Source organism: Dasypus novemcinctus, chromosome 18 (assembly GCF_030445035.2).
Source record: "Dasypus novemcinctus isolate mDasNov1 chromosome 18, mDasNov1.1.hap2, whole genome shotgun sequence".
Lineage (NCBI taxonomy): Eukaryota > Metazoa > Chordata > Mammalia > Cingulata > Dasypodidae > Dasypus > Dasypus novemcinctus.
In genome coordinates, this window is record NC_080690.1 from 39540641 (window position 1) to 39684819 (window position 144179).

At 44.2% G+C, this 144179-nt stretch overlaps 1 protein-coding gene and 2 long non-coding RNA genes across 10 annotated transcripts; 2 read left to right on the plus strand and 1 right to left on the minus strand.

The window, feature by feature from the left end:
• Positions 1-19331: 19331 nt before the first annotated feature.
• On the minus strand, positions 19332-92735 carry LOC101423978 (uncharacterized). 5 transcript variants are annotated; one of them, XR_011646305.1, is made up of 8 exons: positions 92418-92729; positions 88130-88312; positions 62429-62590; positions 58956-59043; positions 56301-56365; positions 34560-34743; positions 26077-26208; positions 19332-25450 (listed from the first exon to the last, which is right to left on the minus strand). It is a non-coding gene; the product is annotated as an uncharacterized lncRNA (long non-coding RNA). The 5 variants fall into 5 exon arrangements; XR_011646306.1 differs by having other exon boundaries at positions 62497-62590; positions 92418-92555; XR_011646307.1 differs by lacking the exons at positions 26077-26208; positions 34560-34743 and having other exon boundaries at positions 21138-25450; positions 62497-62590; positions 92418-92735.
• Positions 91552-108521, plus strand: SALL1 (spalt like transcription factor 1). 4 transcript variants are annotated; one of them, XM_004472406.4, is made up of 4 exons: positions 91552-91629; positions 93330-93422; positions 102407-105837; positions 106966-108521. In XM_004472406.4, the coding sequence occupies exons 2-4, from the start codon at positions 93347-93349 to the stop codon at positions 107404-107406; spliced, it is 3948 nt and encodes a 1315-aa protein (XP_004472463.2). In that variant the 5' UTR covers positions 91552-91629; positions 93330-93346; the 3' UTR covers positions 107407-108521. The 4 variants fall into 4 exon arrangements, with proteins under 4 accessions (XP_004472463.2, XP_058136012.1, XP_023438534.2 ...); XM_058280029.1 differs by lacking the exon at positions 91552-91629 and adding an exon at positions 92244-92280; XM_023582766.3 differs by lacking the exon at positions 91552-91629 and adding an exon at positions 92604-92722.
• A 24391-nt stretch (positions 108522-132912) lies between these two features.
• On the plus strand, positions 132913-143654 carry LOC101423263 (uncharacterized). Its single transcript, XR_188721.3, has 4 exons — positions 132913-133166; positions 136835-138084; positions 139039-139178; positions 140230-143654. It is a non-coding gene; the product is annotated as an uncharacterized lncRNA (long non-coding RNA).
• The last annotated feature ends 525 nt before the right edge of the window (positions 143655-144179 follow it).

Genomic DNA, 144179 nt, shown 5'->3' on the forward strand with positions numbered 1-144179 from the left:
ATAAACAGCAGTGGGGAACCACACAGGGACGCTTGTTCATGAGGAACTGTCCTGTTAGCGCCTCTTCCTTATGCAGATAAATGAATTGCAGGGAATACCAAAGCAGCGTAAATAAACCCTTAGTGGATAACATATTAGCACATCAACATAAAAAACCCAGTGCTCGGGCCTGCTCGGGGATATTTATGTTCATACTCTCTGCTCAAGTGGCTCCCTGAATTTGGGGCTTCTTACTGCTCACCTCGTAATTCCCACCTTCTAACAGCACCTCCGGGCACGTTTCTCCATTGGCATTTGTACCCCTGTTTGCTCGGAGAATCCCTGTTAGGCAGGCAGATGGGAAAGGATGCTCAGGAAATCCAGAGCTGGTCAGGGTAAAGTCTCGGGGTGCCCCCAACACAGGGGCCACAGGCGGGCAAATGCTGGTGCTGCCAAGAGCAGAAAGAAGGGACGTGGCCATCAGCCAAGGGGTGAGCAGGTCCAACCCACTCCGATCCCAAGGAGCAGGTGGCAGAACCGAGGCTCAGAGCGAAGGAGCTCCCTGGAAATCACACCACGTCATCGCCAAGCCAAATCCCTGACTCCCACGCCTTGCCCCAGGCGGCCTTATCTGGATTGATATTTCCCTCCCTGAAATGTAAACATTCAACACCAGCCTAAAATGATAGTGTTAAGACCAGAGCAACTTTTGCCAACTTCCTCCTGTTAATCTAGACTGACTCACCCTGAACTTTGACAAGGTTCGCGTGCCGTGAGCGATTGTTGAACTTACACACTCGATATCCATTTAATCTGAAGGATTTATTTGGAAAGAACAGCAATTATAGCTGCACCTCAGAATAACTGGGAAACGGTGCATTTAAATCTCCTTAAATAGCTTGCCGGAGTTCTAAATAGCTACCCCCCGCCCCCAGGTTCGGCTCTGGAGCTGTCACTAGCCTGGGCCTCCTCAAAGAGACCTGGAGCTGCTTGGAGCAAGTTTCGAACATTGGGGATTTTTTTTCTCTACTGTGAGGCACTGCCCAGCGCTTTCTGCTTCCCAAAGCATCTAAAGATGCGATATTCCCTTATCTTGCCAGGAGAAAAGAGGCAGCAGATGGGCACCAACATATACTGAGGTCCTCTTTTATTATTGTGTTTTTTTGACCATTCAAAATAATTAAATTTTCATAGTTCACAGTTCATTGAATTTTAACACATGTGCACATTCATGTAACCATCATCACAATCAGGATGCAGAATAGTTCCATCTCCTCCAAATGCTCCTTTAGGTTGTCCCTTTAATGGCAAACTCTCCTTCCACCCCTGACCTCTGGCAACCCCTGGTCTGTTCTCCATCACTCTTCTTTCTTTTGAGGTCATGTAAATGGAGTCACATAGTATATAGCCTTTTGAGACTGGCTTTTTCACTCCATGAATGCCTTTGAGAACCATCCAAGTGGTGGACTGAATCTACAGTCTGCTCCTTTTCACTGCTGTGTAGTATTCTATAGCAGAGACTCACCCTAGATTTGGGCTTACCCCCAGCCCTTTATGGGGTGGCAGTAATGGGTAATGACTGGGGCAGTGATCCTGGGTGCCAGGGTCTGCCTCGTTTTGCCCTACTAATTCACTTAACCTCTCAACAACCCACTGGGGACAGGTACTAACATTATGTCCATTTTGCAGCTGTGGAAATCAAGGTCACACAGCAGGTTAGAACTGGGCCCAGGCTTATGTTTCATAACAGGAGACCATAATGATAAATGCCTTTGGCAAGGAGACAAGAAATTTTAATTCCCAGGGAGGTGTAAATGGCTGACAGCACTGCCTTCCAGAGAGTAGTCGTGCAGAAGCTTGGAGAATGACAAGTGACATGACCAGAAGAAAAGGAGGGAAAGGGGAAGTGGGCTCCCACTAGTCCATGGCTGTGTGAACCACACACAGAGTTTACACCCCCTACCCACACACACGCATACATGCCCCAAATGGGAAGTGGTAAAAACAGAAGATGACACACTTTCCATAAATAATGTGATTGATAAATATGAAACATCCCAGCCTCCAGCCATCCAGCCAAGTCTCAAGGATTGGGAAGAGAACCAGACCTGAGAATCTGGATTTAATTACTACAAAATCCTGGGGCTGCCAATCCCAGGCCTCCAGAAGGACAGTCATCAGTTGTCTTACCCAGCCCTCATGGATGCCTGCAATGCTGCTACTGTCTTCTGAAACACAGCTACATAGAAATGTAGACATGACATTTCAGGTGTCATTCACCCAGTATTATACATGTGGAGAGACTGAGGCTCAGAAATAAATTAGACCTGTCCAAAGGCATACAACAAACCAGTGGCTGATCCAAGAGTATAACCCAAACCCCCCTTCATCCTCTCATCCAGTCATTCACTCGTTCACAAATCCCGGACTTCGGGGAGGCAGGGGGTTACTCACCATGTGCCAAGCTCTTTTCTAGATAATGGAGATAAACCGATGAATAAGACACAGTACCTGCTTTCATGGAGTCTAGTTTTGACAGAGAAAAAGCCATTAAACAAATAAACACAAATTTATAATATAAAACTATATCAAAGATTACACCAGTGTCTTAAGACTCCCAGTCAGTGTGCTTCCAGCTAACTCCAGCTCCTTCTAATCCCTAAAGGAACAAGGGTGAACTTTCCTTGTAGCAGTAGCGGTAGCAGTCCTCACGAGCCATCTGAATAAGGTCATGCAAATAGTTAGATAGCTATATGGTTTTTAATTATAGATTTCAAATGCTGGCCTTCCAGATAGGGCCAACATCCTTTTGAGAAACCAGAGTTGGGTTGACTGCCCCCTGTGGTGATGGAGAACACCTCATGTCCCTTCTACAGAGCTTTCCTAGCACTGCGGGGAAAGAAGGGCAAGGTGGGATATTATTGAGATTCTGAAGTCTGGATTAAGGAGGGTTTTTCAGTGTGGAAGGAGGGGGAGTTAGTTAGAATTAGGTAAGGACCATATTATCATAGTTTTGGAATGGTGTAAACAGCAAAAGATTATTTTGAGACGAGGGTTTCAGTGACTCCTGGGGATATAAACTGCTTTTTGGCACTTTTTATTGTTTGAAGAGTTGATGGCTCCTTCAGGATGTTCCTGTAATGAAGAAAAAGAACATTGGCTGGGCCACAGTCTCCTGGAGTAGTAGTCAAGTTAGGCTAATGAAGACCATGGAATAGTAAAGTCATGTGACTATAGACAGTAAGCCATGTGAGTGGATGGTTTTGATTCTCGTGGAAGTAATGCCTGTTCACCAGAAACCATTCACCATGAATAACAAAAACAATAATAATGTCTTCCACTCCATGCCAGTCATTGTGTGTTCAAAAGGTATAAAGAGACCCACTCTACGGATTCTGAATCTGAAGCTAAGGGGGTGAAGAAGCTTAGCCAGAGGCATCTAGTTTGGGAGCAGGAGATCTAGGATTCTAATACAGATCTGTTTCTGTCTCTGCTCCATTCCCACTCAGCTAAAGGAAAAGAAGTTAAGTATCATCCACAATCCCACCACTGATAATTACTTCCAACCTCTTGGTGATTATCCTTTTAGTCTTAGGTCTGTGCATATTTGAACATTCGTAATTTTAATAACAACTCAATCATTCTTACTGTGTCTAGTCTGTGCTTAAGTCACATTGCTTCTTCCTTGCTGGCCCTGAGTCCATTGCTGTGTCTTCTGGAAAAGCATTGCAATATTCCTTTGGAAACCACCCCTCTTCCACTCTCAGGCCGGGTCATTCAAATGGGTTCACAGAGCCCACCCTACCCTCTCTCTTCTTAGGAATGAACATGGGACCCAGGTCTGACCAATCAGCTAGGGCCTCAGTCAAAGGGACAGTTTTATGGGATGAGCAAGTGATGCAAACCAGACCAGTGAAAGTCTTCCTGGGATATTTTCTGAATGCACTAAGGGAAAATGTTCACTTTTCTCCACAATTCCGAGGTATAAAGATTCAATAAGGGAAATGGACATGGCTCAACCAATTGGGCTCCTGTCTACCATATAGGAGGTCCAGGGTTCGATGCCCAGGGCCTCCTGATGAAGGCAAGCTAGCCCATGCAGGAATGTGGTCCCATGCAGGAGTGCCACCCTGCCTGGGAAAGCCACCCCGCACAAGAGTGACTGCCAGTGTGGAGAGCTGGTGCAGCAAGATGACTCAACAAGAGACACAGAAGAGAGAAAATAAGAAGACAAAGCAGAACAGGGAGCCAAGGTGGTGCAGGATCTGCCCCACTCTGGAAGTTCCCAGGATCAGTTCCCAGAGCCGCCTAACGAGAGAACACAAGCAGACACAGAAGAACACACAGCAAATGGACACAGAGCAAAGGGGAGAACGGGGCAGGGGGGAGGGGGGTAAATAAAAATAAATCCTTAAAAAAAAAAAGATTCAATAAGCCAAACTTGCCAGTAGCCAACTTTGTCATCAAGTAGGAAGAGCCTGCCTGAGAACAAAGCCCACAAGGAGAAAAGCAGGGTCAGGATACTGTACTCCAGTGCACTGCCTCAACTCCTGCATCCAGCTGTGGCTGAAGCCGGTGTCTCTCGAACTTTTCAGATATAGAAGCCAATACATTCCTCTTGTGGCATAAGCTAGTATGAGTCAGATTCTAACCCATAAGTGTAAAATCCCCAGACTTTCTCCAGTTTTTCTGTGGCCTTGTATCTCATACCTAAAGCTATTGAGATCGAGGGAAGTGGGACTTGGCCCAACGGCTAAGGCATCTGCCTACCACATGGGAGGTCCACAGTTCAAACCCCGGGCTTCCTTGGCCCATGTGGAGCTGGCCCACACGCAGTGCTGATGCGCGCAAGGAGTGCCGTGCCACACAGCGGCATCCCCCGTGTAGGGGAGCCCCACGCGCAAGGGGTGCACCCCGTAAGGAGAGCCGCCCAGCGTGAAAGAATGTGCAGTCTGCCCAGGAATTGCACCACACACGTGAAGAGCTGACGCAACAAGATGACGCAACAAAAGAGACACAGATTCCCGTGCCGCTGATAAGGATAGAAGCAGTCACAGAAGAACACACAGCGAATGGACACAGAGAGCAGACAACTGGGGGTGGGGCGGGGAGAGAAATAAATAAAAAATAAAGCTAAAAAAGAAAGCTGTTGAGGTTGAACCCTGAAACCTCATTGCCCTCAGCTGTGAGGTCATATCCTTCATGGACACCCCCCTTACCAAATGCCTTTGTTATCAGTTTATGCTTTTCAAACTTAAAAAAAAAATGTGTGTGTGTGTGTTAAGTCACTTATTCTGCCCTGAATGTGCCCCCTTTCCTGCAAGTCCAGCTGGAGAACTCTGCCTTGGACTTGAAGTTTCAAATCGATGGTCTTCTCTGTGAAATTGGCCGTCCACCCCCCACCCACCTGCACTGGGCTGATGGTGCCTCCTTGGTGACATTTCAGTCAGAAAGATGCCTTCTTCGTGACCCTCACCATGGAGTTTTGCAAGCTGTTTGTGCCTTCTCCGGACTGTGAGCTCCTGAAGGCAGTGACCCTCCGATGGGACTTCTGAGCCCTCAGAAGCTTACGAGGTCTGACCTAGAGCGAGAAATCAGGATGTGTTCCTGGAGTAACAGGACCCAAGACGCCAGTGAAACCCAGATTCCTGAGCAGGAGATGGAGGCAGGGCTCTTGACTCATTCCCTGTCCCCAGGGTCCTGGACACATTTGGCCCTCAAGTCCCAAGCAGGTGTGCAAATGCACCCTTTGGGCTTCCACTCAAGCCCTGGACCAACTAGAAGGCCATCCCTGATGCCTCAGTCCTGGACAGAGCCGCTCAGGGCTCTGCGAAGTGAAGTGGAGGCCAAGGCCAGGAAGGGCTGGGGGAGGCTCGGTTCACCCGGAAGTTCTTGGAGACAGCCACCGGCTCCGCGGAATTCACCGCTCAGAGTCCAGCCACAGAGGAACTGGGAGGGAACCAATGCTTGTGAAGTGAGATGAGCTGTGTTCTCATTTCTTTACTCTCTAAAGTTAGAATCCGATGCCCTTGCCCCGAGGTTCTCGATTTCAGGTGACATCACCTAGAGGGTGATGGTGGGGCCCCTTCCCCCGGTTTCTGATTCTGTAGTTCTGCCGTGGACCTGGTAAGGACCTGGTAATTGGCGTCTCTAATAAATTCTCAGGTGGTGCTGATGCTGCTGATTTGGGACCCATTTTAAGACCCACGGCCCTAGTGGGAGGTGAGTGTACAGGACTGTGGACTAGATGGTCCACGAAAGAACAGAAGCCCCTACCCTATCTTCCTCCATCCTTTCCCCCACCTCCCCCAAGACCGTCCTGGGTCATGAAGGCAAAGGTCAGAGGCCTCATCAAAGAGTCCAGCAGAGAGGCTGGGGCTGGGGCCTGGGCCGGGGGAGCCCTACCTCGGGAAGGGGCAGATCCCTGGGAGGCCCCCTGTTTAGCCAACAAACAGAAGGGGCTAAATCTCCATGTGGACCTGCCTGGGTTTTTTTGAGTAAACACGGTGCGGGGCCGCCTGTGTAAACACACATTGTCTCCTGTCGGATTAAGAAGCGGGGGCTGGGCTTTTTCTTTCCTTCCTTTTTTATTTTTTCCTTTTTTTTTTTTTTTTTTTTTTAAGCACTGAGAAAAGCCATTAAGGGATTAACACCCCGATTTATGAAAATGGAGGATGATAAAGGAACAATGGGGTGACAGCATTGTGTAAACGACATTGATTCATTTCAGAGACAGGGCTGTTAACTGGGAGAAATGGAGAAATAAATGGAACAATGAGGAGATGCTTTTACCAGCTTGTCATTAATTAGCTGAGAGTACAATTGTTTTATTGTCCTTTTTGAAAAATACAAAATTGGTAGGAAAATACAAGCACTGAGCAAATCGATTATTCTGTGTCATGGGCTGACATCTGCTTTTCCTTTTCTCCTGGAGCTCACCGCCTCCGGAAGTGGCATCCTAAGGGAGGAAAAGAAACTTTTCTCTAGTACAAGGTTCTTAGGGGGTCTAGAAATGGACTGACTCCCTCCCCAATATAACCCAAACTTCTTAGCAGTGAAGGACAGCCTGCAAGCTGGAGAACCACTCTTGGTCTTTTTCTGGACTTGGCCAGCAAGGGGACAAGCAGTTGGGAGGTAGGAGATGAGGGAGGGCACCCTGGCAGCTTCTCTAGCAGCAGATGGGAAGGAACGAAAGGCTTGGGCGGGAAACAAAGGCAGCCCTCTTTGGGGAAGGACACATTCATAGGTAGATGAACGTTTCAGTAAGACTTCTCTGGGTCCTGGAAGGCTAGTGTTCTTGTGAACAAAGGAGAAATGCATAACATTGGCCGAGGACTGAGGATTACAGCCACAGAAGCAGATCTACCAGGAATTTTGACCACATAAAGCTGGGTCAGTACAATCCAGATCATCCTTTATCAGCTGGGAGAGAGAGGTGAGGCTGCCAGAATCTGAGTCCATTTGGGTCATTTGTACATCTGAGCACTCTATGTTTGGATTCTCACTTGTCAGATACAGAAAAGTTGGCCAATTATGGACATTTCAAGAAAGAACTGAGCAATCCCTTAAGGGTTAAGGGCACTTATAAAGAGAAGGAGCTCACAGAAACCAATGGTTTGCCTGAAAAGACAACTGTAAACAGCTTTCTCATTGTTCTTTCCTTCTGTGAATATTGGCCATTGTTTGGCCTTTAATCTGGAAACACTATAGATATAAATATAGCTGTCTTTTAGCATTGTATCTTCATGACTAAAGAGAAAAACAATGCATCCTTCTATCTCTTATCTTTATTAGATATTTATATAAAGATATCTTTATTCCATAAGCTTATGTATGTATACCTCCCATGTAAATGTTGACAACCATGGGCTTTTATTGATTCATACTACACACATTTATCAAGCATCTCCTATGTGCCAGGCACGACTCCAGTGCTGGGGACACAGCAATGAACAAATGAGAACTATCCCCTTTCCACGTGTGGAAAAGAAAATAGTAATCAGTGCTATGGAGGAAAATGAAGAAGGCTCAGGGAGCTTAGGACCAGAGAAGTCCTCCACGATAAGGCAACGAATAAGCAGAGCGCCAAGGCAGCAGCCACGCTGGGGGAAGCATGTTCTAGGCACAAGGAAAAGTGAGTGAGAAGTCCCCAGGGCAGGAGCATCCTGGGATTTGAGGCACAGAAAGAAAGCCAATGAGGCTGCAAAGGGGAACAAAGTCAAAGGCCAGATCACAAAGGGGCAGCTGAGGGAGTGCAGATCAGGCAGAGCCTTGGGTTCATTGTACAAGCCTTGGCATTTGCTCAGGGAACCATGGGAGCAAGAGCAGGACTCTGATTTCATGCATACATTAACAACAAAATCTCTCCAACTTCAGTGCCTAGAACAGACCAGACACAGTAGGCGCCTTGTCCAATTATGGCTCTCCCTATGTGTACTTTTCACATCCTCCTCTTGAGTGCACATCTTGGGTGTATACAGAGCAAGTTAGGTGACAAAAAGCATAGACCATAGGGAATGCTGCAGAGTGTGGCAAACAGGCCCACTTGTTGGTCTAAAGGGACAAGTACTGCTCAAATGCAGCTGCTTGACAAACTTGAGAGACAGAAGCAAACAGTGACCATTTAATAACAAGTGCTCTGATAATCTTTAAAACAAGGCTGGATTTGTAAACCTTGTGCAATTAAAGCAAACCTCCTGATTTTTAGCCTTGTGCAATTAAACAAAGCATATTTAAATTCAGATCCATCCACAAGCCGTATTCTCCACTGCTCTCTCATCAGGCAAGGAGAACTCATACAACACATCTCTTTGCCCTTTGTTACATGACTGCCAGGAAACTCGGGGATAAATTCCATTCTAAAGTATTGTAACTATACTGCATAAAATTTATGTTCGTTTTAATGGGACAATTTGAGGTGTGATGTTCACACTTTTGAGAAGCTCTGATTTAGGGTAAGTCATTCATACTTTTTCCATCTGTAAAATGGGAGCGGCAATGCTTATTCTCACAAGGTGGTTCTGAGGACCAATTGCAGTCTTGGGTGTGAAAGTGCTATGGTGAAAGTCCATCCAAACTGGAGCTGTTAGGAATAATGCTAAAGAAAATTTCTCCAAGTTAAGCTAGTGCGAGGCTAGATAATCATCAGTCACGGGTTTATTATAACCCTCATGATGTGTGTGTTCAGCTCTCCTAAGAATACCAAAGAACTGGTGACATGATCCCTACATGATCCCTACCACCCCTCCACAGCAGCTGCTTCCAGTAATTCTCTCACTTTACGCTCCAAACAACCCTTTAACTTTGGTTTAGTACCCCCATTTTACAGCGAGGAATGTGGCTCCGCGGTATGAAGGGACTTCCCAGGGGTTGTAATAATGGACCTTCTGGTGTGCCTTAGTATCTCCCAGCATGCCCTTTCTCTTCCTCTCAGAACTGCCTCCCTCCCCCTGGTGCTGACTGGATGCCCTCTTTGTGCTTTGTGACTCTGACGTTCTGGCCAGAGCTGTTTGGATCAAAGGTTGACGACCCCTGACCTAAGCTGGTCCAATTATCATCTCCCTCCTGGGAATTCAGAACGGTCACTAAGAGAAAGGGACCAGGTCCCCATGTGTAGACCAAAGAATGCCAGTGGGGAGTGTGTGTGAGAAGTCAGAGGAGCAAAGCCTGCGCAGAAAACAGCAGAGACAAGAACTAAAATGTCTTGGAGCATTTAAGTTCCTGTCTCAGAACTCACTACATTCCCATCCTTGGATTCCATGATATAACCCTGTAGAGAGTTAAGTTTGAGGATGTTTCTTTTTGGTTTTTGTTTCTTTGTTTTGTTTTTGCTGTAAGTGATGTTATATAGTAAAGATGTTAATACCACTTATGCTGCTGGTAAGTCTAGCCTTAGACAGATAAAGACTTAGGCTTTAGATAGGGCTTGATTTGCTGGGTGGAATATATTGACCAAGAACCAGTTTCTCTCCATCTCCCTCTTCTGCCTTCTGTGTGGTGTGGGATTCAGTCTTTGGAACCATGACGTCTTAGCAGCTCTAAGCTTTTCCTTGGTGGTACCAAAATGGCGGCCATAGTTTTCTGCACTCAGGCAGTAAACCTGAAATCTCTTCCAGTTTGCCCTGGCCAGTCATGAAATTTGCTCTCATTGGCCCACCAAGGCCAGGTGCCCATTTCTGAACCAAACACAGTGGCCAGGGACCTAAGAGGCACTGTCTAGATTGAACCAATCAGAATTCTCCCTGGGAACTGGGAGTGAGGTTTCTCCCACACACTCGATTTGTTTGAATACGGGAGAAAAATGAATTCGCCAAAGGAGAATCAGGGCATTTTGAGTGGAGGTAGGAGACAGGAGGTAGATATTGGGAAAGCTAGGAACACCTGCTCATTACATCCTACAGCCTTTGCTTTGTTGTATAATTTTTCTTGAGTTAACTTTTAACTTTTAACCAGAGTCCTTAAAAAGGTGTGTGTCATCTTCACCCTTGACCTTCACTAATTTATTTTGATAGATTCTTGGGAATCCCTTGGGATGCTCTTGTCCACTTTAAGTGAGCAAGTAAAGAAGGAAAACCAAATCTCATGCATTCGGATTAAGGAAGAACAGTTTAGTCAGACTTAGTCAAGATGCTTGTCTCTACAAAAATTTATCAGAAAAATGGATATTAGGTCCATAGGTTATGAACAAGATCTTAAAGAATGGTGCCGAGTGAAATTAGATTAATAGGCAATATCTAATATATACCAAATGCTATATAATTCATAATACTTCATTAGGTTATAATCCATGTCCTTCAAAATTTTTTTGCCTGACTCAGATTGAGGGAATCTTAGTTTGGGTCATTGTGCAAAAAACAGAACAAAACAAAAGAATAAATATTTTGTTTTACTAGACTCCTTATATCCATACAAATATTCATATAATATTCATGTAAATATTTGCAGAAGAAAGAATCAGTGAGAATAGCAAAGACCACTTCAGAACCATCACAAATGATGAGGCCACGGGTATTGCTGTGTAACTTGCAGGATGGGTATAACTGCCTGGAAGAAAAACGCCAGCCGCAACAGCTGAGCACCCTTTTAGGAAATGCTGAATCACTGAGGAGTTCAGTGGCACAGGGAACAATGCCTTATGAAGAGAAACAGACGTGAAAAACTCTGAGTCATAAAGCAATTTAGGGGAGCAGATGTGGCTCAAGCGGGTGAGCTCTGCTTCCCACATGAGAAGTCCCAGGTTTGGTTCCCATGTACCTCCTATAAAAACAAAAGCAAATTACAAGCAAAACAAATGAAAAAAAATCAACTCAGGGAAGCAGATGTGGCTCAGTAGTTGAGCGCCAGCTTCCTACATACGAGGTCCCAGGTTCAATGCCTGGCCCCTAGTACCTTAAACAAAAAAAGCAATTTAGAAGGGAAGCAGATTTGGTTCAACTGATAGAGCATCTACCTACCACATGGGAGGTCCAGGGTTCAAACCCAAGGCCTCCTGACCTGTGTGGTGAGCTGGCCCATGCACAGCGCTGATGCGTGCAAGGAGTGCCGTGCCACATAGGGGTGTCCCCCCTATAGGGAAGCCCTACACGCAAGGAGTGCACCCCATAAGGAGAGCCACCCTGTACAAAAAAAGCCTAGCCTGCCCAGGAGTAGTGCCACACACACGGAGAGCTGACACAGCAAGATGACACAAAAAAAGAGACACAGATTCCTGGTGCTGCTGACAAGAATGCAAGCGAACACAGAAGAACACATAGCGAATGGACACAGAGAGCATACAACTTGGGGGCAGGGGGAGTGGAGAAGGGGAGAGAGATAAATAAAGAATAAATTGTAAGAAAAAAAGCACTTTAGAAGAGTGGGATGTTGTATATGACGATGCGTTATCAAATTCCTTTACCTTTAGGTTTTCACAAGAGGAATATAGTATCAAAATCCATGTCTAAATATGTATGTGAGACCTCTTCCAATAAATTTAACAATTGTCCTGACAAGAAAACACTGTACCATAGCTTGATGGTGTTTTTTCCTTCTCAGTAATCTGTGAAATGATCATCATAACTTGACAGCATCCTCGATTTGATAGAAAGTCTCACATGATGTGACCACACTGCATTATCATTGCAGTGATAGTTATTTTTTGTTTCTATTGGCCACTCTCCTATATGCCATAGACTCTTTGCTTTCTTCCACTTATTTGTATGCATCAGCACTAAAGAACAGAGGGGCTTAACATTTAAGTGTAGTCACTGGTCAGGATATTTTTTTGTGGTTCTGTCTGCAAGGATAAATGCACTTTACAAACAACTTGACAGCAGTACAAACACCTTGATATTAATTATTTTCTGTGACTGTACACCCTATTTCCTCCAAGAATCTAAGATGTGTGAAAAAAAAAAATACAGCCTGGAAGTGGATGTGGCTCAAGCAGGTGAGTGCCTGCTTCTCACAGGAAGGCCCTGGGTTCAATTCCTGGTGCCTCCTAGAGAAAACAAAAAAACAAACAACAGCAAAACAAACAAACAAAACCAACTCAGAGGAGCCAATGTGGCTCAGTGGTTGAGTGCTGGCTTCCCACATACAAGGTCCTGGGGTCAATCCCCAGCCCATGGTACCTAAAAAAAAAACAACAACAGCAAACAAAAAAAACAAACAAATACCCATAAGGACCAACTCAAACACATGATCATTTACTGACAGGCACTGATGACTTGGTGCAAATGGGGGAACAGTTCAAGTAAACAAATGCTTTCTGTTGTCCAGGGAATTGTAAACAAGATCCGAATAACCGTGCGGGCACATCTGTTTCCCGCTCAGGCATCAGGCCCTTATTGGTGGGTCTTTAAGTATACCTTCAGTCCTGCTGCCTGGAAGGGAGTCAGCAGTAAAGTTGCCTTACTTGGTTCTGCAAAATGAGTGCTAGCACCATTTTAAAGCATGATTGTGACTTGCAAATCTTTCCTCTTGTTCATGGCTGATCCTTCCATTACGTCATAATTATTATACAGCTATAGCGTAACTACACGCTTATTTGCATCGTTCCATCCAGATGGTCGGTTACATGATAATTACAGTATGTTTGTACTTTCTGGGTTTAATTACCAGATAATCAGTAAGAGCATGCAAATTGCTAGGTTGTTGTAACACAGTACATTGAACCAAGTAAAACCTGTGTATTACACATAAGTAAACAAGTTCTTACACGAGATTGTGCGCTGTAACCTGTGACGACGAGAAGGCCTGAGGTTTGTCATAGGTTCATTGTGTGAGTTAGCATTACACTCGCTGAGCTTGGATTAACGTCCAGATTACAAGGAAATGTAATGGGAGAGACACTCGGCTGCCACGCCTGCCCGGGAGACAATGGGGAATTGGCTCAGGAGTGGCTGGGTAAGTGCCAGCTCTTGGCTCTGGAGCCCAGCTCTCTTCCAACCTCATGCATTCCAGAGTCACGTGCAAGCACCTCTTCTCAGTCCAACCATGGGCCTGCCCCAGTGCTGGCAGAGAGAGATTTCAAACCACCAACTCAGTAGACATTTCTCAGAAACAAAACGTTGCTCCAGGCAGAAGCCAATTTATAGAGCCCTCGTGTTTCCATTTTGCCATCAGTGCCATAGATAGTGTTGTGCATGTATGCATGTGCATGTGTGTTTCTCTTCTTTATACCAAGGGGAGATGCCCACATCAACTCTGTCCAATTCCCATGATTGGTTCACTGCAGGACATTTCTTGGTTGCAGCGCAATTCCCTTCTTGATTTCCACTTGGAAATCCATGTTCTTCTAAAGAAGCCAGTTCCATCCCTGCTTCCAAGAGTGAAGGCTTAAACCTTTCAATCATTATATTCTCTTCCCCTAACTACAGAGATTGACTTAATGTTGGACACATGCCTCAAGCCACTTAAGTCAACCATAGAACATTTTCTGGAAATCCCAGAAGCAAGACACTCTTTCTTCCTTCCTGAATGTAAATGATGCAGTCTGAAGCCTCAAGGGCCACTGGAACTCATCTTGCATCCATGAGGAAGAAACTCAGTCTTCAGTGATATCATTGAACCCCTGGATCAAACTTTACCTGAAACCTATGCCTACATTTTCCTGTTACATCAGTGAATAAACTCCCTATATCAGGAGTTGGGGCTTCTGTTATTTGCATCTAGAACCATACTAAATATATTGGATTGAATAGTGTTCCCCACCCCCAAATTCATGTTCCCCCAGAGCCTCAGCATGTTACTTTATGTGGAAACAGGGTCTTTGCTGATGTCTTTTTAAGTTAAGATGAGGTCATCCTGGATTAAGGTAGTCCCTAAATTCAGGGACTGGTGTCCATATAAGGAGGCCCTGGAAAGACACAGGCACACAAAGAGGAGAACACAACTGGAAGAGGAAGCAGTGATTGGAGTGATGATTCTACAGGGCAAGGATTGCCAAGGATTGCTGGCAGCCACCAGAAGCCAGGAGAGAGACATGGAACAGATTACCCCTCCTAGCCTCCAGAAGGAGCCATTCTTGTTAACACCTTGATTTTAGACCTCTAACCCCCAGAACTGTGAGGCACGAAATTTCCATTGTGTTAAACCACCCAGTATGTGGTACTTTGCTATGGCAGCCTTAGGAGACAAATCCACTACCTTGTAAAGTGGCTGTGGTTTATCTGACTGTCCTGCCATAGAAAATACCTTACACATTTCCTCATGGAAACTTCTGGCCCTCTCCCTGGACATGAGCAGCCTTCATCCTCTGACACATTATTTCGAAAGATTACACATGGACTGCTTCTTAGCATCTACCTGTGAGAGCACAGCCCATCCCTGGGGAAGGAGGAGCAGAGAAACTACTTTTCATCTGTGGCAGGAAAACTCTCCAAAGTCTTGCTCTTTTCCTGAGAGAACTCTGCTGGGAGGACCTTGGATCAAGGCAGGTGGGTTGTTCCCTGAAGTTGCTCAAGTTTATAGGCCAGGGTGGAGAAGATTCAAGGGCAGGGTCAGAGAAACCATTTACATAAACTCAGAGGGCAAAGGAGGGAGTGGAGAGGGTCCTCAGATGCAGAGGCAGCTTGAGGTGTGTGTGTGGCGGGGGGGGGGGGGGGGGGGGGCCTGCACCCTTGAATGCACCATGAATGCAGAATATGTACGGGGTCACCCCTGAACAAAGGGCCTGCCACTGATCTTGCTAACGTTATTGAACGCTTGCATTGTAGACTGCCCTAGACATTGAGGTGAAGATACACATGCCCTATACAGTCCTCACCCTGATCTTCTTATGACTATCAGGTAAGACAATTAAACAAGCAATTGCCGTTTAGTACAATTTCCATTGTAGAGGAGGTATAAGGTGTGGTAGAGGATTTAACAAGAGAAACCGACCAAACACGGGTTCAGGGTGAACTTCCCACAGGAAATGAAATGTACACTGAAACCTGAAGAATGAGACCTTGGTCCCAGGACAAGCAGGAGGAAAAAGGCTTCAGGAGAGGAAAGAGCATTGGTCAGGAGACAAGAGGGGTAGGCAGCCTTCTAGGAACAGGAAGGAGCCTGGTGAAGTTAAGGAGGGGAGGGCGAGCATGATGGGAAGTGCAGCTGCTGAGGCAAAGGGGCCAGATCTCCCAAGGCCTTGTCAGTCCAGCAGGGAGTCTGCATTTTATTTCAAGGACAGCTTTCAACAGGGGAGTGGAATGACAAGATCTAGATTGCCTTTTAGTGGACCTCTACCCATGTCATGTTCCAAGCACATCTCTAAACTATTTTTAAAGGTCTTCTTGGGGGGATAAAGGGAAGGGGGTACATGTTTTCCTATATACCCATGTGTAGCAGAGGAGAAGAGCAAGCACTAGGTTTTGGATGCACTTGCACTTCAACCCTTTTATCACAGCTGTTTGATGTTCAAGAAGCCCTTGGAATACTTTCAATAAATCTTTTTGACTCTGTTTTTCTTCGAGGTGGGAAGCCTTTTTCTCAGCATGTGATTAGATTGCAAAACCTGGACTTTCCAGACTCTACCCCGCAGGCATGATGGGGCTCCCAACAGTACCAGATGCCTGCCCACCCTGACAATTCTCTTCTGCCCAGACCAGGGTGGCCATTGCTCTCACGGAAGCGTCAATAACTTCTGCTTGTGGCACTGCCAGAACTTGAGGGACATACCCTTAGATTCAAATGGAAAGCTATACATTGAGTATGATGAGCACAGTTTTGCACTTGACCAGCCTTTTGTGGCCAAGACAGATAACAAAAAAAAAAGGGAGGAATGGATTTTTTTAATTGTTGTAAAATATACTTATAAAATTTTGCCATTTAAATTATTTTTAAGTGTACAATCTAGTGGCAACAATTACATTTGCAATATTGTGTAACTATCCCATCTACTTCTGAAATGTTTCATTACCCCAAACAGAAACTCTGTATGCTTTAAGCAATAACTCCCTAATCTTTCCTCCCACCAGCCTCTGGTAATCTCAATCTGCTTCCTGTCTCTATGAATTTGCCTATTCTAGATAGTTCATATAATTGGAATCATATTATGTTTGTTTTTCTTTTTTTTTTAATTTTAAAGCAAACATTTGCAGTTTATTTATTACAGTTTTGCTACATGGGACTTTGCTTTCATAAACCTCTTTAGTGGGTATTTGTTTTTCTATGTCTGACTCATTTCAATTGACACGATGCCTTCAAGTTTCCTCCACATTGTAGCTTGTATCAGAACTTCATTCCCTCTTAAGCCTGAATAATATTCCTTTGTGTGCATACACCACATTTTGTCTATCCATTCTTTTGCTAATGGATGCTTGGGTTGTTTCCACCTTGTGGCTATTGTGAACAATGTAGCTATGGACACTGGTGTTCAAGTATCTATTCCAGGCCCACCTTTCAATTCTTTTGGATATATAGGGAGGAGTGGAATTATTGGATCAGATGGCAATTCTATGTTTAACTTTTTGAGGAATCAGGAATGAGTTGTTATTTTCTTTAGTCAGCCTCTTTGGCATTTCTTCTGTTTCCTTTCTTGGGGTGAATCATCAGAGAAGATTATTAATGAGAATAATAATCAAGAGCAATGATGACAATAATGGCTGCCACTCATTGCATTTACAGTATGCCAGGCACAGGGCTAAGCACCTTAAATAAATATATCATTTAATCCTCACAGTTATCTTATGAGACAGATAACATTATCATCCCTATTTTACAGGTGAGAAAACTCAGGCCCAGAGAGGGGAAGAGCAGCTAATACTGCCAGGAAGGTTTGAACTCAGGTCATCTGGCTATAATGTCCACAACACACTTGATCCCAGGGAAATCCATTCCTTATGAATTGTTAGGAAGTTGGTCCCAGGTCCCCCAATTCATTAGTTTCCTTGATGCCCAGCATAGGGTAGGGGTCTATGTGCCTCCCCAAGTATTTCTCCCTGATGAAATCTCTGGTGGAGGCGCAGTACTGAGCCAAGAGAGGCCCAATCACCTGGGCCAAGTTTTCATTAAAATGTGTGTGTGTTTGGGGGGGCTTAATGATTATTTTCAGTCCTGGTTCCTGCTTATTTGGTTTGGGTTTTGCACGATTAATTAGGAGCCTAAATTAATGAGAAGGGAAACACGTGTCCAGCTGGTCTTCCCAGATGTTCCTGGAAACAAACTCTCCAATTTGCACAGCATGACAGTGTAAACATGACTTGGGGAAGTCGCTCCAAGCCTGGTTCAGTACCCAACACTCCTGGCTGGGAGGAGCCTGGGGAATCTCTGCTTTCCCAAATTTCAAGTAATGTCTCAAAAGTGCTTGCTGGTCCTGTTCTCCTTGGTTTCACCTGGTCATACCTAAGCTTTTTCACCTTATCCTTGGACAAGAAGGGGAGCCTAAACTCAGGGCAGGAGATAGAAAAAGAGGGAGACGAGGAAAGAAAAGAGCTTCCCCAATAAAGACGATGAGTTCTCCAAAACATCAGTGACTGTCTGCATTTCAACTGCACCTGTCCCATCCAGGTTTTTTCCCTTTTATTGTCATAATGAGAACAGACAGACTGATCTGCTCCAATTTCATCTTGTTTGGAGTGATATCTGAATTAAAATAAATCAGGGTCCCTCTAGGTCACTGGGGAAGTTTTTCCATAATGGGGTCAAATGCCATTGGTGGAGGGGCAGAGGCATCCACCCCTTCAGGTCTCCACTTATAGGAAATATGGAAGATGGCATCGATATCAGAGTAGGAAATTCCTAACAAGTCCACAGAAGATGAAGGAGACTTATGGTGCCTCTTCTCACAGTGTAGTGGGCACCTACTCCATGCCAGTTGCTGGAGTTGTGTAGTGAACATGATAGGCATGATCTCTGTCCCATGAGCTTTTGGTCTAGCTGTTCTAGCTTCACAAATCATAACCTTCACCAGGGCCATTGACTGAGTCATCCTGCTGGACACAAGTTACTTGGATGAGTCGGTGAGTCAAGATAACCCTCTATAAACAAGCCCACCACTCTCTTATCTCCCCATCCCATCTCACCTCCCCTGTAAGCCTCTTATTCAAGTTGGATCATTGGCTTCTTTTTTTTTTTTAAGATTTATTTATTTATTTCTCTCCCCTCCCCCCCAGCCCCAGTTGTCTGTTGTGTCTATTTGCTGTGAGTTCTTCTTTGTCCACTTCTGTTGTCTGCAGCATGGGAATCTGTATTTCTTTTTGTTGTGTCATCTTGTTGTGTCAGCTCTCCGTGTGTGCAATGCCATTTCTGGGCAGGTTGAACTTTCTTTTGCACTGGATGGCTCTCCTTACGGGGTGCACTCCTTGTACATGGTGCTCCTCTATGCAGGGGACACCCTTGCGTGGCATGGCACTACTTGCGCGCATCAGCACTGCACATGGGCCAGCTCCACATGGGTCAAGGAGGCCCAGGGTTTGAACCGCAGACCTCTCATGTGGTAGACAGATGCCCTAACCACTGGGCCAAGTCCGCTTCCCAATCATTGGCTTCTTATCATTGGTCTACACAGCATTTATTCATGCATACATTCAACAAATGATAATGGCATAGTCCCAGACACTGCTCTACGTGCTGCAGAAACCCCAGTAAACAGGACAGAGAAGGTTCCTACCCATAATGAGGTTACATTCTAGTGGAGATCAGGCAATAAACAAGAAAATTGCAAACTCCCACCCTAAAAGACCATCCTGACTCTGTTTTATTTTGTCCTAAACATTTAGCACAGTCTAACATAATATATATATTTACTGTTTTATTCTATGTGCCTATACTCCCCCCCTCCACTAGACTACAAACTCCATTTTATCAGTTTTGTAACCCTGAGCCTACAATAATACCTGGCATGTGGTAATCATCAATATACATGCAAAACAAATAAAAGCTAGCAAAAATAAAATAAAGGATAATTTTTTATTGTGATAAATACTTTAAAGGAAAGAAACAGGATTCTGTGATGGGAAGCAACTTACAGAGAAAGAAAAGATGGAGCAAACCAGTGTGTGCTATTTTAGATTAAATAAACTAAGAAGTGTTCTTTCCTCATGGTGTGATATTACAACTGATACATGCAAAACAAGAAGGAGATCTCCATGGAATCATTTTGGGGAAAATTATTCCAGGTAGAGGAAACAGTAAATGCAAAGACCCTAAGGCAGTAAAATCTTCATGTGTTGAGGTAACAGAACTAAATCCAGTGTGGCTGAAATGCAGACAGTGAGGGGGACAGGTACCAAGTGAGGTCAGAAAGATCAACAGAGACAAGATCATGTCAGACTTCACAGGCCTTGTAAGAAAATTGGATTTTAAGTGTGATGGGAAATGATGGAAGTATTTTTCATACAACTTTCTTGAGGCTTAATTGTCAGGCAATAAAATGCATACATTTCAACTGTGCAATTTGATATGCTTTAACATATGTATATACTGTGAAACCATCTATACATCAAGATAAAGAATGATTCCAGCACCCCCCCCCCCCCCAAAGTTTCTTCCTGGCCCTTTGAAGTCCCTCCCTCTTCTTCTATGCAACTCCCACTTTCCCCACATCCTCTGGCAATCACTGATCTGCTTTTTATCACTATAGATGAGCTTGCATTTTCCAGAATGTCATACAGAATCATACAGTTTGTTCTGTATTCTTTCATTCAGGAATGTTGGAACAAGTATCAATAATCATTTCTCTTTCTTGCTGAGTTGTATTCCATTTTATGGCAATGCCACAATTTTCTATCTATTCACTTGGTGATAGACATTTGGAATGTGTTCAGTTTCAAACTGTTAGAAATAAAGGTGTTATGAACTTTCATGTGTAAGTCTTTGTGTGGACATACTTTTATTTCTCTGGAATAAATATCTACATGTGACTAGGTCATATAGTGGGTAAATGGTTAAATTTTTAAGAAACTACCAAGCTGTTTTCCAAAGTGCTTTTTACCATTTTGCATTTCCATCAACAGTGAATGATTGTTCCAATTCCTTCACGTCCTCACCAACTATTCATACATCCGGTCCTTCATTTTAGCCTTTCTAATAGATATAGAGTGGCTTCTTGTTGTTTTAAATGGCATTTCCCAAATAACTAATCAGGTTGCCTATCTTTTCATGTGTTTATCTGGCACCCATACATCTTCTTTGCTAAAGCATCTGTCCAAGTTTTTTGCCCATTTTTAATACATCATTTGTTTCTAATTTCTTATTAGTGAGTTTCAAGTGTTTATGTGCATGTGTGTGTGTGCTAGGGATACAAGCCCTTTTGCAGATATCTGATTTGCAAATATTTGCTCCCACTTTGTAGCTTGTCTTTTAATTCTCTGAACAACAACTTTTGAAAAGCATGAAATTTTAAATTTTTATGAAATATAATTTATAATTTTACAGATGATGATTTTGGTGCCAAATCTAAGAAATCTTTACCTAATCTAAAGTCACAAAGATTTTCTCTTGTAGAAATTTTATAGTTTTAGTTTTTATAGCTTAGTCTAGCATCCACATTGAGTTAATTTTATATGGTGTGGGGTATGGATCACAGTTCATTTTTTTGTTTCCAGAAAAATTGTTTAAAAGACTTTCTCTACTGGAATGCTTTGTCAAAAATCAGTTATCCTGTATGTACTGGCCTATTTCTGAACTCTTTATTCTGTTCCATTGATCTTTTTTTCTATCTTTACACCAGTACCGAACTATTCTGATTATAGTAGTTTTTTTAAACATTTTAAAATTTTTATTTAATAGTCTTTTTTTTAAAAAGATACATAGATCATGAAGAATGTTACATTAAAAAATATGAGGTTCCCATATACACCACACCACACCACACCCCCACTCCTCCCATATCAACAATTTCTTTCATCATTGTGGCACTCTCATTGCATTTGGTGAATACATTTTGGAGCACTGCTATACTGCATCACATTGTAGTTTACACTCTCCGCCAGTCCATTCAATGAGTTATGGCAGGATATATAATGTCCTGCATCTGTCCCTGCAGTATTATTCAGGACAACTCCGAGTCCTGAAAATGCCCCCACATCACATCTCTTCTTCCCTCTCCCTGCCCTTAGCAACACCTGTGGCCACTGTCTCCATATCAATTATACAATTTCTTCCATTGCTAGAGTCACAATAGCTTTATATTAGAATACCAGTAAGTCCACTCCAATCCATATTTTATTCCTCCATCCTGTGGACGCTGGGGTAGTGATATTTACTCCATAGTAGCTTTTTACAGTACAGAACCTGCTATCTTGAAATCAGGTAGTGTTAGTCCTCTAACTTCTTTCTTTCTCAAGATTGTTTTGGCGCTTTCAGGTCCTTTGCACATCCATATGAATTTTTAAATCAGCTTCTCAACTTATTTAAAAAAAACAAAGCCTGATGGAGTTTTGATTGGTGTTGCATTAAGTCTAAATCTACAGATCAATTTGAAGAGACTGTTGAACTTCGAACCCATGAACATGGTATAGTTTTCCATTTATTTAAATCTTTAATTTCTTTCAAGAATGTTTCATGGTTTACAGTGTACAAGTCTTGAACATCTTTTCTCAAATATAACACTAAAGCATTTTAAACAGGTAACTGACATCATCTAAAGTAAGAATAAAAGACTGGAAGAAGATAAGAGTGAAAACGGGGAGACAAGTAGGGGATAATGGCACAGTCCAGGCAAGAGATGACGGTGGCTTGAACCAGAATGATGGTGGAGAAGATGAGGGAAAGTGGGCTGCTTTGAGATATAATTTGGCTGAGCCATATGAGCTTGCCAATATAATAGCTTCTTTAACCTACAAAATGGCAGTTCCATATAGCATGACATAATATTTTGGAAAATTCAGGACTTGCTGATGAATTATATGCAGGGAACTAAGGAAAAGTAAAAAATCAAGCATGGCTTTTTGGTGCTCAGCTCATGGAACTTAGTGAACAATGATGCCATTTCCTCAGACTGCAACAACTGGGAGAGGAAGGAAGCCCGTAGCCCTGTTCTCCCTGCTCTTCCCTTTGTCCCCAGTTCTCTCTCTATCCCTCATCTTCAGCTTTTCAGGAGACACAATTATCACAGGGTCACATGTTTACTTTCAAGTGTGCATCTTTCCTAGCTCGCTCCTGGCTGACATTTTAATGATTTTTGCTCACTTAGCTTTACACCGGCAGGGCATACAGAAAGAACATTTTTTCTATGCAGTTTGAGGTTCATGCATACTCCCCTAATTTCAACGCCATAGTAACATGCCCTTAAGTTTTTATTTCTTTGAGCCCAGCCCTCATCTGGAAGGGTTCTGGGCCACATTTTCAAGTAATTTGGTGCCGATCATCATGAGACTCCTGCGTTTATGGAGGGAAGGCTAGGAACGCATGCTTGGGTTTATACTCAAATTACTATCCTAAATGACTCCACGGGGGGTTCCTTCTAGGGGTCACTGAGAGCCAGAGTGGAATGTTTTTCCTTCTTCACTTTATTCCAGACCTGGGGGTGCGAGGACCATAAATGCAGGTAATGTGTTTTATAGTCAGCTTCTCTAGGTTCATTTTTCCACCTCTCTCCCCACCCCCAAATGATACTCATGAAACTCCACAGAGCTGGCTGGAAACTCACTTTGTACAGCCCAGTTTGTGTAAAGGCCAAGTGATTGGAGTAGCTGAATTGTTGACATAGCAGAGACTATGTCTGAGGGGCTCAGCCAGTCATGAATGGTGGCTCTGAAGCTCGATGAAGAAGTCCAAACTGAAAAGGGCTGCTCAGATGGTAGGGAGGTCTCCATTACTGGAGGTATTCAGGCAGTGCCCAGACAACTGCTTGACAGAGGTGTTGTAGTTGGAGATTTGAGGCAGCTAACAGGAAGTTGAACTCTAGACTTATAAGTCTCCTTATAGCACAGACTTTTTATGACACCAAATATACCTTTGTTGTTTGAATAGATATTTACCTACATCTACACCAGGCTGGAAACTGTACCCTGAGGATACATTAGTGAACAAGATGGACATAGGATGTGCCCTCTGGGAACTTACAGTCCCAGTCCAGTGAGGGTAACAAATAATCGATAAGCAGATTACAAGGAGATGATGACAATAATTGTGGCTATTGGGTATTGGGTCAGACCCCTTGCTGGCATTTTGCATGGGTTATCTCAAAGACATGGCCTTATGAGGTCAAACTCCATTTTACCAATGATAAATGCAAGCTCCAAATGGTTACAGACATTCTCCAAGCTTACACTGCCATCACCTGCTGAAGCTGGAGTCGGGGGATGGCAGTCCAGATCCATGGGTCTCAGAATCCATGAAATGAACTATCCACCTGGTTAAGATTCTTACAAGACCAAGTTAATGCCAAGGTGGTGGAGGCACTGGTCTCCTCCACTCACCCTACCCCCACCCTCACCTCAAAAAAGGAAAACAATACAGGTTCCCTCTCTCTCTGCCCTCGTTGAACATACTAGTCCTTGGAGGCCTCCAAATAAAGTTTCCTGCCTTAGCAATTAAGTTTGCCAACTTAAAAAAAAAATTATAGTAACACATTTTACTTAAAACTTGAGGCTTGATACTTGCCAGAACTCCCACTGTCCTTCTGAAAGTGAGGTGTAGGAAAGGAAAAGCAGTAGGGCTTGTGAAGTCCTTATGTAGGATGTGCTCAGCCCTAAAAGGGGGTAAAGGTTCAGCAGCCAGAGTGTGGTGAGGAAATAAAATAAAAGATAGGCTACCAACTCTTGATATATGTACAGTCTAACTGCAGAGACAAAAAAGAGATGGGCAGGAGGTGGGCAACACAGTGCCAAAGAGAAGACCAATACTTAGGATCCATGAGGTGCATTTTTCAAAGGCTGGTTCTCATTGCATCTTCTGGGGTAAGTCCCTCTGTCTCTCTGAGTCTTGACTTCTTCATCTATGACAGCCCTAGACTGTCAATACTGGTGGAAATGTTCTCCAATTTAGTAGGCACTAGCCACATATAGCTTTTGATCTCATGACATGTGGTTAGTGTGACTGAGAAGTGAATTTTTAAATTTATGTCATTATAATTATTTTAAACTTAAAAGCCTCTTTGACTAGTGGCTAATGTGTTGGGTAGCATAGATCTAGATATTTTGGAGTTAGAAGACTTCTTCTTCTTCTCCAAATAATATCTTGAAATGTGCATTTTTCATCTGGAACTCTCTTAAAATAATGTAGTAGCCAAAAATTCAGGTTCTGGAGATAAAGTACTGATGCTGCTTCCCAGATGTGACATATTTGGTTGTGAAACCCTAGACAAGTCTCTTAACCTCCCATTGCCTCAGCTCCCTCTAAAAGCCATCTTTCTGATCTCAGTTGCCCAAATGGAATGATGGGGGTTGAGGGCCCAGAGTCTAAAGTGACCCTCTGTGTGCATAGAATGTTTCCCATTTTAACCAGTGTTGAGAGTGTGCTCCTTTCCAGTGCCCAAGAAGAAAAGAAGAGAGTTAAACATCCTTATGAACTTCAGGGACTTTTTGCCAAAATGATTAAGCTTGTTTTTGGGTTTCCAGGTGAAATGGTATAAGTGCAAATCAACAAGATAATGTTAAGGTGAGACCTCCAGGTATTTTTATCTAGAAGTTATTTTTTAAGGCTGTTAAAAAAATTCAGGTGGTCCTGAAAACAATGCAAAAATTCCTTTTTTTTCCTTTCTTTCCAGTCCATTCAAGAAAGAAAAAAAAATACTTCAATTATGGAAATCTGTTCTTAAATTGCTTTGGGTTCAATTCAATTTGACAGTTACTATGGGGTTTCTGTTTGTGGGAAAATCCCTGAAGTATGTCACTGATATCACCAACTCAATGTATAACCACGGACAAGAGTCCTCTTCTTTAGGCTTCAGTTTCCCCAGGAATACAACAGTGATTTGGACTGTTTGGGGGTCATGGAGGATTCTTTAAATGACTTTTCTGTTCAGAGAGTCTAAGTTTCAATGATGCCCTTTTTTTTTCAGGTTGAAAATATGACAGAGTCTTGAGGGACTCATCATTTTAAACACCATTTCCACTCTCCAGACCTAGAAATGAAGAAGGCATCAATCAGGAGTTGAAAACACAAAACACCTCCATGCCCCACCCCCAGGGAACAGAAATGAATGAATTGGGTGGGTAAGGGGTTATGGCAAACTGGAGAACCCACACCCCATCTAACAGAGTACATTGCTACATGTCTCCAGCTGATTGTTACCACATGGGAATGTGGGTATCTTGTTGACAAACTGTCAACACTTTCAAGATAAGCCCAAAATCTGGATTTTTAAAACTAAACCCTCTAATTTTAAATGTTGGCTAAAAAAAAGAAAAAAAAAAACTTTATGGACCAAGCAAAGAATATGTGGAGACTGAACTTTAGCCTTACCTCAACCCTTCTGACTCCAGTTGTAGATAGCTGAGCCAAAAGGACCTGAGTCCAAGGCAGACCTTGGAAAGTGGTTTTTAGAATAAATCTTAGATATCAGGCCAGTTCTTTTAATCTGACTCTTTCTGCTAAAAATCAATCCAATAACCTTCGGTCAGAAACAGTGAAGTCCAACTGGGACTGACAACCAAATGCAAACAAGATCCCTACTGACTTGAGGGAGCTGGCTCTCAGAACCCAGTATTGAACTCCATCCAGTTTCAAGGTAACTGCACCCGAAGTTACCTGGGTCGTCTTGAATTCCTTGGCAGCAAAACGATCAAGAAGTTCCCATTCCTGAGTCATAGAATCGTTACTCTCTCAGACTTGTAAGGAAACAAATATCCAAAGTGATGTTCAATTCCCATCTCAACCATCCTGGAAATGATGGAAGTCAGTTCCCTTTTTATTCCCTACATCAGCAGTCTGTGTTCTTCTTAGTGTCTATCCCAGTGCATGATTTTTTTAAAATGGTTTGGTTTCCTTGTTTATTATACACTTCCACCACCCCACTAGAATGGAAGCTCCATGAAAGAGGGAACCCTGCCGTTCTTGGTCACACCTCTTTCCCCAGTGCTGAGAACAGAGCCTAGAACGTAAGGTTTCCATTTATATTTGTTAAGTAATAAATTATTTTTTTATATTTCTTTTAACTTTTTCTCTCCCCTTCCCCCTCCCACCCCAGTGTCTGTTCTCTGTGTCTATTTGCTGTGTGTTTTTCTTTGTCCACTTCTGTTGTCAGCGGCATGGGAATCTGTGTTTCTTTTTGTTGCATCATCTTGTTGTGTCAGCTCTCTGTGTGTGCGGCACCATTCCTGGGCAGGCTGCACTTTCTTTTGTGCTGGACAGCTCTCCTTACGGGGCACACTCCTTGCGTGTGGGGCTCCCCTACACGGGGACACCCCTGAGTGGCAGGGCACTCCTTGCACGCATCAGCACTGTGTGTGGGCCAGCTCCACATGGGTCAAGGAGGCCCAGGGTTTGAACCACGGACCTCTCGTGTGGTAGACAGATACCCTAACCACTGGGCCAAGTGTGACTATATTTGAGTGTCTACATGAACAAGGAGCTTATCACTTCTTCTAAACACTCTGCTATTTATTTGGACATTTTTTACTAATAAAGCCCTCCTAAAACTGATCTGAATCTAGATAATTTCCATTAGCTCCAGTTTTAAGTACCAGGATCACACAAGCTAAGCCTAAATCCTCTTCCAACTCAGATTCTAAAATGTCTGAAGACAGGTATCATTATCTTTGATGCTTCTTTTCTCATCCAGGGAAAACAATTTCATCCCTTTGTTTTGACCTCTTTCAAGAGAAGGAGAGGACTGTGGTCAAAGACAGGAGAAGGGTGGGAAGAAGATGAGAGGGTTCAATAAATCAGAAGCCCTGAAAACACGGCACAGTTGACAATGTCACTGTCACTCTCACTTTCAATATTTATTTTAAAACCAGATGGTCCAGTTTTTCAAAATGTGCATTTCTCAGTCATGTTTGGATACACACATTGAATGATAGGCCTGTGTCTTTGGACCCAGCCACATTTACATGTGAATGCAACAGAAAAATCCATTGGTTATGTTAGAATGTCTTGAGCATTGCCAAGATTCTAGGATTACATGAAGAACACCAAACACTAACTTTGATGTGTGTGTGAAAGTGTGCATATATGAGTTTTTCTCCCAAACACATGTGATTCTGGAAATGCCTTGAAGAGTCCAAAGCCAATGGCCCAGAGCCATGGAGAAATGGACCCAGCATTGGTGATGCTGGCCTTGGATAACCCACAGGCAGACTTTCTGGAGGACAAAGTTGTGCTTTTCACTGCTCCTATGCTTCCTGCTTAACTGACGTAGCCTGTCAGCTATCTGACAGAATCTGGGTGGGGAGCAGATCAAAAGGCACAGAAAATTTCTCCTGAGGCCTAACACCAAGTCTGAATACCTAACTGAACCCACATACTACTCACCAAACTTGGCACTGGCAACATCCAGTGCTCTTGAAGGTGAAACTTTCAAAACACCAGAACGTCAGAGGAGAAGAAGAAATAGGTAGGCCCTGAATGGGTGCTCAGCTAAGCTTTTATATGAAGCAGAATGAAAACAGCAGTACCTCAACCCGGCCAGAGACCACATGCACCTGAATATTAGGAAATCATTTTTTTTCCTAAAGCCATTTCTTGAATAAGAGGGAATTGGATTATATTAAAATAAATACAAGTCTTTCATATTGTAAAAGGCTCATTCAAATACTTTGTTTTGAACAAACAGTACTATTTTAGGAAAACACGTCAGCCTGAAATAACCTCAACCAGCTGCTGTGGGATGCTAAAAGAGGCCACCTGACAGAATCAGTAGAAAAAGAGAGTAAACATTTAAAACAGATTTAGTCATTCTCCCTAGGGGTATGACTTTACAAGTGTACAGTTTGTATATTGTTGTACACAAGACTTTAAATGATTAGTACAATAGGTTATTACCGCTGGAGATTGCAAAGAGTGCTAGTACATTGGAATAACATTTCCAATACAGCATCATTCACAGATTTTTTAAATGCAGTATCTAGACACAAAGAACATTTTACAATGGTAAAAGGGCAAGTCCATCAAGAGACATAACAATTATAAACATATATGCACCTAACAACAGAGTCAAAATTTATGAAGCAAAAACCAATAGAATTGAAACGTAAATAGATAGTTCAACAATAACAGTTGGAGACTTCAATACTCCACTTTCTATAATGGATAGAACAACTAGACAGAAAATCAACAAGGAAATAGAAGACGAACAACTCTATGAATCACTAGACATAGCAAGCATCTATAAACTACTCCACCCAAGAACAACAGAATACATACTCTTCTCAAGTGCACATGGAACATTCTCCAGGAAGGACCATATGTTAGGGCACAAGACAAATCTCAGTAAATTTAAAAGGATTGAAATAATGCAGAGTATGCCTTCTGACCATGATAGAATCAATAACCAAAGGAAATTTGAGTTCATAAATATGTGAAAATTAAACAGCATAGTTCTAACTGAACAATAAGTCAACAAATCACACAGAAATTATAAAACACTTTGTGATTAAAAAAAAAATGAAAACACAACATACCAAAACTTATGGGATATAGCTAAAACAGTGCTTAAAGGGAAATGTATAGCTGCAAACACCTATATTAAAAAAAAAAAAAGAATGATGTTAACTCACTAACTGAATCTTCAACCTGAGAAACTGAAAAAAGAAGAACAAACTAAACCCAAAGCAAGCATAAGGAATGAACTAATAAGATTAGAAAGGAAATAAATGAAGTAGAGAATAGAGAGCAATAGAGAAAATCAATGAAACCGAAGTAGGTTCCTTAAAAAGAAGGACAAAATTGGTAAACTGTTCACTAGACTGACCAAACAAAAAAAGAGAAGACAAAAAATTACTAAAGCCAGGAATGAAAAGGGGGGCATTACTACTGACCTTATGGCTAAAACACAATATCCATGCTTTTTATAATACTGACAAGCTGACTCTAGCCTTTATATGGAAAGGCAAAGGAATTCAAATAGTCAAAATAATTCTGAAAAGTAACATTAGACAACTCCCATTCCTTGTCCTCCAAGACTGGACATAGGTGATAGATTTCATCTACAGCCATCTTTGATTTCTTTCTCTCAGATTTGATCATGACCTCCATATTCACATAGGACACTCATTGCACTGCAGGACACTCATTTCACTGCATTGTTTAACCTGCATCTTGAGGATGCAAATGGCATCTTTCCTTCTTGTACCTCCAGGATCCAGTAGAGTACCCAAACAGAAAAGATGTTTAATAGCTATTGTTTTGAATGAATGGATGGATAGATGGATAGATGCATGGATGGGTAGATGGATGGATGGGTGGGTGGACAATGAATTCTGAATTCTTTACCTTGTTTACAAATGGATGGTGCAGTGTGTTTTCTTAGATTGTGAACACAGAAGAAAATCAGGAGACCCTCAGCTCTGCCTCTAACCCTCCTATGTAAATTTAGTTAAGTTATTTCCTCTCTCTGGTCCTCAGCCCCATCTGGAAAATCAGTGCGTTTTGCTAGATGATCTCTAAATGTCATCCAAATACAGGTTTTATTATCCTCAGATAGCAAGATAGGAGCAGGTTCTTCCAGCTATGTCCAGAGAATCTAGCATTTGATGGAACTGGCTTTTAAGAAACCAAATTTAATGACTCTACCCATTAAATCCTTTAAAGTGGCTAAACCACCTGAGTACCTAAACACAACACTGTGTCTCTCCAAAACCTTTGCCCTACTTAAACTCAGTACCCTTCTGAGCTCCTTTTGTAGAAAATGTATACAACACTCGATCAGCATTCACAACAGGTTTTTGGCAAGGAGAATTTGTCAGCTTCAACAGTGTCACCCTATAAACTGGCCCCAAAATTCCATTTTCTATTACTGACGGGAAAAGGCATTGTGAACAGGAATTTATAGGATGTCTCTGGTTTGACAGAAAGCCATGTGGGCAAAAGAAAAGGACAAAGGAGATCTCTTCCGAACTTAAAAATCATGTGTCCTCCTGTAAAACTTGGTAATTGATTCTGGTTGTACCATAGTAAAGAAAAGAACTACTCTGTCTTTTTCTTGCCTCTCAACTTCAAATTCATGATGGTTTAAAACGGAATTATTTCTCAGAGGTTTTCTTAACAGAGAAAAAATGGTGTAGTCTAACTTCAGAATTTTAGCTTCTTTTCATTGTTGAGCAAGACAGCCACTCAATTATTCATTTTGGTTCCAACCACAAAAGGTTTGACAATACCTTAATTTTCAATACCCTTACCTGGGTTGACATGGTGGACCAGGGGTTTAAACCTGGCAATCATACTCAGAATCTTGAAATTATTTATCTGTCCTTGCTGCAACACTGGTCAATTTTGCATTAGAACATTTTTGTGAAGTCCTAACCAAGGACCACAGAAATTTCTCATTTTGCCATCCTAAAAATACTATAGCCCTTTTTTGAACAATTATACAAAATGTTTTCTTTCACTATCAGAAATTCTTTATACATTACTTTTAAACACCAAACTTTTCATGCAAAAAAAAAAATGTGATTGTGGCTGATCGTTTCTCTAGATTGATTTTTTTGCAGAGAAAGACAAAACTGGACTGTAGGTTAAAAAAGAAAAAAGATTTCTTCCTCTGTTTTTTAAGGCAGCTCACTGAGAGACCATTACAGATCAATAGAAGTGCATTCAGTGAAGAGTACAGACCCATTAAAGATCCATTAAAGAATAACTCTATATGTATTTGGCTGACCACCTTGGGACGTTATTTTCAGAATTTTAACTACAGCATACATTCTGTGCCAAGGGCCTGAGGATTTAACTGCTAAGAGCAAGGTGAGCTCCCCAGTGCATTCACATACCAACGCTCTCACTGACCAACTTCAGGCCTGGGTTTAAATTAAACAAGGGGAATTTAAATGTCTGCCTTCCTGGGAAATAAAAGGTCAGCAGGTTTATTAGTACCATCAAGACTTTATTGCCCATAATCATGGAAAGGAGCAGCGGCCTAGAAACTCCAGGTAACACTGCCATTGCCTTCCCAGACCTTGGGGGATATTTCCCTCATTTTTATCCTATTACCCTCTTTCTGTACCAGTCTCTTCCTCTGCAAGAAAGTATTTTATGGATCATAATAGCTGATCCAAGAAAACTTTTCTGTTTTGAGGAGTTATCTTTGAGCAAAATCTAGATGCATCTTAATTTGTCATGAGGCCTGATCAAATGGTAAGATGAGTGGGGGAAAAAAAAAACCAACAACAAAGCAACAAGTCTGGTCTGGCTTCAGCAGAGGCAGTGGGTGCTGTATGGTAGAGGGAATGGGTCCCAGCCACAGGCCCAACACTTTAATACCTTGGCAGCCCAATTTAGCTTCTCCAACAGGGCACCCCTTCCAGGCCACTGCCCATGTAGAAAAAGGAAATGGTGATGATATCGCTTCCATTTATGCCACTGCTTCCTACAGGTGGCTCAGCAATTTCCTATCATGAGGACGCAAGCACCAAAGCCACCCTACCCATGAGAAAAAGTGCAATCCTGGCAGATAGGCAGATTTTATACAAAAATGCTTAAGATAGCTAATTAGAGAGAACGAGAGAGAGAGAGAGAGAGAGAGAGATGGATATAGAGAGGAAGGAAAGGAGGGAGGGAGGGAAGGAGGGAGGAAAGGGGAAAGAAGAAATGAATAAAAGGAGGAGCTAAATAGTTATGTTTTCCTGGCAATGCCACTGGGATTATAAAGAATAAACCTTCTCCTATCCTGAAACTCTGTCCTTGTCCCTTGGCAAATTCTTCAAGAACCTAGCCCTCTGATAAAAGTTTAGCAGGTGTCTGTTGTTTGTAATGTGAAATTCTGTGTCTGCAGAGCACAACTTTCAAGTCTGTGTACTTCTTTGTTTTTGTTGTGTGTGTGTTGTCATCCATGTATTTTAACCACGTGGAGAGTCTTTCAAAAATATACATGCTGAAGATCCATCCCCAAAATCTTGATTCCTCTCTTTCTTTCTTCTTCTTTCCTTCCTCCCTTTCTCCCACCTTCTTCTACCCCCCTCTGCTTTCTTTCTTTCCTTCTCTCTCTCTTCCTCTCCTCCTCCCCACCTCCTCCTTTCCTCCTTCTCCTCCTCCTTCTTCTTCCTCTTCTTGTTCTCTCTATCTCTCTCTGTCTCTCTCTCCCTCATTTCAAAATTCCCTGGGTAATTTTGTTAATCTTAGTATTTTGAGAACCTCTTCTACAGACCAGGCAAAAGAAAACCAAGCCAGGGGGAATTTTGTCTTAAAGAAATGTAAATTTGACTGGATTCCCCATTCTAACACAGGTGCTTCTGAGAAAAAATGCTGGAAAAGGACTGCACTACAATATGGAACTGTACCTAAGATCAACTACTCAGATGAAGATCTTGGCCAAGCCACTTAAAATGAGTTTTTTCAACTATAAAGTGGAGATGCTAATGGTCTCTATTTCATGGGGTAGTTGAATGGATGGAATGAAATGCTGCATGTAAAGCACTTAACATAAGGTCTGGTGTTTAATGGGGTTTAATGAAAGTTGGCATAGGTTGCTGTTATTCTTATCTTGGCCAAGAAGAGAGGTCAAGCCCTCTTCAATTGCTGTGAAAAACAACAGAAAGGAGGTAAGTTCCTTGACTGAGATTAGTCAAGGAAAATATAATAGTAATAACAATAATAACAGTTGGCACCTTCTTGCCCTATACCAGGGTCTGTACTTCAAGAATTGTTAGAGAATCAGTAGTTATCAGTCCCAAAAAGTCAGAGTGTCTTTCCAGTTCCCCATGGTAGCCCTTACTTGGTCATCATAAGTGAGAGCCAAACTGGCCTCTACCCATGCTGAGGATAGATGGCCAGAAGCCAAGGGAAGACCTTGGTAAAACTGTAGTTGTGCTTAACTTATCCCTACTTCCTTTTTGGTCCCCTTAGCCTAAATATTGACACCTCTCCTTTTGAGTCTTTCCCTCCCTTTCAGGTAAAGATTGATAAACTCAGTCCCAGGGTGCTGCAAGGGACATATGGCCCATAGAAAGGCCAATCCCCACTCTGCTTGGAATATTCACATTTTTCTAAGAACTAGAAGCTTTAAACCAAGGAGAGTACCCATGGATCAGATGGTAAGGTATTTTTAGGGAGGCAGGAGACCAATCTCTCATACGAGACAATATCCCACCTGCAGAAAGAGGGCAGTACACCTCCTTGCTCCAAGTGTTTAGGAAGCCCTCTCACGCTGTCTTCTCATTGGTACCTTGGGCAGAATTGTGATGTACCTCATAGGTGGAGCCAACGGTTAGAAACAAAAAGATCCCTGAAGGATCATTATGTTCAGAATTTCCGGGAAACAGATGTGGCTCAAGCAATTGGGCTCCTGTCTACCATATAGATCCAGGATTCAATGCCCAGGACCTCCTGGTGAAAGACAGCTGGCCCATGTGGCAAGCTGGCCCATGTGGAGAGCTGGTGCAGCAAGATGACACAACAAAAAGAAACACAGAGAAGAGATAATAAGAGATGCAGCAGATCAGGGAGCTGAGGTGGCGCAAGAGAATGATTGCCTCTCTCCCACTCCAGAAGGTCCCAGGATCACTTCCCAGAGTGGTGGAGGGGGTGGGGGAATAAATAAATCCTTTTAAAAAATAAAGAAGTCCAGAATTCCCAAAGTACAGGGTGCATATAATACATGTACTGATGTGAACCCCACGGGCATAGCAAGTCCCAAATAGGGACTCACTTTCACTCTAATTCTATCCTTCTGATTGGAACCCTACTGGATCCTATTGTGTCTTTAATCCCCTCTCTATCACTTGCCCATTTCCCTTCTTATCAAACAGAGGGTGAACCTACAGCTCAGAATCTTTGGCAAGCAACAGTGTCTAGTTAAAATTTAATATCAACTTTTGGTTTCTTTTTATTATTTTCTAAAGTGCTACTAGTTTTGCAGTAGTGGGAATGAATAAAAGTTCTTTTATTCTAAAAATGATATAGTAAACTTAGTGAATCCATCAAAAGGAAAATATTAAGTAAATAAATAGTACAAATTGTTCATAGATATGACAAAAATTTGGAAAAATGACATACACACATTTTAAGTCTAAAAAAACCCCCAGCAACCCGACCCATCATCCTATCAATTGAGGACAAAGGGCAAGTCCAAGGGCACTTACTTGTTGGTAGCAGAATACATCCAGGGCTCACCTCCTCCACCTGGCCAACTCATGAACAGCTGGAGAGATACAGTTTCCAGCCCATGGCCAGCAGGATAAGCCCTCAGTGATGGGGAAAGAGGGACAAAAGGAAAAGGTCCATAACTGTAGGGTGTAGCTGTTCTCCCATCCCAAGCTTTGTTTCCTGAAGGAAAATCAATGTTGCAGAAAGATCCTTAGCATGAGTTCATTGTTGATCAGATTCCAGACACCCCAGGCCTGAAAACCTGGGCAAATGACTGAACTCCAACTGTCTTCCCAAAAGGTATCCAAAAGGCCTGGAATTCCAAGGGAACTGCTTTGGGTGCTTCAGACCAGGACCAGAGCCAGCTTTAAAAAATATATTAAGAGGACACAAAGCAGATCCCGATAAACACAACAAAATTGATATTATACAAAACACTTTCTCTGATCATAATGGAGTAAAGCTGGAAATCAATAAGTGGCAAATAAAGGGAAAATTCACATATATATGGAGATTAAACAACACACTCTTAAATAATCAGTGGGTCAAAGAAGAAATCTCAAGAGAAATCAATAAATATCTCAAGACGAATGACAATGAGCATACAACATATCAGAACCTACGGGATGCTGAGGAAAATTTATAGCCCTCAATGCTTACATTAAAAAAGAAGAAAGTGCTAAAATCAATGACCTAACTACACAGCTGGGAGGACTAGAAAAAGAACAGCAAACTAATCCTAAAGAAAGTAGAAGGAATGAAATAACAAAGATCAGAGCAGAAATAAAGGAAATCGAGAACACAAAAAACAATAGAGAAAATTAACGAAACCAAAAGTTGGTTCTTCAAGATTAACAAAATCGACAAACCTTTAGCTAGACTGAGTAAGGAAAAGAAAGAAGATGCAAATAAATGAAATAAAAAATGAAAAAGGGAACCTTACTACTGACCCCACAGAAATAAGGGAGATCATAAGAGGATACTATGAACAACTTTATGCTAAAAAACTAGACAATGTAGATGAAATGGAAAAATTCCTAGGAATCTACAAACAACCTACACTGACACTAAAAGAAATAGAAGACCTCAACAAGCCAGTCACAAGTAAAGAAATTAAAACAGTGTTCAAACAGCTCCCCAAAATGAAAAGCCCAGGACCAAATGGTTTCACAGGTGAGTTCTACCAAGCATTCAAAGAAGATTTAATACCAATCTTACTCAAGCTCTTCCAAAAAATTCAACAAGAAGGAATGTTACCAAACACATTCTATGAAGCCAATATCACCCTAATACCACAGTCAGATAAAGATATTACAGACCTATTTCTCTAATGAATACAGATGCAAAAATCCTCAATAAAATACTTGCTAATTAAATCCAACAACACATTAAAAGAATCATGTCAAAGTGGGTTTTATACCAGGCATGCAAGACTGGTTCAACACAAGAAAATCAATCAGCATAATACACCCCATTAATAAATCAAAGAAGAAAAATCACATGATCTTATCAATTGACACAGAAAAGGCATTTGACAAAATACAGCATCCTTTCTTGATAAAAAATACTACAAAAAAATAGGAATTGAAGGAAATTTCCTCAATATGATAAAGGCCATATATGAAAAACCCACAGCTAACATTGTACTCAATGGTGAAAAACTAAAAGCTTTCCCGTTGAGATCAGGGACAAGACAAAGATGCCCACTGTCACCACTGTTGTTCGATATAGTGCTAGAGGTTCTAACTAGAGCAATCAGGCAAGAAAAAGAAATAAAAGGCATCCAAATTGGAAAGGAAGAATTAAAACTTTCACTATTTTCAGCTGATATGATTGTATATCTAGAAAATCCTGAAAAAGTTGCTAAAGCTAATAAATGATTTCAGTAGAGTGTCAGGATACAAGATCAATACACAAAAATCAGTGGTGTTTCTATACACTAATAATCCACAATCTGAGGAGGAAGTCAGGAAAAAAAAATCATTTACAATAGCAACTAAAAGAATCAAATATTTGGAATAAACTTAACCAAGGATGCAAACCACTTGCATTCAGAAAACTATAACGCATTGCTAAAAGAAATTTAAAAAGACCTAAATGATTGGAAGAACATTCCATGCTCATGGATTGGAAAACTAAATATCATTAAGATGTCAATACTACTCAAATTGGTATACAGATTCAATGCAATCCCAATAAAAATTCCACCAGCATTTTTTAAGCAAATGGAAAACATAATTATTAAATTTATCTGGAAGGATAAAAGGCCCCAAATAGCCAGAAACATCTTAAAAAGGAAAAGTGAAGTTGGAGGACTCTCACTTCCAGACTTTAAATCATACTACCTAGCTACAGTGGTAAAAACAGCATGGAATTGGCATAAAGATAGACACATATGCCAATGGAACCGAATTGACGGTTCAGAAACAGATCCTCACATCTATGGCCATGTGATTTTTTTTTTTTAGTTTTTTTAAAATTTATTGTAATATATCACTCATGCATAAACATACATAATAAATGTATAATAGTTGTGAACTTACAAAACAAACATATATAACATCAAACAAACATATATAATATCTCACCCTACCACCAATAACTTGCATTGTTTTTAAACCTTTTTAACTGATGATTAAAGAGCATTGTCAAAATATTACTACTAAACAAAGTATTTTTCCCATGATCAATCTGATTATTATTATCTTTATATCATTTATATTTGAACATACATAAACAAGTGTATAGTAAAAGTTGTGAACTTACAAAGCAAACATGCCTAACATCATACAGAGATCCCATATGTCAACCCTCCACCAACACCTTGTATTGTCATGAGACGTTTGTTAACAAACTATGAAAGAACACTGTCAAAATCTTACTGCTAATCATAGTTCTTTTCTTACATTTGGTGTGTTTTTCCCCCAACCCACCCTATTACTATTTTTTAAATATATTTTTTATGACAGAAGTTTAAACTTATAAAACAATCATGCACATGTGCAGAATTCCCAAACAACACCCCTCCATCAACATACCACAATGTGGTGTGTCATTTGCTACAGAAAGAATAATATCTTCTGATTATTGCCATGTCCATAGTGTACATTTGGCTCACATTTTCCATACTGCCTCTGTATCAGTACAGTACATCTTTTGCATAGATGCAGAATATTATATTACTACTACTAACCACAATCCATAGGTCACCCCAGCTGTATTTTTCCCATGCTTCTCCACATTCCCAAATGCTGCAGCAGTGATATACATTTGTTCTAGCTAACAAAGGACACTCTTGCATCTGTACCATCAACCACAATTCTCACCCACCTCTTGATTTACTGTGCTATCCAGTTCCTAGATTATTCTCAAGCATTCTATCAATTAGCATTTACATAACTAGACTGCTGTTTTCAATCACATCCCCATTTATAAACTAGTTGTTACTGTGTGTTACCATCCATGCTATACATTTCCACAATTTTACAGTAAAGTTAATTAAAACTTCTACACATATTAAACATCAGTAGTCCACTAAGTCCTTCTCTTATCTCCTTTAAGAATCCACCACCTACCACCAGGTCTTGAAGATATTTTCCAATTATTTCTTCTAGAAGATTTATGGTTCTTGCTTTTATTTTTAGTTTTTTGATACATTTTGAGTTAGTTTTTAGATAAGGTGTGAGATAGAAGTCCTCTTTCCTTCTTTCACCTATGAAAGTCCAATTCTTTCAGTACCATTTGTTGAATGGATTGTTCTATCTGAGCTGTGTGAGTTTCACAGGTTGGTCAAAAATTACTTGATCATATCTGTGAGGGTCTGTTTCTGAATCATAAATTTGATTCCATTGGTCTATTGTGCCTGTCTTTAGGCCACTACTACGTTGTTTTTACCACTCTAGGTAGGCATTATGATTTAAAGTCTGGAGATGAGAGTTCACTTTTCCTTTTTATGATGTTTCTGGCTATTCAGGCAGGACTCCTTACCCTTCCAAATAAATTTAATGATCGTGTTTTCGATTTTTTCTTTAATGTTGGTGGAATTTTTATGGGGATTGCATTAAATCTGTATATCAATTTCAATTTGAGTAGAATTGACATCTTAATGATATTTAGTCTTCCAATCCATGAACATGGAATGCTCTTCCAATTATTTATTTTATTTGTTTTAACATTGAGTTGCAGTTTTCTGAATACAAGTGTTTTACATCATTGGTTAAGTTTATTCCTGTCTACTTGAGTTTTATCTGTCATATTTTATTTTCACCACTCTTTTGACACTTTTAGTTACTTTTATTGATATAATCTTCATTTCTAGACTCTCTTTCAGGTCCCTCTCTCCCATCTTTTCTTTTCAGGCTCTAGCACACCCTTTAGTATTTCCTGAAATTCTGGTCTCTTGCTTAAAAATTCTCAGTTTCTGTTTATCTGCGAATATTCTAATTTCACCCTCATTTTTGAAAGACAGTCTTGCTGGATGTAAGGTTCTTGGCTGGAAGTTTTTCTCTTGTAATATCTTAAATACATCAGACCACTATCTTCTTGCCTCCATGATTTCTGGTGAGAAATCAACACTTAATCTTATTGGCTATCCCTTATATGTTATGCATTGATTTTCTCTTGCTGCTCTCAGAATTCTCTCTTTGTCTTTGGCCTTTGACATTCTGATGAGTATGTGTCTTGGAGTTGGTCTATTTGGATTTTTTTTTGGATGGGATTTGTTGTGCTTCTTGGACAGGGATATCTATGTCTTTCAATAGGGTTGGGAACTTTTCTACCATTATTTCTTTAAATATTCCTTCTGCCCCTTTTCCCTTCTCTTCTCCTTCTGGGACACCCATGACATGTATGTTTGCATGCCTTTTGTTGTCATTTAGTTTCCTGAGACCTTGTTCAATTTTTTCCATTCTTTTCTTCATCTGTACTTTTGTATGTTCGCTTTCAGAGGCCATTTCTTCAAGCTCACCAATCCTTTCTTCTACCTCCTCAAATCTGCTATTATATAATTCCAGTGCTTTTTTAAAATTTCATTGATTGCACCATTCATTCCCATAAGATCTGCTATTTTTCTATGTATGCTTTCAAATCTTCTTTGTGCTCATCCAGTGTTTTCTTAATATCCTTAATCTCTTTAGCCATCTCATTGAATTTATTAAGGAGATTTGTTTAAACATCTATGATTAGTTGTCTCAACTCCTTTATGTCATCTGGAGGCTTATCTTATTCCTTTAACTGGGCCATAGCTTCTTGTTTCTTGGTGTGGATTGTAATTTTTTGTTGGTGTTTTCTCATCTGGTTTACTAGAGTATTTTTTCTGGGTACAATTTTTCTCTCTAGTTTAGGGCTTCCTATTGTTTCTCCCTTGCTTGTTATGCAGTAGGAGCCAAGCATGTAGTTGGTGCTGTAAGCTGTGGAGGCTCAAGCTGTCCTCATTGCGCCAGGGACCAAAGAAGCTTCTTCCAACTTTCTCCTTTGCCAGGGGTAGGGACAGAGTCACAGCTATGTGGAATAATCAATGTGCAGGCCTAGAATGTATTTGCCCAGAGAGACTGATGGAGCTTCACATCCCTTTCTCCCCTACAGGGATGGAGCTGCAGGTATGGGCAGCAATCTATGCAGTGCGAGTCCTAAGATGACTGCAGTTGCCCCGGTAGACTTTTGATTTTCAGTATATGCCAGCCGAAGTTCCCTGAAGTTACCTGTATAGGCTGGTGCAAGGCTACTCAGCCTCCTCCCTGCCAGAGGCAGGACTGAAGCCTAGGCTAGGGCTGCAGGCTGATCTGCATGAAAGAAACTGGTTCCTGCATACACTGAGGGTTTCAGTCAGCCTGGCTTCCCCTTAGGCTGGGGGCAGAGTCAGAATGGTGGTTACTGGCCTCTTTCTGACTTGGGCTTGTTCTTACCCCAGCTGTTCCCAGGGTGATCTCTTAACCAGCCAAGTCTCCCAATCAGTAGCTGAAATCGGCAGCCAACCGTCTCCTCCTCCCCTGTTTCTGGGAAATGGAGCTTCCAATTGCCATCACAGAACAGCTCCTGGGGTGGCTTGTGCCGCTGGAGTCGAATAATCACCAGCCTCCATGGCTTGGTCGGTAATTTCCCAGAGAGGCTGGCACAGGTTCCCCTGCAGCTTCCTCCCTGCTGGAGATGGCACTGGGACCTAGGCTAGACCTGCAATCTGATCTGGATGGGAAGAAGCCAGTCCCCACCAGCATTGGGATTTGCAGTCCTCCCCACTTCCCGTCATGCCAGGTGCGGAGTTAAGATGGCAGGTCTCAACCTCTTTCCGACCTGGACAGGCTCAAACCTTAGCTGTTCTCAGGATCATACTGCAGCCCACTGAATTTCTTCATCATGGTTGAAATTGGTGCCCAACCATCTCTTTCTCCCCTGGTTTGGGGAAGTGGAGCTTTCAATTTCAGCGGTGAAACTGCTCCTGAGGAGGCTTGTGCCTCCAGTGGAGGATGGACACCAGCCTCCATGGAGTGGAGTGCTCTACTTATAAGTCTTCTCTGCAGATGGGCAGTCTCCTCCTTCCACTCCCCCAATGACATTGCAGGATGCTCTTCTGGCCTCCTGGAGCCCCCAAACTGGTGCTTCAGCTAGCTCCAGAGAACTCTGGGTGTTTGCTAACTGCCCTGTAGCAGGAACTGGCTCCAGAAGCTCCTTACTCTGCCACCATCTTGCTAGTTCTTCCCAGCCAAGTGATTTTTGACAAGCCCTCCAAGTTGGGGCAGAACAGTTTATTCAACAAATGATGTTGGGAGAACTGGATATCCATAGCCAAAAGAAAGAAAGAAGACTCGTACCTCACACCTTATACAAAAATTAACTCAAAATGGATCAAAGACTTAAATATGAAAGAAAGTACTATAAAGCTCCTAGAAGAAATTGTAGGAAAACATCTTCAAGACCTGGTGGTAGTAGGTGGATTCTTAAACCTTACACCAAAAGCATGAGCAACAAAACAAAACATGGATAAATGGGACCTCCTCAAACTTAAACATTTCTGTGATTCATAGGACTTCATCAAGAAGGTGAAAAGGCAGCCCAGTCGATGGGAGAAAATATTTGGAAACCACTTATCTGATAAGGGTTTGATTTCCATCCTATATAAAGAGATCATACAACTCAATAATAAAAGAACAAGCAATCCAATTTAAAAATGGGCAGAAGATTTAAATAGACATTTCTCCAAAGAGGAAATGCAAATGGCCAAAAAGCACATGAAAAAATGTTCCATATCACTAGCTATTAGGGAAATGCAAATTAAAACAACACTGAGATATCATCTAACACCACATAGAATGGCCATTACTTAAAAAGCAGACAACAATAAGTGCTGGAGAGGATGTGGGGAAATAGGAACACTCCTTCACTGTTTGTGGGAGTGTAAACTGGTGCAGCCTCTGTGGAAGACAGTTGGGCGATTCCTCAGGAAGCTAAATGTAGAACTTCCATATGATCCAGGAATTCCTCTACTAGGAATATATCCAGAAGAACTAAAAACTGTGACATAAACAGACATCTGCACACCAATGTTCATAGCAGTGTTGTTCACAATTGCCAAAAGATGGAAACAACCCAAGTGTCCATCCACCAATGAATGGATAAACAAAATGTGGTACATACATATGATGGAATACTATGCTGCAATAAGAAGAAATGAAATTGGGACATATATGATAACATGGATGAGTCTTGAAGACATAATACTAAGCAAAGTAAGCCAGCACAAAAGGACAAATATTGCATGGTCTCATTAATATGAACTAAATACAAATAACAAACACCTGTAATTAAAACCTAAAGTATAGGTTATAAGGAGATAAGAGGAGGGTTGAGAAGAACTATGGATGCTTAATGTATGTAGGAGTTTTAATTAACTTGACTGTAAAAGTGTAGAGACGGATAGAGTTCATAGTAACACATTATAGTGAGTAGCAACTGGTTTATAAATGGGATTGTGACTGAAAAATGTAGTCTGGGGAAGTAAATGTCAATAGAAAGAAAGCTAAAGAATATTCTAGGGACTGAATAACATAGTAAGCCCAGAGGCGGTTGAGAATTATGGTTAAGGATACAAATGCAAGAGAGTCCTTCTGTTAGCTAGAGCAGATGTACATCACTATTGCAGGGTGATGGGAATATGGAGAAACATGGGAAAACTACAATTGGTGTGACCTATAGACTGTGGGCAACAGCAATACTGTAATATTCTTGCATTAATGCCAAGCTATAATAATGGAGGTTTATGGAAAAAGTGTGCCAAATATATACTCTGAACCATGATTGGTGGTAATAGTCTGAGGATATTATCTCATAATCTGTAACAAATTTTCTACCAGGGTATGGAGTTGTATGGGAAATCTACACATCTGTGTGATTGTTTTGCATGTTCACAATATCTGTAACAAAAAAAAACACTTTAAAAAAATACTGTGGGTTAGGAGAAAAATACACCAAATGTAAGATAAGGAATATACTTGGTAGTAATATTTTGGCAATGTTCTTGCATAGTTTGTAACAACTATTTCACACCAATGCAAAGAGTTGGTGGAGAGGTGATATATGAGACCCCTGTGTGATGTTATATATGTTCTCAGTCTTTACTATACACTTATTGTTTGCGTGTTCATGTATGAATGATATACTTCAATTTTAAAAATTGGAAAAAAAAAACATTAAGAGCAAAATAGACCAAAACTTGCTTGCATTGGTTTCCTGTGAAAACTTGAAAATGAATTTGGGATTTTTTAATATTTTGTTTTTAAGAATCTAAAAGTTTAAATAAATGGGACTTTGGTTACCATGAAGATGGAGTAGATATCCTTTTCCTTATTCCTCTCACTAAGGACAACTAAAATACTTAGAGTATTATCTACTAAACAAGCATAAGAAGGTTCTGAAAGGTGAAGAGAAGAAAGTAGATTGGCCAGATACCTCAAGACACAAGAACATCACAGCAGGGAATTTCTTGAACTGCCTTTTTATAAAAATTTGTGTTTAATAATTTTATTAATCTATCGATCTATGTAGGAGATTCCAAGGATTGAACCTGGGACTTCGTACATGGGAAGCAGGTGCTCAACCACTGAGTCACACCCTTGACCTGCCAGTTTGCCTCATATGCTCTAGAAGTAGAGCTAAAGAAGTCAGCAACCCAGAAAAATCAACTGGCACAGACAAAAAATGCTCCATTATAGCTGCTGTCTTTAGCCAAAGGACCAGGAAAGGGGCAGCTTAGCAAGATAGAAAACTTTCAAACAATAACACTCTACATCAGACAAATAGCACAGAAAACAAAACCACAGTCCCACCCAGGCCAGCAACTTTCAAGAGGGTTGCTTAGACTGTCAAAGGGCAGCAGGAAGGACCCTGGTGGAATCGTTCTGGATTCTTAACTGTATCAACCTTAATATCTTAGCTATGATATTACACTCTAGTTTTTCAGGATGTTACCAATGGGGAGAACTGGATAAAGGGTACATGGGTTCTTTTTGTGTTATTTCTTAGAACCACATGTAAATCTATAATTATCTCAAATAAAAAGTTTAATTTTTTAAGAAGTGTCTTAAAGGATCAAAGGCAGAACCCATGGGAAAGTTCTGGTAATGGATGGTGGTAAAGGTAGCACAGCATTTTATGTTTGGGAGTGGGTGAGACAGAAAAGTTCGTTTTGTATATATGTTTCTACAATTAAAAAAATAATTTAAAAGACAAAGTTTAAAGAGACAATAACCACTAAAGGCAATATATGATCCTGGGCTGGATCTAAAAATGGAAGAGAATATGCCTAAGAGGACAATATTAGGTCATATGGGAGAAAATGGAATATAGACTGAAAGCTTAAATTGCTTGAACTTGATAGCTGCACTTAAGGTGGTTATGTATGTGAGTATCCTTGTTCCTAGGAAATATACATGGGAGTATTAAGTGTTCAAGGAGCATTATGTATGCAATCTACTCTCTAATGTGTAGAAAAGAGAGAAATAGAAAGATAGCTGAATAGATGGATAGATATAATGAGACTGTAAATATGGTAAAATGTTACAAGTTGGTGGGTCTGGTGGTGTGGTTCTTTTTTTGGGGGGAGGGTGTTAGAATTTTCTGTATGGGATTTGTTTTATTTTTTTTTAACAATCCTGTAAGTTTGAAATTATTTCAAAATAGAAAAGTTTTTTTAAAAGGTAGAACTCAGTCAGGGTCTCAGTCTGGGTCGCAGCAGCTTAAGTAGATGACAGAGATAAGTATAAAGAAAAGAAAAAAAAGATGGAAAGATTAGCACTGAGGGCAGCAGTCTTGGGGCCACAGGCCACACCTGTTAATGTGGATTTTTTTCTGGTTGCAAAACCAAGGAGAAGCTGGAAACCTCATCTGGGTGCCTTTTACTTGTTAAGACAGCTGATCCTTTACTCCTGAGCTGTCTGCATTTGGTTCTGCTTGGCCTGAGGGTTTCAGGCACTATATGATAAGAGATTCAGCCATGTATTTTTATTTATAATAGAATATATCTAGTGATTTCTCCTAGCCTCTTTTTCCCCGGGAAAAAGTATAGTAGAGTGTAAATACATGTGCCAGTTTCCAATAGGTCAGGGATAACACAGGGCTGGGCACTAGTATTTCAAGAACCAACTTTGCCTTGGGACCCCAGATCCCTCATTTAAATCATCAGGAACCTAGTTCATCCAAGGGTACTTTGAAAGATTCTTTTTCCCACCTTCTGCTCTCATTCCACCCCCATGTAAACCTGGATCTAAACTGAATGAGGAAGATGCTTCCTTGATTTCCCAAGAGCCTTGCAGAGAAACATCTCAGGTCCAGTCCTCCTAGTTCAATGGTTGGACTGGGTAATAACATGTAAGTATGTGAATGTGAACTAAAAAAGCCAGGATGGGCATCATTTTATATCACAAAAGAGAACAGTTACCAACTGCACAGGACTAATCTCCAACAGCGACTCCATGTGCCAGAGATAAGTAATAGCAGAATTATACTGAGTAAACTGATCATTTCTTTCTCCTGGATAGTGGGCATCCTTTCTCCTGGATGATGGGCATTTTGAGCCAAATTCCTCTGTTGTGACAGACTGTGCCTTGTAGGATGTTTAGATCCATCCCTGGCACACCCCTGCCTCCCACCAGTCAACCCCTTCCTCCTCCCATAATGGCCAAAAAAAGTCAAATGTCTCCTGGGGGCCAAAGCTACCCATAGTCAAAAGCCACTGGGTTAAAGCAATCCCAAGAGACTTTTGGACAGCTTAAAGAGAGTAGAAGAATTCTCAAGAGGGAAATATTGGATACCTGGGTTCTAGGGGACACTGGAGCTTAAGAAATACATACAAATATAAAGAGGCTGGTATATAGTAAATGCTTAATAACATTTTAATTTCTTTGCCATGCTCTTGCTCTCTTGCATGGTTATATTTTGCATGAGCTTTTAAAACTTACTGTGCATATGTATATGCTGATTTCAAAATCAGAAAGAAGTATTGGAAAGGAGAACGGGGGGGGTCACAGGCATTCATTTAATGTCTTCTCTTATACACAAGGGTACAGAAAACAAGTCCGTGGAGGGCATGCTGACTTCTCTTGCTTCTATCAGCTCAGTATTCCTTCCCTCCTTCTGGAAAGGCTCCATCTTTCCTTTAAGTATTTGCTCTTCTTTCTCTCCATATGGCTCTGGAAGACGTGACAGCTTAAGATTCCCACTCCTCTCTGCCCCTGGAGTGAGAACAGGATCCAGCAAGGCCAAGCAAGATTCTTTCCTGGGCGTTTGATTCTTGAGCAGAGGTCACAGGGGCAAGTGTTTGGACTCTAGGATGGGAGGGATGCCCTGGAGAAAGATAGCCATGACTTCCTGTTTTTCTGAGATCATCAGAGATGCCCTGGGTCCTGCCAGTAGCCCCTTCAACAATTCCTCTTCCTTGCTTAATTTAGTGAAGTCCAGTCTATGTTATTTGCAACCAAAGAATCTACAAGAGTCTCTAAAACTCAAGGAGTGACCCTGATTGGACTAGCAGGCCATAACAGGAACATTTTAAAATTTAAATTCCACAATTAGAAACGTGTTGAAGTCAATGACGGATGCGGTGGAAATAAATTTAGTAAATTGTAAGAGCACTTGCAGTAGTGTGGTTGGAGTGCAAAAAAGAAAAAATCAGAACAATATCATCAGCACTGGACAACCTTAGTGTGCATTTGACACAAATAATCCTGAACATAGCACTCAACCTTGACTGGGCACTGGGGTGCAGTGCTGTTCTTGTGTTAGGAAGTAGAGTTTGCTTATATAGACAGAAGAGTTTTATCGTTATAAGAATTTACTTGGCTCAAATGCAGCTAATCAAGCTTGGCAGAGAAAGAGAGAAAGAGGGAGAAAGAAGGAGGAAAGAGGAGAGACAAAAAGAGAAATTGAAATAGGAGAGGACACCCATAAGTAGTGTGATGTGGGCTTTGTGAACCCGCTGGTCTCTCCATCAGCCTCAGTTTCTTCCTTTGTGCCTCCCCCAACGTGATCGCCTTGCTCCAGCGAATGAGATTTCATTTTATTATTCACACACGGTCTCTAAACTACGTGTTCACTTGACAGACCAACACTGTTTTCCAGCCCTGGAGGAAATTCTAACATGGTTGGACTTACTGAGGGGATGGTAAGGAGTAATTGAAAGGCTTTGGTGTGAGGCCACTTAACAATTCTTTTTTTTCTTTTTAACACTTCACAGCCAGAACTGAGGTCAGGCATGGCTTACTTGTCCTGGTGTAGCAGCAACACCTGGTGGGTATCCCGTCCCTTCATCATCACCTCTGCAAGCCGAAGGCTGCTTGAAAGGAAGGGCTGACAGCCCACGGGGCTCTGTTCCTGGCGGAGGGAGGGGACTCTGCCTGCAGGACAGATGGCAGACGGGAGCTGGTGGGTAGATACCTGCTGCCGCACCCTCCAGGTGGTATACTTGGGAAGGAGTTTCCCACTCCGATTCCCAGTTTCCCAGCAGGGTTGTGTCTCCTTTACCCCCTGTGACAGGGCCCCAGATCCCCCTTGTTTGGGCACCTTCCCTGCCCTGTCTCACCTTTTCTTCCTTTGCCAATGCCTCCCAAATAAACTTGTTTTCAGATTCTTAGGACCTACTTCTGGGAGAACCCAAACCAAACATGTCTATTATCCTTGCCTACTCCTATATATCAAAAAGGAAAGCTTAGTGTTTTTTAAGGTTTAAAATCTAGCCTCATCTACAAAGCCATTTTCTCAAACAGAAACTATAGGTACAATGTTTCCAGCCAATGGACTCGCCCACCCCCACCACTGGGCCTGCAAAATGTTAGCAACTCTGGTTGCACAACATTGTGAATTAAATTAGTTTCCACTGAATTGTACATTTAAAGTGGCAAATCTTAAGATATACATGCATATATATACTGCAATAATTTTTTTAAAAATTGCTTGAGACCCAACACAAAATGCATTGGCTCCAAAATGTGAAAGAAATCTAAAAAATAAAATACTATATATACATTTGAATAAATATCTCCCAAAAGAAATATGAGTCCACCTAGTCAACCATAGCTCCCGTCAATTTGTATACAGTTAGACAGAAGTACAATTGATGCAGGGTATGAGGATTCTTAAAACACTAGATAAAATATAGAGTGGAGCAAGAAAAGCAAGCCTGTGCACTAGAGGGGTTGAGACTGGAATCTATGTACCTGCAGCATTTTTGACTCTTCAAAAATAGAGAAGAAAATGTCTTTCCGGCTCCCTTTGCCTCCCCTGGAATTATAGATCACCATTTGCAGACAGAAATCTTTTCAGGGGGAGATGTCACCAATGTATAGAAGCCAATATTTGCCTTGGCTTTGTTCTGCCTTTGCAGGAATCCATACTCGGTGGCAGTTCTGATGAAGTCACAATCTTCTCAGACCAGACTGTGTCACTGCTGGGCCCCTCCCCCGCATTAGCTTTCTATCCAAATGTGACTCAAGACCAGGGAGGCTCAAGGTGATCAATGACAGCGCCAATCAAAGCCACCAGATCGGCAGTGCACCCACCGCTCCTTGATATAAAAGGTGTTTTATTTCTCATTCCTTTCTTTTTGTCACTGAAAGAATGCTTCCCATGTGTGGATTAATTAAAGTGTAAACATTAAATATTGATTGATGCATTATCAGCATGGAGCAGTGGCCTCACGTCTGATTGATTCCTGCGGTGATTTATTGTCATATTTGGGGAGTCATTTCACTTGATAACCAAGGCCTGCCTCCCCCACCCCCGCACCTCCTCCATTCCCTCTTTTTCTTCCACTACCTACTCTTATTCTTCCTGGTGACATCTGAGTTCCAATAACTAAAACATCTTCATCTTGTTGTTGAGAGAAAAGTGTGTGACCTGACATTTGTTTTGTGTGTGTATGTCTGCGTGTCTCCCAGGCAATTATCAAAGCAATTAACAATTTAACACAGAAAATAACGAATCTACCCTCTGCCATGGAATATTTCTGTTTCACATAACTTGCCCCTACAGAGCTCTGTGAAATGTGATTACAGGCATATTGGGAGTTGGGGAGCTTGTTGAGGAGGAGGATATAAAATGAAACAAAGAATAATTAAGTAAATAATTAAACAAACAAACCAACAAACCACATAGTTCCAGTCTTGTCATTATCTGACGTGTGCTTTTACAGTGGAACTAGAAAAGAGAAGGGAAATAAAACAAAAATTCCTATTTATAATTGGTCATCAGTCTCTACAGATATGGATCAACATACTATGTTTTGTCAGGTTGCTGTTTTCATAGGTCGAATATCAAGCATCAACAATTTCATTTAGCTCAACCTTATATATCCAAACTCCCTTTTAACACAGGACATGATGCTTATTCTTTATTCTAATTTTCAAATGAGAAAAAGGAATAAGTCACATATAGCTACCAGAGAGTTATGTTTACCATAAACCAAACACTAATCTAAGTACTTTATATAAGTTCTTCATGTAAAAATGACCACAGCCCTGGGACAAGGGCATCATCATTTCACAGATCAAAAATAAACAAAATAAATGAAAAAAAAAAGAAAATGAAATAATAATTTTAAGAAATAACCAATAAAATACAAAAAAATTCACCTGGGTAACTGCACCAACAAATGACTAGGATAATGTGTTTGTCTTTAATAGGGTGTGTAAGGGTCACAGCAGGGGTGGGTGAAGATCACTGGTACAGGGTGTCAGGGATGTGGGGATGCATGGGAAGGGGTTACCAGGGGCATGCCTCAAGACATTCGAATACATTTAAGTTCATGGGACATCATCTCGGTGGGTGGAGAACCACACAATAACTGAAAAGAATATTGAATTCCCATCCCAGGGAGTTCTGCTACATTCCCTAATACCCTGAATAAAAGGGCAATGTCTAGTGAAGGAAGACATACCATTAGGTCAGGCCTTTGATATTGATGATTGTACTTATGAACCTTTATTTGCGAAATTGAAACTTAGCTTAGAATTATATGCTGCCTAAAAGTCACCTCATGAAAACCTCCTTGTTGCCCAATGTGGCCTCTCTTTAAGCCAAACTCAGCATATAAATGTACTACCTCCCCATCTCTACCCCGGGCATGGGACATGACTCCCAGGGATGAACCTCCATGGTACCAAGAGATTATTACCAAGAACCAACTAACAATGCTTCTGGATAAAGACCTTGACCAAAAGGGAAAATGGTAAATACAAATGAGTTTTTATGGCTAAGAGATTTCAAAATGAGTCAGGAGACCATTCCAGGGGTTATGCCTATACAAGTCTTCAGCAGAATTTCATTGACTACCATGGTGAATAGTGCCTCAAATAGTAGAGCTCCTGAAGGCTCTAGAGATATCCAGAAACTATAAGCAGGGAAGAAAGCTCAGGAATTCAGCACCCTGTCAATAGGCCTTACTTTGGTCTCCAATTTGTGTCATGATGGAACTAGAGAAGGAAGCTGGTTCACTGGTCACCCTCCACCTCCCTCAACCCTGGGAATTCCTGGCTGATGGTTCATGGTCCTGCAACCCAACCATCATGTCTCCAGGTCATCCTTGATGCCACTCTCAAATTGAGCATATTGCATCATACAGACAAAATGCTCTGATAGGGTCTAAGGTCAAATGAGCCCTCTGTTCCCTGCAACACTGTCTCTCCAAGACTACCTGTCAGTTCTCTCATAATTTCTCCATCTTCTTTGATCAACACTTTTCTGAGGATGACCTTGATAAAAGAAAACATGATAGGCTGTTATAGAATGCCCATAGCCTTTAGAAATGTTCACAATCTGCATAATGGCAGAATAGATCATTCCAAATTATTTCTTAGTGAACACTGTATCAACCATTTTCAGAAACTCTCTTATAAACACAGCCCCCTATCTTTAGACTTTTCTATGAAAACATTCAGATGAAAAATTCTTTCTTTCTTTGTGTGTGTATTCTGTCACTGCTGATTGTTTATTTTCTAGCTTTTTGAGTTAAATGATTAGTTCAGGTATTTTTTATCTTTTTTTTAGTATTGATGAATCCATTTAAGGCTATAAATTATTCTCTGGGTGCTAGTTTAGCCATGTCTCATAGATTCTGGTAGGTGATGCCATTAATTTCTGAATAGTTTATTTCAGTTTTGACTTATTTAACCTAACAGTTTATTTGGAAGGGTGTTTTTACATTTCTAAGAGAGAAAAATGGAAGCATATTTTCTAGAAATTATATTGGCTATAAATTCTAGGACTAGCTAAACTTTTTTACTTTGTATTTTTCAAATCAATTTCATAGCTATGAAAATTCAAAGAACCAGAGAGATTCAATTGACACTTCCTCCAAACCCTGGAAAGTAGAACAGGTATCATTGGTCCACTAGATGGTCAAAGCCCATGGGGTTACGTAGTTTGTCTAAAGTCACAGAGCAGAGAATGTCCCTATATCCCAGCAGAGTCCTCACCCTCTTGATAGGGTTCATTGTGTCAATAATATTGACTGACAATCTACTATGTGCTAGGAACTATTCTGAACACTGAGGGTACAGCAATGAGTAATGCAAAAAAAAAAAAAAAAAAAATCCCTGCCCTTGTGTTCATCCGCATGGGGAGCTTACTCTCAAATAAGTGAAGCCAAATGTGTGACAGTGAGACGTGGAGACAGAAAACATGGGTTCAGAGGAACAACTTCTGCAAGGAGTCAAGAAAACAATAAGTCGTCTTCACAAGATCCAAGATTACTAGGCTACTGGGTCCCAGCCATTCTTGCAAACACACTTGTAGGAGTTACATCCATCTACTTTTCTGAAGTGGTCAAATCAGTGGCCCAGCCACCACACACTGCTTTTCTCCAGAGATGCTGTCAACTCCTCTCCCAAGATGTGACCTCCTTCTAACCATCAGGCATCCACCAGGTAAAAGTCTAAGTACTCCTACCCAGGATGTCTTTTCATTTGATTCTGACATTCCTGCCCATTGGATAGGTGAACACTCAGACAAATGAACTCGTGCCATGAGGGTGAGGTCTTCTGTCTCCAGGTTCAGTGCTCATTCTAGTATCCCAAAAACTTGGGGTATTTTAGGAAGGAGACTGGGGAAGAATTCATGGGATTTCCATTGACTTGCTGTCCTCCATTATCTACATGTGAGAGCCTTGTAACCTCCATTTTGTTGCTGTCATCATCATCATCTCATCAATGTGATAAACAACTTCATTGCTACCAGTTTTTGAGCAGCCAGTGACTATGCTAAGCCCCTTAGATACATTGTGCCCTTTAACTAGGATAGTGATTAATAGCAGGGGCTCTGGAATGGACTTCTTGGGTTCAAATATTGGCTCTGCTTCTTACCAGCTGAGTGAGGGTGACATTGGTCTAGTGTCTATTCTGATGTGGCATAGGAACTAAGTGGCATGCTGGGCTAAACCCAGGTCTGGCAGGTCACTTTTTATCCTGCTTCCCAGAAGCTTGGCATGACCTTCAAACAGACCCTCTGAGGAGGGAATTCTAACATCCTCAAGGGAGTTTTGGGTTCTGTAACTCTACAGACCCACGGGTGATATCTAGTGCAGCCTGAAGATTCCAAATTGGTGGAAAGAGCACATCTTACATCCATAGCCAAAGAGGGAAAAAATTAGACATCTTGATACTTTGGAATCTCAAGCACTGTGAAGGTAGGCTTGGAAACCAGAGGCCAAATTTTCTCACCATGAAGAGTGTGCCTTCTAAGAAGTCAAATGACTTAGGGCTGCTTTTCTAGAACAGGCTGTGACAGGGACCTGAATGCACATGTGCTTGAGGGAAGAAAAATAGGAGCGAGCAATGAAAGGGGTTGAACAGCAAAGTGGTTTTGAGTAAGCTTTAATCGTGGTCTATTATGGAGTGGGAGATCTACACAGCAAATAGCCCCTTATGGTTATCTCTTCTTGAGGCAAGGGGCCAGCTGTGGACTGCCCCAGTGGACTGATGGGTATAACTCTCCAGAGAACGTGGCCACTATGAACCATTGGCAGCCAACACACTTAGCAGCTGGGGAGGGGATACACTGACGTGGTCAAGGAGATCTGGACAGGGCACCAATAGCATCTTTTTTCCTAATTGATGTAAGTTCTATTGAATTACTTTCTACAGCAGCATACCAGTACTTTATCCCTGACATTGGAATTGCTGACTTAGAGTTATTAAAAAAAGAGACCACTTTTAGTTGGTGTTCTTGTTTCTAAATTCTCTGCAGTCAGTGCACCCCTTTACTGTATCTATATCCTCCTGGGTACATCCTGCCCACCCATGCTTTTAAGCAGAGAGGAATTTGCGGGGTCCTGTGCAGAGATGATGAAGAGGTGCCCCATGGTGCTTCATGCTGCTTGGAAACCCAGTTTTCCCTCCACCCACAGGGAGTACCCCTGAATATCCACAAGAGACGCTTGAGGCCCTGTCCTCCAACCTATCCCTTAAATGGAGAACAAAATCTCTATCCACGGAAAGAATAATTCAAGCTACACACAATTTGACTGTACTTTAATTTTTCTTATGGAAGCCATAAAATCAAATGCCTCCATTTCTGGCCTTGGAAATTGAGAGAGAAGCATCCTGATCGCAGCATTCGGTGAGTTGTAAAATAGTGTCCAAACAGCTCAAGGATTTTCTCAATCAAAGGACACAGAAGCTTGAGATGTAACTTCTTACAGTCATTATCCTAGGATGGACACTCCTTTATCTTAGGAAGGAAGATAACCCATGCCCTGTGGTATCACGTCACCTGCAGACACGTTGCAGACCAACTCCCTGCCAGTCAGACCGTGACTGCATTTATTAAAAAGAGGAGTCCTGGGGAGTGAGAGGGCTGGGGACAGCTTTCTCACACTGTACCAAGAGGCCCCTCTTGATCACAAGCATTAATTCAGAAACAAAGTGTGTCACTCTTATGTGCTGTGACAGGGCAGGAGTCAGGAAAGGGAATTCAGAGACAAGATGTTTACAAGTCAAGTGGCACTTTATGGAAAGGCACAAGAATCTCATTCTATACAAAAGCTATGTCTGTGACAAACTGCCAGTCTCTTTGCACTGTCCAGGAGAAATTATTATCCAAAAGGAGAAGCATCTAATATTTCTCTTTATTTGACCTCCCTACCACCTGCGCTTCCAACACTGACAGGTATGTTCAATATTTCTCCCACTTTGACTGGCTCTCCTTATCCTACAAGCTTGCCTAGTGCTTCAAAAGCATGGGTCTGAAAGAGAAAAATGCATCATTTCTTCTTACACAAATGACTTTCCCATTTTTTAATCAACAAGCCCAAGCACCTCCTCAAGTTGGTATGCTAGTCCCTTAAATTCTATATAATATGTTTTAAAATATTTGGAGGAAAAAAGAGTTTTGAAATTTGCTAAATGACCACCAACTCCATAAACACTCAAATCAGGCTATTTTTGTAATTCCTTTAAATTAAATATCTTGGATAATAAATACAAATTAGAGAACAATAAATTATAACTTCTAGGCTGGTCAGTGAGTAATTATATATATATATATAGTAATTAACTCCAGTTTCCAACACAAGGTATTTATCTTAATAATCAGCCCATGTATATTAGCATATCTTAAAGGAACTTTGTAAAACAGGCTTTACTATTTGAAGAGCCATCTGAGTTTCCTCCCCTGGGCTATGAAAGGGTACACAATCAAAGGAGATGGAATTACTTTCAAAAGAAGTTGAAGCTAAATATAAATTGAGAAATTTAGATTACAGGCATAAAACCCTGACTTAAAACTATTTATCCTAAGTACAACCTCTGACCATCACTAAAGGGCCATTAGTTTCTAAAAATCTACAATTCCCACAAATCTGTTCAAAATAGCTTTTCAGACCCTCATAGGCTCTTGGGAATGCATCACTCAAAACTCTGGATTAGGATTTGAATTTCACAGAGGAATTCTTGTCAGATTTTTCGGGAAGCCTCAGATCTTGTTCAATGAAAATCAACAAGAACCAGCCGTGGGTGGTGGCAAGACCAGAGCGGCAGCTGCTGACTTCATGCTCATCCCAGTTCTTTCATTCATTTTAGAAACTTACTTTTCCGGCCCATAGTCAGCTGAGTTCTTGGAATTATAAATAAAGCACAAATAAGGCAAGAGAGGGCTTGCTCCAGCCTTTTTGTGACCTAGTTATCTGCAGGGTTTTTTGTGTGCGTAAGAGTCAAAGTTGTTGCTTTGAATGTGCTGCAGACGCTGAAGAATTCAAGGATGCACTCTAAGAACACACAAAATGGCTCAAAGGCATTTCCCTTTCGCAGCCTTCAGCACCTGTGTTTTTTGGAGACCAACAGAGCCTCCTCCTAGAGATTTTCCTCTGGCTCTGAGGAGTCTCTGGGGTGAGCGGTTAAGCCTTTTGATACAGCTGGTAATCCTAGCTTTGGCCATTATCACTGCATTTTCCAACTGTCCCTGGGTAATTGGCCAAGGGACCTAGACAAGCCGGACCAGCCAAAGGCATCACGAAGGTCAAACCGCAATAGAGCGTGCCCTGATTTTATCCAGGAGATTGATGCTCAAATCACCTTGATTTCGATTTGGCACTGGGGTTATAAAATGCACTTGCAATCGCCGATAACATGTAAGATCAGGCCCAAGCTTGGGACACTGTATTTTATACCCTCTGTGGAGTTTTCCCTAATGCAACCATAAATCAGCCCGCAAAGCAGGACATTTTGTACATGTTAATAGAGACGGCAGCTAGAAACCCAGGGTGCACTGGGATGGAGGCATTCCTGGAACTCGGGATGAGCTTGAAGTCTTTGACTTGTATTCAGAACCACTCAGAGGCAATCTCGAGGAGGCCAGTGCCTAGTGGGAGCTTTAGCGGAAGCCACAGAGGAGCAGTGGATACAGGCTGACCCAGTGAGAAGGGCATGTGTGCATCAGTTTATATCTCTGAGCACTGAGCAGAGATTCTAAAGCTTGAGGTGGAAGAGAAAGTACAAAATAAGAAGCAAGCTCATTCTAATGCACACATACCTAAGTGTGGGAAAGAGAGTAACATTGTGCAGATTGGGGGAATTCACTGGCCTTTGGATGTTGTACTCGATACTAGAGGAAAAAAAGGAGCTCGTAGCTCCAGGGCCACCTTCCTCCTGGCCTGGGAGCCCCTGGCTTAAGGGCAGTTTCCTGCTTTTGGAAACTCTTCTGCTCCCCCAACTCCTGCCTCTATGCTCCCACTCTCCCAGTTCCCCACCGCCTCCATAATTTACCTGTGGGGGTCACAGCTGGCGTGAATCAGGCAAAAAGGTCCAACATGCAGAGGGATGGGAGAGAGCTACCCAGGAAGAAAGGGAAAACCCAGGTCAGACCAAAACCGAGAGTTGGACGTAATTACTTGCATTGTACTCCCTCTTACGTTTTTATTCTTCGGAACTTCAAGACTTCTTTCCCTGAATCTAAAGCAAGTTTGTAAAGGAAATGTCTAATGAAAATTATTCCCTACTTCGGGGTTACACAGATAGCTCTTTCCCCCTAAATAAAACAGAAACCAGCAGGCTGAATTTTCAGGGAAAAAAAAATGTATTCCACTCAATGCAACTAAAGTTTTCTACAATTTAAAGGAAAAAAATAGTTCAAATACAACACATTTAAGTCTTTCGTAAAGTCCCACATTTGTATTTCTGAATGCCATTTCAGAATGAGGCATGATTTGGGTTTGAAGTTGAAGTAACTCCATAAAACCCAGCCCTGGTACTTGCAAATAACCCCTGGGGTAGCGTTTGCCAAGCAGGAAGTCTGTTTCTTAGCAAACTATCATTTCATGCTTTTTTTTTTTAAATTAAAGTGGAAAACATACACCACTTTTTTTTTTAAACCAACTTTTCTCTGGTGCTATCTTATCAAGGTAGGAAAATAAGTGACTAAATGAAAACTTTGTACTAAGTTTAGAAAAAGGAAAAGAACAATGAATTTTCAACAAATTCTTTAAGCCCAGAGTTTTGAAGATAATTATGTTTCTGATATCTGACTTCATTGTATTCAAATTAAACTCTCATACAGTTTTATACAGTTTAAAGGTGGGGGGGGATAAGAATAAAAAGAAGGTCCCTGCTGCACTCTGCCTGAGGTCAAGATGTCAATTTGATATAGCAAACAAACAAAAAAGAAGCAAAAAGAGAAGGTGGTGTCCCCGGAGGATTAGAGAGCAAAACCCAGACCCCTTTGCTGCAATGGTCCCGCCTTCCTCCTCTGTTGTTCTCCCTAGCGAGCTGAAGGGCTTAGGGGCACATTCCCACCCAGGTGCAGAGAGAACGACCCCCCAACCACTCAAACGCAGGGTCAGTTTTCTCGCTGGCTTCCTGTGCTTCCAGGTACGAGGATCTTTTCTGCTGGCACCAGGTAGAGAAAGAAGACAGAGGGGACAGAAGGAGCAGGCACATGTTGGAAAGGCTGGGCAGGTCCAGTACCAGCTCCTAAGCCCATTCTCCTACCCTTGGCCACCCGGAACCCTGAGCAGTTACCCCTGTGGTTCACACGGCGGAGGCTGGGGTGTTTGCAAGATGTGTCACTCAGACAAGTGGGGGAGGGCAGATGAGCATCCTTGTGGACGCGGGTGGGTGGGGAGGGGAGGCAAGTGTTCATCCTTGTGGGGAAAAGTGGAGATGAGGGGGTGGGGGCTGAGACGCTTTGGTAGGACTTCCCATCAGAGAACCGCAAACAGCCACCCCTGCAGGGTGTTGCTGTGAGGCCTTCATCCTCTCCTCATTTTCCCTCAGGGACATTGCAGGGTGTGGGGATGGGCAGAGGCTGGGAGTCAGCGACATCATCCAGCCTGGTTCTGACCCTGCTGCAGGGAGCCATGAGGCATTGGGAGTTAACAGGCCAGGGCCTCAGTTTCCTCACTGTGAAAGGCCTTGTTGACCCCATGTGGCCATTGTCACCTGCGAGCTCTGTCGCCAGGAGGGGAGGCTGACACTCCAGCGTTTCCACACATGAGGGTAGAAATAGCTCCTGTTGATATGATTGGGATTGGGCCGTCTAAATAAGTCCAGGCTTGCAAAAACCCAGTGCCACTCACATAGTGAGGCCCAAATGTTAATAATAATAACGATGTTACATAATTATTTGTTTTCCTTCAAAGGAATAGGATTCACCCAAAGAAGTCCTCAATCAAGACTAACTGGTGTACTTTTATAAAAGTTACCAGATCAGATGGGATGGAGTGGGAAGGAGGGCAAAGAAAGTTGCACAGATTTAGAGATTTAGTAGTCCTTCCTGAGGGGAAGGCCTCAAAATTGCTAGTGTTGGAGCTCAGAAGAAGGCACCTTTTTTCCAAGTCATGAGAGAAATTCCCATTTATGGGAATTCCTAGTATGGCTGCATACCCTATACCAGACTAAGTTCTTTGTGTGAATTAACTTATGGAAGTCTCTCAGTAACCCAGTGAGGTAGGTAGTGTTATTATATCCCTTTTTAGATGTATTTTTTATTTCAAATTTTTAAAGGACAATCATGCATACCATATAGGATTCCCATACATTGCCCTACCACCAACACCTTATATTGTTGAGACACATTTGTTACAAATGATGAAAAAACAGTGTCACAATATTACCGCATCTATAGTCCATAGCTTATATTTGGTGTATTTTTCCCACAAACAACTGAAATCACTGTTATAGAGTCACTAGATTATCCCCTAGCTGTCTTTCAATTGACATTAACCTTCCTAGATTATCCCTTTCAGTCACATTCACATTTATAAGTCAGCAGTGTTAATTATACCCACTATAATGTGTTATCAACTCTATCCATGTCCACATACTTACAATCCCCTTTATTAAACAAAAGGCACCTTTTAAAGATAGCTTTAAAAGGCAGTATAGAGAAGCAAATGTGGCTCAGGCAAATAAGCTTCCACTTACCACATGGGAGGTCCTGGACTTGGTTCCTGGTGCCTCCTGGAGAACACGAGCAAGACAGCAAGCTGGCACAATAGCCTGGCATGGCGAACTGATGCAACAAGGAGACACAAAAAGAAAACAATGAGAGAGACAAAAAAGCAGGGAGCAGAGGTGGCTCAAGTGATGGCGTTCCTCTCTCCCATATGGGAGGTCCCAGGTTTGTTTCCTGGTGCCTCCTAAAGAAAAAATGAGCAGACACAGAGAACACACGGTGAATGGACACAGAGGGCAGATAGTGACCACAAACAATGTGGGGGGGGGGGAATAAATAAAATAAATCATAAAAAAAAAACAGTTAGAAGAAAAAGCAATGTAGTGGAAGTGATGTAGCTCTGTGATTGAGCACCTGCTTTGCATGCACGAGGTCCCAGATTCAATCTTTGGCACCTCCTTTAAAAAAAGCAACAGAGTAAGAGGAGACATTGTGGAGCTCCTGGGAGCTTGAGGTTTGCCCCGTCAGTCAGTCCTGGGGCAGCATCAGAGGTGGATTCCAAAGGTGCTGAACTAAAACCGCACAGGTGGTGGGACTGCAACAGCCTTGGAGCCAGGGACCATGGAGCCCGGCAACTTTTGCTATTTGACTCTCTGAGCAAAACTAAATTAATTGATTAAATATTGTAAGTGGACATCAGAGAATTTCGACTTTGCTCAAAAAGTTCATGCAATATTCTTTATAGATAACGTGTGGGATCTTATACTCTAATCAATAATTCAAAGAACTGACGTAGGATGAGAGAGTTTAAAGAGATGCTTCCCCTGGTGACATGCTGTGTAAAATGGCTCAGCAGTCCTGGCTATTGCCTCCCTCTGTCTTGCTGAAGGGAGACCTGAAGAGATACCCAGCCCACCAAGACAGGAGGGCGTGACCGTCATGACTCGTCCGCGGCAGGCCCTGCTTCTGCATCCATCAGTGTGTGTGTCTTGCTCTCTCTGCCCCTTCTCTCTGGCCTCTCCCACGGCCTCCTCTAGCTCTCTCTGTCCAGGACTCCCTGCCCCACCCGCCTAGACCCCCTTTCTTGATAATGAGAGCTTATTGATGCCCCGGGTGGTTGCTGCCCCCGACGCTGGGCTCTTCTTCTCAGACAAGGCACCTTCTCCTCCACCACAGGCTGCATTTGTTAGGAGGCAGAAGGCTCCGAGTTCCAACCCGGAGTCAGCTGCTCCAAGGACCAAGGCTGATGGTCCTGACCCCTTGCCTAGCCCCCATTCCCTTCTGAGGCCCTGGAGGCTTAGGCATGAGGGCAGTTGAAGTAATAACCATAGCTGTAAATGTGTGTTGGCACGTGCTGGGTGAGTCCGCAGGGCCATGACCACAATCTGAACCCAGAGCCAGTGCACACAGCGACCCACCTCTCCCCAGTGTAGGCAGAGCAGGCAGCACTGGGTAACAGAAAAACCCCCCAGGATGCTGGTCAATGAACGCCCATTCCCCACCCCTTGCCACCCAGGAAGAGAGGGTCCTCAGGCTTCAGACAACCTGGCCCCCAGCTGTTTACTTCTCAGCCATAAACAGGAAGGCGTAAAAGGGCCCCCCCCCCCCTGGCTGCTCAGGGGTTTCTCTTTGGGCTTCCCCTTCCTTTTCCTCCTCCCTCAGCGCATGTCCCCAGGCAGACAAGAGGTTTTCCTTTCAAATGCCACTACCTCCCAAGTACCCATGTCCCTCTGCTTTACAGGACCTCCCCTGAACTGGAAATTCCAACTATTAAAGTCATTCTTGTGTTGGAGAACCAAGGCCCAGCCCATGGCCACTCCAGAGATACCCAGGTCACACAGGCTACCAGGACAGCCATGCAGGGACCACCCAATCTCCACTGGGTCACCTAATTGTTTAAATTAATGGGTAAAGTAGAAATGACCCATTTCCTGCATTCTTAAGGAAACCTGGAAAGAAGGAGAAGATAGTGCGAGATGAGGAAAGAAACCCCAAGCGAAGGATTAGAAAGCACTTCTCCATCACATTCTTTCTCGAGAAATTCTACAAGAAAAAAAGGTGGGGGCCGCTTCCATAGCCAGGCAAGAGTGCCACATCCTCTTTGGAGATGTCGGTGGCCTATTAAATGTTCTGAGAAGTCCTGCAGCAAAGGACCTTGTTTCGTTGTGTGATGCAGTTTTCCCAATGCCTTTCGCCCACAGGATTCTGTCTCCACAGATGGCCTGTGTCTTTCTATGGAGTTACTGAAGCTCCCCTCTGTGCTCTGGTGCCCACAGGCTAGCGCAGGAAGTCAGCTGTTGTAGATCTCGCAGGGCTCATCCGATTGGGTTACACAGCCACTTTCCTTGCCAGAGTGTTGGTGTCCTTCAGGGTCATGGGGATATAACCCTTATTTCTCACTGTCTCACTCCCCAAGAACCAGCTGAGCCCCACAGCAAGGCAAACGGCTGAAGAAGAGACAAGTCAGTTGAAAATATCTTGGATTCCTCAGGGCTTTATCAAATAACTGTCTGCTTTGCCTTTGGGGAGATCTCTGGTTTCCAGGAAGCCTCCCCCCAACCCTGACTGCCCTCTTCTCAGTCATTCAGCCACTGCCCATTCAGTCACAGGAGGCAGAGCTCTCAGCACACAGAGCCACTGGTATCTCCTCCAGGAGTATTGTGTGAGGATGACAGCTTCATATACAAAGTTGGAGGAACCCTGACAAAACATTTTTGATGTGATCGAATCCTTGAAAATGTATGTGACACTCTTCCCTCAGGAATTCATCATCTTACTGCACAAGAACTCTCTGGGCACTGGGTACCAAGCTGCTATCCTTCATGCCAAATCCTCCTGCCCCCCAAAGCCTCTTTGACTGCTATGCCTGCTCCCAGAATGCCCTTCACTGCCTTTTATAACCAGGGCCATATCTCTTAGCACATACATATTACTTGCTTGAATATTCAATGTGTTTTTTTCAATGAGAAGTTGAGTATTACAAGTTCTCAAGTTGGTGAACCAAATAACCAAATCGAGCTCACAGATTGATGTCTTAGCTTCTCAGTGTTAAAAAAAAAAAAAAAAAAAAAGGAAAAGCCATCCATCAGTTGCCTATGTTAAATAATCAGAGGATTTCACATTAAAACTCTGAATTTATCACCTCTGTTTTTAAAAATCAGATCTGGCAACAATAAGCCCACAATTCTCTTTTTTACAACCATCAACTGGACTGAGTAGCAGCTACCACTTTTAGACAGGGCAAGTATTTTCAGTTTGCTAAAGTCCCCACCATTCCCTAATGTCGCTGGGAAGCTAGAACATGGAGGCATTGATCCCAGTTTCACCACTACCTAGCTGCATTCTTGAAAAAGTTACTAAACCTTTCTGTGCCTCAGTTTTCTCATCTGGGAATGATAAACTTAGCCTATCTGTATCAGGTTATGCTAGATTTGTTGTGGTTAAAAAACCAACAACTCCCAAATCCTTTTGAATTAACACACCAGGTTTATTTCACACTCACACTTCACATCCAGCGCAGGTGGACACAGGTGGTGGAAGTGAGATGAAGCAGGAAATCAGCACACGTACTGGGGGTTCCAGGGCAGAGGAGATTCCATCAGCACAGGGAGTGACGCATGGCACTTTCACTCACATCTTATGGGTCAAAGCAGGCAACCCCAGCCTGGACCAAGGAGAGAAGTCAGACTAAGAGGCAGATTTATTGTAAGGTTTCAGAGCCCTTCACTCCCATGAGCTCCTTCCCCTGTACCCAATTTTACGGTTGTGATGTTGTATTCCTTTTGCTTGAGAGGGTTCTCTGAACTGCATGAGCTTTGGACCCCACAAAACCTGGATCTGCCTCTGACAAGAAATATTTGTTAAAAACCCTCCTGAGGGAAGTAGCTGTGGCTCAATCAGTTGGGCTCCCATCTACCATATGGGAGGTCCTGCACCCACGCCCATGGAGAGCTGACGGCCTGTGCCCGCAGACAGCTGGCACAGCAAGATGATGCAACAAAGGGAAACGAGTAGATACAGAAGAACACAAAGAAATGGACACAGAGAGCAGACAACAGCAAAGGGGGGTGGGGAGGGGGGAATAAAGAAATAAAAATATTTTAAATAAACCTTTTTTTAAAAAAACCCTCCTGAGAATGTAGAATGCCATAGCCACTGTGGAGGACTGTTTGGCAGTTCATAAGGAAGCTGAAGATAGACCTGCCATGTGACCCAGCAATACCACTACTCACCTAGAAGAACTGAGAGCAGTGACATGAGCAGACATCTGTACATCGATGTTCATAGCGGTGTTATGCACTATTGCCAAAAGTTAGAAACAAACCAGGTGTCCATAAACTGAAGAATGGATAAACAAATTGTATACACACAATGGAATATCATGCAGCTGTAAGAAGAAATGAAGTCGTGAAGCATATGACAACATGGATGAACCTGGAGGACATTATGTTGAGTGAAGCAAAACAGACACAAAAGGACAAATACAGTATGATTGTGCTATTATGAACTAAATATATTGTGTAAACTCATGGAGTTAATAGTTAAAATATAGGTCATCAGAAAATAGAATGAGGGTAGAAAATGGAAAGCTGAGGGCTAATCTGTGCAAAATTGTTTAAAAAGGCTGTTTGTAAATCTTTGGAAATGAATAGGAAAGGTGAAAGCCCATCATGGTGTTTGTAACCAGCAGAGCCATTACATGTGTATGACAGTAGTTGAAAGGGAAAGTCTAAAGTCATGTATATTACTAGAATGGAAGCTAAAATATGTAACATGGAACTGTATAACATAGTGAAACTTCATTTAAAATATGAATATGGGTGATATTGCATATATAAGTTTGTTTTTACAAAATATAAATACAAATATACCAGAGAAAAGGAAATAGTATAGCAGTTATGTACAGCAGGGGAAGCACAGAGAGATTGAGAGGTGATGATTTTGTTTGTGTTTTGTTTATTATTGCTATTATTGGAATAATGAAAATGCTCTAAAAATGATTGAAGTGATGAGTGTACAACTATGTGATTATTAATATTATCAATAAAATTGATTTCTTAGGAAAAAAAACAAACCCTCCTGAGCTACCCCTACCTGGGCTTGCAGTGAGAACTGAGTGAGCTAATACACAGTGCATTCAGAATGGTGCTTGGCACTGGGTCTCTAGATACCAGTGTCGGACTTTAGTATCATGAAGGCAAGGGGAACCCTTACACATGCTGGATGCAAAACCAACTAGCAAGCCCTGACTTTGCTTAGCAAGGGCCTCTGGGTCGTCAGGAAGTCATCGTTAACCAACATGGACAACTGCCAGGATGATACAGTTAAGTGTATTCTGTGTGCATCTCTGCATGTGTCTGTGTGTCCCTGTGTTTTTGTGTGTCTCTATGTGTGTGCATCTGTGTATGTGCATCTCTGTGGGTGCATCTCTATGTGTATCTATGTGTTTCTTTATGTGTTTGTGTATCTCTGTGTATGCATGTGTATCTGTGTGTGTCTCTGTGTCTGTGTGTACATCTCTGCATGTGTCTGTGTGTCCCTACATGTTTGTGTGTGCCTCTGTATCTGTGTGTGTCTCTGTGCATGTGTGTTGGTGCATCCTATCTGGAAAGCCAGGGGCACCTGTGACCTTGAGGAAGCGCTGTCTCTTTTCTGTGCCTCAGTCTCCACTTTTGCCCATGAGGGGTGGTCCCAGTTGAGTTGTCTGCTCCTTCATGGTCTAGGGCCCCCCATTCAGGGGTGCAGGCAGCACAGATGGGAATGCAAGCTGTGGACAACCAGCCCAGAGCTGATCCCTTGTGCAGGCAGTCCCAGTTTTGCACCCACCGCCGGGAGGTCAGCCTGCAGGCAGTGTTCCTCGGGATACCTGGGCCTGTGTGCCTTCGCCCTTAGTCATCCAAATAAAGCATCCAGTGGTCCACTTCCCACAGCCTCCTGGGTCCTGCCCACACCCTTTGTCTCTGGCTCCCAGCTCTGGGTCCTTTTTCTAACAAGCTTGACTGGCCAGAGACAAGAGATGAAAGAAAGGACCTCTCTGATGAAGCAGTCTAACCCTTTGCCTGATGTGTCCTTCTCTGAATTGTTTTCCCATCCTCTTTTGCAGGCTCCCAATTGCAATCTCTCCAAACATGCATGTCTTTCCTAATCTAAAGCAAAAAATGTAAGGAAACCCCCCACCCTGGCTTGCAAAGGAAAAAGGAGTCGCATTCAAATCCTCTTGCTTCCATTTCCTGGCTGACTGGCTAAGTGTCTTGGGCAAGTCCCTCAAGCTCTCCGACTTCTCTGTGAGAACGGGGCCTCTGCCCTGGCCATATCCAAGCACTGCTGGAAGGACTGACTAGATGGAAGTGTTCTGCTCTATTTGAAATAGCGTATAAATGGAAGGGGGTAGAGAAGGGGATGCCATTATACCTTTTGTTTTGGTATCTCTTAATCAGTGGGTGTTAATTTTCTATTTCGGCATGAAAAAATTACTACCCACTTAGTGGCTTACAGCAGTACTCATTTATAGGTCAGAGCCTGAGTGGGCTCAACTGGGTCCTCTGTTTTGGGTCCTGCCAGGCCAAAATCAAGATGCCAGTCAAAAGGAGACTCATCTCGTGGGCTCTGGGGAAGAATTTGCTTCCAGGCTTACCAGGTTGATGGCAGAATCCGGTTCCTCGTGGTTGTACATCCTATGTCCCGTTTCTTCGCAGACTGTCAGCCAGACACCCCTCTGCTTCTGGAGGCTGCCCACAGTTCTTCCCCTGTGGCCCCCTCCACCTTCAAAGGCAGCAGTGGAGCTCAGAGCCTTCCCACTCCAACACTTCCTCAGGCCCACCCAAACAATCCCCACATCTTAAGGTCAATTTCCTTAGTTCTTTAATTACACCTGCGAAATCCATTCACAGGGTACCTAGATCAGTGCTTGCTTGAATAATGGGGCACTCGAGGATCCTGGGAGTAGGGGGAGGGGCATTTTTGGAATTCTACCTACCACACAGCGATTCTCAAACTGTGTTCCACACTTACAGTGGTAAGTGTGAATAGGCTTTCTGTGACAAGTAAGAGTTCAAGACCAAATAATTTTGGGAAGCGCTGAGTTAAACAGAATGAAGTCAGTTTAGTTTTTTGTTTTGTTTTGTTTTGTTTTTGCTTGTTTCTCACTTTAGAACAAATTACTAGGCCATTGTGTGCTGTGAATATCCAAGGTATACAATGTTTCCCAAATGTATTGCAGGATAGTAATCTGTTTCCTGCCAGAGTAACTGCTATTCCTTTTAACCGGGTTAAGATGCAATTATCAAATTTTTAAGGAGTCTTAGCTACTTGTTGTAGCCAAGGACCCAGGAGGGCAGAGGAAATTCCCTCCTTAGACATCAATTTTTATTTTTTATTTTATTTTTTTGCTCTTTATTTTTTTTTCTTATTTTTTTTAAATTTTTTATTCATTTTTTAAAAAAATATTACATTCAAAAAATATGAGGTCCCATTCAACCCCACCGCCCCCACCCCCCCATAGACATCAATTTTTAGACCATCATGACCTGATAGTTCCCAGTTGGTTCATTATCTCTGGGTGCCCTCCGAAGCACAGTCCTGGAGACCAGTTACCAGAAGGAGTTAATTATCCGTGCGCCCCTTCCCCCAAGGGCTAGGCCCAGTGGTTTAACCTATTGCTTCCTTTAGGGCAACCCCAGGGGACTGCAGCTCTCACAGTCTAAAGGCCTTACTGCCTCAGGGGTACCCCCCCCACCCCCAGAACTCAGTTTGCCTGTAGTCACGGTCTGAAAGGTCCAAGTCAGGCCCCCACCTAGGAGGACAGAGGGAAAGGGCTTTGTGTGCAGCCGTCTGCTGAAATGGACCAACTGTTTCATGCCCCGACATACCCAGAAGCAGAGTGGAAGACCCCTTCTTGGAAGATATAAGACCCTAGCAAGCAGCCCCTTCCCTTGCGCACCTGCTGCCCTTCCTGATGCTTGGTACCCCTTTTGCAACTGTCCTGGGGAACTAACTCAGACCAGTCCCATGGCCAGTCTGTGATTTAACCTTCTTTGTGGGGGACAGGAAATCGGCACAGGTTTTACAGTCTCTCTCTGTTAATCCCAAAATAAGTTTGCTTTCTATCCATTCACCTGCAACTCTTACTTTGCCTGATGTCAAATGGCAGTGTGTTTCTCCCTGGGAGAATCCCCCAGCCATCTTTTGGGTAAATAGCAAGCTCATTCTGGGTACTCTAAAAAATTACAACTTCAGATGGAACGTTGCTTTCGCTGCAGGCAAGTGATTAAACATTTTAATAGCGTAGCAAACATATCAACAGAATTGCCAAAAGAAAAAGAGGCGAGGAAGTGATTTTATCCTCCCAGCTTGTGTTTCAGAGTATTTTCCTCCTGAGGTCAAATGTCTGTCAAAGATTTTGAAACCCAAACTGGACACTGAACAACCTCAAAAGGTTTCTGTAATGCACGCTGCGTTGTGCCGTGTAAGCGGCGGATGATGGTGCCTGCACAGGTCTCACGATGCAGTTCAATATAGCCATGGCGCCTACCAGGTTCTAAATACAGATATTAAATATATCTATATCATCGCTTCAATGAGAGCGGGAGCTGTGCGTTTTCCTCTGGGGTCTTCCAAGCTATTTGCTGCTGACATACACTATTAAAAATAAACCTACCCTGAGGAACTAGTCATTTTACATGGTATTAGGACTAATGTTATCGTTTAAGTAGCTGAGGAGATTTGCCAACTACAGAGGCCCCAGATAACGATGGAAACATGATCATGTAAGATAATCTTCTGTGTGGAAATGACTTTCATCATCTGTAATATGTCATTTAGATGCTTATTTAAGACTTATACTATTGAACAAATATTGATGCCGTCAACAGAATAAAAAACATCAATGAGATGATTAGATAAAGGAGCAGATTTGCTTCTGGGCTTGGGGCAGGGCTGGGTACAAACAACATCCCGGCATCTGTATAGGGAGGAGGGGAAGCAGGGTGTGGGAAGAGTGAAGAGGGGTGTCTGTTTCCATTCCACTACCTTCCATTTAGGAGCATGCCAGGCATCCATTCATCCATTGATTCGGTCAGTCGTTAATTACCTAATAAATATTTATTGAGCACCAGCAATGCTGTAGGCCCCGTGCACATGAAAATGGAAAAGGCACAGACCCCAACCCCAGCAACAAAGTCAGATGCCCACACTTCATGGCCCCACGGCTTAGAAGGAGACAGAAGTCCACACTGCATATCCTCATGGCTGGGTGGGAGCCAGATGTCCACACTGCAAGCCCTCATGGCTTGGTAGGAGTCGGACGTCCACACTGCAAGCCCTCATGGCTTGGTAGGAGTCGGACGTCCACACTGCAAGCCCTCATGGCTTGGTAGGCATCAGATGTCCACACTGCAAGCCCTCATAGCTTGGTAGAACTCAGTGGTCTGCACTGTGTTCTGCACAATTGTGTAGCCTTTTTGATAGACCAGATGAGAGCAAGAGCTGCTTCTACCCTTATCAGACCTAGAGCTTCACAAATGAGACTCTTCCTTACCACATCCGGTGTGACACTCCCAAAAGATGCAGACGCCATCACTCCACGTGCGTACCTCACTCCGTTTAACACTGCACAATTGTTTACCACTACACGGTACTGGAACGTCTGTCCACTGACTAATATGATCTTCACAACCGTCTGAGAGAATAGGCTTCATTAGCCCCATTTTACTGATGAGGAAACTGAGGCTCAGAGAGGTGAAGTGATTTGTCCAAGGGCACACAGATGGCAAGCAGTGGAGTGAGGCCACAGGGCACGCCCTCCCGCGCACCGTTACAAAGGCTAGTGCCACCTGAGAGCTGTTGTCATACCAGGCCCTTGAAGCAGGTGCGATTAAAGTGAGGAATTCAAGGCACAAAGAGGTAAGTCACTCACCCAAGCGTACATCCCCAGGCAGAAGCAGGGACAGAACTTAACCCCAGCCTTTTGACTCTCTCTACCAACCTTCCAGGCCCTCCTCGCAGGGTAGGATTCCTCGAAGCAGACAATTTAGCCTGAGAAATGATTCACCAGGTCCTCTCGGGTCATGAGGCCGTCGCTCTGGGGTCAGACCGCGAGTAAAGACAGAACACTCAAGAGAACCTCTCTAGTCCTTCTTTCCCTTGCCTGCTTCCCGGATGCTGGGAGTCCTGCAGCCTCCTACTATCTGCGGCTATTGAAAGAGCCTGTTCAGAAAACGGTGGGGATCCATTTTTATTTTTATTTTTTAAAAAGAGGAAAATAATTTGTGTGATGAGTCCAGCATATGGGGGCAAAGCTGGCAAAGAGACAACACCAGAGCTGGTTCTGGGGAAGGCACGGCTGTGGCGGTGCGTGCGTCTGGTTGAGCTGCACAGCTGGCCTGAGAGATTTGGCAAACTCCAGCCCTGTCTCGTTTCTAGTCATTTTACCTGCTGCATTTGCATATACATATGATATCTGTAATCCTAATTATATCTATTTTCCCAGGTACAGACAGACATATCCCAGAGTTGGGGTGCCCATTAGCAGATCACACGGGCTTCTGCAGCTGTGTTTTGATTAGCAGAAAAGGTTCTTTGGCATCGGAGAACTGAAATCACCTTTTAGGGTATGACAAGTGCAGCCAAGCATCTCGCAAGTGAAAATCAGAGGTTTCTCTAAGGAAGGAGTGAGAACGACCACAAAGAATTAAAAGGAGAATAACCTTTAATGGTTTCAACTGTGAAAGCTCAGTCAGGTTTAAGGCCTGCCATCCATCATGACAGCGTGGCATTCCGGGCTCCCTTCAGGCCTAGATTCGGGCTTCTGGAAAGGGGATGGCAATGGCAGCCCCCAGATGGAGCCCAATCCACCATTTTTCTAGGCTGACATCCGGCAGGGCCACTGAGAAGGTGAAGAGGCTAAGGTTGGTTGGAGGTGGGAAAGCAAGAGGATTATAGATTATGGTGCATTCCCACCTACCTCAAATGACTTGCAAATGATATGCAAATCATTATGCAAATTACCACCAGCCCTATTTTAGACAGTGTGGCTCAGGATCTCCTTTCAGAAGACGTGTAGGTATTGTCATGTTTGCATGCTCTCACTGTCGACTTAGTTGCCCCAGCTCTCTTGGCTTCCTTGGGTGAGTAGCACACCTGTGTGACAAATGTGGTTTATAGGTCAACACCTTAGGTGTTAAGTTTGTGAAAGTCTTTGTAATTTGCTTGACCTTTTCATAAATTCTATCCTATTTGACCCTTCACAACTGGATAAGAGAGTTCAAAGAAGTGTGTGTGTGTGTTTTAATTCAAACTTTATTTGAAATTCAAAAAATAAAATAACAGACAAAAGGCAGTTTAACAGGTTATGGAAGCAGTACTTCAAAAAAGTTCTGTCCAGGCACCTTCATCTCATCCAGTCCCCAAAACAAACTCAATTGTTCCTCCAGTGGTCAGAAAAATACACTGATGATCACAGACTGGTTAAATGGCATAATCAAGGTCTCCTTGTTAATAAAGAAAATGAAGAAGAGAAAAAAAGATTTAATCGTATTCATATCTCATAAAACTAAGCCCTATAGTCCCTTTTCTCTACCCTTTAGCATTAATATAGTACCTTATTTGCTTTTGCTACAAAAATATTACAATATTGTTAACTATAGTCTATAAGTTACATTATTTATATTTTCTCATGTATCACCATATCCTTAACAACTTGTAGTGGCAAAATATTCCTGTATTTTTATTATTAACCACAGTCCTCATATATCACCAAAATCACTGTTACACATTCCCTATATTATCCTCCAGCTGTCCTCCAACTCACATTAACCTTGCTAGACTACCCATTTCAGCCACAATCACATCCATAAATCAATGGTTTGTTATGCTCATTATAATGATGCTACCATCATTGTTGCTACCATCAACACTATCCATTGCCACATATTTACAATTAACCTTATTAAACATTCAACATACATCCAGCATCAGTTCCTGCTTCTCAACCCACATTCTGTTTCCCACCAGCCTACCCTCCATAGTCCAACTCCATAAGTCTACTCATCATATTCAGTTCATATCAGTGAGACCACACAATATTTTGTGTCTGGCTTCTTTCATGCAACATAATGTCCTCATATCTTCTCCATATCATCATATGCTTACCCAATTCATTCCTTCTTGCAGCTAAATAGTATTCCATCATATGTATAGACCACATTTTGTTTTTCCATTCATCAGTTGATGGACATTTGGGTTATTTCCATCTTTTAGCAATTGTGAATAATGCCACAATGAACATCAGTGTACAAATGTCTGTTTGTGTTCTTGCTTTCAGTTTTTCTGAATATATTCCTAGTAGCAAGATTGCCAAATCATATGGCTGTTCTATATTTAGTTTCCTGAGAAACTGCCAAAAAATCTTCCACAGAGACTGCACCATTCTACACACCCACCACAGTGCAGGAGTGTTCCTATTTCTCTGCATCCTTTCCAACACTTGTAGTTTTCTGCTTTTTAATTTGTTTGTTTTTGTTTGTTTGTTTTTAATAATGGCCATTCTGTATTGTGTGAAATGATATCGCATTCTAGTTTTGATCTGCATTTCCCTAATAGCTAGTGATAAGTATTTTTCATGTGCCTTTTGGTCATATGTATTTCCTCTTTGGAAAACTGTCTATTCAAGTCTTTTGTCCATTTTTCAAGGAGGTTTTATGAACCCTCTTTTCCTCGGCATAAAGGCATCAAGCAGCTTATCTAAGATCAAACAGCCAGGCTGTGGTTAGACTCTATGTGGGGCCCAGATGCTCCAACATTGAGTCTCGTGCTATTTACTCTACATTTTCCCTATTAAAATATTACACACCCAGGATGGTGGAGTACTAGAGAGGGATGGAACATCCAGGAGAGGGGATGCTCATGCTTTGTTTTTTTTCTTTTTGCCCCTTCTAAAATACCAGCTGGTTTCACACTGGAGGAGGGAAGGACCATGGAGAGGAAGCTGGGCTTTGTGGATTGGAAATGCTCCTCAGGTTATTATGATGTGTTCCCAGGTGCAAACTGGTTGAGAATTACTCAACAGTTCCTTCTTTCCTTCAAAATAAAAAATTTGAGGACCTACTGTATGCCAGGCCTTGTTCTCTGCAATTCACATTCTTTTAGGCAATCATCTATTGCACTGTGAGCCATGATGAAAAGAAAATAGAAAGTAGCTGGCTGAGATGAACTCAGACTGGGCAGTCCCTTCAAGAAAGGGCATCTGAGCCGAGACCCCTGACAAGAGAGTAAGCCAGCCTCCAAAGCACCTTTCAGGCAGGGGGCCACATGGCAGAGGTTCACCTGCAAAAAGGGCTGGGAGTTTGAGAATCAGAAAGGAGGTGAGCTTGGCTGAGCTGCATGGAGTAGGTTGCCCAGGGCAGAATGCTGAGAGATGAGTTCAGAAGGGAAGCAGGAAAGAAACCAAGGATTCTTTTTTTTTTTAGTAGCTTTGCTTCATGCCATCCCAAACTCAATGGCTTAAAACTGTTATTATTATTATTGTTATTATTATCATTAAGCAGATTAGAATAGTGTACATTATGTAATAGTTCTCAAACTTTAGCGTGTCTCAGAATCAGAATCACTTGGAAGGCTAAAATTTCTAAAACTTCTGATACAGGGGAGTGGAGATGGAGCGAGTGATTGGGTGCTTCACTCCTACATAGGAGGTCCCAGGTTCAGTTCCTTCTGTCTCCTAAAAGAAGATGAGCAGACACAGAGAGCATACAATGAACAGACACAGAGAGCAGACAGCAAGCACAAACAATAGGGGTGGGGGAGGGCATAAATAAATCCTTTTTAAAAAACCACAGATACAGCCTACCTGGGGTGAGGCTCAAGAACTTGCATTCCTAACAAGTTCCCAAGTGATGTTGGTGCTGCAAGTGCAAGGCCACACTTTGAGGACCACTGTAATAGAGTGTATCACATGCTACAGGCATGTTTCACTTGTTGAAACTCTTGTTTCAGTAATATATATGTTCATGGACCTTGGCATAAAATGTGCTTTTTTAGAGTGGATCACAATCAAAAGTTTGAAAGCCCCTGATTTTAGAGACTCAGGCCCTTTTGTCCAGAAGAGAAATCACTACTTTTCAATAATTTCAATGACTTAACCAGAAATCTTGTGACTTCCCTAAAAAGAAGTAAACAAATAAATATAGGAATGAAAGATGAAAATGAAGGAAATCTAGCTGGAATAGGAAATAGGATTCTCCCATCCATGGCCTCACCTTGGCCTTAAGTCTCCTACTAGTCTTCTGGAACATTTGTGTCACTCTTTGGCATAGAACTCTGGATCATGCTGTACCTGAGCCGCCTGCAGCCTGACTTCAGTGCTCAGGAGCGCTCTGTGGCCATGCTTCCATGCCCTAGCTCCATCTCCATGGTTCTACCATTCTCTGGAACATATGATCCTGAGTACCCCATGGTTTCATGGTTTTCCAGATATACCTCGACCTCTGCAGCCTAGCCCTCCTCCTGTGAGCTGCCCTGGTTTCAAATTTCCATGGCGAATTGGAGGTAAGCTCCAACTTCTCTCTCCCTGGCAGGTTCTAACATCAATTATGAGTGTCTGATCCGTATTCAGGAACAAGACTCTCCTAGTGAGGAGGTCAGGGACTTCTTTGTAAGAGCCTAGTAGACAGACAACCTCTGGAATCTATGCTAATTCAAGAGTCTGGAAACTTGCATTCATCAAGTCTTGCTGAGCACCTACCATGTGCAAAGCTCTGAGCTAGGTGCTATGGCTATCACAGTGGTGAACAAGAGAACCCAGGCCTCCCCTCCTCCTGCTCATGGAGGGCTCACTTTCCAGCTTTTTCTCCAACCTGCTGGGTGACTTGGGTCAGCCACTGCCTGTTCTCTTTTCCTTATTGCTAATGCAAATACCATGCAATGTTTTCACTTAAACAATAAGAATTTATTGGCTCATGGTTTTGAGGCTAGGATAAATCCAAATCAATCTGTCATCAAGGTGAGGCTTTCCCCCCAAAGACTGGAGTTCTGGGGCTGACTGCTGGCAATTCTTAGTCCTTGGGTCCTTTGTCAGATGGGAATGCATGTGGAGGCCTCTTCCTTCTCTTCTGGGTTCCATTGACTTTCAGCTTTTGCCTACTCCCTCTATGACTTTCTCTCTAACTGTGTGAATTTCATTCTGCTTGTAAAGAGTCCCATTAATAGGCTCAAGATCCAGCCTGTGGGAAGCAGATGTGGCTCAAGCAATTGAGCTCTCACCTATCACATGGGGGGTCTCAAGTTCAGTTCCCAGTGCTTCCTAAAGAAGACAAGCTGACACAGTGGGCTGACACAACAAGATGATGCAACAAGATGACACAACAACAGAGACAGTAGGAGGAAAAACACAATGAGAGACACAACAAAACAGGGAGCAGAGGTGGCTCAAGCAATTAAGTGCCTCCCTTCCACATGGGAGGTCCCAGGTTTGGTTCCCGTGCCACCTAAAAAGAAGATGAGCACACAACAAACAGACACAGCAAGAGCAAAATAACCCAATGAGGTGGCAGGGAGAGATAAATAAAATAAATAAATCTTAAAAAAAAAAAAGACCCAGCCTGATTCATTTGTGCCATTACCTTAACTGAAGTAACCTCTTCCAAAGGTCCTACTTGCAATGAATTCATACCCACAGGAATGGATTATGTTTAACAATATGTTTTTCTGGAGTAATACAGCTCCAAACCACCACCACCCTTCTCAGAAACGCCATGTGCACAGTCAGGAGCATGGAATGTTAGAACCAGAAGGAACCTCAACGGTAACAGAATCTAGCCTCCTCATCCTATAACTGGGTACTTGGGACTTGTCCATGCTCACACAGGAGCTGCCGGCAGTATTGCAGCTGAAATCTCAGAGGCCGCCTCCCACCTGGTTTCCTTATACTCCTGCACTTGGCCTTTCCCAATATTGCCCTTCCCTCCTGATCCCCAGGCCATCAGGAAGATGAATAAGGCTGTCTGGTTGGATCTATGAAACACCTGGAAATTGTGGTGGACACCAGACAACTGCTAACTTCCTGAAACAAACCATGACTCAGACGGTGTTCCAGGGAGGACTTCAGATTGTAGAGCCCAGAGTGAATCAGCAAGGAGCCTCAGAACCCATCCAGGGGGAGCTGACCCCAGCCCCGTCCCACTACCACCACCTGCTGCATTGCCACTGAGCCCTCATGGCACCGCTCAGTGGGTACATCCATGTGGCCTTCCCCTGTCCACCTCTTTGAAAGAGTTGCTCCCTCCTGTCTCCTCTCAAAGCCACAAATATGTGTCCCTTTAGTGTGCCTCTCATGCTGCTTCTGTCTATCACTTGTCTGATGCACCTTACAGGGTATCAAGAGAAGAGCTAGGGCCTGGAGCATGGAGGAGATTCACATACAGCCCATGTCCTTGAAAAGCTCCCATATAAATAACTGCCCTGATGCACAGCAGGGTTACAGACAGGTCTTCAGGAACCCCGTGAAGGCTCCTGAGTCACCACACGTCTGTCTCCCCAAGCAGGCTGTGGTAAGTAAAATGAGCCCTCTACCATAATGGAAGGTTGTTAGCAAAGCTCCAGGACAGGGTATTGGTAATAGATGTGTTTTGGCCATAGATTGGTCAGATACTAAAGCCTAGGCTGGGATGAACAGCTGACAACTGATGCATCTTCATTCTGTTTAAACTGCAGGAATGTGGCATTTTTAGCTGAAGAAAGAGCTAAATTTGATCACAGGTATCAGTATGGTGAATCTAATGACTGGCCTATGTCCTTGTTCTAAATAAAAGATGAGTTAAACTTATACTTATTTATGGATACTCAAAACCACTATTGTACCCTAATAGCAAACCATGGTCAACTCCCCAATATGCATTCTACCTCTCCATCATTTTGTAATGTCCTTGCAATTTGGAGTTTGGTTCCAAATCCATTGGTAGGTCTGGCATTAGTTGTACCCAGAAATTGTTTTAGTAGTGGCCATATGACACAATTCTGGCCCACAAGACTCAAGGAGAGGTTTGGGTGAAGCTTTCAGAAAAGTTTTTTCATGTGTTTAGAAAGACTCTGAAAGTTTACTACCACTTTCCCCAATGGGTCATAAATAAAGAAGCAAGGAGCCCTAATGCCTCTGATTGCCATCCTGAAACTAAAAGGTGACCCAGCATTAGGGTGAAGTTGGCACAGACCCCTGAAGCCATAGCTGAGTCCCGGGACCAGCCAATCTGAATACAGTAGCTAACCAAACTCCTTAGTATTGGGTCAGTTTGTGTAGAGTATCCTGTTACTGTCAACTGAACTCAATCTAATATGACTCCCTAATGAAAGGAAGCATGCTGTGTGGTTAGGAGCTTGGTCTCCCGGGTCCAAGTGGCAAGCCCTGCTCTGCTTTTTGCTGTCTGTGTAAAACTGGGCAACCTAACCCCTCTGAGCTTCAGTATATGAAAATCTGTAATATTACTCTGGTGGATAGCTGCCAGTTTGGGCTATCCAAAAGCCCAGCCCCATACTTCCCTAACTCCTTTTGGAGATCCCCTGATGGTGTGTAGTCTTAGTGGAAGAAAGAGCCTTCCTGGCACTACTGATGCTTACCAATCAAGACCTTTCTCCTGCCCTAGCCTAGTCAAACGGCAGGTCTATGATACAAGCTCAGCAAATCCTGCCTGACTCTAGGGTGTGGCGATGATTGGAAGTTATGTTGATTGCAGCAGCCCCTGCTGTCTTACCCTCTGGGATTCACTGGGTCCCTGTTCCTTTTCAGAACCTTCTATTCTAGCCTTCTTACAATCTTGGAAGCCCCCAACATCCTTCCAATAAACTCCTTCCTTTTGGTATAGCAAGTCAGCTTCTGTTGCTTGCAGCCAAGACTGCTGGCAGATAAAAGGGCCTTCTTTGTAAGGCTGGTGTGAGGCTTAAATGAAACCACACTTGCAAAGCCTTTCACTGAATGCCTGGCACATAGTCAGGCTGAATACATGTTAGCTATTGAGATGATTATGGCCCCGTTGAAGGGTTGAGCTGAGTCAACACAAGGTTTTGATTGACCAAAAAGGGTACACAGAATCCTAGTTGTCCAATTGGCAACATTCCCCACTACACTTAGACTTTGGCTTCTTGAGGTCTCCTGCTTGCCATATGCACCATGAATTGGCAACACTTGATGAACAGAAAGGAATAGAGGCATAAACCATCCAAAAAAGAAACACAACACCAAACAAGAATGCCATCAAGTGATTAGTAGGACAATTTTCCTTCTTAACTATGGTTTGCTTGCCTTGGTGTTAAAATCTTTTTATAGTCTTAGGACAACCCACCAATGGGCAGTACATGGAAGTCAAGACAGTGAAAGAGGAGTCCAAGGCCAGCCCTGGAGGACAAAGAACCACCCTATGAACGCATTCCCTAACTCTTCTAACCTGTCCTCCTTACCACCAAGCATGCTTGGAAGTGGTTGAACCTACTTCTCACCTTTACTCCTAAAGCATGTGGCTGCACTTTATGATTCAATGTATTCCAGATGACAAGAGATCATTGTCAACAACATCATCAGCATCCTCAGCATCTTTTTCTTCTTTCTAACATTTATTGAGCTATTATTATGTGCCAGGGACTGGCTGAACGTTTTACATACACCTAATCCTTAAAACACTTTGATGAGGCCGCTGACCATTATTTTCATCAACGACCTGATGCTAGAGAACATGAGTGACTTGCTCAAGGCCCCACAGCTAGTAAATGATGGAGCCATGACTTGCCCCCAGGTCTGTCCAGGCTCTTAACCACTCAGCAGTAAAGCTGCTGTCCTGCTTGCAGGGATGGCCCTCCTCCCACACAGAGGCTCACACATCCACACTCTCATTTCAGCCTATGCTATTCTCAGCAGACCGTTCTCTGCAGCCTTAGCATCCACAAACCAGAACTTCTGCTCAAGTGCCTTCACGTTTTTATTTGGAAGATGGATTTTATGCCCTCACCGGGACTGGTGGCAGATCTTTTCTCTTCTACATAACTGTAATGTGCATGCCATAAAAAAATGCCCCTCGGTGGGAATATATTTGGCAATATACTGATCATTGATCACAGCCATCTAGCCTCATGTGCCAAGTCAGGGGGTGGGCACACACTCCTTTCTGCTGAGTTTTACCTGCAAGCTTTGGGCTTTAAAATCTCCCCCCACACACCAATGCTCAGGGTAGGGTGTAGCCAAGAAAAAAGATTACTTATGAGTCGTATTCTCAGATGTTCCACTACAGACTGATTGCCCTCAGCCTTCTTTAACGGAGGCCCCATATGTCAATGGCAGCAAAGTGAATCACAGGCACACCACTGCCATGAAAAATATCGGAAGAGGCCCACATATTTCTGACAGGTCATGGTCTCACCAGGCCTGGTTAGTTTCTCTCTGTCAGGGCACACAGCGATGGGGATCAATCTCTCGACCTGGAGCATCCACGAGAACCATCCATGCGGTCCCCAATACTGCAGAGCCTCAGCCAGCAGCCCCCAACTTTTTTACTCCTCCTCCCTCACTCCGGGGAGGTGAGGGCACGGTGGATCAGTAAGATGTGTTGGTGGTGGTGCCTGCAGGATGGCCCTTTCTCAGGCTCGACGTGAAGGCACCTATCCCTGGCAATAAAAGGCTTCAGAGAAGGGGTGGAGTTTGGGCACCTGCCTTCCCCTCTCTGACAGACATCTCCTGCATTGGTTTGCAGCAAAGAAATGGTTTCCAGGGGGCAACATGCTGCCCACTTGCCACTGACCCTCCCACTTCCCAATCAGCATTTCCTTGCCTTGTTCAGGTATCAGTCCCTTTTATTCCGGGGTTTTGTATGGAGAGAGGGAATCTCACGAGGAAGCAGCTGGAAGGTTTGCAACAGCTCCTGGCTCCCGGGGAGGTGGTGCAGAGACCCACAGGCTGTCGAGATCCATTCCAAGTTAAATTACTTGACGGAGGCCAAACCTCCATCAGTCCTGCCTCGTTTCTGGAGAGGAAAAGGCATTATTCTGCCAAACCAGTTGCCTACAGTGCAACTTTCTCTTTGTTTGTTTGTGTTTGTTGTCATTGGGGTTTTTTGGTCTTGTCTTCTATCTTTGGAAAAAAAAAAAGAAACTGGGCGAGGTGGGTCTGAGCATTCTGCCTCCTCTCCTGGGCAGGGAACCCCTCGCTGATGTCAGCCAGGGCAAAGCAGGGAGTGGCCCCAGAGCTATCGCCCTGTTCTTAAAGAGATGGGGCCCCAGCCCACCGCCCCTGGGGCCCTTTTCTCCCTTGCTCCCTCCATATAATGAATGGGAGAATGAAACAGCCCCACCCATGGGGTCCTTACTGAAAAAGTCAGGGGGCTGAGTGCAGGGGTCGTGGGGAAGCCCTTGCTGATCTTTGACCTGAAGTCATACCCCTAAGAGTCTTGAAGGGCTTAAAAGTCAGGAAAATCACACGGCAAGTGAGATCTTTCCCACTTCCAAGTCGGCTTGAGTATTTGCAGGCAGATTTGGGGTCTGTATTCTCTATAGGAAGAGCAATCCAGGATTTCTCCGCAGTCTCCCCATTGACTTTTGGGGCGCCATAATTCTTTATTGTGGGGGCTGTCCTGTGCATTGTAGGATGTCTAGCAGCATCTCTGTCAGTCGCTCTCCCCAGTTAAGGCAGCCAAAGTATCTCTAGACAATGACAAATGTCCCTAGAGGGGAGGGGGTCTCCCCAGTTGAAAAGCATGCTGGGATCTAAAATGTGGAGGTGTGAATGAGCCAAGTGTGTCTCAGACCTAGGAATAAAAATTCCAGAACCTGCTAAGGTTGGGTTGCTAAGAGAACTAAATGAGGTGTGAAAAGACTCAATAAAAAAGTTAATAATAACAATGACAATAATAATAAGAGTTCCTTTGGTTGAATGCTTGTCACATGCTAAGCATTTGCTGGGTACTCAACATACGCGTCTCTAACAAGTGTCAGTGGCTGTTAAGGCTGGTGCCTTAGGCTGGTGACTCGGAGGAATAGGCCATCATTTTCATAAAATATGGCAATCATGAGATACCATGGCCAGGCTGTGCTCACAGCTGCAAGGGAATAAAAAGGATGAGCTTTTCATTCCCTGACAGATGTGGGAAACTGGACGTTTCCCACATGGGATGAGATGAGAACTGAGAGGTGCTCCCAGCTCTGGAAAGATGGCCAGACCAGGGTCACATCCTCCACCACCCCACCTGCCTTGCGCATTTGCTGGCCACTTAGCACAGAGAGTGGGCTGTGAGCAATCAGCGCCGGCATCCCCCGGGACCTTGTTAGAAATTCAGAATCTCAGGCCCTGCCCTTGACTTTCCAATTTAGAAGCATCATTCTAACAAAGCCCCCAGGTGCTTTGTGAGTGCCTTGAAGTTTGAGGCAGTGCTCTAGAATAACAGGACAAGGACACTGGCATGAGTCAGCACATTAGGGTGTGCCCCAATGCAGTGCAGCATCCCTGCCCTTGCTGGATTAATTCACTCGACAAATATTTATTGACTGCCACGTGCTGGGCAGGTTCTAAGTGCTGGGATACAGTACTGAACAGAACAGATGCAGTGCCCTGCCCTTGTGGAGCTGACAATCTGGCGGCCCACCCTTTCTCCCCCCTGCCCCTGATGACCACACAGGTCATCCACGAAGGCGCTGGGTTTTCGCAGGAGGAAAATGAGGCTCCACCAGGTTAACAGACTCAGGTAAAACCCCTCTGTTAATAAACACAAAAGGTTTGTAACTCAGGCATCCTTTTCCCAAACCCTGGTTCTCTCTCCTATATCTATACTACTCCCCAACCATAATAAGGTCAAAAAGAAGAAACAAATCAGCCAACAGAGGTTTCTGCCTAATTTGCTGGACTGGGGTTAGCGTTGCTCAAACCCCTCCATCAGTCCCATCAGTTTCAAACCAAAGCCATTTAAAGACCACCCATAAAAAATACAAAGCAATCACAGCTCTTGAGACTTTGAGTCTGTATCTCTCCATCAGCTGAAATCAAAATTGGAAGTCCAAATTATGTCCCTGCTGTGAACTCCAAAGTCCTGCCCCTTCCTCACCTGGGCTTCCTAAAACTTGAAAACTTGAAAACTTTTTTATTGTCATTTAGTTTTGTTATATATCCCATGAAGATGTAGATAAGACCTGATGTAAGCCACCCAGTAGCTCCAAAACTGAGATTCTGGGGAAATTCCTTAGAACCCCAGGTTTCTCTTTTATATAATGGGAAAAATAAAAACCAATTCACAGAATTCCTGAGGGAATTCATAAGCAGTGCCCTGTCTGATTCCTGGTTAGTATGCAACAGCGACAGCTGCCTTCTCCCTCCTTTTCTTTCCTGAGAACATCCCAGGGGTCTGAGGGCTGATGGAACCTGATGAGTCTTTCTAGGTATTCTCCAACACATCAGGGATCCTTGACCAGAGTGTATGTAGGGAGCAAAGCCCCATGTAAATGCACAGGAGTCCAACAATTTCCTGAAAGTAAGCTCGCTGCCATCTTTGACATGTAGTTTGGAGATGGGCTTTCTGTGATGCAAGAACACAGCTCTGAAACTCTCCAGCAGGGGAGCGGGGCTGTGAAAGTCAGAGTAGGGACCCCCGACAATCTTTGTGGTTCACCTTCACAGAACTCCTCACTGCATGAGCTTTAAATCACCCCCACGATAGAAGCTGACAGTCCCAGACATCCATTTTCCCAGCCTGCCTTGCAGCTATGGAGTGCCCACCCACCAGTCAAATGCACCTGGCCAAAATTTTGACTCAGGAGCTAGGGTCTATGAAGAATCGACTCTGCTGTGCCCAGAGCTGGGGTGCTCAGCTCCCATGGGTACAGAAGTTGTGACAGTTTCCGGTGGCAATAATGACAGCTCTTCAGGCCTCTTCTGGGGAGTGAATCTGGACAGGCTGAGCTTGATTTTCTGGCCATCCTGAAGAATCCATGAGCTCCCCAAGTCCTTTGGTTGGTGATTTCTCTATTTAAACAGTTTCTGTTGCTGAAACTAAGCCCTCTGGGAACTTCCCTCAATTTAATTCCTACACATAAACTAAACTTGTGGAAAGAAGGAAGTGCAAACTGACAGGGAAATCCCACCACTGACCAGCCTCACTGTGTCCACTCAAGAGCTTCTCAAAATGAGGTCTTCTGGCCACAGGTGTCACAGCCACCACTTCTAGGGTATCACCAAAAAGGCAGATTCCTGGCCTTGCTCTGCAGATGCTGAATTTGGTACTGAAGTTGAGAAATAGGTGTTTTTAGCAAGTTTTCCCACCCATAATTATGCTCACTGAAGTGTGAGACCCACTGGTCTAGGGAACTTCCTAAACCTTTCCTCATAGGCAATTACAGCACTTGAATGGCTCCATGGGATAAAAGGGGGGGAAGCTCCTGTGATCAGAGGCACCTGGGCCTGGAGGGCTCTGGCTGCACAGGCCCCACCCAGTTGGCCTGAGCATTAAGGGGAACCCATATCTCATTCACCTATTCCCCTCTTGAGGCACCTGGCCATGAGGTTCTGGTCTATTCCAGGGCTTCTCAAAGTGTGGCCATGGACCAGTGTGGTCTGTGACACATAACTACACACACACAGAGTAAGCATTTAGAACCTCCTCTGGCAGTTTGCCAGAATAATTTTACATACACCAAAGATTTTGTGACTCTGTTTTTCCTTTCTTGTTTTCCTACTAATATATTCTTTTTTTTTTTTTAAAGGTTTATTTGTATATTTCCCCTCTCCCCCTCTTCCCACCCGACTGTTTTTGCTGTCTGTGTTGTCTTCTCATTTTCTTTCCTCTAGAATTCACCAGATTTGATCCTGGAGACTCCTGATGTGGAGAGAGGTTCCCTGTCAATTGTGCCACCTCAGTTCCTGGTTTCTGCTGTGCTTTACCTTGACTCTCCCCTTGTATCTCTTTTTTGTTGAGTCATCATCTTGCTGTGTGACTCACTTGTGCAGGCACTGGCTCACCACGCAGGCACTCATGCAGGCACTGGATCACTGTGTGGGCACACTTTCTCTTCTTTTCATCAGGAGGCCCCAGGAATCGAACCCAGGTCCTCCCATATGGTAGGCAGAAGCGCTATAACTTGAGCCACATCCACTTTTCAATAATATATTCTTATTGTATTTTACCACAAAGTATTTGTCATGATGGATTAAGAGGGGGAAAATGGGCCTTCACCACAGATAGTCTATGACTATAAAATTCAGTCAGCAAGGTGTAAGTCAGTTTTTGGGGTTCTTTGTCAAGCCCAGCCTCAGTTCCTGAAACCCCACAGTTGTACCCATCAGTCAAAGCTATGGTTTACCCACCTGCCATGGGCAGAGCCTCTAATTCTGAGACTAGAATAGAACCTGATATTCAAAGGTCTTTGTGTTTCTTGGCCTTTTTTGTTTCCAGGCAGAATAATACATAGAGTCACTACTACTCAAAACACAAGAAAATCTTCATGTTTTTCCAAGGGCCAATGTTGGTGGTTTAGTGCCAATCCTAATCCAACCTCACCCTGGCCAATAACTGTCTCCAGATCAAATGTGATCAAGCCCCAGAGGACTGTTTTGGGTTCAAATGTTTAAATAAGGGGGTGGTCATTTCCATTTCCTTCAAAATTCTTTATGCATAGCATATCCATTCCCAACATTTTTTGACATGAGAAACCTAATTTCTGTCAACTTTACTGCAATATAATTCGTAGTCGAAGTAAGCTAAACTGCATATTTAAGGTATATGATTATGATCAGGCTCGAAATATGTATATATCATGAAACAATCACCACAACCATGATAAAAAAAATTTCCATCACCCCCAAAAGCTTCCTATATCCCTTCCTCCCTTCCATCCTCAGGCACTCAGTTCTTCTTTGTCACTTTAAATTACTTTGCTTTCTCTAGAATTTTATATAAATGAAACTATACACTGTGTATTCTTTTTTGTTGCTTCTTTCACCAAGCATTAATGCTTTTGAGACTCCTCCAGGTCATTGCAAATATAAGTAGATCATTTTTATTGCTGAATAATATTCTACTGCACACAAAGAAATTCCACAATTTCTTTAGCCATTCAACTTGAAAAACTAATTTTTATAAAGGAAATTCGATTTCCCTAATCCTCTTGAAAATATAATCACAAGATGAGAGGGGAAAAAAGGAAGAAAAAGGAGGAAACTTCTCCAAGCTCATTCCTGCCTCAGGAATGCAGATTTGCACTTGCTGTTTCCCTTGGTCTGAAAACCTCTTAGCCCAAAATCTCAACATACCTAATGCCTTCTCAACATTCACATCTCAACTCACAAGCCATTTCTTCAGAAGCTTCCCTGCATGCCCCGTTTTCCTCTGCATGCCACCAGCCAAGGGCCTTCTATCACACCATGCGGTTCCTGTGCCCTAAAGTTTACTGAATAGGTTTGCTTTTTCTTTGTCAACCCCTGCACGGGAATGGGGGTGCCAGAAGAGTAGGGGCTTTGTCTATCGTGTTCACCCTTACATAGTCCATGCCCAAACCAATGCCTGACACTGAGTGAGTGCCCAATCCATGCTGGTTAAGTGAAGGTATATATGAAAGAATGAATGGTAAACTGATGGGGCACTATAGATTGAATTGCATTTTTTAAAGTCATAAAGCTTTTGGCTTTGAAAACCTCAGTATTCTCTGATATAGTAGAGCCATTCCAGAGGCCACCCACCAACACTGAGGACCACTCTATAGCTCAGACCAGAGGCCAGGAGGGGAGCTGCTGGGAACAGGCCAGATGGAGCAGCAGCAACACAGAAGCTTCCTAACGCCATGGTGAGGACACCAGCCTCGGCCTCTCCCCACCGCCCTGGCTGGCTCCAGAGCCCCTACAAATCATCTGGAATGCTAAATCATGTTTAAATCCCTCTGATTGTGACCACGGGGAACTATGAAGGACACTCACGCATAATTTACATACTGCCAAGCTCCTAGGAGCCTGTAAATAAAGCCCCAGAGGGCCCCCGGGCACTGTTTTTGAGGAGAAGGACATCAAGTGACAGATTAACTTGTGTCTGCTCTCCCAGCACTAGGGAAAAGGAAACCTCATCCTCTACTCGCTGACATCTGTGAAATGTCTTAAACTACATTTCCTGTCAGATGCTTCCCTGAGAAGCAGTTATTACATTGAAAACAGTACACATGTGCTATTGCCGCTCCCATTTTACACAGCTTCATTGCTAACAGGTATTTTTTTTATCAAACTTTCATTCATTTTCCAGATTCTAACCATAAAAAGTCTTTTCATGTCAAAGCACTGGAGAGGGGTTTTCAGAAGAGCACTTTGCATTCTGCCAGTAAACGTTCAATTACATTTGGTCACAACATGGTTATAATACTAATAACGAGTTGGTCAAGGCAGCCACCATGAGAGGGTCTGAATCACAACCCTATGGACACACACCTCTGAGGACTGGACAGGCTGATACCAGGATTTTCCATCTGAACCATTAGATTTCACCACAGAATGCTCTGCTGGAATGACTGTAATCCATTTTTATAATCTGAAAAATGGGAAGCAAAAAGCCAGAAAAGTAAAGCCCAGCACACTGTAAGTGGCTTATATTTTTCAGGGACCCAAAGAAAAGCAGCACATGCTTTTTTTGTTTTGTACACAACTCTGAATAGTCTATACAGTCAAAAAAGCAAATATGTAAGCCAAATGAAATCACCAGGTGAACACAAGCTGGCACCTGAGTAGCAGGTCACCTCCAGTTCCACCACTGTTCCTGAACTTTCCAGAAGCACAAAGATGATCTGGCCCTGGCCCAAGTGACCCAATGCACAAGGAGGCTTTAGCTCACACACAACCTGCTCTAGTCTCAAATGTCTTTATTTATTTGGACTTCCCTGTTAGAATACTCCAAATTCCCTAAGATCAAGCATTACTTTTCCCTTTGTTCCTATACTGTTCTTCCCACCCCCCAACACTGAGCCAGGCAAAAACACTCTCCCAGGAAATAATCTGATCGATTAATTGCCTGTAAGCAAGAAAGGGACGACAACAACGTTTGTTTCTCAGTTGGATCCCCCATTCTAGCACATTATTCTGTAGAGTAAATGAATAAATGGATGATGGATGGATGGATGGAGAATAATATTTTATCCATATTATATAATTCAATCCTCACACTACCTCTACAAGGTAATAACAGTAATAGTTAGCACTAATATTGTCTAATTATATCCCAGCCACTATTCTGAAGTCTTCATCCATATTAACTCTTTTAAGTCTCAAGAACCCAATGGAGTAAGAACTATTACTATCCCCATTTAACATATGAAGAAACAGTTGGAGGCATCACACCGCTAATCGGAGGCAAAGCTGATCTCTTGCTAGATGCTCTGAAACACTATGTTTCCTCCCCATCACTTATATTTTACAGAGCAAGAAGCTCAAAGCAGTAATATTAATTTGAGCAAGACCACCAGCCACAGGGGTACAAACCCAGGGCTGTGTTTCCAGGATGTTCTGTTGAATGACAGAACCAGGATGTGAATCCAGGCAGCCTAACTCTGAGCCCACACTCTCAGTCCCCAAGTAGGACATGTGGACTAAAGCTGGTCCATTGCAAATATTTGAGATCAATAAAAGAGAGATTGTTTTGTCAGATTGTTTTGTCGAGGGGGCTGAGATAATAGGCTCTGGTTTTATCAGAACTATTCTCCCAAACTGGAGGTGCTATGGGGTCCGGGAAAGGAAAACAACAAAAACAAACAAACAAACAAAAACCAGCCTGGAAAACACAGGTTCTATCACAGCTCTCTCGATATCATTTTTGTTTGGGTTGAAGGAGTGAATTGCTGGTATTTCCCTGGTCTGGTTCCCTGGCCATCCATTGTTGCTGAGCAAAGGCCACAGTGAGGTCTGAGCATGTCCTTCTAGGGAACTGGATTTTACAACAGGTTATGTCAAAGAATCTGGGAGGGAGAGGGAAAGGGGAATCCAAGATGAAAAAGTGGAGGCCAGGGCAGAATGAGAACGGAAGAGGAAGAAAAAGTCAGAGCTGCCTCCTAACATTAATGAAGGGTTGGGGAGGAGGCCCGAAGGGGGAAATGATGGGTGGTTTGGGGATTATGACTTTCAAAGATAAATGCTTCTGTTCCGGGAAGGCACAAGAAAGCAGGCGACGCAGGTTGAAATTGGGAACTTCTACGAATTCTCTTAAATTTAAAACTCCAACATTAAAGTTGGAGAGAGCAGCGTTGTTTCTATGGCTGGAGAGATGAAGATGAAAATCGAGAGGAAGAAACTATAGTGAGATCATCGAGGAAACGTAGTCAAGCTGGGGAAGGGCAAAGAGAGAAGAGAATGGGGGGGCTGGCTCCCCATTTTTGTTGTTTTGCACCTTCTTACTCTCCACACATATGGTGCTGGACAGACAAGCACGCAGGTTTGAACTGAAATGGTGGCACAGGGTTGATGAACTGAAGTTTACTGTGGGGATGAGGTAAAGCCACAACTCTGATTCAAACTGTAGCTCCACGTAGAAACACCTTTCTGCCTCTGAAATAAGCTGCCTCAAGGGTGGGTAGAGAGAAAACCAGAGCAACATTCCCAAAGAGAGGCATACCCCCAACCCTTAGGGACGCTTTCGTAAATGCCCACTATTGTAAGCAAAAGGGCAGCATTGCTCAGGGCTGGGCCAGGCAGTCAAGCACCAGTTCTGAACCCCCAGCGAACCATTTGATTTCTACCAAACAGAAACTAAAAGGTGCTTTCCAGGGAGAAACCGACACTCGGCAAGGTTTCACTGCACGCAGGTTTTTAAAAATAACCAAGATGGGCATCTCTTTGAGAATTTTTTTCTTGTTATTTATAAATGAGAAGTGGCAGAGTAGAATTTTGTTAAGTTGGTTGCAAGAGATTTGCTGAGTTAGTTCATCCCAGGCCCACAGGGGACTTTTAAAGGATAGTCTTTATGAATGAAAATGAGTTTCCATCAGACCCCCCATCATCCCCAAATGCACACACTCAGAAGACAGGAATCCACAAACCTTACACTTATTCCCAACATTAGACATACAAGAAAGTATAACTGTCCACTGGATTCTCTCTCTCTCTCTCTTTCTCTTTCTCGTATATATATATATATTTCACGCTCAAAAAACCACAAAGGCATTTTAACCAAAAGGAAACAAAGGTTTTCTTTTTATAAATTCGATTAATCTTTTCCACTTTTTCTACCTCGAGATATTTCCTTTGGGAGGAATTTTCTTTCCGGAGACCTCTTGGTGAGGCACTGCTGCATGCGGGGCACGGGGAATTTAAGTACAAGGAGTTCAGTGTGGACGGAAAATTTAAAAATCTCGGGCACTTGCAGTCGCCAGAGAAGTCATTTTCGAAATGCCGGTTTGGGGATGAGTGGCCCTGCAAAGAAAAAAAGACGGAAGTTTGCCGCGGGCAGACAGCGTAGGACCTGGGGTTGCGGTGCGTGCGGGTGGTTACTGCCGCTGATTTCCCGGGGGAGTCGGCGCCGGGGCGCCTGGTCCCCGCGCTGCGCCCGGCGCCCGTCTGGTGATAGCCCTGGGCGTGGGCGGCGGGAGTCCCCTAGAAAGTGCGCCTTGCCGCTGCCAGAACTCAGCTGCTGCAGAGACCGCGCCCTAGGCGCATCGCGAAGATGCCGCCGAAGCACGGGGATGGGGGTGGAGGCACCGGACACCCCGGGGACACCCGGGAGCCTGTTCCGCCAGGCCTGGGGTTCGAGGCCGCACAGGTAGCGGAAATGAGAATTAGGATTTGGGCTGCAGCAGTTCGGTTAGGGAAGGTGTTTCTGAAACTCCCGGTGAAGCCAAGTCCCGGGCTTGAAAAAGAACCGAACCTAACTTGCGTTTTCCAAACTTCTCTTTGCTTTTGGCCATTTTTCTTGACACCGGGGGGTCAAGACACACACACACCCCCCCCCCCCATACACACACACCCTACTTCTCCCACCACTCTAGACCCAACCTCAGGAGCAAACCCTAAGGGGTAGGGTACAAGCCACCTCAACCCTTCCCCCCGCCAACTTTCAGACAAGGAAAATGCAAATAAGCCCCGGGTGGTTAATGCGGGTGCATTCAGGCGCCCCCATCCCAACACACACACACACACACACACACACACACAGGCACGCACACGCGCGCGCGCGCACACACACACACACTTCACTCCCAGCTCCGTCCCACCCACCTCCGCGGAGGGGAGGGACTGGGAACCTGATCCCCCGGCTCCGGCCCCGAACGTTTCCCCATCAATAATGTTGATAACATCGATGTGCCTCCTCCCCCGCCTTTTCACCGCTTTTTGCTTGGTGTAAGAAAACGAAACCTCCTCGACTGCCCTCCTAGCCTCGGCCGGGGGCCAGCGGGGCCTGGGCCTGGGGCTGAGGAAGCTGGGGTGAGGGCCGAGCGCTTGGGGGCGTCCTCCAGTTCCGGGGGAGGGAGCCGGGCTCTTGCCGGCGGATCCAAAATGAGGGTCTGGGGCTCTGGCCAGGCCTCAAGCCAGGCGCCGTCCTGGCCCCGTCCCAGACGCGGGGTCAGATTGGGCCAAATTAAGGCACTTTCGCGGGAAGAAGAACCAGGCCTCGGAATGGGAAGCCTCAAAAACCTCTTCCCTTCTTAGGATCGTAGATGAAGCGAAGAGGCCCGGAACCCCCTTCGTTGGCAATGGAGTTGTGGCCTTCGGAACAGCCCTTCGGCCTGGCCAACCCACCAAGGACTCTCTGGGCCTTGGGAAAACTGAGGGGGCGTGTTAGCGGCAGCGCAGGTATCAAGCCCCCAGATGGGAGTTTGCAAAAGTCGCCAAAAGCCTTCCCCGGATTCTGTTCTTCTCCACCCGTGAGGTCACGACCCCGGCGCAGCCGCTACCTACGGGTCACCCGCGTTCCCCAACGCGGATCAGGAGCGAAATGCCAGGCTCCCTCAAGGAAACCGCAAGCCCCGAGCCCCGTCACCCCGATTCCGCCATCTCCTGCCCCCACCCAAGGACGGGATTGTACGACCCCCTGTAGAGCCCGCACGCAGGTCTCTTGAGGGAGCAAGGCAGGCAGATGGGCTGTAGTTCATCACTCGCATTTGCTGCCTTCTTTTGACCGGCTCAAAAGTCAAAATGAACCCCCTAGTCCTCCTCGGTCTTCGATTTATTTGTTTACTTGCATCGCGGCACGCGGAGCCTCCGCCGCGCACCGACACAGCGGGACCCGCGTCAGCGAACCGCGGAACTTGGGCCCGAGACAATGGCCGGTAATTGATGTATTGCCATCAACAATAAAGACCAATTCTCCTCTCCCCGCCATTCCGACGACCGTCCTCCTCCCATTCCCGCTCCCCCCCCCCCCCCCAACCTCCCCTCTACTCTTCCCCGGCTGTGGAAGTAAAGAAAACAAACAAGAAATTAGCTGGGGGCGCGGCGCGCGGAGATGCCCGCCGCTACGCCGTCGAGGATTCAAAAGAACGAAAAAAGTTATTAAAGTTTGGATCCCCCCAATTAAGGCGTCTCTGCTGGTCCATTTTTTAAATAAAATATCGTGAAGCTGCTTTTGCGTGTGCATTTCGTTTGGGTGTTGGTTTGGGTGGGGGTTTTTTTGGTTGTCGTTTCTTTTTTCGGGGAGAGGGAAAGCTTTTTTTAAAAAAAAATCTTATCACACGTAGAGCAAGTAACGAACACGTGTGAAGCTATTCCCTAGCGCGCGGCGGGCACGCTAGGCTTTGCTAGGTCGCCGGCTCGGCTTGGATCCCCGCAGCATGCGGTGCCCGGGAGGCCCGGACTTTCAAGTAGCCAAGATTGTCAGAGACGGATGCCGGCGTCTCCAAACGCAGGCTTATTCGGAGAAACAAGGGTGCCAGTGCACACGGACGCGCTCCTACACCTGGAGGAGCGCGCGGTGTGTTCGCGAGGACGCCTGCTTACGGAATGGGGGTGGGATGCAGGGTTTGCACGTGCCCCGGTACACGTTCCCCGGGGTCTGGGGGAAATGAGCGGCTCGCACCCCAGGAGCGCGCAGATCCATCTTTGCCGAGGGAGCTCTTTAAATATTCAGTGAGAAATAATGGCATTTGAAACACCACCTATGGAAACATTATTATCTTCATTCTTCAACATCAGCCCCACTGATAGCTTCGTTTGTCTTTTTATCAAAATCTACTGAACCCAAAAAGACCTGGGGAGAAAGGGAAAGCGAGGGGGAGAGAGTGCTGTGTGTGATAGGCACCCAGCGAGAGCAGAAAGGAAAACTAAGAGGAAAGGTGAAGGAAGGGCGAACAGGGAGAAAGAAGCGAGAAGTTCTACCAAGTAAAAGACAGAGCCAGCAGAGGGTAAACAGCAACATTCGCTCGCGTACAAAATATTTAGATTTAAAAAGACTAAAGAAGCAAAGAGAAAAGGGTGGTTTGGGAGAGCACGGTTGCTTTAGGGTCCAAGGTACCCGAAGCTCCGCTCGAGAGATTGCTGCCCACTTCGCGCGAACTGACTGTGGCACTAGACAGTCTCGATGGCGCTCCCGAATTGGGGCGTCCTTATGAGCCCCCTCCTTTCCCGATCGCGAGATAGGGCAGGGATTGTGTATCTGCACCCCCCCCCCCCCCCCGCATCTCCCCCTCCCCCCTTCCCCCATTCATCAGCCGAAGTTTAGTTTGTCTTTCCGGCGCAGGACTTCGGGAACCTTGGAGCGAGGAGCCCCCGAGGCTGAGCCGAGGACCAAGTCCCAGGTTCGCGGGCACCGGAGCCCGGCGGAGGGAATGCGGGCTCGGGGTTCTCGGCTCCTGGCTCTGGGGCGCGGGGAGGGAGACTATATCCCAGCCGAGGCACCTCAAGATAGATCGAAAAGTTTGGGCGTCGCTCTCGGCAAGTGAAGGCGAGCTCCCGAGCAGTCGGGCAGCAGTGGACAGGGACCCTCTCTAACTCACTTCCGACTCGGCGTCACCACCTCGTCGCCCGGAGGCTGGAACGCTACGCCACCCCCCACCCCCCCCACACACACACAGGACGAGGAGCTCTGGGGTCTCAGGGATTGCTTAGCCCAGTGCCGGGCCGAGGCGGCTGCGTCTCCCGAGGCCCGGGGCGGGTTGCAGCGCGCGGGGTAGGCGGCGGCCCCTCCCCTCCCCTCCCCACCCCCCCACGCCCGGCCGGAGCTGAACTCCGAGCCGAGGCCGGTCCCCGCTATCCACCCGCCCGGGGCTCTGCGGCGCCACCACCGCCGCCGCCTCCCTGCAGAATGACGCGCCCTGCAGCCAACCCGGACAGCCGGGGGGGAGGTCCAGGAGGGGTCATGGGCGGAGCCGGGCCGCCCCCTTATCCCACGGGCCCGGGGGCCGTTTCTCCCGAAAACTTCAGCCCTAATTGTCCTGGGAATGCCCGAGGTAGAGAAAGGGAGCGAGGGCGCATGAGAGGGGCAGGAGGATCGGGGGCCTTTCGGGGGGTGGGGGGTGGGTTGCGGGAAAGCGCCCCCCTCCCAAAAACAAAAAAAAGAAGCCCCAAACCCATCACGTCCCCAAACCTTTCCTCGATCCTCTTCTCCGCGCCCCCGCGAACCCGGATCCAGGGGATGGAGAACTCGGGGCGCAGGAGCGCCGAGCCAGGCGGCGGGAGGGAGAGAGGCCGGGCCGCGGGCGGGAGGCGGACCGGCGTGGGGATGGCGCTTCCCCCCTCGCTTATTTTTTTTTTCTGGGGGTGGGGGTGGGCTGCTTGCGGGTGGCTCTTAAAGGAACGAAGAAACACTCACGGAACGGGACGTCCTCCCCGCCACACCACATACCCCAGATCCCGCCACGGGACTCCCTCCCCCCCGCTGGCCAGCGAGCGGTGCGCCGGAGTTGGGAAGTTCGCCGCGCTCCCGCAGCCTGGGTCCCCAGCGCCCGCCTCCCGGCCCCACCCCCACCCGAGCTGCGGCGATTGGGGGCGGGCATGCTAATTTGGGTCGGCCCAACCCGGCGGGGGTGGGGGACGAGAGGGGAGGGCGGGTGGGGGCGCGGGGCCGGGGCGCCCGGCGCGCAGTGGCGAGGAGGCAGGCCCCCGGCGGCCGGGCCGCGGAGTCCCGGGCGGTCGCGAAGAGGGTTAACCCAGTGCCGGGCGGTGCGGCGCGCAGAGCCAGCCCCGCGGCCGGCTTATTGGGCCAGCGCGCGGAAAGACAGGGGTCTGCAGCAAATCACGGACTAATTGATTAAGGCGAGCGGGTTTGAATAGCGCTGGCCCGGTGCCAATCGCCTTTCAAAGAGCCCCTCTATGATTAATCGCAATGCATTATTGATAATCATAATTATAGCAGGACACATGCGCGCTGCGCCCGGGGCCGGGGAGCCGGGGAGGGGGCGGGCGGGCCGGCGGGCGGGGGGAGCCGCCGCCGCCGCCGCCGCTCGATTTCCGTAATTTTGAGAAGATTTTTTTTTAGTAATTTTTTATTCTGCCCCAGCTGATGTTTGAGCCAGCATGTCGCGGAGGAAGCAAGCGAAGCCTCAACATTTCCAATCCGACCCCGAAGTGGCCTCGCTCCCCCGGCGAGATGGTGAGTGCTCCGGCCCGCGCCGCGGACACACACAATCGCGCTCACACTCACGCACACTCGGACCCACGCACCCGCGGGCTGGCCCCCGCGTCGCCTACCCCGCCGCCGCCGCCGCCGCCGCGCTCGCCTTGTGGACTCGGATTTTTTTCCTCTTCTTTCTTTTTTGATTTTCCATTTGCCCTGGCTTGGCTTCCCCCCTGGCCCGGGGGAAAGCAAACACATCTCCCTGCAGGATCTTTCCGGAGTTGTTGGGCTCTCCTGTTGGGAGGAGGGAGAGCCTGCCTGCCTTTCTCCTCCGTCCCGGCTTTTCCGGGGAGAGGAGCCCGGGACGCGCGGCCGGGGCCCGGGTGCGGGCAGAGATGGTCGGCAGGTCCGCGCCTGCGGGCCCAGGGCCCCGGCTCTCCCCGCGTGGTGCCGGGGGGCTCCGGCCCGGCCTCGCCGCCCACAGCCCTTGTGCAAAAGAAGGAAGTTTACTCTGGGGTCCGGACTGAGCTCCGAGCGTGGGGGGAGCGCCCTTCTCTGCGTCCCCCCACCCAAGCTCAAACTCTGCCTCGGCCCGCGGGGCGGAATGGGGTGGCTTGGGGGGCTCAGAGCTGCAAGACGGTGGGGACCTGGGTTTGGGCGCCCCGCGCCTGACAAGTTAGGGTTGCGGCCGGGACAGAGAGTCCTTTTTGCTGCTGGTTGCTTCCTAGATCGGGTGAAGGCGGACGGAAGAGGGTGTCGGGGACCGGCTATCCGAGTTCAACCCGGCATCTTTCCCCCAACACGTGCACCCCTGCCCCCATGAAATCTTCAGACACGGTGCCCGCCCGCTGGGGACCACAGTCCCTGGTACTTGCAGATGGGCCGGGGAAGAGTCTAAGGATAATTTTTCTGGAGTGGGGCTCTCTGCAGCCAGAGGAGACCCCCCCACCCCGAAACCGAGGCACTCGCTTTCTCGGATGGAAGCGATTCTGCGGGGTCCCGAAGAGAATGAACAAGTCCAGAACAAAGTTAGCGTTCGAGAGCTGCGGCCGAGCGTAGGAGAGATCCGGACCAGGAATTTGGGGCACGGAGCGAGGCCTCCTTGTCCCTGAAGGGTTTCTTTTTAGGGGCCTCTGAGTTCCCAGGCCCTGCCCCGGAGGCCAGGGAGCAGCGCCCGGGCCCGGTTCCCGGGTCATCCTGGCTCGATGCTCGCCTCCCGGCTGCGGCGAGAAGAGCGGCCAGCCCCGCCGGGTCTCTGCGGCTCCGGCTGCCTCTCCGGATGCTCGCATCTCGGACTGCATTTAGGGGTGTGAGGGAGGGAGCTGGACCCCGATGGGGCTCGGCAGCGCGCCCTTAGATCGTCACCTCTGTCCTCCAAACTCAGCGGCCCGCCGGGCCCGAAGGTCCGCGGGAGCCTTCCCCCGAGGCCTGCCTCTCAGGAGAGCTGGGACGCAGGGACCCGAGCAGACCCCAGGCCAGGAAGCGAAGGGACCCGCCCTCGCATCGCCCCGGCCGTCGGGAAAGGGGGCTTCTATGAGAAATGGGGACCCTGAAACCGCTTACTTGTTCACAATCTTTGCCCACCCCCCTCAAGTACCTACTCGAGCTTCAAGCCTTACCGAGAGCCGCTGCGATTTCTCCGTCCGCTAAGAAGGGCCCTTGAACCCGGCTTTCCGCCACGGACGGGACGCGGGACGCTGGGTAAACCGAGGTGAAATTGACCGAGGCCTCAGCAACTCCCGCGCGTGTTCTTCCGGACATTCTCAGCTGGTTTTTCTGCTTCTCTCCCTACACCCATCTTTCCTAAAGTTTTTAGTGAGACCTTCCATACCGAAATACTGTCAAAGTTAACAATTTGTTAACGAAAAGCCGAACGGGAGAGAAGAGGGAGGTGTATTACTATTCTATTTATTTATTTTGTAAATTTTTACTGACTTTCTACGTTTTCCGAAAAAAAAAAGACTCGGGCATCTCGGAGAAATGATGCTTGCTAGGTCTTTGCTCCTCTCCTGAAGCCTTCGGAATCAGGAAAAATTTTTTTAATAGTTAAGCCTTCTCATAAAGTGATAGCATAAAAGGAGTTCACTGCCTTTTACCATTATCATTTATTAGCGCTGGGGTTTTTTTGTTCGTTGTTTGTTTTGTTTTTTAGTTTATTTGAGCCTTGAGGTAAGTTAATTAAGTGACTGAATCAAGTTTCTTTTCTTATTCTTCTTTCTTTCCTTTAATTTCTTGCTTTCTCTTTCTTTTCTTTTTATCTCCAAAAGCTAGTGCATTGTCCTAAAAGGCAGTAAACTATTAGGGGCACCAGAGGAAACACCCCCCCCCCAGCCCCCTTTTTTCACCTCTCCCCACCCCTCCTCTTTTTCTTCAGTAGTAATGGTTTTAGGTTATGGCTGTTTTTACATGGTTGAACAATAAGTTTGGGAGAAGTTGCCTAGAGGGTAGATTTTGTAATAGGGTTACAGGATTTAGTGTGTTGTAATAATATTAGTACACAACTAATCCTCCCCAATGCCCGACCTACAGGAGGGCCTTACATATCCACTCTTTTTATTTGGGAAGGTTTGTGGGATAAATGGAATTGAGAGTTCGGGACATAATTCGGAGTTATATTTTAAAAAGTCACCTTTCTGCATTGAATTCAGCCATCTCCATTCTTCCTCCCACACACACACATTTCAAGATTTTTTTTTTAAAATAACATGTAAAAAGGTGGATAAATTTTAGAAGACAAACCCCTATTCAAACCATGTGATTATTTCTTCTTATATCTTGAGGTGGTCTTAAAATACGGCCAATGAAATATTGACCATACCAAATTCAACTTAGTTTGTACTCTTCTGGTGTGCTGGCACCTCACATTTTAAGACTTTTACTCAGAGTGGGACCTAGAAAAGTTTGTTAGATGGCAGTTACAGGAGCACTCCAGGAGCAACTCTAAAGCCTCCGGAGCTCCCAGGGCTAATGTGCTGTTTGTGTCCTACATGTGTGTACTTGTGTATGTGTGTGTGTATGCCTATAAAGCAACCCCAAGCCGTGCTAAATAGCTACTCCTATACCTTCATCAGAACAAGTTGAAGAAAACAAGATTGTTTGCTCCATCTTTTGATGCTGATGTTTTTAAATTCTATTACAGTGTAGCTGTGATGCCAGAAATACCCTCAATTAAACTGGGGAATTTAAAAAAATATTTCTAGTGAAATCAAAATTATGGTAAATGTGAGTTTTCTCTTAACAGATATTCAACAAGTCTTTAATTACTCGTAGAAAAATGACTGCCACGGGAAAGATTATTTACCCAGATAAATACTTCCTGAGGAAAAGGATACTGGGTGAATCTCCTGGTGTTACGTGTGTTCTTTACTGGAAATTTGGATCTCAGTACTTTGTGTGTGTGCGTGTGTGTGTGAGTGTGTATTGGGTTTTGCTTCGTTTGATGATGTTGGGGAGATTCCTATAACTATATGGATGGCCAATTCAGACTTCACTCATTTAGTAAGAGCGTATTTTGGTGCTCCACTTTTTCAAGGAGATGATAATATTGGAAGGAAAATAAGAATATTATGAATTGCTGCTAAAACATTGACTTTCATATAAAGAATAATAAAAAGTCTACATATTTCTATTAACAATTAAATTCTATTATTTACCAACGTAATTTACTCATTTTGAACAGCTTAATGGCAACATTGATTTCTGGGCCCAAAAGGTTAGAGAGAACTATAATTAATTGCTTTTTTTGAAAAACCGACACCTGCAAGATAAGGCAGTTGGAAAGAATTCATGCTTAATCAGGCCTATTTTAAGTTTGGAGTATAATGGAAGATTGGGGATGAGAAAATGCAAACCGCTTCTTGGGATTTGCTTTGGGCTGCACATACTTCCTAAAATGTTAAAAACAAACACACAAACAAGCAAAGTCTAGTTGGGCATGATATAGATTGTATGAAAGTGAATTTGTGATAATGGAATATTTTGTGGTTCATTTTCCATCAAGTTTCTCCTATGATTTATAGACACCAGTGCCAATTTATAGGTTATTCTTTGGAGACTTTATTTTGTTTCTTTAGACTTTTGGAGGTAGCAAGTCATCTTTACCAACGCAAACCCTTTAGAAGTCAGAAACCCACATTTTTAATGTGGAGATCTTACTGGGAACCGGGAGGAGAAATAGGGAGACCAGTAATTAAGTGCTTTGAGATTGTTAAAAGCCAAGCTCTCTGGAGCAAGCAGAACAAATTCCTTCTATAGTTTTTACTAGGTTTTTCTAAGTCAGATCCTGGTGCAGCTAGCCATATCTTCCAGAAATAGTCGGAGAATATCAAAACTGAAGTAGTTTGGTGAGAGAGATGCTGAATTAACCTATGAACCGACATCACTTCCCCGCCACCCCTACCACCCCCCCACACACACACACAAGAAAAAAACTTTGTGGGCCAGGCTTTAGAAAATCTAGATGTGCCGGGCTGTTTTAACCTTTGCTAGCCTCCTTCCATGCAAAGGTGACAAGGTCCAGATCATAATACGTCCTTCAGTATCTTCCCAGTGACCCCCAAATTGAGTCTTGCTAGTCACTTAGCAGGAAGTTAGTAGTTTATTTTAGTTTCACCTTATCAGCTTGGCTTCTTTTCCTAACCTTATTCCCCTGTCACCCTCAGATGCCAGACCCCCAAAGGGGAAGATTGACAGGTAGTTCCCATAGCTCAGTTTTACCCTCAAACAACAGGGATTTAGTTTCTTGTGCCTTTGCCAATGTTTATGTAGTCAAAGTTTAGATCTCGCCTTAAGGAGTCTCTCTTTTACGCGTCACTGGAATAGGAAAGCCACAAAAGAAGTTTTGAACAAACCCTTGCAACTGGAACCCCATCTAGTGTTCAGTTTGATTCATCCACGGAAAAGACATTTTCCCCCTTTTATTTATTGTGTACATTAGGTGGGTTTGGATTATTATTTTTAAAGGAGTATCTTGTCCATGTTGCTGTTTTTTTCCCCCAGAGATTTCACTCATATTCCTCCACTTGAGAGCACACTAACCTGGTCAGAACACTGAGCAAACTTGAAAGGTGTCGGTAAACTTGTCATTTAGTTACATATTGCTAGAGGAAACTTTAGACATTACAAAAAATAATGCACAGCATATGTTGTAGTGTTTAAATTTTCTTTGGAATCTAAGGTTGGACAGTTAAGATTCAGGCGTTTACCAGGTCGGTGCAAAAAAAAAAAGAAAAAGATAAATGTTCAATCGATCAAAAACGTTTGTGACAGCCTTTCCAAATAGATCAAAGTAACAGCCTGTTGAATTTCTGAACTCCAGAATCCCATCATGAAAGATTCTATTAAAAATTGTTAATGCTAGAAGGTAATGGCAAGTATGTGCAAGTGTCTTTCTGAGGAGTTCCAAAAATGATAACTAAATGCAGTAGAATACGTTTTGTTTTGCTTTCCCGCCTGGCTAAACCCTTCTGTGTGGGGCATACTTTTATTTCTATTTTCTTAGTAGACAGATTGGCTGGACCACTTCTATTTTCTGCTTCCCATTCTGCAGTGTTCAGTTTAGATGATGAAAAACTGACAAATTTGAATTGGGCATCATGTTCCCAAATACTACAAGAACCCAAACATCTAGGATTTTAGTATAAATTGGGTGGCGCTGTAAGATCACCCACACTCAGACATGAAGAAAAAAAAAAAAAGCACAGAAAATTCACAAATCTTTGGTATGGAAAACCACTACTTCTTAAAATTTCCTATCTGACCAGGATTACAAAATTTACAAAATTGTTTCAATTTATATGCAAAACTCATTGAAAAGGATCTGAAATGTTATTTTCACAATAATACAGGGATTGAGGCAACTGTTTTTACTATAATGGGGTCACCAGTTGCAATCCTGTGTAACAGATGATCACGCCAGATACAAGATAACAGAGATTTTGGAAAAATGAATTAGAATATGTTAGTTTGGGTTTTGTTTTTTGTTTTGTGTTTTTTTGGTTTTTGGTTTTGGGGTTTTTTGCTCTTATTACCACTTTGCACTTGAAATATTCCCTGTGGTAGTTAAATACCTCAAACTAGTCCTCTTGTTTTGTCTTTTCTTTTTTTATTAAAGCTGTTTTATAATTCTGTTCAGCATGCAGATAGGTTTAAAGTAAGAACTATTACAGAGTAGCGACACTTGCTTTTAAAATAAATCAAAGTAGATACCAGGATTTTTGTGTGTGTGGTGTTCATAAACATCAGGAAATTAAATTAGTTGACTCTAGAGCGAGATCAAATGTCAGCTTCTTAAAATGTTGTGAAAATCAAAGCTAAAATATGGGCAACTTTTTAACACAGTCTCTCTCTTAGAAGTGAGCAGGCATTTTTTTAAGTGTCTATATTTTCCGTCCAGTTAGCACAATCCTAAATATAAAAACATTCAGTTCGAAAAACTTGAAAAATCTCAAGTGAGTCTTGAGGCAGCACAAATGCAGAATCCGAGCACAGGAAAGTAATAATCAGCTGAGTCCTGTAACATCACCTACCTTTTATTTTCTCTTTATATTATGAGAATATCAGATGTTTGCAAGTTAGAAAGAATTGAAATACCCTTTAATCGTGAGCACAGATGTGCTAAATATTTGAAGCAACTACATTGTAATGTGTGCAATTGATGAAGTCAGTTTTCTGATTTCCCTTGCTAGTTATTTAGTTCTGAATCTGTCATTATTTGTCTAAGCCCAGCTGACCAAGCAAAACTGTGTTTTAAAGTGGCTTTATGTTTTGATAAATGTGAGCTGGTTGAAGAGTATTTTCCACTGAATGCAGAGCTTAATAGAACATGCTGACATAATAGTTTTAATGCATTTTGTTGAAAATGTGTGAACAAACAGAATAGCTTTTGTTCCTTCATAATTGGCTGTAAAAGTAGATGGAAACATAACCATTACATATGGAAATGTGCAAAGAAAGAAATAACATTTCTGTGGAATATATTAGGAATTGCATTTCCTAGTTTAAAATAAGCATCTGAAATGGATGCATCATTTAAAATTGGTTGTCAAAATAAGAAGCTTTAAACAGAATTTTTGTCACATTATTTTTGTCCCACGTTAAGCAACATAACTTTAGCAAATTTCACCTAATATTTTGTTTATATTATTTTAAGGCAGGGAGAGAGAGAAAGTGCTTAAGCCAGCACCTTGAATGTGCATGGGAATCCAGCACCAATTAGGATGATTAAACATTAAATTAAAACTGAATCATTGTTGGTATTTTCTGCTACCACAAAGATTTGTTTGGTGATATTAATGCATTTTGCAGAATACCCTTGTGGAGATTAAAAGATGGGTATTAGGAAAGCTAGCTTGTTTAAGTATAACTTAGCTACTCAAATAACACTCCCAGTGAATAAAGTGTGCATACATTTGGTATGCTTTGCCAGGGAATCTAATCAACTTCGGCATCACTCAAGGCAAACAGAGTAAAGGAATTTTCAAAAGTTAGTATTTAGGTACTAATTCTATTTTCTGGAATGCGAACTGTTCCTGTTTTGTTTTGTTTTTTTCCTGATGTTTACTACAAAAGGCAAATGGCTGACTCTTTTGAATTGACACTCGGTCTCCCGAAGCAGCATTTTGATTTTGCATTTATTCATATCTGCAATTACTTTCTTCTCCTGCAAGTTTTCTGGGAGATTCAATTTGGAAGTCATGGAAACTACCTATTATCTGATTCAGTTCTACAGAAAAGCATGCAGGGAGGTAATCCTTGAATTAAACAGTTTTTTTTTTTCACAGCCTTCCGAGATGACCACACACCATTTGTACAACAGAAGTTGGTGTTCCCCATGCTGGGCAAACAATGGGACGCCATCCTGTCTTTGAATAGGATGTTAGCTTGGAGTTGGAGATTTTTATGTTTAATTTACAAATGGATCTTAGTGAGAAGAAATCTGAGCAACCAGTGGAAACAAACATGAAATAAAGGGATTTTATAATGAAAGGTTCAGGACAATCTGTTGAACAATTGCTCACAGTTAAGAGCAAACTGTTTTTAAAGGTATTCAGACCAGGAGACTTGCAAGGCATTTCCAGATTCTAAACTAGGAATTATTTTGTTGGGGATGGGAGCCCTTCCTCTTAACTGCACCTCCTTCTTTTAAGTTTAAGTTTAATCGGAATGCAAATCTTGTGCCCATTTTTATAGCTATAAAGAACCCTTTGGATGACATATTTAGAGGTGTAACATTGCCTTGTGGAGCTTAGTGGCGTTTATTCCTTGATTGGTGAAGTGGTAGCCCGGGTTGCATTCTTCGATTTTAGAAATAAACATACCGTGGGGTGATTTTAGGGGACAGGCAGGCCTGGTAAGGGATTATGATCATGGAGTTTCTCTTCATTGTGTGTACGTTGCTTTCCCTTTTGTATTCAACTGAATCTTGAGCCGGCTGGAGGATTTGTTACTGATGTTAACTGAAGTGTGTTTGTCACGGATCAGACTTAGCTCAGGTTCTAGGTAGGGGCTGGAGGTGATTTTCAAGTTGTCAGTCTGCACTGGGTGATGTGCATTTGTTTTCCCCTTGTCAACAACTGATTGGAACCTGAATGACTACAAATTAGTTTAGTGACAGAATAAACTGTCAGAGATATCTTTGCATCCCTTGAAAATGAATAAGGCTGACAGAAATTCAAGAGTCTAATGAGTCCTCAGAATGGTCGCGGGACACTCTCTGGGCCAGTAGACAATAAGGTGTATAAAGTGTTGGAAATCAATATTTTGCTATGGAATGTACATTATGCACCAATATCTTCATAGTGTTTTATATGTTGACTGATTGTGGGAAGGCCACGAGTCTCTGAGATACCAGATTGATAGGAATTCCTCCTCTACCTGTAAAAATTAATTATGGATGTTCTTGGGCAATATTGATCGGTTGCAGGTAGAAAACAACTGATTAACCTTTTTTTTTTTTAAGTCATAGATGACTCTAAGTCGTCTGGCTCCCTTTCTAACCCTGCGCCTTCTGCTGTTTGTAGGAGACATGGAGAAGGGTCAACCAAATCGAACCACTAAGAACAAGGACGCCCACGTCTGCGGCAGGTGCTGTGCCGAGTTCTTTGAATTGTCAGACCTTCTGCTCCACAAGAAGAACTGTACGAAAAATCAATTGGTTTTAATCGTCAATGAAAATCCACCTTCCCCTCCTGAAACCTTCTCTTCGGCCCCCCCTTCCGATAATCCTGATGAACAAATGAATGACACCGTTAACAAAACAGATCAAGCAGACTGCAGTGACCTTTTGGAACACAGCGAACTCGACAGGGAAGAGTCCATGGAGGTGGAGGCCCCAGGCCCTAGCAAAAGCAGCGGCAGTACTCCGAGCAGCAACCACAGCTGTACCACCCCCAGCTGCCACGGCAGCTCTTCCACAGGTACCTCAGCCATCACAACCTCTCTACCTCAACTCGGGGACCTGACAGCACTGGGCAACTTCTCCATGATCAACAGCAACGTCATCATCGAGAACCTCCAGAGCACCAAGGTGGCGGTGGCCCAGTTCTCCCAGGAAGCGAGGTGCAGTGGGGGGCCCGGGGGCAAGCTGGCCGTCCCAGCCCTCATGGAGCAGCTCTTAGCACTGCAGCAGCAGCAGATCCACCAGCTGCAACTTATTGAACAGATTCGTCACCAAATACTGCTGTTGGCTTCTCAGAACGCAGACTTGCCAACATCTTCTAGTCCTTCTCAAGGTACTTTACGAACATCTGCCAACCCCTTGTCCACGCTAAGTTCCCATTTATCTCAGCAGCTGGCAGCAGCGGCTGGATTAGCACAGAGCCTCGCCAGCCAATCTGCCAGCATCAGTGGTGTGAAGCAGCTACCCCCAATCCAGCTACCTCAGAGCAGTTCTGGCAATACCATCATTCCACCCAACAGCAGCTCTTCCCCCAACATCAACCTACTGGCGGCAGCAGTGACCACCCCGTCCTCGGAAAAAGTGGCTTCGAGCGCCGGTGCCTCCCATATCAGTAACCCAGTGGCAGCCTCGGCGTCATCCTCACCAGCTTTTGCAATAAGCAGTTTATTAAGCCCTGCATCTAATCCACTTCTACCTCAGCCAGCCCCTGCTAACTCGGTTTTCCCCAGCCCTTTGCCCAACATCGGAACAACTGCAGAAGATTTAAACTCCTTCTCTGCCTTGGCCCAGCAAAGAAAAAGCAAGCCACCAAATGTCACTGCCTTCGAAGCGAAAAGTACTTCAGACGAGGCATTCTTCAAACACAAGTGCAGGTTCTGCGCCAAGGTCTTCGGGAGTGACAGTGCTCTGCAGATCCACTTGCGTTCTCATACTGGAGAGAGGCCGTTCAAGTGCAACATCTGTGGAAACAGGTTCTCCACCAAGGGAAACCTAAAAGTCCACTTTCAGCGCCACAAAGAGAAATACCCTCATATCCAGATGAACCCGTATCCTGTGCCTGAGCATTTGGACAACATTCCCACAAGTACCGGCATCCCGTACGGCATGTCCATCCCCCCAGAGAAGCCAGTCACCAGCTGGCTAGACACCAAGCCGGTCCTGCCCACGCTGACCACTTCAGTTGGCCTGCCCCTGCCCCCAACCCTCCCTAGCCTCGTGCCCTTCATCAAGACAGAAGAGCCAGCCCCCATCCCCATCAGCCATTCTGCTGCCAGCCCCCCGGGCTCCGTCAAAAGCGATTCTGGGGCCCCCGAGCCGGCCACCAGAAATCCCAGTGGGCTCCCAGAGGAAGCCGAAGGGTCCACGTTGCCACCTTCCGGCGGCCAGACCGAAGAGAGCAGCGGGGTCACCACCTCCATCCCAGCCACGAGCAAGAGCTCCCTCAGCTCCCTGGCTGCCGACTCGGGCCTGGGCAGTGCCGCCACCACCTTCACCAACCCTTTGTTGCCACTCATGTCAGAGCAGTTCAAGGCTAAGTTTCCTTTTGGGGGACTGCTGGACTCAGCCCAGGCATCGGAGACATCCAAGCTCCAGCAGCTGGTCGAGAACATCGACAAGAAGGCGACCGACCCCAACGAGTGTATCATCTGCCACCGAGTTCTCAGTTGTCAGAGCGCCTTGAAAATGCACTACCGGACACACACTGGGGAGAGGCCCTTTAAGTGTAAAATCTGCGGCCGGGCTTTCACCACGAAAGGCAATCTCAAGACCCACTACAGTGTCCACCGTGCTATGCCCCCACTCCGAGTCCAGCATTCCTGCCCCATCTGCCAGAAGAAGTTCACGAATGCTGTCGTCCTGCAGCAGCACATTCGAATGCACATGGGAGGCCAGATTCCGAACACCCCAGTTGCCGACAGCTACCCTGAGTCCATGGAGTCGGACACGGGCTCCTTCGATGAGAAAAACTTCGATGACCTAGACAACTTCTCCGATGAAAACATGGAAGACTGTCCCGAGGGCAGCATCCCTGACACGCCCAAGTCCGCAGATGCCTCCCAAGACAGCCTGTCATCTTCGCCTCTGCCCCTAGAGATGTCGAGCATCGCAGCCTTGGAAAATCAGATGAAGATGATCAACGCCGGCCTGGCAGAGCAGCTGCAGGCCAGTCTGAAGTCGGTGGAGAACGGATCCGTGGAAGGGGACGTCCTGACCAATGATTCGTCCTCGGTGGGGGGGGACGTGGAGAGCCAGAGTGCTGGGAGTCCGGCTGCTTCTGAGTCCACCTCGTCCATGCAGGCTCTGTCCCCGTCCAACAGCGCCCAGGAGTTCCACAAGTCCCCTGGCCTCGAGGAGAAGCCGCCCAGAGTGGTACCGAGTGACTTTGCCAATGGCCTGTCCCCCACCCCAGTAAACGGCGGGGCTTTGGATTTGACGTCTAGTCATGCAGAAAAGATCCTCAAAGAAGACTCTTTGGGAATCCTCTTCCCTTTCAGAGACCGGGGTAAATTTAAAAATACTGCTTGCGACATTTGTGGCAAAACTTTTGCTTGTCAGAGTGCCTTGGATATTCACTATAGAAGTCATACCAAAGAGAGACCATTTATTTGCACAGTTTGCAATCGTGGCTTTTCCACAAAGGGTAATTTGAAGCAGCACATGTTGACACATCAGATGCGAGATCTACCATCACAGCTCTTTGAGCCCAGTTCCAACCTTGGCCCCAATCAGAACTCAGCAGTGATTCCCGCCAACTCCTTGTCATCGCTCATCAAAACAGAGGTCAACGGCTTCGTGCACAGTTCTCCTCAGGACAGCAAGGAGCCCCCCACCAGTCACGTCCCTGCTGGGCCTCTGTCCTCCTCCGCCACGTCCCCGGTTCTGCTCCCGGCGCTGCCCAGGAGAACTCCCAAGCAGCACTACTGCAACGCGTGTGGCAAAACCTTCTCTTCCTCGAGTGCCCTGCAGATTCACGAGAGAACTCACACTGGAGAGAAACCCTTTGCTTGCACTATTTGTGGAAGAGCTTTCACGACAAAAGGCAATCTTAAGGTACCCCACTCGATGCACATCTCACCCGCCCCACCATCCCTGCTCTCTTGGTGTCATTGATTGTTTGTAATGCCTGCTCCCGGTGCCAGCAGCCCAGACCCCCAGAGAGAGAGCCCCTGCAAGGGAACCTGCTGCCTGGGGCTGGCAGGGGAGAAACCTGGGCTCCCCTGAGCTCCAGGAGGGTGGCAGGGACAAGGGCAGGTTGCAGCTTGCTGGATGTCAGAGGGCACTGAATCATTTGGCGCGTAAGTGAGGCAGCAGCCTATCTCTGCTGTCTTGCTAAGTGCATCAGATGAATTGCTCTACCTACCAAATAAGACAGCCCGGCGTTGCCAGGGGGTATTGATTGAAGACCTCCGTGTGGCCTGCGTGCTGCCCATATCACTTAATAATTACGGTTCTCCTCGGCATCTGCACCTATTTGTCATAACTGTGCAGTCCGTAGCATGGTTTGTTTTCCTAAAAACAATAACGTCACTGCTCTGCTAATGGGTATTATGATAATTGATTATACAACATTTCCTACTGATCTGTCTTGGAAATAAAGCAAATATGCTTAAGTTCTAGAGCAACAGTTGAATGCTCTCGCTGTGTACATTTTCCTGTTGACAGAGTATTTCTCTAGAGATTGCTGCCAGTAATGTGAGATGAATAATTACTTTCTGGCTTTTCTCTGCGGGCATGGGCCCTCCAATGGGCAATCAGTGAGGGGGACGTTCTTCCCATCTGGAAAGGACATTTATAGGGTAAAGGGTGTCAGATACAATCCTTACCTTTGCAATGAGAGTGGACATAACAATTCTCACCCTGAAAGGCGCTATCTGCGACTGGCTGGCTTGCTGGAGGCCATTATAAGCTAAATACGGGTAATAAAAAAAAAAGAGTAAGTAAGGCAGTTTTTTGCTCAGGAAGAGGAAAGGAGGCCCAGGGCTGCAGAGCACAAACATGTTATTACTAGTCGGTGCGAGTGGACGGTTCCCGTTACCTCCACTGTCCGGCACCTAATAAGAATAGACGTTTAAGCCCCTTGCTTTGTGTCAGCGTTGGGATATGAATTGAGACAGATTCAACTATTAAGCTTCTCCCTCTCTTCCCCACCCCCCTTCTCTCTCTCTCCCCGAATCTCAGGTGCACATGGGCACACACATGTGGAATAGCAGCCCCGCGCGCCGGGGCCGGCGGCTCTCTGTGGATGGCCCCATGACATTTCTAGGAGGCAATCCCGTCAAGTTCCCAGAAATGTTCCAGAAGGATTTGGCGGCCAGGTCAGGAAGCGGGGATCCTTCCAGTTTCTGGAATCAGTATGCAGCGGCGCTCTCCAACGGGCTGGCGATGAAGGCCAACGAGATCTCCGTCATTCAGAATGGTGGCGTCCCTCCAATTCCTGGAAGCCTTGGCAGCGGAAGCAGCTCACCTATTAGTGGGCTGACGGGAAATCTGGAGAAGCTCCAGAACTCCGAGCCGAATGCGCCTCTGGCCGGCCTGGAGAAAATGGCAAGCAGTGAGAATGGAACCAACTTCCGCTTCACCCGCTTCGTGGAGGACAGCAAAGAGATTGTCACCAGTTAAAGGCACTCGGGCTCGAGAGATCACATTCCTGTTCTGAATGTCCCCCTCCGCTCACCTCCTACTCCTCACCCCTTCCCCCACCCTCCGATCCCCCAGATCTATGAACTGCAACATTATGAAGACGGTCTTTTGTACCTTGTTCAACTTCTAGAGTTCTAAGAAAGCTTATTTATTAGTGATGTAACCTTGCTTTGCAAACAGAATGCAAGCGTTAACTTTGGTCTTCTGTATTTTGGACTAAATACTAATTGACTAGAGTGCCGTAAGCTTGCTGTAACATTTATGGCAATTGCAAATTTCCCTGCTAGGCGGTCTTAATCTGGCATTAACTTATTTTCTATATCCAGTTTAATATGAATCTGGTGTTGATGCAATGCCTCATTGATGCATTAGATCTCTAATAAAGTCTGTATATAAATGTACACTTTGATCCTGCTGGAAAATTTTATCAGCAAACACATTGTCTAATCTTTCGAAACAGATTTAAGGAAAGGACTGAAAGTAGCCTGAGTAGTGTGGTTCTCTGAACGTTTTTGTTTTTTGTTTTTTTTAATTCTGAAATTCAACCTGCTTTTTTTTTTTTTTTGTAGTTTAACCATTTCCGTTTTCAACTGCTATTTGTATTGTGCTTTTTACTTGAGTCGTCCTCAATGTTAATAAGTTTCTGTACAGTAATAAGCACGCAGAATTCTTTAGAGAAAATATAAGTGTTGTTTTGGTAGTTGAAACTGAGACGTAACATTTTGCCTTGTAGGTATATTCACAATAGAAAATGTGTGCTGGAATTTCACAATGCTGCTAAATAAGCATCTTGAACAACCTTCAGTGGAGAAAATGTAGATGCTCTTGTATATACAATAAGAAATATCACTTTCATTAAAATGTACATATGTTCCTTACATATGTTCCTTCTTCTTGATCAAGAGAACAGGTATAGTGTTTGTTTATTTTGTATTAGGTATGGAAGGAAAAAAAATGGACTGTTACATGCACTTTCTTGGAAAGTTGAAAAGGGGGGTCCAATTTCTTTAACATTTAATACTTACTAACAACAGAGATACTGTAATTTTACTCAAGTAATCAAATACATTTTTTTTGCAACAGATAAAAGAAAATACTGTGTCTGTGTTTTTAGAGTGCATTTCCATCTAGCCAGACCCCTAAAGGTATTTTAATGTTTCCTCAGGTGCCAGTAAATTGAGTATGTGAGTGTGTCTCTCTAGATAAGGATTGTAAGAGGCATAACAAGAAGGGCGTTGCATGGGCCTGTTTTCATTCATTCATTCATTCATTCATTCATTCATTCATTCATTTTGAGGCTACCAATATTTTCCCCTTACTTGTTTAGGGATTAATTTTATAGTCTTTCCACTTGTCTCACTGCCCTCCCTCTCCAAAGAAATGAAATGAAATAAAACTTTGTTATTGGATGTTTCATCCAGACAGGTAAGTTTCCTTGAGCACCAAGCCGACTTCAGCTTTATACCACCTCTTCTGATTTCACTTCCCTGGATTCCGTGGGGTGTTTGCAGGCGGCTGCAGGCGGCAGTGCTGGAGAATTCCCGATGCAGCAGGGGTTATATAATCTGACTCCAAACCTGGGCCTCAACCCAGAGGTCAACATGTTCTTTATTTAATTTGTCTTTTAGGCATTTAAACACATGCATATTTGAAAGAAAAAAATCAGCTCTAAGGTGAATTAGAGTCAACTTGAACACGTCATCATCAAAATTCAATTGGGTTCTTCCTCTCTCCCTGCTTTCCAGGGGGAAACACGTTTTCCTCCTGAGCACTAATTCCGGGTGAGCAAACCCCTGGAGGGGTCGGCGAATTTCTTCTTTCAGGGAGGCAGTGTACGGCCAGTAGCCCGTGGCTCTGCGCCCAGGTAAGGGACAAGTGTCAGGGGCGCTTTCCAGGAGAGGTTTCCACTGGGGCGCGGGCTGCCAGACCTTGTCATTGGACCTGCGGGCCCGTTGTCCGGTCCAGGAGGGCCGGGGCGCCTAGAGGATAAACGCGGGCTCAGCCCCGGGAATCCAGGCCGGGACGTTGCGGAGCTGAGGAGGACGCCCCCAGCCCAGGATAGGCGTGGATGGGCGGGAGGGGGTGTGCGCGGCGTCGGGGCAGAGAACCTTACCGAAGTTCCAGCGCCCAAATATTTAGAGGGCGGTATTTCTCGGGTGGGTCTCCAGTCCCAGGAGAGACCCCTCTTCTCAAGAGTGGAGACAAGGAGAGAAGGCGCGGGGAACTGGCACGTTTGTGTCGCCAAGGGGGCGTTGAGCGTCTTCCCATCGTGCGACGTGGCGAGGAGAGGGGTGCCCCGAGGTGCGGGGATTTGGGGGCCGGGTGCTCATCCTGGAGCGGGCCCTGCGCCCCGGAGCGAAGCCTGGGTTCATCTTGGCGGGATCTGCCGGTTGCCGGCGACTGCGAGCGGCGGGCTCGGATGGCACTTCCCCCGGCTCCTGCGCCCCCCGCCTCGCGGCCCCCGCCCAAGTGACCAGGAGGTCCGAACCCCGACGCCGTTTCCCAGGACCCCCATCCAGTCGCAGCGGTGCGGACTCCCCGCTCGCCCCAGATTTCGAGCTTAGCGGCGCCCGGCGCGCGGGGGTGCCGGCCCTGTGAACCCCGGGCTGCGCCTACCTTTCCGCAAGGCGGGCGAAAGGGCAGAACGAGAGGCTTTTAATGTTTTTTCTTTGCCTCTCATCACCAGCCTCCTCCCTTCTAGCGTTTTCTGCAAGTGAGTTAAGGCGGGGAGGGAGGCAGAAGTAGCTTGTCTTTTAGACAGAATTTCCGAGTCCGGAGGAAAAGGTCGGAGCCCGAGGGCCTCGGGCGCTGTCCTCCTCCTCTCCTCGCCTCTCTCGCTCCCTTTGTCTGCCTCTCCATCTGTGGATCTACTATCTTTCTAAGCTAGTGATCATTACCTGCCTGGCCCTTTTTCCATCCATTTCCAAAACAAGAAGTCACCCTCTCAGCCCGGCGACCCCTCACAGTGTGATAAATGCTCAGCCTTTCGGCTCAGCCCAGCAGAAGAGAAATGGATTCATATTTATAAAGCAACAGGGTTTATTTTAAGGCATTTGGTGTTAACATACCACCCCCACCTGAAACCCAGCCGCCCCACCCCCTCTTCCCGCCTTGCCTAACTTGTGTCTTTCTTTTCTCCTCCTGAATCTTGAGGTGCTCCTTGGTAGTTTTGGAATCACCGTGGACGGGATGTACTGAAAGAAGAAAGGCTGTTGCGTGGAATGGTGACAGCAAAGTTCACAAGATTGTTGAACTGAAAATATTCGTTTTGGTGACATTTCCCCACCAGTTATTAAAAAAAAAAAAAAAAGAATCGTTGCAAAAAAAAAATTAGAGAACTACAGTGAACAATGTAACAATTCCCCTTGTGCCCATCACTAGAAGTTAACAAATATGAGCAACGTCTTGTTTTCCTTTTTTTCTTTAATATGCTTTTCTGTTACTCTCTTTCTGTCTTGCAGTCTCGTTGTCATCCTCTTACCCTCTCCTCCTGTGCCTTTCCCTCCCTATCTTCCTTGGAGTTTTTTCTTTTTTCTCCCTCCCTCCATCTCACACACCCCACTCCCTTCTTTATGGAAAATATAATTGGAAGAGCAGTATGGTGGTGGACAGGGACCTGGGGAAGTGAACAAAAAGAGAGAATTGATAACAGACCTAAGCTGCCCAAGAGAGTCCTCCCCCACCCCAAAATGCCCCAGGCTGGCTGGAAAGGGGCGGTAAGATAGGGACAGTTTCTTGCAAATCACTGGCGATACCTAAAGTTAACTGTGGGCCTCGTCTTTTCCGACCTCAATCTTCATGCCCTAGGTTTATTCAAATGGCATTTGGGGAAGTGGTAATTTTTTTTTAATTAGAAAAAAAAGTGTTAAAACAGAAAAATCCTAAATTGATTTGCAGTTGACATAACTTTCTAGCAATAGATTATTTGCTTATTGTTCTTGGCATATTGCGAATGTCGAGAATGAGAGGACTTTTTAAAAATGTAGTGCTCCCACTCTGTTAAAACTTAGCAGTCCTGTTAGAAAAATAAAGCAGTGGCGTCTTTACCAGGAGTTATATACTCCACCCTAGATGAAACAAATGTCAGAAGGGGTAACAAAGTGGGAAAAAATGTAAAGTGAATTTCAAAGGGCTCCACAGTAAAGCGCAATCTGAGATTCACAGAAAGTGGAGAAGGATAAAACAGGAATTAGGTCATCTCATCCAGACCCCAGGAAATATGTTTAGATCAAAGCCTGCTCCGTTAGAATAAACAAAAGGGGACCAGTGGGCCCTACCAATATTTTCATCTCAGTGCTAAGGGCTGCTAATCTAACCAGCCCCGTTTGATGAAAGGGGGTAAAAATTACAACTGTAAAAAATGACTAAGTGAAAATAAGGATGTCCTCTGAACTATAATAGGAAGATAAAGATTTAGATTTGAGCTAAAAAGTAACAAGATCCAGGCCCAGATCAACAAAAACTTCCCGGAATTTTAGCAGTAAGTGAAATATCTAATCCCAGCCCATTGTTCCCTCCTGCCCTGCCCTCTCCCCTGCAAAAGCCCACCCTCGTGCAATTGAGTCTGCCAGATGATTTACAAAAAAAAAAATTGTTAAATTTTAACTGCAGCCTAAGAACATTGCAGGGAGAAGACTTTTGGGTTCACTTAATTTACATTCCTTAAAGATCTATCCCTCTTTTTTGCCCCCCACCAATCCCACTGTCGCCCGCCCCCCAGGGAGTTGTTGGGGCAGCGGCCAGGCCATTACTGCAGATGGTCCTTTAAGCCCCTTAAAGTTTGGTCTGTCTTTCCATTGAAACCACAGATTGACAAGAGGTCTGGGGCTGGTGTCATCTAAACCAGGCAGTGTGGATCCACACAATTCGGCAGCAGTTGATAGCTTAGCAGCTAAGCCCAAGAACTATGTGAGGTTTCCTTTCACCGCAGAGTTGATGGCCTTCCACCAACTGCCAGGGAACATTCAATACATAGAAACATCCAAAAAGGGACAGGAAATCCCAGAGAAGGAAAATTCACCCTGGCTAAATCCAGAGTTGTAGTTCCTTGCTGAGCCTGGTTTCCTCTTAACTGTTTAAACATATGATTTGGCTCCTCTTGTGTTTCTACATCCATCTGAGCTCAAGTTTAATGAAGACGTGTGCACGCGTGTCAGCTTGGCTCCAGCCGTCGCTGAAGCCAGGGACAGGTGGGGGAAATGTCCAGCCTCTATAAACACCACCAGGAATAGGCCATCTTCTGTGTGGGGCCCTTGGCCACTCACCTCCCCTAGGGCAGTTCCAGGATCAGCCTATGGCTTAGGTTCAGCAGAAGGCTTTGAAAATGAGTGACACTGTGTCGGAGGCCCCACAAGTTGGTTCTTTCTCCTTATTCCCAGGGTAGGTACAGTTGGATCCTGACATGGCACTTCTGTTGGGACGTGGATGCAGAGACCAAGGATCACATCATCCTCTAGTCAGAGTCACCTTCTGTATGCCCAGACAGGCACCTGTAAACACAAGTGTGGCGTGTTAAGGACAGGAAGAGGTATAGTTAGTCTACAGCTCATAAAATATCTACTTCCAGATTCAGAATTTCAGGAATTTCTATGTATCTTGCCTCGTTTGTGATTCAGAACAATCCTTAGATAAGCAGGGCCATCGTCATTCAACAGAGGACAAAACCAAGGTGAGAGCAGAGAAGGAACACTGGACAGGATCTTGGGAGGCCTGGAGCTGTCACTACCCTGATGACCAACATTGGGGAGCAATCAGAATTTCCCCAACTCACGGTCCCATTTCCCCATCTGATGGTGAAGGTGAGATTTCCAGCAATACTTCCCAGTAGCGTCCATCACATTCTTACCACCTTCACGATTTCCCCTTATCTGAGCACCACCTCTATCGTTACTTCATATTTTCATTTCTGTTGACTTCCTTTTTAAAACTTAAGGTATATTTATTTTGGAAGGAATGGGAAACACCAGATTAGATTCTCTCCAAAAATCTTTCCAATCCTGTGCAGGAGAAATCAGTGCAGGGCAGAACAATTTCACATACGTTCCGTGATGTGTCTCAGGTCAAAATAATACGGACACAATCCTGTTGCTTCACTTAGCTACAATCTTCTTAGTTCTCTTCTAACCAAACTATCTGTAGGTCTTTAAGAGTTTTATTTCCTGGTCCTGATTGCCATCTCTTTACCTGTCAACACACAGCTTTGAACAGGCCCAGAGCTTTACAAGCTGTGGGTTGTGACCCATTAGTATGTTATGCATTCAGTACCAAAGGCCATCACCATCATTTTTTAAAATGTAATTGAATAAAAAATAAGAGAGGATATCACACATATTAAGGGTAAGGAGTGTTTTGTGGAACTTGTTTCATTTTGTGCGTGTGTGCATATGTGTACATGTGTGTTACTAGGTTACCATGATAAATACAGTTTTCACCATAGGTTGCCACCAGAAAAGTTTGAAAAGCGCTAAGAAATATGATTCTCCTCTCTGTCCCTCACTGGAAATCACAGAATCAGGAACTTAGAGATGGGGCTGGCAGTCAGGTTTGGGCATAAGGAGACCACTAATATCATAGGCAGATACCCAGGTCCCAAGTTCTCTTTGCAATCACTCTTCCATTATGCAGAGTTTTCTAGCTGCTGCTTCTGCAAGGAAAGAGAGGCTGGCAGCTGAGCTCGTGGTGCAAGCTGGTGTGTGTTTTCTCTCCAACTGCTTATACTGGGAAAATTTTAATAGCATTTTGTCGTCAGGGGGATTTCTCCTTAAACACACACATGCATGCAAAAGAGAAAACAAAAACTGTGAGTAAGAAAGCTTAATAACTCCAACAAGCTTCACAGTCCCTTTAAGGTCCCTCTCCCATTGGTAATTGGGCCCTGCTCTTAGGTAACTAACACTTTCCCAAATCCTGCTACATCTAAGCATCCTTAGTCACTCTGCTAACTATGGGGCCTACTAGTGTGAAGTCTTAAGTAATCATTCCTAGGAGGCCCCATTAGAAACACTGCTCAAATAGGGAATTTGTCTGAAGACTTAACAAAGATCTGATTCTAACACACACATACACATGCACACACACATACATTAATTACCAATATCTCCAAAGCTAAAAGTAGCCAGGAAGGAACTTCCTTGGATGTATATAAGATGGTTGGAAAGCTGAGGCCTGAGTTATTTAGATTTATCTCTCTCAATTAGGATGTAGAAGTGACTTATCCAAAATCAGCTACTGAGGACCACAATACAGTATCTCAACCTTGAATCTCATCGAGTTCTTCTTATTTAAATTGCCATCATAAGGGTAGCTATGCTTTCTAGACCTCAATTCTTCAGGCCCTACTCTGTTCAGACCCTTGTCATGTGACTTGCAATGCCTCACTATGGGAAGGGGGTTCTCCCCAACTCTTTGGGTTTGGGTTACTGACTTGCTTTGGCCAACAGAATGAAGCAGATACAGTGGTGTGCCACTTCCAAGCAGAGGCCCCAAGAATCTGCAAGTTTCTACCTGTGCTCCTGGGCCTCTGCCACCTTCATGAGAAGAAGATGCTGCTGATCTCAGGAAGAGAATGAGAGCCACATGAAGCATAGCCACACCCAGGGAAGCTCAATCTAAGTGAGCATAGCTGTGCAGAGCCTACCCACAGATCTGTGGGAATAAATGCTTCTTGTTTTAAGCCACTGAACTTGGGAGTATGTTATGGCTTGAACTGTGTCCTCCCAAAAGACATATTCAAGTCCTAGCCCCCAGGCCTGTGAATGTGAACTTCTGTGTAAACAGGACCTTTGAAGATGCTGTTAGTTAAGATGAGGCCAAACTGGATTAAGGTGGGTCCTAATCCAGTCTGACTGGTGTCCTTATAAGGTGAGGAGATTTGGACACTGTCAGTGGAGTCAGTCAAAGGAAAGATCTCAATGAGGCAGAGGCAGAGATTGAGTTCTACCTTAGATTGCTGGCAAGTCACTGCCAGAATTTTACAGCCTTTAGAAGCATAACTGTGCTGACACTTGGATTGTGGACTTCTGGCCTCCAAAACCATGAGACAATAAAGTTCTGTTGTTTAAGCCAATTGATCTGTGGTCCTTTGTTATAGCAGCCCCGGCAAACTAATATGGGGTGATTTGTTACTTAGCAACATTGGAGCCATAGTTCACATTTCAGTAAGATGTACTTAGCAATTACTAAGTGCCAGACATTGTTTTGGATATTTTACTTGAATTAACTCATTTAATCCCTATAGGAACCATATGATGTAAGCACTATCATTATAACCCTTTATGGATAAGGTAAAGTGTACAACCAGAAATGCACTAACTAGTTCTCCAGAAGAGGGTGTAAGTCTTTGGGTAATATTCACTCTTAAACTTGATATCCTATAACTTAAATACTATGACATAAAGTTAATACAACATATGTTATATGCTAAAAGGATAATCTAGGGAAGAAAACAAAGATATTTGCTTTCTGTATATACAAGCATATTTACAAAACAAGGAAACAATATCCATAACCTTTATAGTCTTTGTTTCTGTAACGCGCCACATGGTTGTAGCTCTTATTTATAACTACCTTCTTCCACTATCTTTACCCTCAGCAAGAAGCTCAGCTGTCATACTTCTTTGTTGGAGAGACCCAAATCTCTGTTCCTAAAGATTCTGTGCTATTAATAGCTCTGCCTGGTTTAGATTGTTCGAGTTTTCCATTGACTTTAATCACAGGGAATGGTTAATACTAAGATTCGCCCTAGGGGATCCCCTGTATTCGGGGCAAACCCTTCTTTACCTCTGTTGTGTGGGTACAGTCCTATTTCCCCTTGATAGTAAGGATCAATTGCTCCAGCCTGTACAGTGATTCCCTTCTTTGCCTCTTGAATCAGAGGTAAGAGGAGCCCAAGTGGTTGGGTGGCAGTCTTAACTTTCAGTAAAACTGGAATCTTTCTATGTCTCCTGGTACAAGCACTCTGCCTCTTGGAACTGTGACTCATAGACCAGTAGAGCTTAAGGTCGCAGAGGTAGGAAGCAAAAAATTTTCTAGCAGATTCCTAGAGGTTATAGTGAGTGGTGCCACTCCCACTTCCACCCGTGGAGCCTGGACCAAATCAGGATGGACAATGGAAGAAACGGAACCACGGAATGGATGCTGAGTTAGAGCATACACAGCCTCCCGAAGAGCACGTTCCCAGCCTTGCAAGGAATTGCCACCCAGTTGCTACTGTAATTGAGTCTTTCTACCATTCTATCGATTCAGCTGCTTCAGGATGATGAGGAACATGGTAAGACCGGTGAATTCCATGTGCATGTGCCCATTTCTGTACTTCATTTGCTGTGAAGTGGATTTCCTGATCAGAAGCAATGCTGTGTGGAATACCATGATGGTGCATAAGGCATTCTATAGGTCCATGAATTGTAGTTTTGTCAGAAGCATTGTGTGCAGGGGCAAACCATATCTGGAGTATGTATCTATTCTAGTTAGAACACAACACTGCCCCTTCCATGATGTAAGTGATCCAATGTAGTCAAATTGCCACCAGGTAGCAGACTGACCACCTTGGGGATGGTGGCATATCAGAGACTGAGTATGGGTCTCTGCTGCTAGCATATTGGGCACCCTGCAGTGGTTGTAGCCAAGTCAGCTTTGGCAAGTAGAAGTCCATGCTGCTGAGCCTAGGCATAACTTTCATCCTTACCACCAAGACCACTTTGTTCATGAGCCCATTGAGCAATGAAAGGAGCAGCTAGGGAAAGAACCCAAATGGTACCCACAAAACAGGTCATACTATTCCCTTGATTATTAAAATCCTCTTCTGCTGAAGTTACCCTCTGATGAGCATTCACATGGGATACAAATATCTTCATGTTTTTTGCCCACTTAGAAAGATCTATCCATACGTTTTTCTCCCAGAACTCTGTGTTAACAATTTTCCAATCATGTTCCTTTCAAGTCCCTGACCATCTGACCAAACCATTGTCCACAGCCCAACGAATTATCATACAAATGCACATCTGGCCATTTCCCTTTCCAAGAAAATTGAACAACCAGGTGCAGTGCTTGAGGTTATGCCCATAGGAGGATTTTCCTTTACCACTGTCCATCAGGGATGTCTCAAAAAGGGGCCATAGATCTGTAGCTAGCCACTTTTAGGTTGTATCTGTATATCATGCAGAACTATCTGTCGACCAGGCCCAAGTTTTCATTTCCTCAGTCAGTTGATCATAAGGAACTCCCTGCAAGGCCGTGACTGTGGTCTGGGAAAGAGAAGGTAATATGGTAGGAGTGGGGGCCCTTGGCATTTGGGCCACTTTTTCATGTAACTTACTTTTGCCTTCATGGCCTGCTCAAGACTGATCTCATATATACCACTTCCATTTTATTATGGAGTACTGCTGTGCACAACTTTATGGTTTGGCAGGCCAGACCCAGTTCATGGTCAACACTCAGGTCTCGTGGTAACTTAACTTAATGGTACAAGGCTAAGTGTTCAGTCTCAAACAAGATCCAGTGGCAGATTAAAAGCTGTTTCTCAAAAGGAGAGTATTTATCTGCAGAAGATGGCAGGGCTTTACTCCCAAATCCTAAGGTACTATGCTGTGATTCTCCTATAGGGGCCTGCCAAAGGCTCCAGACAGCATCTGTATTTGCTACTGAACTTTCAGCGCCATTGGATCTGCTGGACCATATGGCCCAATTGGCAGAGCAGCTTGCACAGTAGCCTGGACATGTTACAGAGTCCTTCTTGTTATGGACCCCACTCAAAACTAGCAGTTTTGTTGTTGTTGTTGTTTGTTGTTGTTGTTTTTTTCTTAGTTACTGGGGGCCAAGGATTGGACCTGGGCCTTGTATATGGAAAGCCACCATTCAACCACTGAGCCACATTGGCTTCCCTGAGTTGGTTTTATCGTTTGTTTTGCTTGTTGTTTGTTTTTAAAACTGGCAGCTTTTTGTGTCACTCAGTAGATGGATGAGATTAGCACACCCAAACAAGAAATATGTTGTCACCAAAATCCAAAGAGGCCAATTAGGAATTGTGTCCCTTTTTTGGCTGTAGGAAGGGCCAGAAGCAACAGCTTATTCTTTCCCTTAGAGAGGTTCTCACTGAGAGCCGCACGCCATGGGATGCTGAGAAATTTCACTGAAATGAAAGAGCCTGAATTTTTATTGGATTTATCTCCCACCCCCTGACATGCAAATAACTTACCAAGTATAAAGTAGTTGCTACTTTTTGTTCACTAGGCCCAATCACCATGAGTCCATCAATTTAATGGACCAGTAGGGAGAGACTGTCAAGGTCCCTGTGGACTACCTTATGACATAGGCCTGGAGAGTTGATATATCCCTAAGGGAGGACAGTGAAGGTGTATTGCTGGACATGTCAGCTGAAAGCAAACTGTTTCTGGTGGTCTTTAGTAACATATCAAGAAAAAAGTATTTCCCATATCAATAGCAGCACACCAGGTACCCAGGGAATTTGTTGATTTACTCAAGCAATGATACCACATGTAGAATAGTAGCTGCACTTGAAGTCACTACCTGGTTAAGTTTACAGTATTTCACTGTCATCTTCCAATATCCACTTGTGTCCTGCACAAGCAAAATAGAATTGAATGGAGATGTGGTGGGAATCACAACTCCTGCATCCTTCAAGTTGATGGAGGCTCTAATCTCTGCAATCCCTCTAGGAATGCAGTTTGCTTTTGATTTACTATTTTGGTAGGTAGAGGCAGTCATAGTGTCTTCCATTTGGTCTTTCCTACCATAACGTCTTTTACTCCTTAAACAGGGAAACCATTATGGGGATTGCTGAGTATATCTGTTCCGTGTATGCATTCTGGAACTCTGGAAATAACCATAGTTCTATGATTCCAGAGAACCACTGAACCAACTGTAAAAGGACCTGAGCTAAAACTCCATTGATCACTTGACCACCATATGCCCCTACTCTGACTGGTAAATCAGTATGACATTTTGAGTCTCCTGGAATTAATGCCAGTTCTGAGCTGGTTTCTAATAATCCCCAAAATGTCTGATCATTTCCTTTTTCCCAGTGCACAGTCACCCTGGTAAGAGGTTCTGTATCACTTTGAGAAAGGCTGGGAGAAAGAGTAACAGTATAAATTTGGGGGAATCTGGGTCTGTAAACTGTCTCACGTCTGAGAATTGATTGAGAGGCCATAACTTTTTGCTTTTGTAATTTAAGTTAGGCTTTTTTCACTTGACCTAGAATCCTCTGTTTATACAGATCAAGTAAGAATTTAGTAGACCGCCCATCTATTTTACCCCCTGATCTACTGGCCAATAATTGCTTTGACTCAGCTGTCCATTGTGGTAGCCATACACATCTTATCTTTGGTGATTAAGTGCTGCCACTTGGCTTTTGCCACCCCAGGAGCCGATCAACCCCATTTTGCTTATGGACCCAAGTTCGGTAGCAACAGTTTCCACAGTAATATCTGACCTACAGAGAAGAGCAACCACAGAGCTCCTCAGGGGTGATGAAGTTAATGTCACAAGTTTATTCCTCACAGTCCTGGTGTGGGTGAACAGGTCTTACCTGATAAATCCACTCACATATTCCAATGGCTCTAAGCCTTCGAATCCCCTCATCTGCATTAAAGCTGGGACAGTTCTGGCATTTTCACTTCAATCAATTTAGGTCACCTTTTGGTCCATGCTTCAGCCAACCACACACACAAACAGTTAGAATCCTTTCTACCCCTGGAACTACAACATTGAGTCCAGAATCTCTGCTTAGAGGGCCCATATAAATTCAGCCAGATCCAACTTTGTGTTTTTTCCACCATTATCCCATACCCTTAATATAAATTCCCACACATATACCCTTGGAAAACTCATGCAGTTACTTTGGAGTATAGTGTACCTCCTCATGGGTCATACTTGGTACCATGCCTTTAAGGGGCCATACCTGCTGGGACTTCAGTCTAGTTATAAGTGTGGAAGAAAAGAGGGATGGTGGGGGTGGGTCATGAGAGGAATTAGCAGTGTCTACAAACCCAGTACCTCAGGGTATTCCATTGCAACTTCATCTGGTGAAACAAGATTAATCTCTTCAGACAGAGCTGGAAATGCTGTTTACTCAGGAGAGATGGTTGCAAGTTTATCAGGCACAAAAATGTTCATCTCTTCAGGTGGAGGCTGGATGGTTGCTTTTTCAGGGTTGACAGAACCTTGGGTGGCTGATTCCTCAGTGCAGAATAGAGGCAGGGTGGCTGATTCCTCAAAGGCTGACTATTGCAGTTTTATCTGGCAAAGAAGACTCAGCAGAATCTAGGGTTTCAATATTTCCACTGTCATCATTATCAGTTCATTTGTCTCCATTCCAATTTTCAGGATCCCTTTCTTTCCCAATAAATGCCTTCACTTTAACAGGAGATACCCTGCAAGGTTGAGAATTCAATTTATGTTGTAATTCAGCCACTTGTACAATGAGACTCTGGGTCCAGTTTTCAGTAACTTCAAGTCTGTGACTACATAAAATAAGAGTTTCTTCAGGATTCACCTAGAAACTTTCATGTCCTTCATGTGGCACTTAAGCTAAGTATTTAAAGCCTTGAGCTCAGTAATTTTTTAATAAACTGTATCTAGCATATTTAGGAATAACAAGCCAACATCGATACACTTTTTAAATCCACAAAACTCTGTTAAAGTATCATTTATACTCTAACCCAGAGCCTTGCCTTTTATAAGCATTTGAGTAGCATTATCCCATGGTGATATTTTGTGTATCTCTATTGCCAATTCACACTGTGGACTTGATCATCAGACAGAGTCATTAGTACCTTTGAATCTCATCAGATTAGAGAATCAATTCCCAAAACCCCAGAACAAACTCAGAAATCTCATCTTTAATATTCTGTTTCTCAAAAACCACTCCTGGTACTAAATCTGTATTAGTTGAGATTATCCAGGGAAACAGAACCAACAGGATATATATGTAAATATTACAGGAATTGGCTCATGAGACTGTAGGGATGAGCAAGCCCAAAATCTATAGGGTAGGCTGCAAACTAGGAACTCCAACTAAGGTCTTTGATGAATTCCCCAGGAGAAGCTGACTGGCTGAGGTAGAGATGGAAATTCTCCCTTCTGACTCCTGAAATCATGACTCTCCATTCACATAATTGGATGAGACTTCCATTGTTGTTGAAGGCAATTTCTTTAGTTGATTATAGATACAGTCAGTCATTTGATTCAATCAACATGAACTACCCTCACAGTAATAATCAGGCTAGTGCTTGTTTGACCAAACTACAGGACACCATAACCTAGCCAAGATGACACATGAACTTAAACTTCACACCCATTACCTGTACCTCCCTAACTAAACCATAGGCCTAGAATGATAATATAAGTAAATCTAATTTCTGCAGCTTCCGCATTCTGATGTTTTCTCTTTCCCGACTATATTTAAAGATCTCCAGAGAAGAACATTCAGGAATTCACAGGCAAGTAATCTCTCTTAAACACCTTCTGCTAGGAGATCCCTCCTGCACAGACTCATTTAGGCTTACAAGGCACTGCAGCTAGAAATAGCAGGATTGTGGGTATTTCCAGCCTCTCTTGAGTGTGCATTGGGTGCCTTACACATGTGAAAATCACTCTTCTACCCTATAAAGACCTTGCCAATCAATGATCAGAGATCAAATTACTTTTGCATCTTTTCCATAGAGGAAAAGAAGCAGTGTCCATTCAGCAAAGGGTGCATCCTCCTTCCTTCTCTCCTCTTGCCCTCTCTCATGGGAAAACAAATCAATTTTTTCCTTATATTTTTTTCTCATATTGCAAGTTGTGCCATTTTTCACTGAAAGGGAAAAGTTGCATCTTAATGATCACAGTGAACAATTAGTGTGCAGACAAGAGCAGCTGATATATTTTTGTCACCGAGTGAAAAAAAAAATCAGTGAAATTCACATTTCTTACTTGCACAAATCTAGATCTGAAAATTCCTGGAAAATCCAGGAAATGTTTAGAGAAGCCGTTAACATTTAGGAAAGCTGAGAGGAGGGTTAGGATTTTGGGTCAGCATGCCCCGTGGAGGAGTTAAGTGGGGTTCTTCCTTCCTTCTCTCCGTGTCTGTCCCCAATTTGATTAAGTAGGACCTTGGTCACTCCTGTCACCAAACATTTATTCTTCCATGCATTGCCATTGCAAAGTAGCACCTGCCCTCAAGGAGTATGTACTGTGGGGTCAGAGACAAAGCTGGCACCAGAAATCACCCTGAAATTGGTCAGAGCTGGTACTAGGCACTTCAGTTTTGGTTTAGTTCAGTTTCATTTTTTTTATTGTAACATAATAAAACATTACCGTTTTACCTATTTTTAATTGTGCAACTTAATGGCATTAGTTACATTTACAATATTTTGTCACTATCACCACATCCCATTACCAAAACTTTTTCATCTCCCCAAAAAGAAACTTTGTACCCATTAAGAAATAACTCCCCATTCTCCCCTTCCTCTAAACTCTGTCAATCTACTTTCTGTCTCTATGGATTTACCTGTTCTTGATACTTTATATAAGTGGAATCTAACAATATTTGTCTTTTTGAACCTGGCTTAATTCACTTAGCATAATGCGTTCACATTGTAGCATAAATCAGAACTTCACACTTTTTTATTGTCAAATAATATTCCCTTGTTTGCATAAACTACATCTCATTTATCCCATTCACCTGTTGATCCACAATTGAGTTGTTTCCTCCTTTTGGCTATTATGAATAATGCTGTTATGGACATTGGTGTACAAATATCAATTTGAGCCTGTGTTTCCAATTATTTGGGCATGTATACCTAGAAGGAGAATTACCAGTTATTTAGTAATTCTTTGTTTAAATATTGGGGGTATCTCCAAACTGTTTTCTACAGTGTCTTCACCATTTTACATTCCCACTAACAATGCATGAGGGCTTCAATTTCTGCATAGCTTCAACACTTGTTATTTTCCATTTTTAAAGTAATAGTCATTGTGAAGTGACATCTCATTGTGGTTTTGATTTGCATTTCCTTAAGAACTAATGATGTTGAGCATCTTTTCATGTGCTTATTGATCATTTGTATATCTTTTTTGGGGAAATGTTTATTCAAGTCCTTTGCCCAATTTTTAATTGGGTGCTTGTCTTTTTGTTGTTAGTTGTAGAAGTTCTTTAGGCTCAGTTTTGCTTTGTTTTAAATAAGGGAGTGGCAAGGTCACTGGGGATTTCTGAGGTTAAATAAGAGGATGGTGTTGATCAAGGTAAAGCAGAAGAGCAGTTTGGGAGAGGTGGCTCAGGTGAGGGACAGTGGGGCTGTGTGAGGAAAAGAGAGGGAAAAAGGAATTTGGCAGTATTTTTCAGCAGATTTCACAGCCCAGAAAATCTCAAAGTTCAGAGCTAAAATGGTAACTCAAGCATTGAGGTCACAACTTGGAGAATCACAGGCAGAGTTTGGCTTCCATATGTGATTTTGGAGGACTCCCAGACATATACATATTTAACAAATTTGAAAGCATTGCCAACATTTAAAAGTCAGGAGACCTCATGTCAACTTCAACTTTCTGGATTTTGAATTTTCAAATGTCAGATGATCTAGTATCCTCCCCTCTCCACAACTCAACAACTGGCTGGCATGAAGGCCCAACCATCTTTTCTCATTGAACAGATCCATTCTTCACTTTTCCTTTTTACTCATCTGCCCCAGCATCCCCTGCAAGTATGGGATTTTCCCCTCCACATCTAGGCTAATCAGCTTATTTTGCAAGTGAGGAAATGAAGGCCAAGAGACAGAGGGACCTTGCATTAGTGATGAATATAACTGCAGATTAATTTGGCAAGGGAAGGTTTGGGGTGGAACGGCAGAATGCAGATACCTTCAAGGTGGAGGTAAAAGAAGAAGATAACAAAGAAGGCCATTCACAGCATGGGCAACTCAGGAGAAGGGCTCTACCAGGAAGCCAATGTGTGGGTCAGACAGGACCCTGGATTTCCTGCAGAAGTCCTTGCTAAAGATCCTAGATAGAAGATGGGAGAGAAAGAGCACAGGCTTGAGGCTGAGCCTGACCTGGAGGAAGGGATGCTTGGTCATCCTTTGTATGCCGACGGCTTTATGCTTTCCCATGCACTGTCATCTCCACTGTTTGCCTTTAGCCCTATAGGGCAGGCCAGAAACCAACACTATTCATATTTCCCAAGTGAGGAAACTGAGGGTTAGAGAATTTCATGTGACTTTTCCAGGGTTTTAGAGTAAGTGGCAGAGCACAATTTAAACCCAGATTGCAACGAGCCCTGAACTATTTTATTTTCTTTTTTTATACAATTTATTTTTATTTATTTATCTCTCACCCCTGTCATTTTGTGGTCTGCTCCCAGTGTCCACGTGCTGTGTGCTCTCTGTATCTGCTTGTCTTCTCTTTAGGAGGCACCAGGACCCGAACCTGGGACTTCCCATGTGGAAAAGAGGAGCTCAATGACCTTAGCCGCCTCAGCTCCCTGGTTTGTTGTGTCTGTCATTGTCTTTCCTCTTTGTACCTCTTTTGTTGCATCATCTTGTTGCATCAGCTCATCGCGCCTGCCCATCATGCCAGCTTGCCTTCTCCAAGAGGCACCAGGAAAAAATCTGGGACCTCTCATGTGGTAGGTGGAAGCCCAATCGCTTGAGCCACATCTGCTTCCACCAAACTATGTTAGAAGCTGGTGTCACACTCAGGCAAAAAGCTTCTACCACCTCTGAATTTGAAAGTTTCCAACCTGGCTCAGTGACCACAAAGATTGTGAAAAAGAAAGTTCGCTTCACCCAAAAGGCAATCTAGTTATCTAGAAAGAGCGATCTCTAAGTAACTACTTACTCACCTCCCCTCTGCCCTCACCTCTTTTCTTCTTTCATCAAACAGCCATGAAATTATTAAATACCTACTCGATGCCTGGCAAGGTGGTAAGCACCAGGATTACAAAGATGATGAAGACATAGACTTCCCTCCGGGGTTTGCAGAACAAGGAGAAAAATAGCATGTGAGCCATTCGGAAGTATTCTAGAATTCTGTACACAAGACAGTTAACTGTAGCCACAAAAGCAGGTCATTTCTCCTTGGAAAGCTTGCTGGGTAAAGCTTGTTCATTCATTTAGCACTCACTCTCATTTGTGAGCACCTACTCAGGCCCCAAGACTGTTCCAGGTGCTGCGCCACATCAGTGACCAAAGCAGAACAAAATCTGCCCTCCCCTTGCCTATACTCTCATGAAATGGCTGGAAGAGTGGCTCCTGTGGCTTTAGGGAGATATAGCACCCAAGGAGGATAACTATAGGGACTTACAACAATACTGATTGTTGTAAAGGTCTTTACATTCTGCATGGCTAGGACACAGAGCACAGCAACAGCCATAACATGAGAAGGAGACCAAACCACCATAGGCCAGGTACTGAACTATGTGACCCCACTTCCGGGGACTTCCCCTCTGGGAGCACAGAGGCCTGGAAAGCCCCCCTGCTAGAGAAGGAGGAACCTTTTCCGTGTGAGCTTAACCAGACTGTCACAGGCTGCACCCAGGAACCTGAGTAAGGCAGCACCCTTGGTGCTCTTTGCCCAGAAGTGTTTGTGAACTTCCAGGCTTATCCAATCAGGCTAAGTGGCAAAGATCAGAGTTTATCCACAAGAAAAGGCTTTCTGGCTAACACAGGCAGGAAGGCAACGGCAGCAGCCCCTGCTGCCAAAATAAAGAAAGAAGAGAAAACAAAACAAAGCAAAACAAAGCAAAACGATTGTGTTCCTTACCTAGGAATCCTCATTCATGGTTTGGGGTAAGTCTGAGGACACCATGTGCCAAAGCACGTGGCAAGAACAGCCCCTGATAGGGGAGCACATGGCAAGAACAGCCCCTGATAGGGGAGCGAGGCCATCAACGTGGAGAAAAGGCAGTACATGACCGTGGAGAAGCCCCTTTTGCTTCTGTACTCAGGTCGTGTGCATCCCACTGAAACATCCTTTTATAAAAGAGAGTGCTGATAGAAAATCGGGCCTTTTCTACTCCTAGTTCCCTTTAATGGAATGTAGCACTTTTGGAGGAAACATGGTGTTTATTCTTGAATTAGTGATGATTGCTAGAAATAATAGCTATCAGCTTCAAAGGCAAAGATAAAGTGAGGAGCCTTGATGGGTTGAAAGAAGCATTTCTTGATTAGAGAGAGCCACAGAGTAAAGCCAGGGCTCATATAAATATGATCTTTTCCCAACCTCTTGAAGGAAAAGAAGCAAGACCTGTCATAGATTTAGCAAAAGCTACTGCATAAAAAATAATAAACCCCATGTTATCTTTTTTTAAGAGTGATTTTACAGAGTAAATAAAGAGTATACAGATCAGATCTGAATGTCAAGTTCAGCGAGATGGGTAAAGCTTTATAAAGCACTGTGAGGAAGAGTGGGAACATTATTGTCAGGGTTGTTTAGGGTTAATGATGGAAATCTATTAATTCAATATGGTTTGTATTTTTTAAAAACTTAATCTATGTATCTTTTTTAAAAATATGAAATACTTTCATAGCATAGTGCATACTTAACCTTAGTTGCTTCAATAAAGAATTTTCCTTCTTTTCCTTTTTAAAACATTCTGAATAATAAAGTACGTTTTGGAATCTGTTGCACAGTTAAGTGGGCCTTTGTAAAGTCAAGTTCAGATGTCAAGGTTTCAGTTCACACACTACAGTTCACCCCACAAAGGCTTAACAGAGGGGTAACCTAGAACAGGGTTAATCTGAGCTTTTTGACCGTGACTCCCTAATATCAGAGAAAAATGACAGTATAATCAGATACTTTGCTGGTATCTCATCTTTATCTCTAAACACATGCCATTTCCATTTTCTTCTCTCAGCTTTTTCAGTGTATATAATATACACTGAAAGTCAGCGTGTCTCAACTTTCATGTGTAGTTAAATCACCTGAGAACGTGGCTGAAATGCAGATTCTGATTCAGTGGGTCTGGGATGGGCCTGAGAGTCTGCATTTCTAATGAGATCGAGGTGCTGCTGGTGATACTGGTCCATGGACCACACTCTGAGGAGCAGGCTCTGAGGTGGTTTACACATCTCTGCCTACCACTCCCACAATTTTGAATGAAAGAATACTCTAGAACCATGGATCTCAAAATATCCAGTGCATCAGAATCACCCTGAAAATGTGCCTTAAGATGCAGATTCCAGGGCCCTGGCCCTGCTGTTTCCACCACCTGCCTGCACACCTAAACCTAAGCTTGGGGACACCAGGCCCCCTTGATCACAGCCCTTTCAATTTTCTAACCTGACCTCCAGCTACCTTTCCCCTTGTCTGCATACTCTGGATGCATTTCCTTAAAAATTCATGCCTGGAAAACTCTGCCCCCAGATCTTCCCAGTTTTTCCATGACTCTTCCCTTTTGTTCTTTAGGTCTCAGCTCAAACGTCACCTCCTCTGAGAGACCTTCCTTGACCACCCTCGCTAAAGTGGTATATTTTCACTGATTCTCTTTTATTGCTACCACAGCTCCTGTTTCTATCTGGAATCATGTTGTCCAAGCATTTGCTTATTGGTTTATCATCTGTCTTCTACAGGAGCAAGGACTCTGCTTGTTTTATTCCCCACTGAATCCCCCATGGCACCAGGATAGTGAATGAATGAATGAATGAATGAATGAATGAATGCCTGCATGGACAGAGGGACGAACAAATGAACATACCTAGGTTGAGAAGCAGGATATAAAATAAAATAAGCAATGTCATGACTTCTGGCCTTAGAAACTTGAGACCAGAGTGAAGCAGAGGTGAGGGTTTAATGAGCAAAAAGATCAGGTGAGTAGGAAAGGAATTGCTATGCTTCCTTCAAGGTGAGAAGAAAATCAAATTAGGATTAGAAGATGGCAGTGCATTTGCAGCTTTTCTGTTCATGTGCTGCATGATATAAGATCCCTCGCCCATTTCTAAATCTGCCTATACAATTATAAAAATAATATATATTCAGGGAAGATAATTTGTGAAAACAGAAAAAAATAGCAATAAGAAATATATATACTGCTTTACTCTACCACTCATAGATAACCATGGTTTTCATTTTTGTGTTTTTCCTTTTACAATATTTTCAAATGTATATAACTTACAGATAAATAAATAGCATATTACTTTCATATCCTGCTCTTTTAAAATTCAACATTACAAGAAGAGCACACCCTCATGCCTATTAAGTGTCTTTTACATGTTCGTAATGTTTGTTTAATATTCCATCATATGGACAGAACTACATACTTTTACTTTCTTTTACTTCTGTTGTCTATAAAGCACACTAACTTTATGATATCTCTCTTTTAAGCATGATAGGAAGGTTCAATAACTAAATTTTCCCTTTGACAAGCATAGCATTTCTCCACTGAGGGCAATCCCCGTCCCCACCCCCGCCCCACCAGGGTGTATTTGGAAACGTCTGGAGTCGTTTTTGGTGGGTACACTGTGTGTTAGGGGGTGGCGAGTAGAGGTGCTACTGCTCGCATCCAGCGGGTCGAGGCCAGGGCGCTGCTCAACATCCGACAAAGCGCAGGGCAGCCCCTCAAAACAAGGAATGATCCGGCCCAAATGTCAATAATGCTGAGGTTGAGAAATCCTGTTCTAAAGGTTTCTTGTTAGCCAGGACAGTGTCAGAGTTAATATTCAACAGCCACTTAAAATTCAAATGAGCCTTCTACCATTATAGTATAGGACTTTGCCCTAGAATTCTGCATGAGGATACTACCTCCATTACTTAGAACTCTGGTTACTGGAATCTGGAAGAACTGATAGGTATTTTACTTCATCACTTTTATTTTATTATAAATGTATAAGCAACAATAAAATAAAGTGAAACTAGACACTATTTCTGTAGAATTAAGTGCCAGGAAGGGTTTGAGGCTTAGGCCACATTTGGGTCCCTACTGTGATGTAAAGTTTGAGTTGCCTGAGAGGGCGAGGGTGCGCAATCCCAGGTTGTCAGTTGGGCTCATAAGAAAACAGTGTCTAAGGCAGAGAAGTGATTTGCTGCTAAAGAAAGAGAGTTTCCAGTTTCAAAAAGAGGTTGGACAAGCACTTAGTTAAATTTGGATATTTGGGATCCGATTCCCTGAGCCCTTCTTCGAGTGGAGGTCCTAATTATTTGCAACTACTGCAATACGTGAACTTGTCAGGGGATTGTACGTTTAGTACGTGAAGCCATTGAAACCATCCCCCTTCCCTTCTGTTGAGAAATGTGCACATCCCTTTTATCACAGATGTAGATCTTTGGGACTTTACCCGACCTTTGAATGGAGACAATTGGTGTAGAGACAATTTGTTATGATACATCCCCACGGGTGATCCAAATACCAATTGTTCAAACCCAGAACAAAGGGAATACTTGCTGCTCCTTTTCTTCTACCTAGATTCTTTCTGAAGTTTATTGTGAATGGAAAAGGAGTTTCATTTGGAAATGTTTGGAATTGGGTTTCGGATATTTATAAGATTAAACAGAAAGCTTTCCCCGAGGATGGGCTGGGTAAGAGATAGAAAACTAAACACAATCCGGCACCGCTTTCTGAGCTGTAACAATGGAAATGTGATCTTTAGTTAACATGGATTCAGAATTTAGAGCGGGCAAGCATGGGCTAAGGTCAGTGATTCACGCCTTAAGATCGATTCATGCCTCTGACCTAGATAATCTCTGTGTGCTGCACTTGTTGGCAACTTTCCCTTCTGCAGTATTTTATGTGGCTCTTCTGCAGAGTCACAAACCTGCAGTGAGGGGTCAGTGGAGATTCTCTGGCTGTCAGATCACCTTCCAGGAGAAAAGCAACTTCCCTTCTCCACATCTCCTCTCCCTGGGGTTGACTGAAGACAAGAAACATCTCTGGGCTCTAATCGACTCCATCAGCTGATGACAAAGACAGCATCCTTTGGGAGGCCTGGGAGAAGGTGGACCGGGAAGACAGAGCCGCAGGACTGGAAGACAATTTAAAATAAGCAGTCATGGGCTGAAAGTGAATATGTGGGCTATAAAATAAGTGCAGAATAAAAGAGATGGATGGAAAGTCAATTGTCAGGTCTCTCTCTTCTAGATGACGTGCAGTCTTTTATTTTTCTGCTCTTAGTCGACAACCTTTGGTTTCCAAATACTCATTTTCTTTGTAATTTTCCGTTAAAATATTGATTCAACTGCTGAAAAAGATACAGCCAATGCTTTCAAGATTTGCAAGGTTGTAGAAAAGAAGGTCCATTCCTTACTGGCAAGATTTATACATCCGCAGACAGAACACACAAATGCACCCAAACATGCAGGTGGCCTCACGAAGTATTCTCCCTGTGAATGCATGCACACACACACGAAAGCACACACACAGACACATTCTCTCTCTCTAACTGGAGACCGCTATAAACTTAGTATGTCAAGTGGGTTTTGTCTGTATTAAATTGAATCTAGGATTCAAATAATTTGGACTGGGATGGATGGATGTGGCGCAGGTGGTCAAATGGGAGGTTGAGCAGTATAAGCTTCAAAACATGGACAAACATAATTCCTGCTGCAGAATTCCTTGAAATAATGGCTCCAACTGAAATGGAAGCCCCCAGGTCAAATCCCAACTTCCTAATTCAAGCAGGTTCATCCCTGACTCAACAAATACTTAGGCAGAATCTCTCTACCCACAAGATACTATGGCAATGCCACATGCATATGACATCAGTGTTGCCTTCAAGAATTAGAAGACTAAGTGGAATATAAGACATTTTTACAAATAGTTGAATTGCGAGTCATTAAACCCTGGTTCACTGTGAATTTCCAAGTCTAAGAAACAAAATGGTAATTGGCATATGAGATTTATTTCAAATAATTCCAGTCAGTGCCAGTGGACCTCCTGATGGATCAGACCGTCCAGGATACGGCTGACACTTTACCCACCTATGGACAGTGGGATCTGTTGGTTGGATTGTTAGGACAAAGAGAGCTTCCTTATAAATGGAGTTAATAGTAATTTAATCCTGGACAGAATAATTTTGGCAAGCACTGAAGGAAAATGAGACCCAGAGAGGGTAACTGTTCTAACCAAAGTCACACCGCTGGTTGTTTGGAGGAGCTGGGAGCAGAACACAGGGTTATAGATTTTCGGTTTTCTACGCCCTTCCTGCTATGGTTTGCTGCGTTCATGAGAATACCCATACCTATAAATCAGGAATAACAAAGATCTTTGCTAAATTAGATTTATGCCTGAACATGTGTCCTAATCCAGGCAGGAGAGATGGAAGAGGGTTTGATTGAGAGCCACCACGTAAAATAAAGGCAAAATGCCTCCTGCACAATAGAGCTCAATGAACCGTCATCGTTGTCCTCACTGTCATCTTTCTCCTCTTCCTCGTCAGTGTTGGCACTATCATCATTTTGCGTCTTGCTTTAAGGAAATCTAATCTGTGGACATATCTGCTTCAACAACTAGTCAATTTGCGTGTCAAAAAGATTCTTTACAAAGCCATCTTCAACAGTATTCCTTTAAATTTTGATCTGCCCTCCAAAAAATTTACACAAATTGAATACATTATTATGTAAAGGAAGATACATTTACTTTCAACTTGAATATGTATTTGCATAACATAAGAAATGTTAGGTAGATTTTCATGTCTTCTTTTTACATGGCCGTGATAATAAAAGATGTCTATAAGGTCTAGAAATAGAGACATTATTAGCTGTTTTTAAGACTGAAAATGTTCTTAACCACATCATTTATATTTACTTATGTTTCCAGACATATGGACAACCTATAAATAAACAGGGATAAGTTGCTTGGCTCTTTGGATGAAGTTTTACTCTTTTACATGCTTGGTTTAAAAAAAAACAGCTATATATTTTATGAATTTCCATATTCATAAACAAGACACTGAAAATTTATAGATAAAGGAATAATTTTGACTTTTCCTACTCAATATGGGTTTCAGAAACCATGACCAAATTATAGCAAATCCTAACTTGGAGGATGATAGAGTTATTTTGTTTGAGTTAGTTCAATATATTCAGGTAGGGCATTTTTTTTTTTTTTTTTTTTTTACATTTTCCTAAACTGTACTCGTCTCTGAAATTTTAAAAATAAACCATCTTTCTGGGGGTATTTCTGAGTTCTACAATGTAAAGAATTTTGTTCTCCAGGATTTTTCTTCTAGTCTCATTCCTCAGGTGCATGGTGAAAATGAAAATAATTTAATTTTTAAAAACAAGTTTTTTAAAACCTAAAAACCACAGAACAGATTACTTTTCTAGTTTGGTTCTTAAAATGATCAAGGGATTATCCATAGGTATTAGACAAATGGAACTATGGGACTATTTCTACATTAAACTTGTTTCCAGGTTCTGCAATGACAAAAAATCATAGCCCGGGTGAGCATCTGCCTGGTCAATCAGTGGCCAGCATTGGCCTGAGTCAGCTAATTGTGTGTGATTGGGATTAGGTAGCAGGGATGACACGTCCCTCTCCAAACAAAGAAAATCAGGTTTGTGCTGTTTCACATGACCACTGATCTTTCTGGGCCAGTAAGAACAGCAGAAACTTGGGTCTTCCTGACGTCTGCACCTGCAAACAACCAAGATGGAAGGAATGAACCATGGTGGCGGAGGGGAGGGGAGGGAGAAATCCTGTGCTGGACAAATTATCATCACCCAACATTTAGGTCCTGAAAGACAGGCACAGTCAATGTCTAATCCTTGTCTGTATATACTGCAGACTCTAAAATGCTTATTCATAGCTTCAGAAGGTGAGTGTGTCATGCAGGGGGAAGGCGCCGGGAGGGGAGGTGTAAAAAGAATGCATGCAGCGTGTGCATGTATAGTGGGGGTAGGGGCTGCTGGGGGTGGGAGGTGGGTTATGACGGGTGGAGTAGGTTCTCTGTGTGGTGATACCTCCGATTTCAAGACTGATGATTTGTTCGAGCTCTTTCGAAGAGCCAGGCAGCTTCAAAGAGCAGGCACGAATTCCCACAGCAACCCTCAGCCGGCAAGAGGCTGGCTGGAGCAGTGTCTGCCATGCAGGGTACAGAGGAGGGCTTGTCCTCAAGTAGCTTTGGAGCAAGAGTCCAGAGCTGTAGCAGCAGCAACAATCTGGGGACAGTGGCCACCAGCGGTTAACAAGTGGAGGGCCAGAGGGAGGGCCCAGCTGCAGCCATGCTCTGAAGACAGGGATCCCAGCATTGCCACCTCCACAGCGGTGGTAGCAGGCAGAACAGCCCCGTGCCTTCCAGGAAGGAGAGCTGCCTGGGGGTAGCCTGCACCCAGGCGTTCTCAACCTCAGCATCAGTAGCATTTGGGGCGGAACAATTTGTTGTTGTTGTGGGGTACCGTCCTGTGTGTTCAGAAGGTCTAGCAGCATCCCTGGCCTCTACCCATTAAATGCCAGTAGCAGCACTTCCTCTGCAGGTTGTCACAACCAAAAGTGTCTCCAGGCATTGCCAAATGTCCCTTGGTGTATGTATGTGTGTGTGTGTGTGAAATCACCCCAGACAGGGAATCTCTATATTAGATCCTCAAACTCTGTTTTGCTGGTTTCATCATTTCCAAAACTGGGGAGCTGGGCCTTGGTTGGCCTGACTTTGTGTGTGTGCCTTTGCTCACGTGGGAGGGTTGGCACACACATTTATGCGTGGCTGTCCACGTTTCACGGACCACCAGAGAATGTCCCGGAAGATGGCCAGCTCCTCCTGTTCTGTCAGTCCAAATACACAGGCAAAGACCACAGGCTGAGTGAGAGGGTGGTGAAGGGTGTCCAGCTCAAAGCCTCAGAGGAAAGCGGGGACTGAGCGCAAGACCCCGGGTCCAGGCCCAGGCCAAAGAGAAGGACACCCCTGCCCCAGGAGAAAGGACCTGGAAGACAAACAGGAGAGCCGCCCCGTGGCTGATTGCTTAGGTGTTGGGTTCAGAGGGACCCCAGACCCACTCGCCGCGGGGCCAGGAAGCAAAGGGGACCAGAAGCTCCGGGCTAGAGGCTGGGGAGGGAACTTCCGCCTCTGGCTGGGAGCGGCCGAGCAGCTGGCCCCATCCCTTTTATAGAATCTGGCGGGGCGGTTGCTCCGGGCGGGGGTCTCCCGGCCCCTGAGCTTAGGCTGCGGGCCCGCCCCCGGCTTTCTCCCGGCCATTGTGAGCCGGTATTGATCCGGCCGGGAAGGAGTAGGGCCGCGGCAGCTGAAGCCCCGGGGTGGTCAGCATTGATCCGGGGGGCCCCCCTCCCGGGGTTATTTATAGGCTGCGCCGCCCTGGCGAGTACCCGGGGAGAGCTCGTTTAACGAGGGTTCAGGGCGCTCTTCGCTAGCTGGTTAACTTTAAGTATTGGAAATGGAATTGACGCGCACATAATAATATTATGATTCATACAAACCACTTCTCAGGCAACTCGATATATTTCATTACCTCCTTTCTAGCAAATGTATTGATTTCTGTTTTGCGGTTTTATAACACAATTTCAAGGCTGTTGTGGGCTTAATGAGCCGTGTTCTTATGATGTTTAAAAAGATTTGAAGCTATTGTTGAAATAAATATTATGGATCACCCCCTCCCGGGGCCCCCGCCTTCCCTCCCTGCTCCCTCCTCCCTCCTCGCCCCCCTCCCCTCCCCAGCCCCTGCTCGGGCTGAGTCGCCAGCAGAAAGCAGGGGGCTCCCGGCTCCGCGGCCCTTTGTGGTCCAGATCAAAGGCCCGCGCGCCACAAAGGCGGCCCCACTCGGGCCGCGCGGCCACACACAGCCGCACCTGCAGCGCGGCCAAATGTCACTGCCGCTTCTGCGGCGAGCGCGGGGGACGCACCTCGGACGAGGCCGAGGACTCTAATAACGCTTGATGGGAATTGATGGGGAAGGAGGCGCGCCGTGCCCGGGGCTGTTTATTAGCTGCCCCGACTTCCCGCGCCCAAGCTCGAGCGGCTGCACCTGTGGACCCCCTTCCCCGCGGCCTTTATGGAAGCTGACAGATTTTATTAACTTTAAGGAAGAACTTTCCAGCGCGTGGAGGGCCGCGGTTTATTTTGTATTCATGCGAAACGGAAACCGAAAAAGCCATGTTTACATATTTACCGGCCCTGGCGACCTCCCTCGGGGACTCCAGAAGTCCCGATACAGATTAATTTTGTCATAAAATTGACTGGTGTGTTAAGCGATCTTGGGAGTTTGGGTGATGTTGGTGGAGGTCCGATTTTTTTCCCCAATGGGAAAAAGCTATATTCAATTACCTAATATCTCAGAGGAACCCCAGAAGAATTTCCAAATCGGGCAGAAATTGAATCTCAGAATTCTGTTTGCTCCTGGGGAGAGAGCATTTGCAAGCAACCCAGGTAGGTTTCCCCCACAGTCAGCTTCCCCGAATCTTTCCGATGGCCTGAAAACTAAAGGCAAGAACTGGGAGGATCATCAAACTTTGTGAGAATGCCCCTTGGAGACTTGTTCCCGCTCCGGCTCCCGGACGTGTTGTGCTCGGACACCAGATGCTAAACCCCAATACATTTGCAAGAACAAAATATAACTACAGTTCATTTAGTAAAATGATATGCTTGGTGGGGAAAATACTATTATATAATTCAACCTGGCTTTAGAGAACATCCCCGCTCTTGCTTATTAGAAAGATCCTGAACAGAATCGGGAACAGAATATTAAGATTTTGCTTATCGTCCTGTTTTCCATTGCTTTCAGGATGTTTCTAGGTTTTATGTCTCCTGGCAAATGGAAGTTCACGACTATGGAAATTTATGTTATATTAATGGCCAACTGTTGAAAATACAGCCACAGAGAGTCAGCTGGGTATATTGCTTATTAGTTTAAAAGCATAAGCTTTCTGGAGCTTCCTTTTGTGTGCCAAATAAACTTCAAATGAACTGAGGATCATTTTGCAGGAAACTCTTTAAGTTGAGCGATAATAGAAAGTAGTTAGTAGAATATTACACTTTTCATTTGGGCAAGCAGATGGGATGCCTGCTTTTAGATTTAATCAGGGGCTGACAGACAGGTAGAACTGCGGCGTGTTTTAGTTGGAGTCTCTTTCTTTTCAGGAAAGAATGAAACTACTTAATATTCAGTAAAGCCCCCCACCCCCACCCATCTATCCCACAGTAACTCGTGATGTCTAATGCCTAACTCTCATTTCTGATGACATTACAAAGTACAAAGGTTATTTAACTGCAAGTGAATTCATTTATTAACACATCTTTTACCCCATTCTACCCTTGCAAAAAAAAAAGTACGGATGTGTGTGTGTGTGTGTGTATATATATGTATGTGTTTAAAAAATAAAACGGGGGCTGCTTAAATCGCCCAAATCTGCATTTACATAAACACAGATGTAAATAAATGATTTAACAATTTGGGAGTCACGAGTCTCTGACCTCATGCTTTCTCAACTAACCTTTTTAAAAGATTTTGATATCAATTGTTTCTCTTTTTTCCCCAGAAGCATAATACACCGTAACCTTAGCACACACAATCTATTTCAACAGAGGGATACAGACAAGTGCAGTCAATGGTGGATTTTAATGTCGTGGCAGAGCTTATATTACCTGGCTGGAAACAAAATCTTTTCCCCCCTTCAAATGCAAGTCCCTCGACGCCCCCATCGGAGATCATTTGTTATGCAGAGTTGTGTGAGGCAATCAAAATTAATTCACAGTGATCTTTTCACCCAGAACCTCCAGCTTCTAATAATGGCCCTTCTCAACAGGTGTTCATTGTGGCAGCCTGACTTCAAATTGCCAGACTAAAGGTTTTATTCTTTAGTCATTTCTTTTTTTAATCTTGAACTTGTAATTTACTAATCTGCAGCAGCTGCCAAGAAGGACCCAGCTGCTAACCCGGAGGGAAAGTACCTCTGAGGAGGGTGAGGACAGGGGCCCAACTTCACCTCTGGACAACCAGGAAGGCAAAATAGAAATTCAGGCCCAGAGAGAGAGCTGGGTGGAGGGACCAGCCCTTTCTCTGAGGCTGGTCTACAGTGGGTGATGTCTGGTTCAGATCCCTTTGAGAAGGCTCCAGAAATATACTGGGTTATGTACAAGTGAGCGGAGAGGAGATTTTAACAGCAGCAACCACCACCACCAGAAAAAATGCCAAGAAGGAGGAAAGGACTTTTAAAAATGTGCATTTTCCCCCAGTTCAGCCAGTTTAGCCCCTGCTATTGTGCCGCCTTTGCCAATTTTCAAATGAGAGAGAGAGAGAAGGAATTAAGTTTTACTGCAGAGATTCTCGGACTTCATGGCTCATCAGAATCAAGTTGGTGAGGTTGTGTGAAGGGAAGAAGGAGATCAGACTCCCAAGTTTGAAATCACTAAAACTGGAGATTCCAAGGGTTCCAGGTCCAGAGATTCTGGTTTAGGAGGGCTTGGCCTGGAGCCTGGGAATATACATTTTAACAAGTATCCACAAAGTTTGGATGCTTGTGGTCTCGTTTGGAGGTTAACCAGCAGACAAAACCTAGGAGCCTTGCGTCTTTTCATCCTCGTAAGCCACTCTCCACCTGCCTCTCTAATCCCATCTCTACAGCGGGTTCGCCGTCTGTCCCTTCTCTCTCATGTCTCCCAGCACAGGATGCCATGAGAGGGCATCTGAGCAGCTGTGCCTGGGGAGGCCTGGTTTCCTTCCTAAGCATGCACCCATCGCATCACAGGAAGACAAAGTCACCACGGAAGTGGCCACCTTTGCCACGAGGTAAGTCTTGGCCTCCTGGTTTCTTTGGGCAACGAGCTCTGGGCTGGTATCCGAGTGGGTATGTTCCCCTACACGCCCCTGTTGCCCTGACTGAAACAGGGAAAGGACCCCTGTCTGAGGCGGAGGTGGGTGTGCTAGGCAAGGGTTGAACTAAAGGGGAGAGCCCAGAGGCTCACCCAGGGTGAGCAGACAATGAGAAGAGTCAGTTGCTGCCCTCAGCCTTGTCACAGACTGGGGGTCACCAAGGAGGGGGTGCTGGTAAAGCTCAGTTGCCCTTCGACCCCTAGACTCCCGGACAGAAAAGTCAGATTCCTTCTGCATTTGTTGAAAGGAGTCAAACCGGACATTTCCTGAGAGTCTAGAATTAAGATGGAGACTCTCAAAGTGCTAGAATATCCAGAATTTATTGGACGCTTCATTGTCTTGTTGGCCATCCTCCCCCGAGGCCAAGCTTCCGTGGAAAAGTCGTCCCCAGGGAGACAGGATGTCCCTTCAAACCCCTCTGTTCAGGGAACAGTCGCTCCGTAGCCTTTTGGCTTGGTTGTTTTCCTCGTGAAGGCTCTCCTGGATCCTTTCAAAACTTAATTATGGCTATAAAAACTGTGCAAGGAGTGAAGCAGTGCTGATGGATATGTTGCGCTGCGTCTTCTCGGGTACGTTTGTCCACACGTGGGGCAGCGCGGCTGCTCTGAGCACTGATGCACATTGATTTTTTAATACATGAGCGGCTTCGTTTGTTCTGCTTTCATGAGCCTTTTTCATTTGGTGGGGGGAGTGGAAAGCTTTCTTGGGCTCCAACACCAGAGGACCCCTCCCTCACCATGAACCTAGCGGGGGAGAAGAATACTTCCCAGCCTCATCTCTGGATTGTACAAAACAGCCTGCATGTATTTCACATGAGAGAGAATGCTCACCAGCCTCTCTAAGAAAGTGCTTTCTCCTTTGCCTCCACAGGGACCTTCCTACTGTGATGTTGCTGAGGGGCAACCTAGGGAAGTTTCTAAGTGGTGATTTCCACACTGGGTGGACCTGGCAGCTTGTGGGATTTGGTGACTGATACATCTGGGGATATGGGGGCTGTCAGCCTGGAGAAGGTAACTGGGGACGGTATTATTCTATAACTGCCTACTTAGCATAATTTAGAATTTTGTTTCCCAGACCCACATAAGAAAGGTCCAAGAAAAGATTACTTTCATTTGGCAGATGAGGAAGCTGAGGCCCAGAATGGGGAAGACACTTGTTCAAGGTCACACAGCAAATTTGAGACAAGACATATTGCTCAGATGGTGGGAGCCATCCCTTGACCTGCTGTTTGGAGTTTTTAAGCTGTTAAACTAGTAAACCTTTTGTTATGGAGATAATTATATCTATAGTGTTTCCCCAAGTGCATTCATTTGAATCATTCATTCTTTCATTTGATCATTCAACAAATTTAATGGAGCATCTAATATGACTCAGGCACATAGGAGCTGGGGATAAAATGGTGAGCAAAGAAGACATGGTCAATGCCCTCATGCAGTTTGGGGTCTAGTGGGGAAAACAGACACTAAACAAATTATTACCCTTAATTAAGTAATTATAGTCATAAAAAGTGATCTGAGGGAAGCATATGTGGCTCAACTGATAGAGCGTTTGCCTACCGTATAGGAGGTCCAGGGTTTGAACCCAGGACCTCCTGGTCCATGTGGTGAGCTGGCCAGTGTACAGTGCTGCCGTGCACAAGGAATGCCGTGCCATGCAGGGGTGCCCCCTGCAAGGAGAGCCACCTCACAAAAAAAAAGCATAGCCTGCCCAGGAGTGGCGCCGCACACATGGAGAGCTGGCACAGCAAGATGATGCAACAAAGAGACACAGATTGAGAATACAAACAGACACAGAAGAACACACAGCGAATGGACACAAGAGAGCAGACAATGGGGGTGGGGGGGAGGGAAGGGGAGTGAAATACATAAAAATCTTTTTAAAAAAAAGTGGTCTGAAGGGAGAATTCAAGGTCTTTTACAGAGACCTGATCAAGCATAGAGGTGAGGGTGATAATGTTAGGAAAGGCTAGGTGTATCAGTTAGGCTGGATTATGTTTTGCTTGGTAACAAACAGGCCCCAAATGTCAGGGGATAACAAAACATTTTTCTTTCTCCCATGCAGATCAGAAGGGAGGCTCTGCTCCATGTATTCACTCAGGAGAGGCTCCAGTCAACACTGCTTCCACACTCATGGAAGAAGGAAAGCAATGCACTGTCTCTTCCCAGAGGCAGCAATTTTCACTTCTGCTCACATGTCATTGACTGTTCAAGTCACATGGCCGCACCTAACTCTGAAGGGGGTGGGAAAGGGATATCAGAAGGAGGAGATTCAAAATGCCAACCATGCAGAGTTAGGGAAGGCTTCCCTGCCTCATGCAGGCATCTGAACTTTATATAAGAGTTTACCAGGAAAAGGGTAATGTAAAGGAAGGATGGAGGGGCATCTAGGAAGTGGCCAGAGTGAGGCAGGAAGAATTACAGATTGGTTGGGTAGTAGAAGGGAGGCCCAAGTCACTGGAACCCAGAGAGCCAGGGGAAAGGGACTTCCATGCCAACTGGACATGGATGGGTGGGGCTTAAATGCCAGCATGAGACTGTTGGTCGATACCCCAAGGGGGAGGAGAGTGGCCACACGGTGTTTGAAATGGTGGGTGTTCATGTGTGTGTGACATGATGAAACTGCATCTTACAAAGATCACCTTAGCTTCAATATGAGGAACAGGTAGAGAGAAGGTTCCAGGGAGTAGATGCTTATGCAGTGTGACACTTCTGGGGTGGGGAGCACGCCCACTACCCTGACAAAGAAACTGTATGCCAGGGAAGGCTGAGATACTTGGCCAAGGCAGCAGCTTGTTAAGTGGGGGAGCCAGGCTTCATGCCTTTTCCTTCACCTAGGACCCTAGACCCTACCTGGTCCCCCCTGGCCCTCTGGGGAATCCACACCAACATTCAGAGTCTTCTACTTTTCCCCCAGTGCCCAGCAGGGCCGTGGGCATCTTGTCCGGCTCGTTTAAATGTTATGGAATGGAATTTTTGGTCCAAGCTCGCTATTGTGTTCATCTTCCCAATTGCTGAAGTGCCCCTGTGTGTCAGGCTCCTGAGAAAACGTCCCAAAGATGAAATTTGTGTGTCCACAAAGGTGATATGTTAAGGACATCAAAGAGAAGTTTCAGAAATGGCTGTTGGGCAAAGCAAGCGAACCTTTCAAGTGTAGATCCCCCATCTCCCAATTAGCATACAAAAACATTTTTAAAGAAATAACCTTTAATAATAAAATGCTATAATCTCAATAAGACATTTCAGCAGGGAATTATTAGATATTAATTCATGCCTAGTTGCACTGACAGCTCTCGACCGTCAACGTTAGCCTAATAGCACACTAGGTGAGAATTAATATGCCATAATTCACGCTCTGTCATGCATTATTGCTTAAATAAGATACATGAAGAATAACCTATTCTGGCGAAATAACTAGGATTCTCAGAGTTCTCCTGGCCAAGTTATAAATAGTTATGTTAGGATCCAGAATTTTTTTTGTATTACTAAATTTGAAATAAATTGCATATATGTATCCTCATCTGTAATTACCGTGAACATTTTTCTTAAGTACTAACATTAAGTTCAGTCATATTCCATGTTTTAAAATTGAACTTAAGCAAAATCACATAATTTTCTTGAGACCAAAATAGAAATTTCTTTCCTCCATATATAATTGTATCTGGTACTATGGCATGATATAGCTTATACGGATGATGGCTTAGGAGCAGAGAAAAGGCCTGACCTAAAAGATACAAAATAGAAACAGAGGAGCAGAAGGGCTTAGAAGACATGCTGTTTATGTTTTTGAAGAGTTTATGTCTCCCTGGATAATTATGGTTACTCCTGAGTGCCTGTTTTCCCAGCAAAGGGAGAGCGAGAGAAGTAGGAGGAAATGCCTGGCCTCCAGTAGCTTAGAGTTTCCTGGAAGGGACCTTACTGATGTAGCTGACAAATTAACAGTAAAACAGCTATAATATGAGTCTTCACAAGATAATAGCTGAGAAAATGCCAAGATATGATGAGGAAGATCATGGAGTCAATGGAAAGGGCACTGTAGGTAGCATTGGAGACTCACAGAGCTTGGAGGTGAATCATTCATTAAAGCATTCATTTATTCCTCAAAAATTTATTAAGCACCTATGCTGTGCCAGTCCCTCTGCTGGACACAGCATATAAAGAAGCAGGTCTCGTGGTCTGAGAGATGGGCATTTAAATAGGTAACTACAATTTCACGTGGTAGTAACCCAAGAGGTCAGAAGGCAGCAATGCCTGTCTCAGATTGGGGATGGGAGAGTGGATCAAGAAAGGCTTCATGGAAGAGGTGAGATGAAAGAGGGCCAAGGGTAAATGAAACAGAGTTGGCAAGAGGTATAAATAGAGGTTGGGTCAAGTTTACAGACCATGGAAAGGAGCTAGTATGTTGTCCTTACATGATTAGGTTTTCTTTTAGATCTAGCTGCCTGAGTGCTCTGTAAAATTTGTATCTGGGAAGACAAGGGAGGAAGCGGAGAGATGAGATAGGAAGTGGTTTTTTCAGTCCAGGAGAAGGGATGGAATTCAGGACGAGGGGAGAGGGAGTGAGAATGGAGGGCAGGAGTTTAGGAAGCCAAACAAGGACGCATGGAGACTGAAGACTGGATGATGACCCTAGTTTGGGACATGGTATATTTGAGGCTTGAGTTTATTGGGGAGAAGTCTGGGCCACAGGTCACAGTGTGAGAGTTTCCCACATTTGTAAACCTAGAACAGCAGAGCTGAAAGAGCTATTAGAGATCGTCTGACCCATCCTACCAATCATTTTAGAGATGGGGAAACTGAGTTCCAGAAAGGGGAAGGCTATTGTGACCATCACCACAGACCACCTGAATCTTTCTCCAGATTGATTATTTCCTTTTGATGAAAGTTTTGCATTTGAGTCATTGACTAAAAGAAGTGGCGATGAAAGCAGAGGAGAGAATGTTCCAGATGGGGTAATGGCATCCCCAGGCTTCAGGTATTTTCAGATGGTATCTGTGAGTCTTACCATAACTAGTTAGTTAATATCTTTCTCAGCTCCATTTTTTTACTTTAATAAATTTATTGAAAAAGGGAAAGTTTATATAACTTCTGTAAATTCAAATTGACCTTTCTTTTGAAAGAAGCAAACCTGAAAACTATCTCCATGAAAATAAAGCCATAGATTTAAATTCTGCCCAGATACTGTTGCCTGCCTGAGGCTGATTCTCTCTTTGTAAAACAGAGACATTGTTTTGGAGAAGTGTTAAGACATATTAGTACCAAACTGAGCCTCTCTGCCTGTTTTTATAGGATGGGAAGAAAACTGAAAAGAGAATACTTCTCTCAGTATGTGAGTCAAGGCTATTGAATAGCATACCCTGTACCTCCTAAAACATGTCACACTTTGGGAAATACTGGACTAGAAAAGGGCGAAATAAAATGTATCATTTCCCCATGTCCCACAGATGAGCTCTTGTAAGACTTATGGAATAAAAGAATGAGAAAATGAGAGTTTGGTATGAATTTGTTGAATAACTTTTTACAAGTTGAAATAAAGCCTATTTGAAAGTACGGATGAGAGTGTTCAGTTTTGCCTTTCAGAAAGCGGAGGTTGATTCTGGGTCCTGACCCAGTTCCTGGGATGGGCATGAGGATCAAGTGAGGAGATTATACGCCCAAGAGCTGTGCTGGCGCCAATAAGCTGTGTCCAGAGATGCATGGCCCACTCCTCCAGGCCACCTGCATCCCAGGAAGGAAACAAGAGCACAGCCTCAGAATAACACTTCTGAGGGAGCTGGCTCTACCCCTGCAGTGTGGGAACTCTTGAGGGCAAAGCACACATCCTAGCTGGGTTTGGGACAAACCAAGTATCTCAAATGTACTGTCCCCTGATTCTTTCCATCTCATGTGTCTTAGTTTGGGTTCCCCCAAAAGCAAAGCCTGAAACTATGACCTCATGCTGATTAGTTTATTTGAACGTTGATTCCAGGAAACAGGAGTGAAAGGGCAGGGAACAGAAGACAAAGAAGGAGCAAA

Bases quoted from the DNA above. Each gene is read 5' to 3' on its own strand.
- SALL1 (XM_004472406.4), top strand. From the start codon at position 93,347: ATGTCGCGGAGGAAGCAAGCGAAGCCTCAACATTTCCAATCCGACCCC. The intron at 93,423-102,406 runs GTGAGTGCTCCG...TGCTGTTTGTAG, and splicing joins CTCGCTCCCCCGGCGAGATG to GAGACATGGAGAAGGGTCAA. The intron at 105,838-106,965 runs GTACCCCACTCG...CCCGAATCTCAG, and splicing joins CGACAAAAGGCAATCTTAAG to GTGCACATGGGCACACACAT.